This window comes from Meles meles, chromosome 5 (genome assembly GCF_922984935.1).
Source record: "Meles meles chromosome 5, mMelMel3.1 paternal haplotype, whole genome shotgun sequence".
Taxonomy (NCBI): domain Eukaryota; kingdom Metazoa; phylum Chordata; class Mammalia; order Carnivora; family Mustelidae; genus Meles; species Meles meles.
The window spans coordinates 137,275,631-137,419,809 of NC_060070.1; the positions used below are offsets into that span (position 1 = coordinate 137,275,631).

General features: G+C 43.4%; 3 protein-coding genes and 1 long non-coding RNA gene across 5 annotated transcripts; 3 read left to right on the forward strand and 1 right to left on the reverse strand.

Moving 5' to 3' along the window:
- Positions 1-28,702: 28,702 nt before the first annotated feature.
- On the forward strand, positions 28,703-55,222 carry LOC123941632 (N-acetyllactosaminide beta-1,6-N-acetylglucosaminyl-transferase-like). Its single transcript, XM_046005024.1, has 2 exons — positions 28,703-30,055; positions 54,241-55,222. The coding sequence occupies exons 1-2, from the start codon at positions 29,131-29,133 to the stop codon at positions 54,480-54,482; spliced, it is 1,167 nt and encodes a 388-aa protein (XP_045860980.1). The 5' UTR covers positions 28,703-29,130; the 3' UTR covers positions 54,483-55,222.
- Positions 55,223-57,094: 1,872 nt separating this feature from the next.
- LOC123941633 (N-acetyllactosaminide beta-1,6-N-acetylglucosaminyl-transferase-like) lies at positions 57,095-62,517 on the forward strand. The gene is made up of 2 exons (XM_046005026.1): positions 57,095-58,369; positions 62,440-62,517. Exons 1-2 carry the CDS (start codon positions 57,454-57,456, stop codon positions 62,484-62,486), a joined length of 963 nt encoding a protein of 320 aa, XP_045860982.1. The 5' UTR covers positions 57,095-57,453; the 3' UTR covers positions 62,487-62,517.
- On the reverse strand, positions 58,394-81,692 carry LOC123941634. 2 transcript variants are annotated; one of them, XR_006818323.1, is made up of 5 exons: positions 81,574-81,692; positions 80,261-80,417; positions 78,976-79,121; positions 78,477-78,670; positions 58,394-60,748 (listed from the first exon to the last, which is right to left on the reverse strand). It is a non-coding gene; the product is annotated as an uncharacterized LOC123941634 (long non-coding RNA). The 2 variants fall into 2 exon arrangements; XR_006818322.1 differs by lacking the exon at positions 58,394-60,748 and having other exon boundaries at positions 77,594-78,670.
- A 222-nt stretch (positions 81,693-81,914) lies between these two features.
- LOC123941631 (N-acetyllactosaminide beta-1,6-N-acetylglucosaminyl-transferase-like) lies at positions 81,915-118,804 on the forward strand. The gene is made up of 3 exons (XM_046005023.1): positions 81,915-83,213; positions 109,657-109,749; positions 116,170-118,804. Exons 1-3 carry the CDS (start codon positions 81,944-81,946, stop codon positions 116,358-116,360), a joined length of 1,554 nt encoding a protein of 517 aa, XP_045860979.1. The 5' UTR covers positions 81,915-81,943; the 3' UTR covers positions 116,361-118,804.
- Positions 118,805-144,179: the final 25,375 nt, after the last annotated feature.

The window sequence follows — 144,179 nt, forward strand, 5'->3', positions numbered from 1 at the left end:
CAAAGCAAAGTCAGCTCTGTGGAGTTAGGATGTGAGACTGGCGGGATTCTATGAAGAGAGGTGGAGTTCTGGAAATTTTGATATTGCACCAGTAATACCTAGAGGGACGGCCACCCAGGAAGGAAGGAAGGAGGAAAAGGAGGGAGTTTGTCCAGAGATAAACCTGTAAGGTCTTTGCATGTGTCTATCTATCGACCTACATCCCTCTATCTAACATCTATCATCTATTTATCATCCAGGTTCCTCTGTGTTGAGAATCTTGCTCAAGTTCACACAGGAAGTGTAGGAACCAGAACTCTGCCCTTCTTTTTTTTTTTTTTTTTTTTTTAAAGATTTTATTTATTTATTTGACAGAGAGAGATGACAAGTAGGCAGAGAGGCAGGCAGAGAGAGTGAGAGGGAAGCAGGTTCCCTGCCGAGCAGAGAGCCCAATGTGGGACTCGATCCCAGGACCCTGAGATCATGACCTGAGCCGAAGGCAGTGGCTTAAACCACTGAGCCACCCAGGCGCCCCAGAACTCTGCCCTTCTTGCCAGAGCAGCAACTCAGTATGTCCAGACAGGTTTTTTATTTTGTTTTGTTTTGGGTCTTTTGCTCTTTATTCCAGACTTTTCTGGAATGTTATCAAATCAGATTATCAATCTGATCACAATTAATGAAAGAACACCCACCCTTATTCTCTTTGTGGACACAAAAGACCCAAGGTCAATTTTCTACTTAGAGGTAGGCTAAAGCTGTCAATGTGTGAGCCGAGCTAACAGGATGCTAACCGTCAGCCTTTGGAACACTCTAGACTTGGGGCTTGTGCTTGGAGACCTGCATGCAGGACCAGAGGATTCGTCAGTGGTGCTGGATAGTCTGAAAGCCCTCAATATCTCACTGCTTTTGTGTGATTAAGAGATACTAGTTAGAGTTTTTTAAAGTAAATTCTATTTTGAGGGGTCTTGGGTGGCACAGTTGGTTAAGTGTTGGCCTTTGGCTCAGGTCATGGTTTCAGGGTGTAGGGATCGAGTCCTTCATCAGGCTCTCTGCCCAGTGGGGAGCCTGCTTCTCTCCCTCTGCCTGCCGCTCCCCCTGCTTGTGTTTTCTCTCTCTCTCTCTCTTTCTCTCTCTGTCAAATAAATAAATAAATAAATAAAATCTTTTTAAAAATTCTATTTGGGGATGATATTCAATTTACAGAAAAGTTGCAAAAATAGTACAGAGAATTCCTATATACCCCTCACCTGGTTTTAGTTTTCACTAATGTTACCATTTCACGTTACATTTGTGGTACATTTGTCAAAACTTAAGAAACTAACGTGGGTCCTTACCACTGAACTCCAGACTTTATTTGATTCCACCAGTATTTTCACTACAGAGAAACTGTCCCCCAACTCTGCCACACTTTTTTTGGCCCAGAATCCAACCCATGATACCTCATTGCATTTACTTCACCTGTCTTCTTGATCTCCTCTGGTTTCTGACCGTTTCTGTCCTGCCATGTTTTTCATGACCTTGATAGATTTGAGGAGTACTGACCATCTGTTTTCTAGAATGGCCCGCAGTGGGGGTTTGTCTGATGTGTTTTCTCAAAATTATCCTGCAATTTGGAGTTTGTTGGGGGGAGGGTGGAGAATGAAGTGACGTGCCCTGCTCATCATATCATTTCAGGGAGTCCCTGACAGCCATACAATGACACTGAGGTGTTCATTTTGATCATGTGATCAAGGTAATGTTGGCCAGATTTTTCCCTTGTAAAGTCATGATTTTTCCCTTTCCATACTCTATAACTTGGAAGTGAGTTACTGAAACCAGCCTACCCTCAGGGACAGGGGGATTGAACTTGACCTCCTGAGGTGAGAATAATTAGATTGCCCCCCACCCTGAGAACTGGGGATCACTCTGCTCCATCCTACCCTCCTTATAATTTGCCACTTATTTGTGTTATGGGATAGAGAATGTGTCAAAATTTTCTCAAAAATTGGAATGATATCATCTTTCTGAACAATTACAAAAATTAAGCTGTACAACAAGGCTGAAGACAATGCTGAGTACAGTGTTTGGTATGCAGTAGATGCTCAATAAAGGCTACTTGCGGGGCACCTGGGTGGCTCAGTGGGTTAAAGCCTCTGCCTTTGGCTCAGGTCATGATCCCAGAGTCCTGGGATCGAGCCCCACATCGGGTTCTCTGCTCAGCAGGGAGCCTGCTTCCCTCTCACTCTCTCTGCCTGCCTCTCTGCCTACTTGTGATCTCTGTCTGTCAAATAAATAAAATCTTTAAAAAAAAATTAAAAAAAAATAAAGGCTACATGCCTTCCTCCAGTGAGATAACACAGTGTTGCTGCCAAGAAATGGGTCTTTACTCCAGACTGCCTGCCTTTGAGTCTGGTTCTCCTGCTCTGAGCTGTGTGATCTTGGGCTGGTTACTTAACCTCTCAGTGCTTCAGCTTTTTTCTTGGGGATAATAATAGTACTCCTTTCATAGAGTTGCTGTGAGTTTCAAATGATTTATTGTAGGTAAAGAGCATAAACAGTGCCCAGAACATTTGTAAATATTGTGTATCCTTCCATACATTTCTATTTTGGGCACAGGGATAAAAATACAATATGCGCTATTTTAATATCAAACTATCCTATAGATTACCATGCCCATTTTTCCTGTCAGAACCCCCACATTATTGATGTGTAATTGACATACAATAAATTGGCCATAAGTGTGCAGTTGACAAGTTTTGACATATTAATATATCCATAAAACAATCACGATGATCAAAATACCCAACTTGTCCATCAGACCCCAAGTTTCCTTGTTTCTCTTTGTAATCGCTCCCTTCTTTGCTTACCATCTCTAGGAAACCATTCATCTGCTTTCTGCCACTATAGATGTTTATATTAATGGAATCATGTAATAAGTACTGGTTTTTTGGTATGGCTTCTTTCAGCACAAATATTTTGAGGTTTATCCGTGTTGTTGCATGTATCGAGCATTCATACATTTCTCTCTGTTTTAAGATTTATTTATCTATTCGAGAGAGAGAGAGAGCATGTAAGTATGTGATTGGAGGTTAGGGCGGAGAGTGAGGCGGGAATCTCAAGCAGACTCCTTACCCAGCAACGAGCCCACGGCTTGCCTGGATCCCACGACCCGGGAGAGATCATGACCTGAGCTGAAATCAAGAGTCAGACACTTTAATGAGCACTAGGTATTATATAAAAGAGTGATGAATCACTGAACTCTACCTATGTAACTAATAATACACTATGTTAATTAATTAAATTTAAGCTTTAAAAATTTTTTAAAAAAAGAGTCAGATGCCTAACTGACTGAGCCACCCAGGCACCCCAAGAGTTCATTCCTTTTCATTGCAGAGAACTATTCTGTGTGGATGTACCACAATTTTGTAATCCATTCATCTATTTCTTTTAAGATTTATTTATTTATTTGAGAGAGAGACAGTGAGAGAGAGCATGAGAGGGGGAAAAGGTCAGAGGGAGAAGCAGACTCCCTGTGGAGCTGGGAGTCTGATGCAGGACTGAATCCCAGGACTCTGGGATCATGACCTAAGCCGAAGGCAGTTGCTAAACCATCCGAGCCATGCAGGCACCCATCCATTCATCTGTTGATGGACATTTATATTATATCCAGTTCTTCTGCTATTGCAAATAAAGATGTCCTGAGTAGCCATACCCTGAAAAGCATGCACAAGACTATGCCTGAACATATGCTTTGATTTCTCTTGAGTAAATAAAGATAAATGGTCCTCACTCTTCACGGATTCAGTATTTGCAGATTTACCTACTCGCTAAAATCTGTCACCCCAAAGTCAGCACTCGTGGTCATTTGCTCACATGTGCAGAGCTGCAAAAAATGAGTCTCTAGGCTTTGCAAATTCCCAGCTAAAGTCAAACAAGACAGTGCTCTGTTGCTCTGCCTTCTTGCTCCGGCTGTCACACGGAGATGACTAGAGCGATGGAACGCGATGGGGTGGCACGGTTTGTGCGAAAAGCTTCAGACTTGGGGTTCGTCGGACAGGGATTGAATCCCAGCCCTGGCACCAGTGAATGGGTTGGTCTCAGTCAATTCACTTAATATTTCTAAATTTTGTTTTATCCTTTGTAAAGTAAATAAAATAGAATCCACCAGGATGAGTTGTTTTTAGGATTGAAGATTATAATCTATGTGATTCCTATATATATATATATATATATATATATATATATATATCAAATATTTCTCTCTATATATTTTATGTTTTACATATATATATATATATATATATATATATATATTTCTTCAAGGAACAATGATTCAGTATTAGCTAATTCAGAGTTTGTGGTGTCTTTATAGAAGTACCTACCTCCAATAATGATAATCTACTGTACCCTAGGAGTGAAATGGGGGGCCTTGTAAAAGTTATATATTTAACATTTTAAGAAACTCCCACACTGTTGTCCAAAGTGGCTGTATGGTTTTACAGTTCCACAAATCTAGGAAAGTTCCAGTCGATTCACATCCTCACCAACACTTGGTGTGGTCAGTTTTTTAAAAAAACAAGAGTCTGACATCAATGTATTTTCTATTTCCTGATAGATTTTCTCTGCTTTCTTTGGTTCTAGTTTAGTGGATTTCTGCTTTTTAGTATTGCCTTTATTTTGCATATTTCAGGATGAATATGACTTTTCCCCTTAGTTTGTTAAAATTGAAACTTTAACTTTGACACCTTTCTTCTTTTCTAATGTAGATGTTTTGTACTATGCGTTTTTCTCAAAGCACTCCTTTAGCAGACTCCCATAAATTTTGGTATATATGTCTTCACTTTCATGAAGTTCAAAGTACTTCTAATTCCCATTATGAGTTTTTTTTATTATGGATTATTTAGACATATGTTCTTACATATGTCTAAATACATATTTCTTTTTTACATATTTTTTCTTTCTTTTTTACATATTTCTTTTTCAACGAAAAATGATGGCTGGTTGGCTTTCTTTCTTTCTCTCTCGCAGTCTCTCTCTCTCTCTCTTTCTTTTTTGCTGTGGTTTTATTTTCAAACCTTCTCCATAAATTCCAAATATTTGGGGATTTTCTAGTTATCTTCCTGTTCTTGACTTCCAGATTTGTGCCCATGGAAAGAATATGTATTCTGAAAATGTTGGAGGCGATGTTCTTTCAATGTCAGTTAGGTCAAGTGTTGTTCAAATCTTCTATATCCTTACTAAATTGGTTGCAAGTTAGTCTAGCTCCAGTTTTGCTTAACTAAAGAGGAAGCCACTTCTTAGTACTCTCTCCCATGGACTTTGAATTACCAGGTTTTTCTACTCTGGTTGGTAGGAACACACACTATTGCTAATCCCATGTAAGCTTTGGTGATTCTTGTCTTTAATCCTTGTTGGTTATTCTTCCCTGGCATTGGAGAGTTTTCTTACACCTATTTCCTGATCAGTACTGAGCTCGAGACTTGAGGGGATCATCTGAATGAGTCTGGAGTTCTCTCTCTTAACTCTTTCTTTTTCAACACTGTCTCCTATGATGCTTCTTGACAACCCAGAACTCCCAAATCTGTTTGCAGAGCTCAGGAAGATGGTGACTCCACCTGGCTTCCTCCTCCCCACTCTGTGGTTGGGAAACTCAACCTTCTCAGTAAGTTGGAGCAATCACTGCATGAGACCCCCCCTTTCTCAGGGTTCACTGTCCCATCTGTCTCATGTCCTGTGTTTGAAAACCATTAGCAACAATAAAGATGAAGTGTAGCTGTGTCCTGATTATTTTTATTTTTTTTATTTGACAGACAGAGATCACAAGTAGGCAGAGAGGCAGGCGGGGGGGCGGGGGAAGCAGGCTCCCAGCTGAGCAGAGAGCCCGATGTGGGGCTCCGTCCCAGGACCCTGAGACCATGACCTGAGCTGAAGGCAGAGGCTTAACCCACTGAGCCACCCAGGTGTTCCAGAAACATAATCTCTTTTTTTTATTATTTTTATTTATTTGACAGAGAGAAATCACAACTAGGCAGAGAGGCAGGCAGAGAGAGATGAGGAAGCAGGCTCCCTGCTGACCAGAGAGCCCAATGCGGGGCTCAATCCCAGGACCCTGACATCATGACCTGAGCCAAAGGCAGAGGCTTTAACCCGCTGAACCACCCAGGTACCCCACTCTATGTGTGTTCTGATTATTGAAAGCTACCTAATTGAGCTTTCATTTTGTATTGATAACTTATTTGAATTATTTGGACAATGTATTCCTTGATTCTGAACCTACATGTCCTAGTAGTTTGAGAAAAGAAGGCTACCGTGGATTGTAACCTCAGTAGAACTACATGGTGTAGAGAACAACTTCCCTAAAACAAAGTGGACTATTAAAAAACTGCAACTCCTTCTCCAGGAGATACTATAAATGACTTCATTGTTTCTTCCAAGGACAACAGGTTTCCATTTTCTTATTGACCACAGGCCTCTCTACTTACCTGAATTGTTTGAATTCAGGCTGTCCTGATTTATGTACTTTACTTTCTAGCCCTGGCCAAGTATTAGTCCTATACTTCTAGAAAAGTGAAGTTCTTTCAAGTTTGAGTCCCATATCCATTCTTCTGGATTTTAGTTGGATCCAATGCAGTGGAGACTTTTCTCTCCAAACTAGAGAAAGAATTTTCTCTCCATTCATAGTCCCTTTTAAAAAGAACCTGTTCTTTCCATGAGGGCATGTGACCTACAACTATACCCATTGCCCTTCCCCACTCTTCCAGCATTCCCAATCCCAACCATTGGGATAGAGATCTGATCCAAATTAGGTGAATCTAACACATTCTACCAGGAATTTCCATAAAAGTCAGTATTGTCTTAGTGCTTTATTTTCTTAGCTGTGGAAGCTGAGCTGAAAGTTTCTATAGACTTGTTTGAGGAGCCCATGATTTGCAGTCAAAGGAGACCATGTGCAAGGGGGTGAGTGAGTGAGCAGAAAGGGGGGTCCAAGGATGCTCAGAGTGGGGGAGAGAGAGAATGGTTGTCCATATGACCCAGCTATGCTCCTTGGACTTGAACAGCTCCTTTCTCATCAAACTTCTTTGAGTGGTTTTCTATCCTTTGCAGTCATGTGGTTCCTAAGACCCTCACCATCTGGGCTGGCACCTGACTCTGATCCTGGGAATCCTTCATTCTTGTTATTACAGACCTCTGCTCCTTATAGTAGCCTTGCTCTTGCTGTTTAAGTATTGTGCTCATCTGCCAGGGCTGCCATAACAAAGTCTCACAGGCTGGGTTGTTTAAACAACAGAAATTTATTTCTTCACTGTTCTGAGAGCTGGAAGTTCGAGGTGAGGGTGTGTGTCAATAGGGTTGGTTTCTTCTGAGGTCTCTCTCCTTGGCTTGCAGATGGATACCTTCTAACTGTGTCCTCACATGGTCTTCCCTCTGTATGTGCCTGTGTACTTATCTTTCTTTTTTTATAAGGACACTGGTTCCATTGGATTAGGGCCCATCCCAAAGACCTCAGTGAATTTTATTTACCCTTGTAAAGACTTTACCTTCTATTTGCAAATGATATATCTGATAAGGGGTTAATATCCAAAATATATAAAGAATACTTACAACTCAACACCAAAAAAAAAAAAAAAAGAAAGAAAGAAAGAAAGAACAAAACCCAACAACAAACAAACAAACAAACCCAGACTATCTAATTAAAAAATGAACAGAGGACCTGAAGAGACATTTTTCCAACGCAGTCATGCAGATGGCCAATAGACATACGAAAAGATGCTCAGCAAGAGCCATCGTCAGGGAAATGCAAATCAAAACCATAATAAGCTATCACCTTACACCTGTCACAATGATGAAAATAAAAAACACGAGAAATAACAGCTGTTTAGGAGGATGTGTAGAAAAGGAAATCTTCGTGCACCATTAGTGGGAACGCAAACCAATACAGCCACTGGAAAACGGTATGGAGCTCCCTCAAAAAATTAAAAATGGATTACTTTATGATTCAGCAATTCCACTACTGTGTATTTACCCAAAGAAAACAAAACCATTTTTTTTAAATAAAAACTATTTTGAAAAAATTCATGCACCTCTGTGTTTATTGCAGAATTATTGACAATAGCCAAAATATGGAAGCAACCTAAGTGTCCATCAACAAAAGAACAGATCAGGAATATGTGGCATGCATATATTATACATATTCATATAAATATAATATTGCACAGCCATAAAAGAGGATGAGATCTTGCCCTTTGCAACCATATGGATGGATCTAGAAGATATTGTGCTAAGTGTAATAAATCAGACTGAGAAAGACGAATACCATATGATTTCACTTAAATGTGGAATCTAAAAAAATAAAACAAATGAAATAAATAAAACAAACAGAAAGTAGAATCAGACCTATAAACACAAAGTGCAAGTTAATGGTTGCCAGAAAGGAGGAGAGGTAGGGGGACTGGCAACATGGGTAAGGAGAGTGGGAGATACAGGCTTCCAGTTATGGAATGAATAAATCACAAGAATAAAAAGCTCAGCACAGGGAATATAGTCATTGATATTGTAATAGTGTTGCATGGTGACAGATGGTAGCTACACTTGTGGTAAGCACAGCATGACATGTACAGAAGTCAAATCACTATGTTGTACACCTGGAACTAATGTAACACTGTGTGTCAAATATACTAAAAAAATTTTTTTTAATAAAGAAAGGAATAAAATACAAAAATCTACAAAGTTAGCATGTGTGAATCTAGACAGACATAAATAAACATTTGGATTCATAAAAATGGGTCACAAGAGAAAAAAAAAGATAATTTTGAAAGTTCTCCCATTAAAAATCCTGATTTTATGTAGATGTATGCTAATTAGAAGGCCTCCCTCCTTACCTAAAACCAAACTGAGAAAGTAACTCTGAAATACAGTAGAGGAATTTAAAGCTTCAGCATTACATATGTATATACTTTCTGTTTAAAAAAATTAACAAAGAGGCACCTGGATGGCTCAGTTTGTTAAGCATCTGCCTTCAGCTCAAGTCATGATTCCAGGGTCCTGGGATCAAGTCCCGCATGGGGCTCCCTGCTCAGCAGAGAGCCTCTCTCTCTCTCTCTCTCTCTCTCTCTGCCTGCCTCTCTGCTTACTTGTGCTATCTCTCTGTCAAATAAATAAATAAAATCTTAAAAAAAAGAAAGTTAACAAAGAAAACTAAAGAGGTGGACAATGAAGAATCTATGAATAAAAATATCAATTCAAAGAAAAAAAAGTCTAATGAGAAAAAGTCTTCTAATAAAAAAGTTGATTCTAGATATCCTAATAAAGATATAAAAAATTAAGGAAAAAAAAAGATATAAAAAAATTTTTTTTGAAGACCTTGTCGTCAATATAGTCACATCCTGAGGTACCAGGGGTTGGTTTTCAACATATGAATGGGGTGGGGGAGAGTCCCAGTTCAGCCCCAAATAAGTATTTTGCAGTTTGCTTCCTTTTGCTTTCCCACTCCTGTGGGAAGTGGTCCTCAGTTGCTCCTCTTTTAAGGCTCAAATTCACCATTACTGGAGTCTCTTTGTTACTCTTATTTCTAATAAGAGTCTGTTTGTATTCTAACTATTATAAAAATTGGTCCCAGAACCCAAATTTGATGTCTTGTTTGTTGTTTCTCCCAATTTCATCTTTCACACTTCCATTAACATATTTATATCTTAGTAGCATTTATCTCCTTTATTTAAAAATTTTTAAAAAGTTTTATTTATTTATTTATTTGAGAGAGAGAGAATCTGAGTAAGGAGAAGGAGAGGGAGAATCTCAAGCAGACTCTGCTGAGTGCAGAGTCTGATGCAGGACTCTATCCCAGGCCCTGAGATTATGACTCAAACCAAAATCAAGAGCTGGCTGGTCAACTGACTGAGCCACCCAGGGGCCCCTCAACGGTTTTTGGTTATGTGGAACGTGGAGCCCAGTGCAGGGCTCAAACTCATAATCCTGAGATCAAGAACCTAGCTGAGATCAAGAGTTGGACATTTAACCAAGTGAGCCACCCAGGTGCCCCAAGCATTTTCCTCTAATAAAACACCTCAATATTTCAAAGGCAATTATGCACTATAACAAATTCAAGTGACACAGAAATGTATAAATTAAAAAATTTAAAATTTCTCAAAGTCAAGGAAAGACCAAATGCTCAGTCTAGTTAGAATGCCTGATTTTTAAAATATACATGCTTTTCCTGTCTCTGAGTGAAAACGAGGACCCATGAGCCTGCGTGGGTCCACACACGCATGTACATGTATGAATGCCAGTGCACACACGTGAGCATTTGCACCTGTGTGATCTCTGTCCTTTATGCAAGACAGGGCTATGTGAGGAGAGACTAATATAGAACTTATTTTTTAAAAGCAACATGTAATATAAAAAATAGGAATCAAGATATTGAGTATGTTGGTGGTGTCAACTTCCCAGGTGAAAAGGAGGCAAAAACAGTTATTGAGAATTATTTAAAAGACAGGTGTGTCCTGGGGCACCTGGGTGGCTCAGATGGTTAAGTGTCTGCCTTCGGCTCAGGGCATGATCTTGGGGTCCTGAGATCAAGTCCCATGTTGGACTCCCTGCTCAGCGGGGAGTCTGCTTTTCCTTCTGCCTCTGCCCTTCCCCCTGCTTGGGCTCTCATGTGTGTGCATGCGCTCTCTCTCTCTCTCTCTCTCTCGTGGATAAATAAAAAGTCTTGAAAAAGAAAAAAAGACAAGTGTGTCTGACATTTTCCAACTATACGCACATTGTGAGTATAGTTGGGATGTAATGTATCACCCCTGCTGAATGGACCACGCAGCCTTGCTCAAGTGACATTGACTTGTTCCTTGGGTTCCTGATGGGATTCCTATGATGAAGCGGTCTGTGCCAAAATAAATATGGACACTCACCCGTTAGAGTGGCTGTTACCAAAACAACAAGTTTTGGTGAGAGTGTGGAGCAATTGGGGCACTGCTGGGGGGAATGTAAAGTGGTATAAGTCATCCAGAAAACAGTGTGGCAGCTCCTCAAAAAATTAAACATGGCATTACAAAGGGGCTAGCGAGTCCAGTCCTAGGGATCTACCCAAAAGAACCAGAAGCAGGGTCTCAAACAGCTACTTTCATACCGATGTTCATAGTAGCACAATTCACAATGGCCAAAAGTTTAAAACAGGGGAACCTGGGTGGCTCGGTCGGTTGGGTGGTTTGCTGCCTTCGGTTCGGGTCACGATCACCGGGTTCTGGGATCGAGCCCCGCACTGGGCTCTCTGCTCAGCGGGGAGCCTGCTTCTCCCTCTCGCTCTGCCTGCTGCTCCCCCTGCTTGTGCTCTCTTTCTCAAATAAATAAATAAATAAAATCTTAAAAAAAAAGTTTAAAACAGCCTAAGTGTCTGTCAACAGATGAACGAATAGACAGAACGTGGGACACACGTAAAACCAAATATCATTCAGCCAGAAACAGAATGGAATTCCGACGCACGCGACGGACAACATGGGTAAGCTTTGAAAACATTATGCGGCGTGAAATCAGCCCAGCCCAGAAGGACAAATACATTATTGCGCTCCTATGAGGTATCCAGAAGGAGCAAATTCCCAGAGACAGAAAGCGGAGTAGAGGCGAGCCGGGGCCCAGGTGGGGAGGAGGAAATACTGTTTCATGGGTACAGAATTTCTGTTTGGGGTGATGACAAAGTTCTGGAACTAGTGGTGATAATTGTACGACATTGTGAGTCCACTTCCTGCCACTGAATTGTACATTTTAATATTACACATAATTGTACCACAATAAAATAAACAATAAAGCGCTAAAGTATGAGCTGGGACAATACTGCATTAAATAAAGTGAAGCAGGTCTCTTGACCCCATGGCATCTGAGAAACTTTAACGGGTTATTAGAATCATCAGTCCTGGGGGAATAAGATTAGTATTTTTCAAATCGCCTTTTTTTTTAAGATTTTTATTTATTTATTTGATAGACAGAAATCACAAGCAGGCAGAGAGAGAGAGAGGAAGGGAAGCAGGCTCCCCACTGAGCAGAGAGCCTGATGTGGGGCTCAATCCCAGGACCCTGGGATCATGACCTGAGCCGAAGGCAGAGGCTTTAACCCACTGAGCCACCCAGGTGCCCCTCAAATCACCTTTTTTTGCAGAGTAAATCCATAATAAAAGTTGATAAATAACAAGTGAGCATTTAATCTTGAAATAGAAGACCATGGAACAAAATAAAGCAACATTGATCTTGAGCAGTTTTTTAATCAGTCAGTCCAGGGTTCCACTCCAGAAGCATGTGGCTCAAGAAGGATATAACAGGTGGCCTGTGTGCCTCGCTCAGTAGCCAGAAGGTCAAAGTCAAGGACAGGGAAGATGGAGGAACTGAAGGACATGTCTGCTCCTAGCCCCCACCAACCTTTCTTGGTTCTGGAAAGAATATGTACAGAGAAAGGCAGTGTTTTATTTCTTCCTGACTAATCTCTTAATTTCATTAAACCGAATCAAATTATCCAGGACACAGAACTTAATAAAAATATCAGATAGAATTTCTTTTCCTTCTCTTGAATGGATGCTATCAGAAGTCCTTGGATATTTCTCTTACAAATTGCAGATCCACATTAATTTTGAAACACTGTTCTTTTTCAGGATGCCCACACTTAGCGTACAGAGCTCCTCCTGGAGCAGAGGTCATCCACTTTGATAATCCTAGATTCCAGTACTTAACACTTAACCATGAGACTGAACAAAGTATTTCCCCTGTGAATAAAAGTAACGTACATTCTGGAATGGAGTGAAAGTAACAAAAATAGTCTACAATCCTATAACTCAGAGATAACCACTGTTAACATTCCAGGGTACCTGTGTACATGTGTGTGGCAAGAAAGTCTCTCGCTCACCCCTGTCTCCCTATCACGGAGCACATGTTGAGCTCAATCCCTGACAGAGAAGGCATCCAATAAATAGAGCTAAATATTCTTGCATAAATTATTATAAAATTGTACACATTAAATTTTATATCAGATTCAATTTGTATGACTCCTATAGAATAGGCAAATCTATGGAATCTATGGAAAGTAGATTAGTGGTTGTGAGGGTCTGAACTGAGGGATGGTCAGAGTTGTGACTGCTAATAGGTATGTGACTTCCTTGAGAGATAATAAAAATTATGGGGGGCACCTGGGTGGCTCAGTCTGTTAAGCATCTTACTTCGGCTCCGGTCATGATCTCAGGGTCCTGTGGGAGCCATAAGTTGGGCTCCCTTCTCAGCAAGGAACCTGCTTCTCCCTCTCCCTCTGCCCCACAGCGCCTCCCCTCCCCCACTCATGCCCACTGTCTCTCTCAAATAAATAAATAAAATATTTTTTTTAAAAAATGCTTCAGGGAACATTACTAGCTGAAATAAGTCAGTCTCCAAAAGACAAATACTGCATGATTCCGTATACATGCGGCATAGAAAGTAGTCAAGCTCATAGAAACAAAAAGCAGAATGTGGTTCCCAGAGGCTGTGGGGGGAGAGAGGTTTGGAAATCGTTCAGTGGGTATAGAGCTTCGGTTACGTAAGATGAAAGTTCTAGAGCTCCGTTGCACAATATAGGTATCTTTCACATATTGTACGGTGCACTTTAAGATGGCTAAGAAAGTGAGTTTTTGTTATTTTTATACTGCAAAAGAAAATGATTTTGCAAGTCCTCAACGTCAGGGACGAGGGATAGAATTTGAATTTTACCGGTTTCAGACCTCAGTATTAGGGGTTAGAAAGGGATTCTGTGTCAGATTTTCCTGTAGATGCCCCTGCCCCAGCCAACTGGACAGAAATGCAAGCTTAGGTCAACTGTGGAAGGACAGGGTGGAGGGCATGGGCGAGAAGACGGTGAAAAGATCCATAGTGGGACCCCACAGAGGAGACACTGAATACGAGCTTAGAAATAGGCTGATGTGTTGGGTTAATTCTTGTTTTTATGAGAAATAATGTATTTGCAGAAGGTAACTGAGGAGTTAGAGGACATTCGTAAACATAAATGTCATTAAAACTCGGGGCTCTTCACCGGAGTTTTGAATGTACCTATTGACTTTGGTCATGAAATTTCCAGAATCTGTTGTTTTGCTGTGGCTATATTTTCCCAATCCTGATATGACCAACCAGAAGAAGTGTTATCTCACTGTGCTTCAAAGTAAGTGCAAATATTCTACCAGCTTCGTTTCAGAGCACAAATATTACCTTTAGCCTGGGTTTCTGAGGGTGGAAGCTAAATATAAGAACAAATTTCAATGAAGTTTAGATAATCTCATCCCTTGTTTAATTTGTCTTTCAGAGTTCAGATAGGCAAGCGCTTGTGAAATTGTGTTTTCTGAAGTCTTCTCTCTCGGACAGGGGAAGGAAACACTTTTGGGAGTAACCGATTGCATGGGCCAGTTTCCACTCCTGTGACAGGTGCTCAATAACTCTGTGACTTCAGGCAAGACTCTTTAGCTGGACCGTATCTTGCTTCCTCTGTAAAGTGACAGCATGGGATAAGAGGACCTCTAACCTACTTTCCAGTTGTTAACCTGGGTTGTTCTCCTCTGTAACCATTTAACTATTCTAGAAAGAAATAAGAGTTGGAAATTTAATTGTCAAATGACATGAGAATTAAAATGAAACTTGAACTTTGAGGTCAGTGTACCTACGGCATCGGGGAGAATTTGATTTGTAAGACATATCTGATTCTGAAAATGATAATATTGGTGATGGTGCATGACACCCCCAGTTGCATCTTCCTGCCCTCGTATTCTCTCTGGGATGCCCTCCCTGCCAGCATACTCCAAAGAACCTACAGTAGCCCCCCATACTCCAGACCCTGCTTGCTTTCTTTCCATCTAATCTAAACTGTCCCTCCTCCCATTTTTTTTAGAAGGTCTACTGAGTGCCATTGGTTGCTAATGGCTCAGTGACATACTGAGAAGTCTCCACTGTGTCATGACTCTTGACTAACTCACTTAAACAACGTGCCTCCTAATGAGACCTCCTAACTAGCATTCTGGATCCCTTGGCTGGGTGGTGGGTTGGAGACCTTGAGAGGGACATGTTTTCCAGGAGCCCTCCAATGCCACACTGAACACTCCTCCTTTGTCGTTGAAGACCTATTCTTTCCTTCAAGTTATGCCCAGTCTAGTGGGGAACGGGATGCTATAATGGCACAAAAATTCTTCTTCCCTCTCATTCACAAGATTTTCAATCACTGAGAGGGAAAGAAAGCCACATCAAGCTACACGGCATGGGGCCATTGAATGACAACACCACGCCTTGCCAAAGTCTGGGTCCAGTGGAGTCAGGTAAAGCATTGTGGTATGAATTTTCAACTCACCAAGAGTGCTGGTAGATTTTTAAAATGACCATGTGCAGATAATAATGACCAGCATTTGAGAATACAACTAGTCAACTCTGCTGTTGCAGTGTGAAAGCAGCGATAGCCAATCTGTAAACAAACGAGTGTGTCCGTGTTCCAATAAAACTATATTTATGGACACTAAAATTTGAATTTCATATAATTTTCACCTGTCATGAAGTAGTTTTTTGTTTTTTTGTTTTGTTTTTTTTTTTTTTTTTTTTTTTTTTTTCAGATTTTCTTTCAACTGTTTCAAAATGTAAAACCAGCCTTAGTTCACAGGCTGTACAAAAACATGCAGAAGCCTGGATTGGGGCGCCCTCCCTCCCCCTGCCATAGTTTGTGTAGAAGAAAGAGGAATCACCACACTTAATTCAATGAGCACCTACCGTACAGTGACCAGTAGAGAGAGAGTTTTCCATAGCCTAGTGGTGGAGAAAACAAACAATTAAAAGGATATAAAGTCCTGTTAGGAAGGGGGAAGGCTCCTAACCCAGACTTGGGAGAGTAGGGAAGGGACACCAGGAAAGTAGTGCCGCAGGAGGACCTAACGGATGGGAGGAGCCCATCAAGGAAACATGAGGGGAGAAAATATTCCAGATAGAAGACCTGTACAGTCAGAAGAATTGGGTTTGAGACCTGAGGGCTACCCTTAACTCATTATTGGCTGTCAGGCAAGTCCGTGTACACATGGGCTTCCGTTGGTGCTTCCTCTTGTGCCCAATGGATATAACGTTGATGCTTACCTCACCAGTTGTCAGTAAGAGGACAGAGACCAGAGTGTGACAGAATATTAGTTACCGTTCACGGTCCATGTTCTCCATTTGTGAATTGAATGAGTTGGTCTGAATACTCTGCAACGTTCCTACCAGTCCTGAAGGTCTATGAATTCCTGATTTTTATTTTTACATAAAGAGAAGCAGTGCCGTTGAGCAGTTCTGGATGCTGTCGATGTCAATGGTGCCCCGCCTCACCCCAACTGAAACTGCCCAAAGTTGAAGAAATAGGCTATCCCTTGTATTCAAAGATGACATCAGCGACTGTGATGGTGGCCGCTCTCTGGAGTAAAAGGATTGCAAGATGGACAAATGTTTCACCTTCACCCTACATGAGTTGGCAGCAGTGGTGATTTGTCAGAATCTGAACTTGAGGTTGGTCTAGACAAAGGCACTCGACGCTGTCCAGCTCTTGCTCTGCTGGCCCCAGTGGCTCACGTTCTCAGGTCTGCTCAACCCCTTCAATGCAAGAGAAGAGCTTTCAGACTCGCGGTTGATCCCCTTAGGTGAGTGGCAATATTTCTCTTCCTGCTCAAAATAACAAGTGGGAGTAGATTCCCTAAAGGTTGACCTTGGCGATGGTATGAAGTCCAGCAAGTGACAGACAGAGAAGAGATGGTAGGAAAAATAAAGCTAAAGGTGTTTGGGTCTGTCGAAGGGCATACAGCCATTTCTGTAACTCTTTTGTTCCTTTATAGTGATTTAGTTTCACAAAAATACCTGCAAGAGAGGAACATCTCAAACCCTGTCACAGACTTTGCAGAAGTCTGTGACATGCAAGGAAAGAAAATCTTCTGGGATTAAAAATATACCAGTGACACTGTGGGGGAGGAAAACATTTCCCTTCTTCCTTTCTAGGCTCTTTGGCTGGCCTAATCATTAAATTGATATTAGGCAGATTAACAGGAGAAAAACAAATTTAATTTCATACATATGGGAGCTCATAGAAATATGAGACTGAAAGAGGGGACTCAAGTAGGCAACTTTTATACTTTTTAGACAAATAAACAATAAATCTGTGAAGAATGAAGAGATGAAGAAGTTTGGGCTGGGGTAGTAAATTTGTGAAAAAGTGACAAGGTTTGCCCTTGGCCCTAAATGCCCTATCTCTGGTGATAAGGATGTCTCTCTTTCTCCTAGTAAGTACAGGGAGAGTACCTTTCACACAAGAGATATATTTCCTGCTTCCAGGAAAACACAAGAGAATCAGTGCCTCCTTCTTGCACTAGCTTTTTCTTATGTAATTTTAATTCAAAATAATCCATATGCCAAACAGGCATTTTTGGGGCAGGCTGCCCTGAATCCCGTCAACACCAATGAGAACAATAACTTGCCAACAGTACTAGCTCCAAGATCAATACCTAATGAAACTTCTGTCTAAAGATGAAGCTGAGTTCTGCTTGGTATATGTCGTGGTCATCTACAAAGATTTGGATATATTTGAAAGTCTATTAAAGACTATTTGCTCACCTCAAAATTTCTACCATGTTCATGGGGATAAGAAAGTCATCCCTGCTTTCAAAGATGCAGCGGGTAGGCTATTGAGCTGCTTTGCAAATGGCTTTCTGACTTCCAAGAGGAAACTGTGGTTTACACAGAAGTTTCCAGACTTCAATCTGACCTGCACAGCCTGGCTGTAGCTTCTGAAGCTCCATCAGTTTCCATGGGTGAGATTTCCCCCTGAAAACCAAGGAGGAATTAATTTAGTATCTGATTTTAAGGGGAAACTATAACTCTAGGGGAGCCATCTCCTCCTTATAGTATCAGAAGGACCAAAGACGTGCACTTAGAGCAGGGATGCTGTTTGTTTTCCTTTATGCTGCAGGTTTGGATGCGAAAAATACCTCCTCATAACCTGGCATTTGCTTCGGCTCTGCCCATGTGGTCCTTACAAGAGAATTTGCTAATGTTGTTCTTCAAGACCAGAAGGCTATTGATTTTCTTGGGTGGTTGAAGGACCCCTGCTCTCCTGATCAACGTTTCTGGGGGACACTCAGTAAGCTTCTTTGTAAGTGAAACTGGATTTCCATTCTACCTGAAGTCTGGAAGCAGTGTGTGTGTATATGTTTTACACTTTGAAATGTGCTTGATGGCGTTATGTATATTCACCTATGTTTCCAGTCTTTATGGGCATCCTATGGACTGTTTTGCACATCGGTTACTTCTTCCATATCAATAATATACTGTTTGCTTATATACTTACGTACTTACAAGTACGTAAGTATATATTTATATACTCGTTAAAATTTTTATTGCACAAATTGTCACAAATCTTTGATAGGACACATGAGACTTTTTAAAGCAATTATAGCATGTTCAGGAATTCAGTTATCTTCAACATGGGATAATTTGTTATGGTCTCATTTTGTGCAAGTTTGAGTTGTGTGACTTTGGGAAGTTCGAGATCTGAAAAATAGCAATAAGATCCCTGTAAGAACAATTTGAAATAATGCACATCTGTCCATATTGAATTTTTTTAAAAAGCCGTCAAGAATTTCAAGAATTCAGCACTGTTGGCCAAATGAAGTATAGACTGTGTTTAGGCTTGGCCATGTGGCAACCTCACTTAAGCTTGGTGAATAGAAATCCTGCCATCCATTGTTAACTCTGTACTCTGGCCCTGGATGAGTCTTCAGGAACTCACCCTTCAGGTAAAATTTGAAAACCCTATAGTAGTTACTGATGGGCAGAAAAATTAAAAAATAATAATAATAAAAATAAAACTTTTTTTCTTATTCTAAAATACAGTCCTATTGTAGAAAATCTATGAAATGAAGAAAATTAAAATAAAATTGCTAAGTAGAAATAGTAAGAAAACAAAAATTATACATCATACAAATTGAGAAGTCTTTGCGGTGAAAATATTTGTATTATTTATCTCCTTCTCCATGTATTGCTTTAGGTAGTTAGGTATATATATAATATATATATTATATATATATATATATTTTTAGGTAGTTAGGTGTGTGTGTGTGTGTGTGTGTGTGTGTATATATATATACACTTTTTTTTTTAAAGTAGTTTCCATGCCCAGTTTGGAGCCCAGCATGGGTCTTGAACTCTTGACCCTGAGGTCAAGACCTGAGCTCAGATCAAGAGTGAGACTCTTAAGTGAGCCACCCAGGTACCCCTGTACTTACGGCATATTGATTTATATAATTTTGTATCCTGCTACTTCCTCCTAACAATATATGAGAGTGATTTCCCTGTCTTCTTGGAAATATGACTTAACTGCTTTCTTTTTCACAGCACAGATGAAGCATAATTTGCCAATCATTGAGCATTCATTTCCATTTTCCTACTGTGGAAAATAATCAATGTTGAAGAACATCGAAAGTAAGTCACACCTTTTCACATAAAGCTTTGTCACATTTCAGTGTTACTGCCTTTGGAACGAAAACTTCATGAATTGAAAGATAATGGAATCACTCTGTCATATGCCTGAAACTAATGTAACACTGTGTGTCAACTCTACGTCAGTAAAAACATTGTAACAGCCATTAACAAAAGAAATTGAGGGGCACCTGGGTGGCTCATTCCTAAAAAGTCTGCCTTCTGCTCAGGTCATGATCCCAGGGTGCAGGGATGGAGCCCTTGCTCCCTGCTCAGTGGGCTGCCTGCTCAGTGGGGAGCCTGCTTTTCCCTCTGTCTCTGCTGCTCCCCCTGCTTGTGCTCTCTCTAGCTGTCAAATAAAAATAAATAAATACAAAAAATATTGAGAGATAGGAACTTTTTTTTTTAATTTCTTTTCAGCGTAACAGTATTCATTGTTTTTGCACCACACCCAGTGCTCCATGCAATACGTGCCCTCCCTATTACCCACCACCTGTTCCCCCAACCTCCCACCCCCCGCTTCCTCATGTTCTTTCTCATAGTCCATAGTCTCTCATGGTTCATCTCCCCTTCCAATTTCCCTCAACTCCCTTCTCCTCTCCAGAGCGATAGGAACATTTTAAGTTCTTTTTTTTTTAATTTTTTTTTAAAGATTTTATTTATTTATTTGACAGAGAGAGATCACAAGTAGGCAGAGAGGCAGGCAGAGAGAGAGGAGGAAGCAGGCTCCCCGCGGAGCAGAGAGCCCGATGCGGGGCTCGATCCCAGGACCCCGAGATCATGACCTGAGCCGAAGGCAGCGGCTTAATCCACTGAGCCACCCGGGCGCCCCACATTTTAAGTTCTTGATACATATTCCAAAATTGTCTCGGGGAGGAAAGCAAACCTTGAGTTTACCGGCTTAGGTTCTTCTCCCAGGGCTCTAGAAAGTACACTGACAAAACACAGGTTGTCGAGAGAAAAACAGTTTATTAACACACGCAGCTCACATTCACACGGGAGAGACTCAACGGTGAGTAACTCAAAGGAATGGTTGAAACTTGGGGTTTATACAGCGTCTTAACAAAGAACAACACCTTTGTAGAGGAGGAACAAGACAAAGGAAAAAAGAGTTTAGGCTCTTAGGATTAGAAAATTGTAGTAAAAAAAAAATGTGGGGACAACTAATGGAAGATAAGAGCTACTTTGTAGGGCTTATGATCTGGATTCCTCTCGTGCCATGTCCATAAGGGTCTAGAGTTGTCTCAGTGATTAAGAATCATCCCACGTCATGGCCGTTTGGCTAAGATCAAGTGTGAAGATCATCCTGCCCCTCCTGCTACAGATGGGAAGGTCAGAGTTTCCTGTGTTTGCTTCTTCTGAATCACTTCAGATCACAGTCCTTATGTCACAGGAGCAGACTTTGGGTAGCCTACTCTGAATGCTCAGAACTCCTTCATTGCCTTCCAAAATGCGTTCTAATTTTCAGTCAGACCCCCAGTGCACAGGAGGGCTTATGTCATCACGCCTCTGCTCACAGTGAATATTCTTTTTCTTTTTTCCTTTTTTTTTTAGATTTTTATTTATTTATTTGACAGAGAGAGATCACAAGCAGGCAGAGAGGCAGGCAGAGAGAGAGAGGAGGAAGCAGGCTCCCTGCTGAGCAGAGAGCCCGATGCAGGGCTCGATCCCAGGACCCTGAGATCATGACCTGAACCGAAGGCAGTGGCTCAACCCACTGAGCCACTCAAGTGTCCCTCTTTTTTCCTTTTTTTAAAGATTTTTTTTTTTTAATTTATTGACTTGACAGACAGAGATCACCAGTAGACAGAGATGCAGGCAGAGAGAGAGGAGGAAGCAGGCTCCCCGCTGAGCAGAGAGCCCGATGCAGGGCTCAATCTCAGGACCCTGAGATCATGACCTGAGCCGATGGCAGAGGCTTAAACACTGAGCCACCCAGGCACCCAAGACCTGCATTTTTGGTTTTATTTGCAATTCAGTGAAGGTGAATCTTTTTTTAAAACATCTACTAGGCCTTTTCCTTTGTCTTTGTAGGATGCCAATTTTTCTCCATGGTAGGCATGGAATTTAAATATTCTCTTGTTAATCATGGAGAAGAGAATGGTAGGAGGGTCAGAAGGAAAGTTAAGGGTATTTAGAGAAGAGAATGGAGCCATAAAGAGCAGGGAAGTCCTGAAGTAATTTGAGCGGTGTAGTGAAATAATTAGTGAAATAATTAGGTCATTGTCAAGGAATGGAAAATCAGCTTTGGCTGAGATCATTTGCCTTGACTGGCTCTTTCAAAATGAGAGGACTGAGTCCTTAACCTTCAGAACAGCTGCTTCTTCTTCCCCTACCCCCTCCACCTTCCAGTGCTGGAAGGGTCTGAAAAACCCCCATATATACAATAATAGCTATCTGATGGTTTTATTCCGTTGTTGGTAAATGACGTAGAATCTTATAAGGCATTGCATTTTCTTCTCTAGCAATATTCCTATGGAGTAGGGTCTATTTGTTCGTACTTGTGCACGTGGTACAGAATGCCAGGCCGTAAAGAAATTGAGGAGGTTGAATGCTAAGGAGGAAGTTGAATTGTCCATCAATGTCGAGCACATGCAGCTCTGCGGAGGGTGATGGGAGAGATAACCAGCCGAAGCTGTTACAACTTTTCTTTTCTTTTCCAATTCAAAAAACAACCCATGACCATGAATATGAAAAACAGGAACAAGTGTATAAACAAGTGTATAAACTTCCTAACACTCAGAAGAAAACTATTACAACAGTTGAGCCTCTTTTAGTCTCTTCTTCAAGAAATGGTCATTTTAAGAATTGCTGATTTGATATTCCTTTGGCTTTTCTTGACTCTACTGCAAATTTTGTTGGGGCCCCCCTCTTTTTATTTTATTTATTTATTTGACAGAGCAAGAGAGAGAGAGTGTGAGCAGAGGGAAGCGGCAGGCAGAAGAAGGAGAAGCAGACTCCCCGCTGAGCAGGAAGCCAGGTGTGGGGCTTGATCCCAGGACCCCGAGATCATGACCTGAGCCGAAGTCAGACCCTTAACCGACAGAGCCAGTCAGTGCTCCTGCCAATTTTGCTTTTAAAAACCCATTGGATATTATCAGTTGCTTCAAACCATTTACTGGAAGAGAGGAAGCTGGGTAAAGGTATAATAGCACCTAGCTTATTCCCTGGAACATGAATCATAATTCATTCCTGGAAGGATATGTAAAGGGCCCTCCTGTTTGCCTGGCCTGAGGCTCATGGTGCAGTAACACATTCAAGGATTACAACTTATGTTACGGACCGCAGAATCTGGTCTTCTAACTCCCAACCCAGTGCATTTTCTACTAAATCCAGTTGCCTTGTGATTTCCCTTCCTGAGTGGGCAGATCTGTGTGAGGGCCACTGATCTAAATCCATTAGAACTCACTCTGGATCTGGGACTATAGAATTTCCCATCTGGAACTACGTTGAAGGATGAAACTCAAGCTCCAATGATCTGTGAGGAGAATCCAAAAATCCCTTCTCTGGGCAAAGCAACCTTTGAGTGGGGAAAACGGAGGGTAGTTTCAGAAAACTACCAGAGAATAATTCTCCTGCCTCCTCCATTAGAGCATCCTAGTGGGAGTTCCGTACGGCAAGACAGCTGCTTCCCTGTGTAAGCTCTCTGGGGTTGGAAGTGTTAGATTCAAAGCCCTTCTGGATTCTGTAGGGAAGGGTTATATACCGGTGGTCACTAGATAACAGTAACTTGAGACGTGAAGACTCCAGGCCTGATCCTTCTTAGGCTCCCAGGCCAGCCCTTTGAGGGTGGGTCTAAAAGACAAACAGATCTTTGTGCATCCACATTCCAGCTTTTGTTATCCCACGTCTAAACATTAAGGTTAATTTAGTTAACCTGTCTTTACCTTAAAGAGAAGGAGGGATTTGCTGCAGGATTCATCTGGGCAACTTCATCCTCCTAGGAATGAGAGAGAGAGAGACAGAGACAGAAGAGGGGAGATTGGAGGTAGACAGGCACAGCACTTACCTCTGTTTAATCCCAAGCAGTACCCAACCCAGTAGGATTAAGTTCATGTGGACTGCCTTTATGTTTTCTATTTCCAGAACCTAGCACAGTGCCTGGCATAAAGTAAGCCCCCCCCCCCCCCAAAAAAATGCTTGTTGAATGACTGAGTGAATCATTTGATCATGGTACACGGGATTTCCATTTCTAAAGGTTTTTCAAAGAATAATTCAGGCTAGTGGGGGCTCTCCTTAGGCCATGGACTTGCTGGGGACTATGAATTTCTCGCATTTGTCTTGTTAAATCATTAGTAGCCATATATATTTAATTACAACTAAGCTTTTATTGAAGGACGATGTTCATTTCTAATTTAATGGTTGACATTATGTACTTCAGTTTCCTTCAGGCAAAGGGAAAAAGTTTCCAGAATTTAACAAAGTACTTGGCACTGTGTGGTGAGTTAAAACGTACTTTTATTTCACGAGTCCCCACAACATTCCTGTTGAGAGTAGGTAAAACTGTACCAACTAGAAAAGCAATGAGGTAGATTTGCAAGGGATCGCTGTGAAAATCCATCTCCCAGAACTAAAGACACAACGATGACTTAAAATCAGGTTTTGCCAAACGCAGAGCTACGTTTCTGGTTTCCCTGTTTTTTCAATCTGGGCCTGTCTCGAGCCCGCTCTGAGGGCAGGTCATGGGGTTGTATCTTTCCACAAGGTCGGCTTTACACAGTCGTAAAGCCAGGTAAATACAGCTGTAAAGCAGGTTCAGGATTCCAGATTCAATGGCATTTCATGGAGCATTTAACCTGGCTTCAAGCATGGCACCCAAAACAAAGCACAATACAAAGTCACGGAAGAAAGATACAATAAAGAGTAAGAAAGTAATGAACCAAAGGCGAAGTCAATTTGCGAGCCCATGAATTATGTTCAAGCCGTGGAGGGTCTCTGTCATGTTCAGTGATCAACCAGGCAGAGCCTTTGGCTACTTTCCTGATTATATCACTCCTTGACATGAGTGACACCGTCTTGCACTCTGCAGGGCCTTTGGTAGTCACCTCTTGTAAAGAGGCCCCCTCACCCCCATCCAGGGGTGAATTGGCTGAATAGGCAGTAGGTATCCAACAGTTTCTGTAGACTGTGGGCTCTGAAAGGAAAAAATGGGGATATTACAATTCCAGCACCTGGAGACTTTACAGATTAGGGGATCCCTTCTTCGAAGTCTGTTCTGATTGAACAGCCTATCGCAGTCGGAAGAAGGGAGACTCTGTTCTTTGAGCACGTTATTCTCCAGGATCAGAAGCTCGAGGTCTCCCCTGTGGTAGGAACACTTGCGGCAGCAGTGATCTTAAGGTCCTAAAACTTCCAAATCAAATCAAGGACTTCTTGAGGAATAGAATGGAGAAAGGGAAGAATAGAAATCTAGAAAGGTAAACAGGCCAAGCTGGACCCCTGTTGTTTCTCCCCTGACACCCAACCTTGAAAATCCAGCCAAATCTCACACATGAGGATTTTCTGAACTGGGAGTTTAGACTGTCCAAGCATCGGAGGTCCAGGCTCAGACTCCCTTATTGCGTGGCATTTATAGTGAGGGTGACCAGTTATCCCTTCCTGTGCAAAGGAGCTGGGAAGTGCTCGGGCGCCACAGACTTGACTTAATGCCGCTGAGATGCTGTTCATCGTTCAGCTCTTTTCCTCAGCTCTGCCTTGTTCCAATGTTATTAAACCGACTGCTTGCAGAGAACCAGCCTTTCCACGCATTTCCACACTCTCCTACGTCCAGTTATCCTGTGTTAAACTCCTAGAATCCTCCCCATGTTCTTCCTGTGATCTGTGCTTTCCCAAGCCTTTCCCTCAAGGTCTGACATCTCTGGCCAGCCCTGAGCTGGCTGCTGACTCCTGCTGGAATCCTCCCAGCTCCACCAGAAGATTGATGATGGCACCCAGACTGGAATTGAAAACACGAGACTCAGAGGTGTGGATGACCTGGCAAGGAAGGAAGCAGCCACTGGGGGGGAGACCCCGGGGTAACTGCAAGGGGTGTTTCCTCAAATTTACCCAAAAGGGAGCTGTGAGGGGTGAGATCCAATGTCTTATGGACAGCTGAGATCCAGCTGTCCACAGTGGCATTGGTCCAACTGGAACATTTCTGACCCCCAACCTAGGGCTCTTCTCGTCTATTTGAAACCCTGTTGTTTCCTGTGGTTATTAAAAGCATTGATGAGGATAAGACAGGGTACTGAATGAATTTAACAATAGTAAGTACATCAATAAGCAGAGGAAGAGATAGATAAATAAATAAACTGAAAAAAATACTAGTGGCAAGCACAGGGTGAATGCTGGGACATAAATTTACACCCTGTTACTTATGAAAGGACCAGGCCACAAGTCTGACCTGGTTCCCAGTTTCTTCAGCACTCCATCCTGCCTGATCATGGCCTCCAACTTAGAATTGGGGGTATTAATTTTGATCTAAGGCTCCAGCTGGGATGAAGAATCGCACTGTGCTTTTCGGTCACCCATTACCATCCCCTTCTATTACTTCACACAAACGCAAGAGCCCAGAGCTCAGGATTTAGGAGGATAATTAGTGATATGTTGCACAGAGCCTCGGGAAAGCCAGGAGGATCAGAACGAGCATTTCCCATATTTCTTACATGAGAACCAAGAAGGTAAGCATCAGATAGACTAGGTAGATGGGAGAGGGGCAGATTGGTACTAATTCTTTAAAATATGTTTAGCATTGTTGAGGGGTGTCTGGGTGGCCCAGCTGCCTTCAGCTGAGGTCATGATCCCAGGTCGTGTTGGGCTCCCTGCTCATCAGTGAGCCTGCTTCTCCCTCCCCTTCTGCCACTCCTCTTACTTGTGCGCGCGTGTGCTCTCTCTCTGACAAATAAATAAATAAATTTTTTAAAAGAAATAAAATTTAAAATGTTTAGCATTGTTGAAGATTCCATTTTAAATAATTGTGGAAGTTTCTAGAGCCTGCCATCGGAGGACCCTTGGAGTGGTTCAGGTGAGGTACAATAATGAAGGACTCCACTGCAGCGAAGGACTAACCTTGAATGTTCTTTGCTCCATGACTGTACATTCTGGGAGCTGTAGGTTTAGAGAAGAGCCAGGAAACTGTTGGAGATGCATTTCTGTATGAAATGTCTGGAAGGATGGGACTGTGCCAGGAATGGGGGTGATAGCCAAAATAAACAAAGGAAGTTATCTGGATATGTTAGGAGAAGAAGCTGTAAAAATTGGACTAGTTTCGGTAAGCATAATTACGTATCGATGGCTTCATTTAATCATCCCTGGTCCCTTTCATCTGATGTGGACAGTGGCTGCCTAGAGGGATAGTAACAATTTTTTTTAAGTGAGGGAAATTTTAGTCATCATTTCAGAAAAGATTATTCTTGGATGACTACTCTATTGAAGAAACGATTTGTTCTAAAGAATTCTAGGTACACGCATGAGAGATGGTTGTATAAACAGGTATTTGGGTTGTGTGAATTCTATTTTGGGTCATATAGACAAGACGATGCATCTGAATCATGCTAGACAATCGGATTCCAGAAACAAGTAAGATTGACTCACCTAGTTCTGAAGAATTTCCCTGAGTCCATTCTAAGCATCCTTTTCTGCATTCTCAAAGATCCCCTCATCGGAACATAAAACTTTCAGCTGGGGTGGGAAAAACAGATAACTCCAGTCTTGTGTTCTAAGGTAATGACTGTGAAGACAATGCCCAGTGAAGACTGAATAGCACCATGGAAATGAGAGGCTATGACATTAAATGCAACACACAGGATGCAAACTTGCATATCCCCTGTGTTCTTTGTAAAAATCAAAACGTGAATGTCTATGGGCAAGTAGTCTATTTATTACCAGAGAATAAAACACTGTGTTTACAAACAGTCTGTAATACTATGTTGTCTTTATAACTAAGACGTATTGGGAAAATAGGTATGTTGAATGTACCCACATCCACAGACACAGATAAAGATTAGAAGTCCTCAGTACTTGGAATCTCACACTAATATGATCAGGGAAACAGGGAAATGAAAAGTAGAGCACTCGATCAATACATATTTGATTGTCTAGCATGTGCAGACAGGGCTGGGAGCTAAAAACAGATGAGGGATGTGCGAACTCAGTGCTAACACACCACTCCTCCAAGTGTGGATGGCGGATGTTCATACCCATATGCAGCCAACCACCAAATAAAGTAAAACTGATCCATGCTATCTTTGATACATCATCTAACTGGCATGGGCTCGTGGAAGAGAGGATAGGGAAGCGTAAAAAGGCTTCAAAAGGGGACGCCTGGGTGGCTCAGTTGGTTAAGCGGCTGCCTTTGGCTCAGGTCATGATCCTAGCGTCCTGGGATCGAGTCCCATATCGGGCTCCTTGCTCAGCAGGGAGCCTGCTTCTCCCTCTGCCTACTTGTGATCTTTCTCTCTCTGACAAATAAATAAATAAAATCTTTAAAAAAAAAAAAAAAAGGCTTCAAAGGAGAGGTGGCGATTGTGTCCTTTCCTTGACACGTGGTGGGGGAGGGTTGTTTGTTCACTCTTCTCTCTCAGCCCTTCTTGTGGTTGGCCATGGCATGAACTTTTACACGTATTATCTCATTGTATTTTCACGACTAACCTAGGAAGGTGGTAAAATTATTTTCGCTTTTTACATAGGGGAAACCCCTTTGAAAGGGTAACGTTTTTTGAAAGGGTACATTTGTCATACCTTTCTCCTTGAGTTCTGGAACTTCCCAGACCGAGACAGTGCCTCTTTCATACCTCTCCAGGTACCTAGTTTGGGCTAGGATGAAATCAGCTTGGCCTTTACAGTTCTAGCCTTTACACAATTTTTGGGTAAGGACAGCTGTTTGGGGTTTTTTGTGTTTTTTTTTGTTTTTGTTTTTGTTATTTTTTAATTAACCTTTATTCATCAAGTGCCCCAGTCACTTTGTGTAATAAGTTAGGTGGTGAGGTAAGTTTGCAAATGTGCCTTTTTAAGGACCTCACCTAGCAGCAGGGAAAATTAAGCCTTGGAAAGAATTTGGCTCCACAGCCAGTCATATGCCTTGCTTTACAACATACTCAGCCAATACAGGAAGGAAGGTGAGCATGTGTGGAAAAGGACAGGTTAAGAGATTAATTTTTAAGCACTAAATATTTATTGACAGAATATCTCTCCAGGCAGTGTTCACATGCTTAGAACTGAAGCCTTTAAAATTGGCAGTGCTGTTTAAGCAAACAAAGCCAGTCAGTTGAACGCAATGATTAACAGGAAGTTGGGGAGCGGACACAGTTGCCAACCCTTGGCCGGGAGAAGAGGCTGGGGTTGAGGCCGTGGGGGGATGACTTGCAGAATGGTGAACTCAGCCCTTGGTGATTTTACGGTCGTGATAGGTGGCTGCGTTAAAATCGGAATCTCCCTGAGGCAGCTTGCTTTTGTGTGGTAACAGGTTGCAGGTTAATGGGGGAGCCGGAGCAAAGCAAATCCAAAGAAGCTACTTCAGAAATGTGTCGAAGAAAGGTGGAAATGAAACCTAGCGGTGAATGAGAAGGGAAGGAAGACAGCGAAAGGACAAAACGGCCAACTGGAAGGGCACAGAGCAGCTGATCAGAATTGCATCTACCAAGAGGATGATTTATGGATTCTGGAGAAAACGTAAGTTAAATATATCTATACTCTGGTCAGCTCTTGAAAAACATTTCCCTCACTTTCTGGTCTTGAATGATGGTCTCTTGGAAGCATTGTCTTTTTACTGTGTCTCTTATCACTGCCCTGATTTTTGTGTTTGTTTACAATAACGAGTTATGGGAGGAGAAGCATTTTCTGAAGGCATCTCTGTCCAATGCTTCACTGTTAGCACAAGTCTGTCATCAGATTTTTAAGGGGAAGGTTTTTTACCCAAGAGAGAATGCATTGAAAACTACCCTCAGCGAATCTACCTGTTACGAGTACATGGCTCAAAGTCACTATATAACAGAAACGCTATCAGAAGAGGAAGCAGATTTCCCTTTGGCTTATACGGTGACCATCCACAAAGACTTTGGCACTTTTGAGAGACTCTTCAGGGCAATTTACATGCCCCAAAATGTCTACTGTGTTCACATGGATGAGAAGGCAACAGATACATTTAAAGATTCAGTGAAGCGATTACTGAGCTGCTTCCCAAATGCTTTCCTGGCCTCCAAGATGGAGCCGGTTGTCTATGGGGGCATCTCCAGGCTCCAGGCTGACCTGAACTGCCTCGAAGACCTCACGGGGTCCAAGGTGCCCTGGAAGTACGCCATCAACACGTGTGGGCAAGACTTCCCCCTGAAGACCAACAAGGAGATCGTTCAGTATCTGAAAGGCTTTAAAGGGAAAAACATCACCCCGGGGGTGCTGCCCCCAGCTCACGCCATTGGACGGACTAAGTATGTCCACCAGGAGCTATTAAGCAAAAGAAATTCCTATGTGCTTAAAACAACAAAATTAAAAACTCCACCTCCTCACAACATGACCATTTACTTTGGTACTGCCTATGTGGCCCTCACAAGGGAATTTGCCAACTTTGTCCTCCAAGACCAGCATGCACTTGACTTGTTCTCATGGTCCAAGGACACTTACAGCCCTGATGAGCATTTCTGGGTGACGCTGAATCGGATCCCAGGTATGTGTGTCTCTACTTTTGTTCTCATGGGTGAACATTGCATGGCCAATACTGAACGAACTGCTTTAAAAACTAGTTTAAAAAAGTTAACATTTCAAAGTTTTTGAAACTTTAACATTTACAGTTTTAAATGTTAATTTAAAAAATATTTGTAAGAGTTCTGTTCACAGATGTCACTCATGTCCATTTACAGATGAGGAAACTGAGACACAGGGATTAGCAGGGCCCAGGTAGAGCTCAACCCTCTGACTCAATTTTGCCGACATGCCAAACTGCCTTTCGGGACCCACAGACCCACTTCAGATACGGGCTGCAGCCTTGAGACAGGGCAAAGGATTGAGGGAAAGCCAGCTGTGCCAATGAAAAATTAAACCCAGTTCTCCTTTAAGCGTGATGTCACGTACAATCAGGAATAAATATTAAAAAGTACATTTGAGGAGCGCCTGGGTGGCTCGGTGGGTTAAAACCTCTGCCTTCAGCTCCGGTCATGATCCCAGGGTCCTGGGATCAAGCCCCGCATCGGGCTCTCTACTTGTGATCTCTGTCTGTCAAATAAATAAATAAAATCTTTAAAAAAAAAAAAGTACATTTGAATGGCAGTTTGGACATTTTTTTTTAAGATTTTATTTATTTATTTGACAGAGATCGCGGGTAGGCAGAGAGGCAGGCAGAGAGAGAGGAGGAAGCGGACTCCCTGCTGAGCAGAGAGCCCAATATGGGGCTCAATCCCAGGATCCTGGGATCATGACTCGAGCCGAAGGCAGAGGCTTTAACCCACTGAGCCACCCAGGTGCCCTGGCAGTTTGGACATTTTAATAATACTTTGGCTCCTGTCAAAGCTCCAATAGCTAAATGCACATGTTTTCAAAGTGGGAGCAGTGTACAACTTTAAAACATTTTGTTTGCAAGTTCTTTTCCTGGAATTGAGTCAGAAATTTAGAGCACCTTAAAGATTTCTAGACCAGTGCCTTCATTTTATAGACAAAGAAACTTCCATGGGATCAACGTGATGGTCTCAAGCTGCCCAGCTAGTGAGCGATCATGCCAATGATACAAACCAGGTCTCCTAAGCCTCATGCTCTTTTGATTCCGGTTAGATGTCAGTCATTACTAAATTAACTGCACCTTCCCTTTGGCCCAAGTTCTAAACGATTTGAATGATCTCAAGTTGTTTATAGTGAACCAATTCAGTCCTGCTAGTTCAATTCAAAAATAAAAATTCAGATTCACAGTTCAAGCAAAAAGTAACTTGAATCCATATGAGCATCAGATTCATGGTTTCTCCAGATTAGTGGCTCAACCCTGGATGCGTACTACATTCACCTGGAGATTTTAAAATACATAAGGCCAGGCCCCATTTCCCATAGGGCCTGACTTCTGGGATGGACCTCATCTTAGGGATTTGTTCTGTCTCCGGGTAATTCTCAGGGACAGCCAGGGCTGTGACCCGCTACAGTTGTCTTGCTTTAGAAGTTGTTATACAAAACTTCATAGACTTAGAATGCTTTTCTTCAACCACAGGAAAATAACCTCTTATTTATTTTTAAGATTTATTTTTAAGTTAGGTATAATTGGCATATAACGTTGTATTAGTTCCGAGTGTACATACAACGTGACCTGCTATCTGTAGATATTGCAAAATGATCACCACCACAAATCTGATTAGAATTTAGCAACTTTATTTTTCTTGTAACAAGAATTTTTTGCACGTGTGATGAGAACATTTAAGAACGGCTTTCTTGGGACACCTGGGTGGCTCAGTTGGTTAAGCTGCTACTTTCGGCTCAGGTCATGATCCCGGTGTCCTGGGATCGAGCCCCACATGGGGCTCCTTGCTCAGTAGGGAGGCTGCTTCTCTCTTTCTCTGCCTATCATGCTGCTTGTGTGCTCTCCCTCTCTCTTTCTCTCTGACAAATAAATCAATAAAATCTTAAAAAAAAAAAAAGGAACAGCTTTCTTGAACGTAATAACAACAATAATAAGAGTAATATTAAAGAACTGCTTTTTAAGCAATTTTCAATATACTGTCAGAGAGGAAAAAATTTACCTCTTCTTTTTAATGTTCTTCTGGCTGGTCTAAGAATTCAATCAGCATGAGATGAATTAACACGAGGGGAAAAAACCCCAAAGTTTAATTACGTGTGTGCAGAGAACCAATAATGAAAGTACAACCCAAAGCTGGATGGTAGCATCCTGCTTGTATACATTTTAGAAAAAGAGGCATAAATCTGTGAGAAATTGACAGGACAAAGAAAACTTATGTTTGGGAGCCTCGATTACTAAGAAATTCTAAATAGGATTTGGGATGGGGTAATGAATTAGTAAAAGTACCAAGGTTTGTTTCTACCTTCTTCTCAGTTCTGAATTTCCTACCTATGGTGAGAAGGAGATCCCTTAATCTCCTGAAACAGGGAGAGTAGTTTCATGTGGGAGGTTTAGTTCCTGCTTTCTGGAGACAAAGGGTGGAGGGAGGGTCAGGATGTTGCTCTTAAGCAGCCTCTTTCTTTTCTTTTTTCTTAACTTAAATTTTTCTTAATTAACATACAGTGCAATATTGGTTTCTGGAGTGGAAATCAGTGATTCATCACTTTTGTACAATACACAGTGCTCATCACAACAAGTGCCCTCCTTAATGCCCACCCCCCACCCACCTTCCCTCCATCAACCCTCAGTTTGTTCCCTATGGTTAAGAGTTTCTTATGCCTTGATTTCCTCTCTCTTCCCCCCCCCTCCTGTATTTTCCTGTTTTCCTTCTTAAACTCTACAGATAAGTGAGATCATATGATATTTGACTTTCTCTGACTGACTTATTTCACTCAGCATAATACACTCTAGTTCCATCCACATTGTTGCAAGTGGCAGGATTTCATTCTTTTGATGGCTGTGTAATATTCCATTATATATGCATGTAAATATGAGATATTTCTATATATGCATATATATGATATATATGTGTATATGTGTATGTATATATATATATATATATATATATATATACATACATATATATCTCACATCTTTATCCATTCATTCTTTGGTGGATATTTGAGCTCTCTCCATAGTTTGGTTATTGTTAATAAGGCTATTGTAAACATTAGGGACCATGTACCCCTTCAAATCTGTATTTTTGTATTCTTTGAGTAATGCTCTGGCTCTTTCTTAAGTAACTTTAGTTCAAAATATGTCAAAGAGGCACATTTCTGGGGTGGGCTACCCCCACAGTATAATACAGTACTATTAACTATAGTCATATGTTGTACATTACATCTCTAGGACCTGTTTATTTTAAAACTGGAAGTTTGTACTTTGTAACCATCTTGACCCATTTGCCCTCCTCCCCACCTCCCATCTCTGGAAATCATCAATTTATTCTCTGTATTGTGAGTGTTTGGGTTGTTGTTCCCCCCCCCCCCCCCAGATTCCACATATAAGTGAGATTATGCAGTATTTGTCTTTCTTTGTCTGACTTATTTCACTTAGCATGATGTCTTCGAGGTCCATTCATATGGTCACATATGGCAAGATGTCATTTTTTTTTATGCTCAGTGACATTCCATTGTATATGTATATCACACCTTCTTTATCTATTCATCCACTTATGGACACTTAGGTTGTTTCCATGTCTTGGCTATTGTAAATAGTGCTGCAATGAACAAGGGGGCACCATATCTTTTTCATCCAGTGTTTTTGGTTTTTTTTTTTTTTAAGGTAAATACCCAGAAGTAGGATTATGGGATCATAGGGCAGTTCTAGTTTTAACTTTTTTTTTTTTTAAGATTTTATTTATTTATTTGACAGAGAGAGATCACAAGTAGGCAGAGAGGCAGGCAGAGAGAGTGAGAGGGAAGCAGGCTCCCTGCCGAGCAGAGAGCCCGATGTGGGGCTCGATCCCAGGACCCTGAGATCATGACCTGAGCCGAAGGCAGCGGCTTAAACCACTGAGCCACCCAGGCGCCCCTAGTTTTAACTTTTTGAGGAACTTCTGTACTGTTTCCCAGAGTGGCTGCCCCAGTTTACACTCCCACCAACAGTGCAAGAGGGTTCCCTTTTTTCTACATCCTCACCAAGACTTGAAATTTCTTGTCTTTTTGATAATAGTCATTCTAACAGGTGTGAGGTGATATTGCATAGAACTCTATTTAAATCTGTGGTTTCCCAAGAGCTGGAAGGGATAAGGTTGTAGTGATAAAAGAAATCAGGTCTCAATTAAGTAGCGGGGATAGTCATGACCATATGGTTGTTTCTATGGAATTACAGTGTATAGAATGAGGGAGGAATCACCCCACTTCTGACTTGCATGTTGCTTGGATCAAGCATGATGGAGATTTTTTAGGTATGAGCCCCAGCCTTTAAGCAAAGACATTGACAACGCAGGTTCCAAAGACAGCAGTCAAAAAGTGTAAAAGACCAAAACCCATTTTTTTTTCTAGCAAGGACCAAGGCAAACAAAAAGGTTATTCAATATGAAAAAGTTATGAAGAAGTGTCATTGTCTTCACGTGATTGGAAGATTTGCTCATTTGGAAGAAGAATCTAGGGTCAGTGGTGGGAGATTTAAAAATCCGTCAATCTGGGATTAGAACGGGTAGCTTCCTCGGTGATGGGCAAGCAAAAGGGATCTGTAGAAACAGAGAAGGAGAAATGCAGTAAAGGCAGCTCATTTATCAGGTATTGGACAAGATGTCCTGTGAGTCTCTTCCACCCTGAAAGTCCGTGATGCTAGAGGATGATTCTAGTCAGTTTGTTGCACAGAAACTTAAGGGTAATACCCTGGCTTCTCAAGCTGGTTTATCTATTGAAAATGGGCTTTTGCACCTCTGGTTAGCAGTTACGGATCAGTGAAACAATGGAAAACCATTGTACTGCTCCAAAACTTAGAAGAGTGAGCCCTTGAAGGAGTTTCTATCTTATATGTATGATGGTTCCTTTCTTTCTTTCCTTTTTTTTTTTTTTTAGATTTTGTATTTATTTATTTGGTGGAGAGAGAGAGTGAGAGCACAAGCAGGGAGAGCAGCAGGCAGAAGGAGAGGGAGAAGAAGGGTTCCCTGCTGAGCCCTGATGCTGGGTTTGATCCCAGGACCCTGGGATTATGACCTGAGCCTAAGGCAGAGGCTTAACTGCCTGAGCCATGCAAACAACCTGAAGGATCCTTTGGAAGCCGGTGCCCCTTCACCGGGGGAGCTGGCTCATGCAGGACCTGGGTGAGCCTGAGTCGAGGGCTTGGTCGTGAGGAGGGAACGGAACTGAAACCTAAACATCTGTCTTGTCCAACGATCACTCCTGCTGTGTGGAAATCTGAGTCAATTCTGTTTTGAGGGCACTTCTAGCTGATGTATTAATTGGCTGGTTTGTTGTTTGGGACATTAGAAGATTGTTCTAGTTGACTGCAGTGATTGGGGGTTTATTAAAAAATCTCCCAGACAAAATGGCCTCACGGGGCGCTAGAACAGCACCATCCAAAAGAAACATAATGTGAGCCATATATGTAATTTTGGATTTTCTAGCAGCCGCATTGAAAGAAATAAAAACAAACTGGGTGTTAGACGCAACTGATAAATTACCGAACACTACATCTGAAACTAATGATGTACTATATGCTGGCTCATTGAATTTAAATAAAAAAACTTAAAAAAAATATTAAAAAAACAAAGAGGGAAAATTAATTTAAGTAATATATTGTATCTAGCCCAGTACACCCCATATACCATTTGTATATGTGGCTGATGCCGCCGTGGCAGGTGTCCTCCCAGCTGTGGGTAAGATGGGCAGACAACACGACGCCGTCCCCGCAGCGTCATGGAGTCTGTCACCGCGGCTGCTTTGGCTTTGCCTGCTTCCTTTTCCTTTTCTGAGATCCTTATCCTGCTTCAGAGCTTCCCTTGCTGGGGCTGCACGCTGACCCATGGCTCGTGCCCTTTGCGGGTCCCCACTCCGCAGCCAGATGCTGAGCTGTTCTGTGGACCGCGGTTTCTCAGGACACCCCCTTCCAGTATGTGCAGAGTCTTGCCTTGGGTCACGTAGGAACTGCAGGACGAGTCCCTGTCCTCATCTCACATCACTGCATAGGGTGCCGCCGCCTGCCCTGTGCATGGCTGCCCTTCATTTAGGTCTTGAGCTGTTCCAATCAGCTGTGGGTTAAAGCACAAAAGAAAACAGCCACTCCTCACCCCATCCATGTCCATAATAAATGCCTTAAGAAGTGACAGGTCCTCTGGAAGGCTTGAAAGTGAGAATTTGTGCATACCATACACAAGGGGCACGTGCCCATGAGGACAAAAGAATCACAGAAAAGAAGTTCACCTAGGGTCTTTTCTTTCTTAATTTAAGATTTTATTTCTTTCTTTGAGAGAGAGAGCGAGCAGGTGCACACGAGCAGGGGGAGGGGCAGAGAGAGCAGGAGCAGCAGGCTCTCAGCTGAGCAAGGAGCTTGACTCTGACTGGGGCTCCATCCCAGGACCCTGAGATCACAACCTGAGCCGAAGGCAGGTGCTTAACCAACTGAGCCAGCCAGGCGCCCCCATTTATGTTCTTTTTTTTTTTTTTAAAGATTTTATTTATTTGACAGACAGAGATCACAAGTAGGCAGAGAGACAGGCAGAGAAAGAGGAAGGGAAGCAGGCTTCCAGCTGAGCAGAGAGCCCGATGTGGGGCTCACTCGATCCCAGGACCCTGAGATCATGACCTGAGCCAAAGGCAGAGGCTTAACCCACTGAGTCACCCAGGTGCTCCCCTTATGTTCTTAAAGAGATTGCTCCCTCCCCAAATAAGTAAAAATTCAAACAAATAAAGAGGTTGCCCAATAAACTTCACTCCCTGTTGTAAAACTAGGGCTTCCTGACCTCCCTGCTTCCCCCCGGTGCCTCCAACTTTCCCCCACTTTTCTCTAAGCTCTCTCCTCCCACCTCTTTCCCTCATCCAGTCTGCAACCAGATGGTGCCTCTTAATCCTCTGACACAGCTGGCCGTGATTTCCAATTAGGGAAAAGCTCCATTTGTAGTCCCCGGGTGCAAGTTCTCATCCTCCCACTTTCCTTCTGAGTTGCTCCCTTTGTGCGCGTCTGGCTTTCAGGGTTCTGCCTGGGTTATGGTAGCACCAGCGACTGTTATATTCATTAAGTGTTCCTCGGATTTAAAGATTTAATAACTGACCGATGATTTCTGTCTCACTTGCTACAAAGGCATACTTGGAATATGATTCCATGGGGGTTTATTTGAAATTCATATTAAAATCTGAATGAGTGAAAAAAAGAAACCTGACCGCAGGTTTTGGTGGAGATGAGAGGAGAAAGGAATGCGAAGGTGCCTAAGGGGAAGGGGCAGAGAAAGGAAGAGAGCCGGAGATAGTGGACCTGCAAAAGCAGACTCCCTGCATCTCATTTTTCTTTTCCCCTGGAGCCGGCCTACGGACCAGCCCCGATGGTCTTCTGTGTCATCCATGAACCCCTGTGCCCTTGATGGGGGAGGCTTGCTGCCGAAGAGGCCACACTAGCGTGAGTCTACCATTATTGGCAATTGGCTAATCTCTTTAATTGCCATGTTTGTAGAAATGCAAAGCGGAGGTGCCAAGCTCCTGAAAGAAGCAATTATAGGAGTCAAAGAACAGTAGATCTGAATCACGAAGGTCCTGGGAACCCATGCTTGTGGCCCCAGTGATTTGGCTGGGATCTTGCTATGCCCAGAGGGAATTCATGTTCATGTTCCTCAATCACTTTTACGCTTCCAAGAGCCCCTGGGTGTATGGACAGACTTGCAGTGGGGGAGTGGTGTAAGTCGTACTATTAGCTTGAACAGTATCTTTTTCTGTCTGCTAGAAAATACCAGTTTTTCAACTTACAGGAAAGGGAATCGGTGAGTGGGGCCCCCATGAATTCTTTTCAAGGAAATATGGTCTCTTGAGAAGCTGATAAATGGCGTGACACACTTCATCTTTATGTAGCTAGATTAGCAAGGAAATAGTGGTATTAGTTTTATTTCTCCGGAAGAAAAGGGGGCAGGGCAGGGCAGGGCAGGGGGAAGTGGTTTGTAACCTTTGAATGATCTTTTCTGTGCTGTACTTTTGTCTGCCCTCCTCTGGTCACTGAATTTGTTCTTGGAGCTTTCTGTGGCTCATACTTTATCTTTACTTTCTTCTTTATCCTTCTTCCCTAAGACTATTCTTTCCTGGTTCTTTTCTCTCAAGAGTATGACTTGTGTTATCTTGACAGTTACACTCTCGGATTGAGGTCACCCAGAAGTTCGGTGTCTTTTATGGTTTAAGTTTTGGAATAACAGGCTTACTTGCTCAGGATGACTCAGCAGAGCCAAGGACCACTAGAGATCTTGACACTTTTTTGAGTTTTTAAACTCAAGATAATGATAATTTCTGCAAATCAGGAATTGCCCTAAGATGCTGTTGAGTTAATTTATATGCATTTTACATATCCACAAGTATCACTACCAAAAAGTGTTTGTATCCTCAGTGCTGACCTACATGATCAAGCTTGCTTTGTTAATTAGAGCATATTCCCGGATTTCTGAGGAACAATGGGAGACATGACCCTAGATTAATTAAATTAAGATATTAATATTTAGATTTAATTAACTTAATGAAGATATTATTAATACTTAATATTGAGACGGCATTTCCTCCTGCGGTGACCCATCTTAGTTTTACAGGGAGCAAGATACAAAGTAGATTGAAAAGAAAGACAAAGGAAGGGTTAGGCCTAACTGAACTAGGGTCAGTGGTCAATTAGAACGCATTTTAGACTCAGTGGTCTGTGGAGTGAGTGTGCTGAATATAAATGATCTAAAGATCTGTTTACTCTGGAGTCAGAGGGTGCCCTCCGCCTGCTGGTGGGATTTGAAAGCAGACTGTCTTGGCTTTGCCATCCACACTTTATAACTTTGGGCAAGGTGCCTAATTTCTCTGAGACTGATTCTTCGTCTTTCTTGAAGATAACATATCTCCTTGTGGGCCTGTTGGAAGGATCTGGTATGTTGTAGGCACTCAATGTCCAGAAAGAGGGGAACAGACCAACTTCCCTGATGTTGATTTCTGAGGTTTTGGTGTTACTATTCTAGAATTTCCATGTGTGACAAGAAGAACTCAAGCCCACTTGGCTTTGAAGGTGCAGGGATAATATTTCGCTAGAAATGGGTATGGGACCCACGAGGTTACCCCCAGCGGTAGCTTTTCATGGCCAAATCACATGGGTAGAGCCTTAAGTGATTGGTTTCTCTTTCCTGTTATTAGGAAGTAGTGTTCTGTGACTAGTTGAAAGCCTCCCACTCTGCTATGCTTCTGTTGCTCTGGATTGGCCCAAAGACAAATAGTCTCCCCACCCTTGCTGGGGCTGTCCCCTTGTTCTGGAATGTTCTTTACTCGCATTGCCCATTCTGGTCATTTGTTAAGATCTAGCTGCCATGTCACCTCCTCAGAGAAGACTGCTCCTTTCCTCTCCCACAGAAGCAGCCAGCTTCCTTCCTTTCCTTCCTTTCTTCCTTCTTTCCTAAATTAATGACTTTGCTGAGGTATAATTTACGTACCTCAAAAGTGAGGTATGTAATTCAGGCATCTAGTTCACACACCATTAAAACACCAAATTCACCCATTCTGAACGTACAATTCATCGATTTTTAGTGTGTCTACAGAGTTGTGCAACCATGACCCCCATCTAATTTAGAATATTTTTTTAAGATTACTTATTTACTTATTTGACAGCACACGCACGAGAGAGAGTGAGAAAGCACACGCGTGCACACATGTGCACACACACAAGCGGGGGAGGGGCAGAGGGAGAAGTGGACTCCCCGCTGAGCAGGGAACCCAATGTGGGGCTCAATCCCTGAAGACAAACACTTAACCAACTGAGCCACCCAGGTGCCCCTAATTTAGGATATTTTTATCACCTCCAGAAGAAACTTCCTGCCCTTTACAGCCACTTTTTATTTCCACACCCAAACTTATCTTCCTGTCTGTATGGATATGCCTTTTCTGGACATTATATATAAGTCAAATTATATATATATATATTTTCACGTCTGGCTCTTTTGCTTTGTGTGATATTCTTTTTTTTTTTTAAGATTTTATTTATTTATTTGACAGACAGAGATCACAAGCAGGCAGAGAGGCAGGCAGAGAGAGAGAGAGAGAGGAGGAAGCAGGCTCCCCACTGAGCAGAGAGCCTGATGTGGGGCTTGATCCCGGGACTCCAGGATCATGACCTGAGCCGAAGGCAGAGGTTTGACCCACTGAGCCACCCAGGCGCCCTGCTTTGTGTGATATTCTTGCGGTTTATTCATATTCTAGCATGGATCAGTACTTTACTCCTTTACATGGCTGACCTCCTCTTCCATCGAATGGCTGTTGAACATCTTGTTTATTGGTCCGTTGATAGACATTTGGGTTATTTCTGCTTTTTGGCCATTAGGAATAGTGCTACTGGGAACATTCCTGAGCAAGTCTTTGTATAGACACATGTTCTCTTTTCTCCTGGGGAGATCCCAGGAGTGAAATTGCTGATCTGTGTGGTAACTCCATGTATCACATTTCAAAGACCTGTCCAGCTGGTTTCCAAAGCAAGGTGCTACATTGTACGTTCCACCAGCGTCTGTGAGGGTCCCATTACTCCCTATCCAAGGTTTGTTACTGCCTGCTGTTTTATTTATGCCATTGTAGCGGCTGTAAGATTATAGCTGTGATTTATTTGCATTTCTCTAATGAACAACGATGTCAGCATCTTTTCATGTACTTGCTGGCTTTGGTATCTCTTCTTCCGAGAGGACAAACTGCCTATTTTACCTTGTTTCCTTGAATCTTAGTGTTCTTGCAATCCTATTTCATAGATGAGTTTATAGAAGAGAACACCGAGGTATGGAGAATTTGGGGTACTTGCCCAAGGACACCCAGTTCAGGCACCCCAGTCAAGATGATTAAATTCGTTTTGGACGTGGAATGTATTGAGAGATGAGATTGTCCAACACTGAATTAAGAACACACTGCACAACTCAAATGTTAATTTTTTTGCCCTTGAATCCTCTAACTAAGCAACTGGCTAAGACTTATTTAAAAAATAAATAAGACAGGGCATCTGGCTGGCTCAGTCCATGTAGCGCACGACTCTTGATCTCCGTCCGGGTCGTGAGTTCCAGCCCCACGTTGGGTGTAGAGATTGCTTAAGTAAATAAGCTTTAAAGAAAATCTTTTAAAAATAAATAAAGCAGGGGCGCCTGGGTGGCTCAGTGGATTAAGCCGCTGCCTTCGGCTCGGGTCGTGGTCTCAGGGTCTTGGGATCGAGCCCCGCATCGGGCTCTCTGCTCCACGGGGAGCCTGCTTCCTCCTCTCTCTCTGCCTGCCTCTCTGCCTACTTGTGATCTCTCTGTCAAATAAATGAATAAAATCTAAAAAATAAAAAAATAAAAATAAATAAAATAAATAAAGCAGCCCATGTAAACAAGACATAGTTACTGTGACAGAACCATTTTTCTCTGGGTTTATGCAAACCATAATTCCTCCTCTTTTTAAGAAGCAAATGGCTCTGGTTCCCTCCTTTCTGATAAAATAAAATAAAAAATATTTTAGCCCTCATCCTTATGCTCCCTGTTCTTTATAAGGAAGGGTTTGTGCTGGACTCCTCGTTGGTGTTTCTGCAGCTTTTACTTTTTCTTCCTTCCCTTTCTCAAGAGGTGCCCCATGGCTGTGGTCTCCATTTTGGGGGGCTATGCACTGGTCTGTACTAGCTGTGTTAGGACAGCTGGACTGTAAGGAGGGAGGCTGTTTGAGTACACCTCAGTGTGCGGCTCCAAATGCTAAGTCTTGGGTTACCGAGCTTGGCAAATTCAGGGCAGCATCTCACAGGGTTTCCCAACCATTTCTTCCTTTTTTTTTTTTTTAACCTCAGAGGATTCATAAATGTGTCTCTGTAGTTTTCTCCTTATTAGGAATGAAGCGAACCTCAAATTCCTATTATCTCCTCAATCCTGACTAACCTCCTTCGAGCCTTGGTGAAAAATCCTAACAATTTTTACAGAAGGTAAAGTCACCGTGGTAGAATTTTCCACTCGAGCGCCGAGCCGTGCACAGCTGTTTTTAGCCGCTCCTGCAACCTCTCCGGGCCCAGTGCTGCTCCGTGAGACCGCGTGTCTTCAGTCTCATGAATTAGGGAAAAAGCGAGGCGAGGGATGGGATTTAAGGCTCTCCTTGTTTTCTGCTCTGAAGCCATAAAAGGGAAGTTTAGGACAGGAGGGGAAATGAAATCAAGGACACGGCAGGACTGGGCAGGAACTGACTGACAATGGTAGGTCACCATGGACAAAATGTGGGTCCTGAGAGTGGAGACCTTGACTGGGTCTGAAGGTCACAGGGCCCAGCACAGCCAAATGTGTAGTGCAGCTAGAAACAGCTCGGTCTTTTTCCAGTGTGGGTGCAGTGCTTTTAGCTGGTTCCTGAACTTTCTCCCCTAAGAGCAGCCTCTTTCCTTGTTGTGCTCGGTGCTCACTGCTGAGCTTTCCCAGCGGCGTCTGTGTGTGCTGACCGGCTGGCAGGCCGAAGATCAGCCGGTGTCCCTGGACCATATACCTCTGGCTCAAAGAGCTTTGTCTGTATATATTGGTTGTTGTTCATATTTTTTGCAAGTGCCAGATGAATGATTGTTTTCTGTAGATGTCACAGGGTAAAAACGGTGGGAAAGTATTCCCTTATTACACCATCCCACATGAGACCCTGGATTTCAGAATCTCAGGGGGCCAACTTTCCATTTGCTATAAAATGCCGGGAAGAGCTGAATCTGCTAACAAGGCCCAGATCCTGAGGTAGCATCACTGTCCTATGTTCATTCTATAAAATGGGGATATTTCCACGTTCCAGACGGCCCCAACATGGGCAGTTTTGTGGATGTCGATAATGTACCTTTTCTCAGAGAAGGAATTCTCTAGAACAAATGCTTTCTCCACTTAACACTGATGTTTCATGGATTGAGTCATTTAAGCCTCACAGAAATCCTCTGACTGAAGGGCACTTGGGTGGTGCAGTCAGTTAAGCATCTGACTCTGGGTTTTGGCTCAGGTCATGATCACAGGGTCCTGGGATGGAGCCTCGTGTTAGGCTCCCGCACTCCGTGGAGTCTGCTTGGGATTCTCTGCCCCTCCCCCCACTCCTGTGTTCTCTCTCTCTCTCTCTCTTTATTAACACATAATGTATAATTTGCTTCAAGCGTACGGGTCTGTGAATCATCAGTCTTACACAATCCACAGCACTCACAAAGCACATACCCTCCCCAATGTCCATGACCCAACAACCCTCAGTTTTTCCTCTCTCTCTTAAATAAATAATCTTCTTTTAAGAAAGGTAATCCTTGGAGGGGGGTAGATATTATTACCTTCAATTTGCAGGTGCAGAAACTGAGAAGGTAAAATGACTTAATATCTAGGTTTGGGGGCACCTGGGTGCCTCAGTCGGTGAAGCATCTGCCTTTGGCTCCAGTCATGATCCCAGGGTCCTGGAATGGAGCCCTGCATGGGGCTCCCTGCTCAGCGGGAAGCCTGCTTCTCCCTCTCCCACTCCCCCTGCTTGTGTTCCCTCTCTCACTGTCAAATAAGTAAATAAAATCTTTAAAAAACCCCAAAACTCTAGATTTGTGTGATCTCTGCTTCATTATCAGTGTGATCCTCCAGACTGCTCCGCAGAAGTTCCCACAGCTTAAGCAGGGCATATAATGGAAACATGACCCTGGGAAAAAAGAGAGAGAGAGAGACCCAAAAACAGACTCTTAACTCTAGAGAGCAAACTGATGGTTCCCGTTGGGGGGTCAGGGATGGGTGGAACAGGTGAAGGGGATTAAGAGGGCACTGGTCCTGATGAGCCCCGAGTAACAGATGGAATCGTTGAATCGCTACTTTGTGTCCCTGAAGCTAACACAACCCTGGACGTGAACTATACTGGAATTAAAATTTAAAACGTTAAAATTTAAAAAAAGAAGAAGACAACATGACTCTGATCTAAAAATGTTTAAAGATCCCAGTGAGGTTTTCTTTTTTTTTTTTTTTTAAGATTTTATTTATTTATTTGACAGACAGAGATCACAAGTAGGCAGAGAAGCAGGCAGAGAGAGAGAGGAGGAAGCAGGCTCCCCGCTGAGCAGAGAGCCCGATGCGGGTCTGGATCCCAGGACCCGGCAATCATGACCTGAGCCCAAGACAGAGGCTTTAAGCCACTGAGCCACCCAGGCACCCCTCTCAGTGAGTTTTTAACCTTTTATTTTTAAACTCATTTCAAAATTATTATACTAGAGCTCTACCCTTCATGCCCACATCCCCCAACCCATAACATGTGACCACATTTGACTTCGCCTTATCTTATTCTTCCCTCTCTCTTTTATAAACTTTCCCTACGCCATTCGTCAATTCCTCCTTGCTGGTTCAAACAGGGCTTCCTAACCACAGAGATACTTTCCTATATGACTAGCACCACCATCTAAGGACACATCACTGCCCACAGACCCTATTCCAGTCTTACTGGTTGTGCTAAAAACTTCCTTCATAAATTAGGATCTGCTTAAAGATCTCAAGCTGCACTCAGCTGCCATCCCTCTTTCATCGCCCTTGATTTGGAACCACTTCTCAGCCTGTCTGTGTCCTCCCAACTCTCAGCATTTTTGAAGAGTACCGTGTGGGTGTTTCCTTGTGATTAGATTGAAGTTCTGCATTCTGGGCAAAGATATCAGAGATAAGATGCCGTGCCACGCAACGTGTATTTCTTCTAGTAGTGGTGATGTTCACTTTTGTCACTGGGGTCACACAGTACCCGCCAATTGCTCCACTGTAAAACTAATCAGTACAATTTTGTATTTATTACTAAGTCATTAATAAGCATTTTGTGTGGAGACAGTTTGAGGATTTTTAGATACACTGTTCTCCATCAAATGTTCACTCCCCCATTCTACTGTCCACCGATGGTTCTTGCCTGGCTCAGTTATTACCATGTGGTTGCCAAATTGTGATTTTTTTTTTCTAACTCCCTCCTTTTACGTTTATTAGTTGACAATCATCTATAAGGCTGAGCCTTCTCTTCTTCCCATGTGTTTGTTTATACCCCCGTGGACATGGATTCCCGTTTTACTCAATGGGTTACAATCCATGACAATTTTTATTTATTTTTCTGCTGAAATTGCCTCAGACTCAGCCAGTGGGGACCCCTTCACGGCAGCTCTTGAATCCTTTCAATGGTCCCCATTATTCTTTGAGCACTCCTTCCTTGTACTTAATCCACCCCCTGTCTTGGAATCAGCCATTTTCTTCAAGGAACCTTGGTTCCATTTCGTGGAGCATGATATTTAGAAACCAAGGCCTGGGCACTCAAGGGCGTTATTACTTCTATGCCTTCTCAGGGTTTAGAGCTAGAAAAAATATATATACATATGTGTACACATAATGTCTGTATGTACCCATGACACACACACACACACACATACGTGTGCATTTTCAAACATGCACTCCAAGTCACTCGCACATTCACACACATGCCCATCTATATCTTAGCTTCTCAAATAGTTATTAAAACCACAAGTGCATGCTGATATCTCCCATTCCAATCCATCAACACAGGGTTGATTCCCTCCACTTCCTTCCCTACCAGTGAGGGGCCCACATCCCTGGATTCACTTACGTTCTGGCTTCCACTCTGTGAAACCAGTCCTCCCTTTCACGGTGCTCACCTGAAATCCTGCTCTCAGGATCCACCTTCCACAAGCTGTAGCTTTGGCTCCCAGGTAGAGAGAAGGAGTTCAGAATGAATTTTGATATTGTCATAAACTATTTGTGTTGGGAGACAGGTAAATATGCAAATGTATAAAATACAAAGTTAGGCTCCAGCTCTACCTGATTTCATGAACTTAGATAATCTGTTGGGCCCCTCTGATCTTACTTGCTCATCTATAAAATGGGGATAATAATAGGTCTTACTTCATAGTGCTGCTGTGAGCATTAACCATGTCCTGCCTGAACTAGTGACCCAATACTTGGTACCTGATAAGTCTTATCTCAATGTTATCTTTTATTACCGGTGAATCAGTCAGAGCCTCAGCAGGAAACCGAGTGCTTAAATTAGGCTAATCAAGGGGCACCTGGATGGCTCAGTGGGTTCAGCCTCGGTCTTCAGCTCAGGTCATGATCACAGGGTCCTGGGATCGAGCCCCCCATCGGGCTCTCTGCTCAACAGAGAGACTGCTTCCCCTGCTCTCTCTGCCTGCCTCTCTGCCTACTTGTGATCTCTGTCAAACAAATAAATAAAATCTTAAAAAAAAATTTAGGCTAATCAAGGGGCGCCTGGGTGGCTCAGTGGGTTGAGCCTCAGACTTTTGGTTTTGGCTCAGGTTGTGATCTCAGGTCATGAGACTGACCCCGCATTGGACTCTGTGCTCAGCACAGTGTGTGCTTGAGATTCTCTCTTCCTCTTCCTCCGCCCCTCCCCACCCCATGCATGCATATGCTCTCTCTCGCTCTCTCTTTCAAAAAAATTAAAAAAAATTTAAAATAGGCTAATCAAGAAAGACTTATCAAGAGGACTGTTTTTGAAGGTGTGGGCAGAGTGGAGGGAACCTATAAAGAGTATGGTATTACCCAGGGCTGGTAATAGTGGAACCATTATTACTATTTCGAGACCTGAAAGACGGAGTGGTTGGCCCTTCTGAAAGGGCCTTATGAGAAGAACTTCAGTCAAAGGAGGCAGCTATCCTGATGTGACTGACAAGAGAGGAGATGGGGAGCAAACACCTTGAGCCTTCTCTTGTGCCCTCACTGGCAAACCCAACCAGACCCAGAGCTGCCTGATACACTCCCTATAAGTCAGCCCTCCTGCAGGGCGGAGACCAGAGGGAGGGACCTAAAAGGGCCAGACAAGGAGACAAGGGGATGTCTGTCTAGCTCAGTGAGTGGAGCACCCGACCCTTGATCTCAGGCCTGTGAGTTCAAGCTCCATCTTGGGTATAGGGATCACTTAAAAATAAAATATTTATTTATTTATTTATTTATTTTAAAATTACTATTATTATATTGTAAGTAGGCTCCATGCCCAGTATGGAGTCCAATGCAAGGCTTGAACTCACAACCCCAAGGTCAAGACCAGAGCTGAGATCAAGAGTCAGACATCCAGTCAACCGAGCCACCCAGGCACCCCAAAAATAAAATCTTAAAAAAAAATAAATAAAAAGGCCGAATGGAAGCTATTCAGCTCCCCTTTTCAAGGTTGGAAGCAGGGGTATGTTTTGGTCACACTGGTCACTGATTCTGATGGAATTCTTGCAGTAGTGTATCAAACCCCCGTCAAATATGTCAGTCATCTGGATGGCCTCAGACCTAGTCTTCCTGAGAATCAATGCTTAACAGAAAAGAACCTTAGCAGAAATCACCAGGGCAGCAGGTGTCTGTGGATGGGGAAGGGCTGGGAATCCAGGAAGCACAAGGCAAGGTCTGTGCACCTGGCATCCCCAAGTCAGATCAGAACAGAGGAAGAAGTACTTTGGGCGTGGGGAACTGTTCTCTGCAGAAAGGGAAGAGAGAGGGATGGTGCATGGGGCCTCTGTTGCTCCAGATGATTACCAAGCACCTGGTAATGAGTTCAAGAGCCAGGCCTCAGGAACCTAGTTCAGCCTGTACTAGGAATTCCCTAGATCCTGCTTTCTGCTTGTGACGGTTCAGAACATGCAGAAATGTGGTCACCTGAAGAGGGAAGGGAGAGGTGGAGTTTGGAAATCAGTCATAATATAAACCATAAGGAAAAGATTTGTCCTGATAGTTTTTCTGAGCTATAGAAAAAAAGAAGCTGGAAGGAAAGGAAAGGAAATTTCATAGTGTTTCTGTCTTAGGTGCTTTCTCAATGCTGATGACTGATTGAACTTGAGACAGAAAAAAGAAATGCTGGAAAGAAGGAATGCCTGTGTCTCATTGTAAGTGAAGCCAGACCCCCTTTCCTTCTCATGGTCTCTCCATGGAGCCCATCTGGGTTCTATATCATTCCTGGGCCTGCCTGATGGGGCCCAGGATGGCACAGTGACTCCCATTCCAGTCCCAGGTCACGCTGAGTGACCCTGGGCTGGGAGTTCCTGGAGTCTCAGTTCCTTAGTGAGCAGATAGGGGTGATGGCCCCGGATGCCAGATATCAACTTTGTCATTCATACCTGCTGCTTGTCCGTGTGGGTGCCTTCTCCAGTGACATCAGCTCCTGGTGACAAGTGCCGTAAGGGCGGGCACTCAGCTCTTTGCTGATGAGCACAGAGGGTTTTTGAAAGTTTGACCTCCTATTCTATTTTCTCTTGACTCCTTTTCTTCTGGACATTACTCACTGGCAGGGAGGAGAGGTGGCCGGTTGGGTTGCGGCCCAAGGTGGCTTGGTGTCAGGAACCAGACAGGAGACTCCCTTAACAGTCTGACGGTTTGAGGAAGAAGTGAGTGCACTCTGGAATGTGTCTGCAGAGTATTTGATCACTCTGGACAAAACCCCGTAAATATTAGTCATTCCAGGATGCCTGATCTTTACTCACCTAGAAGACTCACCTGGCAGAGTTTTCCCGCGAGTCATTCATTCATTCATTCATTCGTTCATTTGTTTTTGGTGAAGAATTGCATAACATGGGAAAATGATCAGGAATGTTCACCCACTGAACATACCCAAATAATAACCATCAAGACACAGAGCATGACCTGTCTCCCCGTCACTACCCTGATGTCTAAGATCATAAATTACTTTTACCTGTTTTTGTCCTTTATATACCTGGAAATAAACAGCATGTATTCTTTTTCTGTCTGGCTTCTTTTTTTGCTCATGTTATATCTGTAAGATTCGCTTTTTGTGTCGCAAGCAGTTACATTTTTTCATTCCCATCACCGTGTAGAGAGAAGGAGGTGTGGGAGGGGGGAGGGATGATTTCCCCTCCCCCCCACCTCTACCAGGAACATTTAGAGATATCTGAAAATACTTTTGGTAGTTAGAATTCACAGTTGGGAGCAAGGGATGCTACCGGCATGGCACTTAGTGGGTCGAGGCCCGAGAGGCTGCTGGACATCCTACAATGCACAGGACAGCCCTCACAATAGGTATATTCAACCCCAAATGCCAGTAATGCCAAGGTTGAGAAAGGCTGATGGGCATTTGGGTGTGTTGTGAATATGGCTGCAGTGAATACTGAGCTGTATGTGCTTTGATAAACATGGATGCCTTTCTTTTGAGTGAATCGCTGGGAATGGCATTACTAGGTCAGGGCATCTGCCTGTGCTCACCCTTGGGAGACTCTGCATGGTTCCCAGAGTTGTGTCCCTTTACACTTTGACCAGCTGCACATGAGGTTCAGGTTGTCCCACATCTGCCCCCAATAACTGTGTGTTTCTGCTTCTCTCTCTCTTTTGGGGGGTTGTTGTTTTTTATTTTTATTTATTTGTTTATTTATTTTTAGAGAATTTTTAAAAATTTATTTATTTATTTATTTATTAGACACAGAGAGAGAGAGATCACAAGTAGGAAGAGGGGCAGGCAGAGAGAGAGGGAGAGGCAGGCTCCCGGCTAAGCAGAGAGCCTGATGTGGGCTCGATCCCAGGACCCTGGGATCATGACCTGAGTCGAAGGCAGAGGCTTTAACCCACTGAGCCACCCAGGTGCCCCCTGTCATTTTTTTTTTTTTAATCTCTCTCCTACACTCTGCCTCTAAATCAATTTATGGCATGTCAGATACCCAAAACATCAGTGTTTGTCAGTAAATAATCCTGTTCCATATTTTGCAGGAGACTGGCATTATGCACAGGTGTGCTTGCTGTATACAGTAAGTTAGAGAAGGCATTTGGGGCAGGACCCTGACAACTAGGCCTCCCCCGCTCCCTTTTAAGAGAGGGAGGTAGGGTAGGGACAGAGAGGGAATGAGAATCCCAAGCAGACTCTCTGCTGAGCAGGGGCAGAGCCTGAGGCAGGGCCCTATCTCATGACCCTGAGACCAGGAGCTGAGCTGAAATCAAGAGTCAGCTGCTTCACTGACTGAGCTGCCCAGGCACCCCTGAACTTTTCTCATTTAAATAGCTGTATTAACACCTTTTTATTTGTCCATTTTCTTCCTTTCTTCCTGGGGGTGCTGGTAGGTTTCCATAGTAAATTTTACAGGGATGGGATTATCCACCATTTGAGTTCATGTTTATTAAGTATTTTCAAATTGTGCAATTATTGTTTTTTTATGGTAAATTGGTTAGTCACGGGGAAATAGGTAAGGTAGAGTCATTGGGGAAAAACAAAATCAAAGAATTTTGGTCTTTGTTCTATTGGTTCTCAGATAGTTGGTCCCAAGAGCTTGTTAGAAACACAGATTATGGGTGCCTCGGTGGCTCAGTGTGTTAAGCCTCTACCTTCAGCTCAGGCCATGGTCTCAGGGTCCTGGGATGGAGCCCAGCATCAGGCTCTCTGCTCAGCGGGGAGCCTGCTTTCCCCCACTCTCTCTGCCTACTTGTGATCTCTCTGTCAAATAAGTAAATAAAATCTTTAAAAAGAAAGGAAGGAAGGAAGGAAGAAAAGAAGAAAGAAAGAAAAAGAGAAACAGATTGTTGGGGCACCTGGGTGACTCAGGCAGTTCAGCATCCAACTCTTGGTTTCAGCTCAGGTTGTGATCTCGGAGTTGTGAGATCAAGCCCGGCATCAGGCTCCATGCTCAGTGCAGGGTCTGCGTGAGTTCTCTCTCCTCCCTCTACCCTTCCCCACCTCTTTCAAATTAATAAATCAATCTTAAAAAAGAAAAAAGAAAGAAAGAAAGAAAGAAAGAAAGAAAGAAAGAAAGAAAGAAAAGAAATGCGGATTATTAAGTTTCACCTGAAACTTATTGACCACTTGGGATGTGGGCCCTGCAACCTGTATTTTCACAGCCCGTCCAGGGGACTGGGTGCTTCACAGAAGTTTGCATACTCTTGATCAGGACAATCCTTATCCCCAAGCCCCAGACACACCTAATTTGGCTGAATACTTTTAGAAACAAAGGTTTTGGTTCCTCCAGGGTTAGTAATTCACTTCCACAAGTAAATTCAGTGATGAGTTTCCTCTTGGAATGTTAATTTGCTGTGATTTATTTGGGGGTAATTTCATTTTCTAAGCCTCCAAATTTCAGGCTCTTGCTATTTCCAATTGGTACACTTATGCTACCAGAACGTTGCTACCTATCTGCACGTGCTTGGGCATTTGCCTATTTGAATATATATATGCTATCTTTTGCAAGTATTTGCATAGCCTCCCTTAACATCCAGGAAGTGTTTCCATGATACCTTTGCTCCATCAAAATCAGATGCAGACCCGTTCAGCGTACACCACCATGATATGGTATAGCATGACCATCCTCTGGACCTGCTCTCTAGGTCTTAAAATTCTACATATTAAACTTCTTCCCTCCGCTGAGAGAAGAGTTTGAAATAATGCTTTGGCTTCCGTGATCTAGACAACAACTTCTTCTGTTGCTAATTAGATGAATAGTATAGAAAGCAAAATGATTGGGTCCCAGGAGAGGGTGGATTTTTCCCCAGAGAGCCCCATCAGAGGACTCCTCAGTTATCGGAGTTGTTTCAGTTGAAGATGTGTTTTGGAAATGTCTTCTTTCTTTAACATCGTGATCATCATCATGAAAGAGAAAACCAAAAACCTCCATTTACAAATTATCTGGCCACCACACCAGAATTATGTAGTTGGCTGTCTGAAGTGAATTGGATTGTCACCATTCTCTACTTCCCTGTGAATTACCCTTAGCTCAAGGGGAAAACATAATTCCCTACGTGTTATAATTAAGAATAAATCCCTGAGTCATTTGCCCTGCTTCAATAACAAAGGAAACCACACAAAAATGACCTTCCAAAGAACAGCCTCCAGTGAGCCCAAGAAATGATAACATCTCACCTCATGCACTCAAATTTTTCTGCCATGGGACTTAGGCTCTCAATGTCACTTCAATAAACTTGATCAGACCCTGTCCTTGTGGGGCCCTTTCTGCTATTATTTAACATTTCAAATGTTGTGTGCCTGCTCAAGCCTGTGTCCCCTCCATTTCTTTCCCAACCAAAGGACAGCAGTTAATTGAGAATGGAAAAACCAGTCCCAGAACAATTATGAAACCATAATGAAGTTTGCATAAGTACATGCAATTAAACAAAGAAAAGGTATGTGAGGAAGTGCAAGAGAGTTCAGGCCTGATGTGGTACGTTCATGGTTAGGTCTCTGCAGGTGTGCGCTGAAACAGAAGAACAAAAAAAGGAATACTGGATGAGGAAAGTCACAAATCATGGAGGGTTCTCCTAGCCTCTGCTGTTCTAATACACAAATTAGAACAAAGGGCAACTATGAATTTTAACACTCCTTTTTCCATTGCTGAAAACTGTACTTTTCAAATGCCCAGATGATTCTGGACCCATTCAGCGAGCATTGAATGCAGCATGTGCCAGATGGCCCACCTTCCAGAACACAAGGGAAGGCTGTTTGAGTTGCTGGACAATGGTAGGAACAGAGGGAACATGTCCCTGGCTCTCCTGCAGCTCACCTTCTAACCTTGACTGGTACTCTGAGGTCATGGTTCGCTGATAGGAGGGTTTTTAATCTGCTGCCACGCCAGAGAAATTCCAGATTCACAACTCTGCCAGGGAAATTTCTCCACATTGGGCTTTCTTGTTCTTCTGTTCTTGCTTGCTCTTGCAATCTCTCCAGTTGGAGCGCCTTCTCCATGTTCTGAGGGGCAGAATCCAACCACTGGAAGCCCTTTCTCACCATTCCAGTTCCTAGGGAGCTTTTTCCCCTCTGAGCTCCCATCGCATTTACTGGATATCCTCTTGTTTGGAACCGATCCACAGTCTTCTGTGTTTTGCTGGTCATGTATTTTCAGCTGTATGTATTTCGAATTCTATTGAAGATGGAATTTCCTACAGGACAGGGGCCATTCCTCACACTTCCTGGATTCTGCCGCTGCTGCTTAGCGGATTCACCATACACATACTGAATTATCACTCATTTTAGCTAAAAGAGACTACAGAGAACATCTTTTTTAAAGATGAAGCAAATAGGGAGCCAAAGACCACATACTCGGTTGAAGTTAGAAAAGGGACTAGGATCCAGTGTCCTGATTTTGCACCATGCCCTGTTAGTAATATTGTGAGGGTTAATAGACAACCCTTCCTTTTTTTTTTTTTTAAGGATCTTTTATTTACTTATTTGACGGAGAGAGAAAGAGAGTGAGTGAGAGCATGAGCAGAAGGGAGGGTCAGAGAGGGAGGGAGAAGCAGACTCCCTGCTGAGCAGGGAGCCAGGCTCGAGGCTGGATCCCAGGACCCTGGGTTCATGACCTGAACCAAAGTTTGACGCTCAACCAACTGAGCCACCCAGGCACCCCTGGGCAACCCTTTTGACACACAAGTGAAAGCACATTTTGCATGGTTTCTCACAGAAACTTGATTGAAAGTTGTGGGTTTTTTAATGTCATTTAATCTAACTGATCAATCATTCTGGCCAGACTCTTAATCATAGGAAACAAACTGAGGGTTGTTGGAGGGGAAGGGGGCAGTGGGATGAGGTATCTGGGTGATGGACATTAAGGAGGGCATGTGATGTAATGAGCACTGTTATAGAAGCCTGATGAATCACAGGCCTGAATCTCTGAAACCATTAATATAATAGATGTTAATTAATTAAAAAAAAAACAAGAAAGAAAATAAAATCAATCTGATGAGAGTTTTTGTTTGTCAAAGATACCAGTTGCTCTGTTCTCAACTCCAGTTAAGAGTGCTATTACCTATGCTTAACAGGAACATGGGGGATGTAGACTCCCCTCATTCATTCATTCAACACCTACAAACAGGTAAAAAAATAGTATAAATATGGTAACATACATATTTCTACATTACAAGGTTGAGCGAATGGAAAAGTAAGTCTAGACTTCCGGCTAATTCTCAGCGCATGAATTCCTTATTGACCCTGGAACTTTAAATCCTTCTTCTATCTATATTCTTATAAGGGAAAACTCAAGAGGAGCAGCAGCTCCTGTGAGTATTTACACGACGAAAGCCTCATGAAAGCCTCAGGATTGCTTCTAAAACGTCGTTAATGAGTACATAAATAATGAATTTATTTTTATTATTTATTATTATTATCAGTGGGTGCGAGATACTGACGTATCCTTCCTCACTGTGACTTATTTCGCTCTTGTTCCTCCCTCAGCTGGCACGGGTTGCCTGAGAGCGCTCCCCTACCCAACCATGTCCTTGGTCGACCTCCTTTGCGGCAAGATGGAGGCCCAGTGTTTTCTGCACAGTCTTTTACGACAGTCTGGTGCGCCACGATTTCTGTCGTGCCGCAGCCCCCTTCAGTGCCGTCCTCTCTGGGCCCTCCGCCATCTTGCCCCCTCCCGCGGAAAGCCTAATGGTGCTGAGGTGTCGAGACGTCTTCTTTGGTCCCCATGATGATTTCTTAATTTCATAGAGATTCTGAGTCTTCTGTCGTTTCCAAGAGAGGATACGCTCTTCATATGGGAGCTGTGTTCTAAGATAGCCCCAGAGCTGGAAGAATGCTTTACCAATGGACAGAAAATTAAAACTGGAGGGAATGAAGGGCAAGCGTTGAAGGCGGCCGCAGGGGAGGGGAAACACGTCTCGCCTGGTGAATTGGCTAGTTGGGGAATAATTGCTTCCAAAGTGAGCACAAGGCTCGGTTGCTAGGCCTACAGGAGCCAGCCCGGTCCTTGCCTGCTGTCAGAGGCGGAGAGGGAAGGGAAGGCTGAGCAGTTCAGCCTCGGCAGCAGAAAAACACACGGTGTTTGTTCTGGGTTGGCGGCTCTTATGGCCTGTTAGGAAGGAAAGGTAGCAATTACAGCCTTTCTCTGCTTCGACTCGCAGTTTCTTCAAAAGTTCTCCTGTGGGTTTTTTTGTTCCTTTGTTTGTTTGTTTGTTTTGTTAATACCCCAGCCTGGGGATGGGGAAAGTTAGCTAGCTCAAGGACAGCCGAAAGGACAGTGGGAAAACAGCTGTATTTTCAACATGTACAAACAATGCCACTGGGAGCAATAGATTGAACACAGAAACATTAGGATAGCACCTAGCTTGGCTGGTATGTATTTCTTAATATAAGGGCATTTTAATGTCTGTCCCCAAGCCTGTGTGGATCTGAACCCCTATGTTAATGGCCGGTTGGAAACAATAATGTAAACAACTTCTGTTGGCTAATTAGGTTAACCCCAGGCTGCAAATATATTAATACTCATTCTAAGCCAAAAGGCTTTGCCGAACTAGATACTGGAATGACTCTGTTTTGAAATAAAATATACAATAACCTAATACTTAAAGGTATTATTTGGAAAAAGAGAAGCTTGGGGTTGACTTTTCCATGATCATGCACTTTGCTGTTATTTTCTTTGCTTTATTCTGTGGAAGACGCTAAGAATTAGATTTATCTGTTTTACCCACATAATGGCTACATTTTCTTTCTTCTACTTTGCCTAAAAATCTGAAGATGGGTTCTACATGGAGTATACTCGTGGCGGGTCTTAAAGAATGAGGAGGATTTAGTGAAGGGGAGAGGAAGAGAAGGTACAAGTTGGAAGGATGAAAAGTAGGAACAATGAAAACTAGCAGAAAGGAAAGCTACAGAGGGCCTGGCTGGCTAGGTCAGTAGCGCAAGGGACAGTTGATGGGGGTGGGGGGTTGCAGTTTGCTAGTTCGAGCCCCATGTTGGGCATAAAGTTTACTTAAACAATATCCGTACTCAGAAGGTCCATCACTTGGAGCACAGTGCCTGGAACAGTGAGGGGTTCACATTGGTTTTCCTATCCGTGCCAAAGCTGGGAATCAGCATATTGTCATCTTAATTCCATTAATAGCAGGGTAGAGACTTTTCAAAAGAAGAGAGAGAAAGCCCATTGAAGGACATTATTTCTTCAGGGTGGGTGGGGGCCACTCAGTCTGTGCTTTGAGTTGATGCCATAGGGCAGAGGGTCTGAGGTTGACATTCAGAGCCCGAGGAAAAAATGGGAAAAACTGTTGACCTGGCAGTTTAGAAGTCATTGTAAATAAGGGTGCCTGGGTGGCTCAGTGGGTTAAAGCCTCTGCTTTCAGCTCAGGTCATGATCTGAGGGTCCTGGGATTGAGCCTTGCATTGGGCTCTCTGCTTGGTGGGGAGCCTGCTTCTTCCTCTCTCTCTGCCTGCCTCTCTGTCTACTTGTGATCTCTGTCTGTCAAATAAATAAATTAAATCTTTTTTAAAAAAGTCATCGTAAATAAAATACATTAATCTTTTTTTTTAAAGCAGCTGGTAGAAAAGTGAGGGGTTGAAGATGAGAAGCTTCTAAGTCAAAGAGCTTGATACCATTTACAGGTGGGGGGAAACATGGTTCCATTCCTAGGAGGTCAATAAGCCTCACTGGGCAGGTACAACACACTTCTCTAAGTACTGATGATGTTCTCTTGGTGTTTAAGACCTGTGTGCTCCCCTCCCCTCAATCTGAACAGCACTTGTGGCCAGAATTCAAGTTCTTTCCAGGGAAACTTTAAGTCCTTATGTAAATCAGGGGATGTAGCTTGGGACTAGCTTGTGTGACCCCAGCATTCTGTGACAAGCACCTCCATAGATGCCATAAAGGGAGGAGAGGGGCTCGCACCTGATCTCAAAGTCACAGGGAGCCTCGGTTGTCAGGTCCCCTGGGAGTGGGTGCCCTGTAATCTCTTGTTTTTGTAAAGGCTAGGGCGGGGCGGAAAGCATTACAAAGGAGCGGGGATGGATGCTGTTGTTTTGTTCTCTTAGATCTTATCTCTTCAGTCCCTTTTGTCGTTAGAGCATGTTTTTCATGAAAGTATTTGAGCACGGAAGCCACATTACATGCTGTGGATTGTCCTGGAAGAGCCGAGGAGCCAGGTGATTGCCAGGGGCAGCAAGAGAGGATCGCACCGCAGCCCGCCAATGACTAGCAGGAAATGGCACGCCTGCCAGAACGCATTATTTCAACTTTGGCTTTCAGGGCGCTAATTCCCTGAATGGCAATAACAAGGGGGTGGGAGGGAGAAACACGTGGGAATGGAAAGAAAAGATATTTGAGAAGCTAAATCTAAGGGGGAAAGGAGTTGCCGGAGTTTTTGGGGTGAGCAGATGCAGGCAGGGAGGCAGAGGAGGGGAAAAGGCTGGGCTTCAGGAACCTGCTGCTGGGCTTTAGACAAAGGCGGTTTGAGAAGCAGAGAACGAGGCGGGACCAGTTGCTAATATCAGCACGGGACCGAGCCAGCCAGCTGGACTCCCGGCATGAAACGGACTCAATTCCCAGCGTCTCCTTCGGGCTGCTGGGAATGACTGGAGTATGTACCAAACTAAGAACTCAGAGGAAAAAGTAAGTTTGGAGAAGGACTTCCAGATTCTGCCCGTCTTTGCAATCTTGCTCCCCTGTGAGGCATGCCTCCGATGCGTTACCTCTTTATAGTTTCTGTTTCTTGCGTGATCATTTTTATTGTGTTCTACGTGTTCAGTTTTGGGGGAGAGCAAAGCTTCCAGAGGCCGAATAATTCAGACACTTTGATCCTGACTCAGGTTTGCACATCCTTCATCAAAGGCAAAACGCCCTTCTTGTGGAGAAACAAACTGATAATGTACGAGATGTCTTCTTGCAAGGACTACCTGACCCAAAGCCACTACATCACGGCCCCTTTATCCAAGGAAGAAGCTGAATTTCCTTTGGCATATATTATGGTCATCCATCACCATTTCAATACCTTTGCAAGACTCTTCCGAGCTATTTACATGCCCCAGAATGTCTACTGTGTTCACGTGGATGAAAAGGCGACCATTGAATTCAAGGAGTCAGTAGAGCAGTTGCTGAGCTGCTTCCCAAATGCTTTCCTGGCCTCCAAGATGGAGCCTGTTGTCTACGGGGGGATCTCCAGGCTCCAGGCTGACCTGAACTGCCTCAAAGACCTCGCGGCATCCAAGGTGCCCTGGAAGTACGCCATCAACACGTGTGGGCAAGACTTCCCCCTGAAGACCAACAAGGAGATCATTCAGTATCTGAAAGGCTTTAAGGGGAAAAACATCACCCCGGGGGTGCTGCCCCCAGCTCACGCCATTGGACGGACTAAGTTCGTGCACCGGGAGCACCTGGACAAAGAACTTTCCTATGTGATCAGAACCACGGCGCTCAAGCCCCCTCCTCCCCATAACCTCACCATTTACTTTGGCTCTGCCTATGTTGCTCTGTCAAGAGAGTTCACCGACTTTGTCCTCCGTGACCCGCGGGCTGTTGACTTGCTCCACTGGTCCAAAGACACTTTCAGCCCCGATGAGCATTTCTGGGTGACGCTGAATCGGATCCCAGGTATGTGTGTTTCCATGTTTCACGTGCCCGCAGTGTGCTGTACTTGGAAAGGCTTCTCAAGAGCCGGCTCCTTTTTTGTGCACATAGAAGATGAAGAGTGAAATCCGTAGTTCTCCCTCTAATCTTTCCCATGTGCAGAACCATGGCCATGCATGGCCCAGTAAGACCCTTCCGGGGTATTGCTTTATTGCTGGTCGTGTGCTTTTGCGTTCATTTTAGTAAACCTTTACCGCGATAGGCATTCCTGTTCTCGGTCCACAGTGGTGTTCTTGCTTTCCTCCAGATTTGCCAGACTCACTCTTAACCTGGGGTCTTTGCCTCAGCCATTCTCCTTCCTAACCCCAGACCTGCACAGGCTCCCGGTCAGCCGGATGTCGCCGCTCCCAGAGGCTGAGCTGACCACCCCATCCTGTTCTTCTTTCAAAGGAATTTGGAATAATCTTTTTTTTTTTTTTAATTTGGGATGATCATATTTACTTATTTGCATGAGTTTGTTCTTGACCTTCTCTGTATTATTAGCTCCATGATGCTGGGGTCATTTTCTATCTTGTTAACTGCAGCATCCTCAATGCTTAGAACATGCAGTAAATGGTCAATAAATTTGATAAATGATTGCGTGATGAAATGAATGAATGAATGACCCAGCATAAGTCTTTACACCATAGTTGCCTCCCTTAGACCCAGTGAGGTGAGCAGTATTTGGACTCACGCATAGACTATATCACATGTGTAGAGTTTTTTTGTTTTGTTTTGTTTTTTTAACACTTTACTTCAGATCAATAATGAGATTCTAGGAACAGCTCCTTCTTCTCTCATCAAAACATATCTACCTTTACTAAAGGACCAGATCAATTATTTTTAAAAACTGCATAAACCACGATAGGATTTCTTCTGAAGGAAATCGCATGCTTTGGACTCAATGAAAAATACAAAATGGACCTCTGATGAACTCAACAGCATTATTATAGCAAGAGAAAAGCAATCATTGTTCTGGTTTTGGGGGACTGCCAACTTGGAAACACTGGTAGGTGCTCGCAGGCTGCAGGGCAGGGCCTGCTGGGCGATAAACATGCCCGCGTTCTCTGGAAAATACCGTGTTTGGTCTCTGAATCCCAGGGCGACTGGCCTAGTGAATAAGGTTTGCTCTTGTACTGGGAGCTCGGGCTCTCCTGACCTCCCTCTCGGTCTGGCCCCCTCTTTTCATCTCTTGTCTGCTGTTCAATCATTGGCATAATTTGGGAGCATTAGGTATGTCGAGGCTGATTTTCACAAATAAATATGTAGCCCCTTTCTCTTCTCACTATTCCCTTTTGATTTATAAAAAGTCGGTACTACATATGGGGTTCCCCACATATGGTTTGAGATGAGGGCATTTCATTAGCTTAACAAAAGCCGGAATCATAACTTTTTAAAGAAGAAAAACGTGCATTTGGGCTGGTGTTAAATGTCCGTGGTTACTGTGGCAGGTGTACGATCAGTCATCTCAATGTCAAATCAATAGAAGAAAACCAAGGGAAAAAAGAATCTTTCACCTTCCCCCCTTTTTTTCTTCTTCCCTTTAGTCCCCTTCTTCTCCTTTCCAGCCATAGTCAAACAGACAAGATGGGAGACCAAGATGGTTATGCAGATAAGCCCAGGAGAGGAAACTAGTTTTGCTCTAGGTTTGTGGTATATACGCTCGCTGGCTTCCGCCCTCTCGGAGGGACTGTATCACTCCTGTAAATCACATAACCTCTTGGAACGTCAAATCTCCCCAACTACCAAATGAGGGCCCAGATAAGAAGACCCCCCTTTGGCTCTACCTGTGCCTTTCCTCGCAGAAAACACAATGCCCAGCACCCCAATAACACCCGGCATGCGGCAATGAGGAATTTGTAGGAAGGCAGAAGTGCTGGTGAGTCTGGATTCTCGGTTGCCCATTAGCCTTGGCGAACACACTGCGTTTCCTTCGGAGGCGAGAGCTCCACCACGAGCATCCTTCAGGGGGAAAGTCGAGCACAGCCCAGGATCAGTAATCCTTCAGGTCTGATTCTGCAAGGGACACCTTTCAAGATAACATGACGTCTCCTGCGGTTTTGCCTCCTTTCTTAGATGCTGGATGGCATCCTGGTTCAGGGAGAAAGCAGAAGGATATCCTGCTTGAAGGTGGGGTCTTCCTGAATTACAAGTTATTTTTAAAAAAAACCAAATCATCAAATACTCTGGCGGAGGTTCGATGTCTCCATCTTCAAAAGCAATGTAAAATCCAATCACACAGTCAAGTAACTCCCAGGTTTTAAGCCTGAGCATTCCTTGTGACTTAAGCTTTAGTGTGTGAATCTGGTTCTTTGTTATCAGACAACTTGCAACGATAGCCGCTCTTTCTGTTTTCATGGTCACCTGCAAAGAGGAACAATCCTTTAGCAAGTACGATTTTGACATCAATTTTGCAAAACGTACAAGTACAGATAGTGTTGTTCCTTTCCTCCCTCAAAAGTTCCTTCCTTTCTTCCCCCTACCATCCTAAATTAAAGTGGTTGTGTTAGAAAGACCGTGCAAGGGTGCCCCAGTTTCCCCAAATCACCCACCAAAGTAACAGGACCAAGAAAATGACTAGTTCCCTCTAATGAGGTGACATCAGAAAACCAAGTGAAAATCGTTTGAAGTTGGTGAGATTCAATGGAAAGTATGTTCTCAGAGGTAGCCCGGAATCACATAGCTTCATGCCCCCCCCCCCCCCAACCATGTTCTCTTTCTAGTGAGACGCTTCAGCTTTTCCATTCTGCATTAGAATTAGAAATGGTATCGAAACAGGCCAGAAAAAGTCCCTTGGGGAAAGAGGCCCCAGTCTCGAATCCTTCAGGGGAGGCCGGGCAGAGGGGCTCTCAGTTCCACTCTGTGCGGCTCCTTTACAGAGAGACTGTCTAGACCTCTCCCTTCTGGCCACATTCCCAAAGGAAACCCTCCAGGAGCACAGATTTCAACACTTCTCTGACCGACACTACAAAACACCAGGTTCTGGTCATTCTTATAGCACGGTCTTTGGCCTACCTGCCCCACGGTGAAGAGCCAGAGGTCATTTAGATTTTTGCTTTAAATCTAGTGAAATTGATTAGGATCTGCAGAAACAGCCATTGCACTTGTTTTTTTGCAAGTCCATTCCTGTGGATGAATTGTCTTCTTTTTTTAAAAGACTTTATTTATTTATCTGATGGACAGAGATCACAAGTAGGCAGAGGCAGGCAGAGAGAGAGAGAGGGAAGCCGGCTCCCCACCGAGCAGAGAGCCCCATGCAGGGCTCGATCCCAGGACCTGGAGAGCACGACCCGAGCCGAAGGCAAAGCCCCAACCCGCTGAGCCAGGCAGGTGCCCCTGAATTGTCTTCTGATCCTGCTTCAGGAGCAGTCCATCTTCAATGGAAAGGCAAAGCTGTTACTTTTTTTCTCCCCCAGCTACTTTTTTTTTTTAACCCTCCCCCCACTATGTAAGTTTGTTCTTTTGAATTTTTGCTCTTGCATTACTCTGACCTTTCTCATGCCAGGAGGTTTTTCTTCCATAAGAATGTTTTCATTTGGCTCTCTTCCTTTTTTCCATTTTGTATACATTTTTTTTCAGAGCCCCTTCTTCAAATAAATTATCTCAACCTCAGAAGTGACTGCATGATCACATTTCCGCATTTTTCAAATCTAAAAATAGCATGTTTCCTACTTCGATTTATTTTGCTTCTTTAACTTCGAGTTGTATTTATATGTGCACATTCTTTGGGAGTGTGCTCTGACTCCTGAAGTGGCAAATGACAGAAACACAACTCAGAGTTGCTGAAATAGAAACCAGAACCCACTGGGTCACAGAACTGAGATGCTCAAAGGGCTCCAAATAAAGCTAGATTGAGAGTGGAAACATATATTCAGGACTCCTCCTTGCCAGATGGTCTCTCGGGGTGAAAAACTTTTCCTGTTTGCCCAGAGCTAAAGGGAAGTCCTAGGTATGGGACTCTGAGGGCTACCATTAGGAAAGTCCCGGTGAACTGGGACGAGCTGGTGACCTTGTCTCTTTCTCTCTCTCTCTCTCTTTGTGTTGGCGCCATTCAGACAGGTCCTCCCCACAGGGCGTCAGAGATAGCCTGAAGAATCTCTAGATACACAGTTCTGACAGCTGGCCGCCCTAGGGGACAAGAAGATCTTTTTGCTGAGAGTCCCAGAAACAGTGTAAGGCAGTCCTCAGATTGGTCCTGCTTGGTTCAAATCCCTGTGCCTAACCAAACTGAGGTGGAGGTGGGGGTGTGGGAGGTGGCGAAGAATGTTGACAGTCTTTCTTGGGTCTCTTTCCCAAGGAGGCAGGCTACGGTGGAAGGTGGTTCCTTAGGGTGACGCTGGTCAGACCACACCAAAATGGCTCCTTGTCCTGAGGGCAGAGTGTTTATGAGCATCTCCACCTGGTACCGGAAGGGCAAGATTTAGCCGAGATAAAAAACTTTAAGCCCTTGAGCAATTGTAATTAGGAGAATACGAATTAAGTTACTTTTGTGGCAGTGGCGTGAGCTCAATAAGCATATCCCTTCTGCCTCATAAAAGCATATTTTTTTAAGATTTTATTTTGGGGCTTGAACATGGGGCTTGAACCCACAACCCCGAGATCAAGAGTCACATGCCTCGAGGCGCCTGCTTGGCTCAGTCGATTGTCTGCCTTCAGCTCAGGTCATGACCTCGGGCTCCTGAGATCGAGTCCTGCATGCCCCCCGCCCAACCCTTGCTCAGCAGGGGGTCTGCTTCTCCCTCTGCCCCTCCCCACCCTGCTTGTGCTCTTCTCCCCCCAAAAAATAAATAAATGAAATCTTTAAAAAATAATAAAAGGGTCACATGCTCAACTGACTTGAGCCAGCCAGGCACCTCCCATAAAAACATTTTTAATCATGTTCCTTCGTTATGTTGAGAGAGTACTTATTTTGCAAAAGTACTTACACGTGATTTTTAATCCTTATAAGACCCCTATAAAAGGACTACCATTCCCATTTTACAGATGAGAAATGTGAAGACTAAAATATGTGACTTGTCCAAAGACAAATATTTCCTATACCTAGCAAGAAGTAAGAATAAAAAGGAGAAGTAGACTTGTGTCTACTTTTAGATTAAATTGTACCTACTTTGATGAATTCTTCCCTTAATTATTGCAAAACCTGCAAGTGATCTGAAGATGGAACTTAGCTCATCGTAGGTCTTGTTAAGTCTGTGGGATGGTTAGATGGCTGGACCCTCCGGACCATAAGAGTGTTCTCTCGTTACTTATGTCATCTGGATAGTTAGCCCATTTTCCTGGAACTCGGGCTTTTTCGTGCGAGTGGGATGCACAGGAAAAATGAGGTGACTATTTACTGAACATCGCCTTATCTTAGTTTAATCTTCTCAAGAATCTTGTCTGGTCAGCCCTTAAGCCCACATTTTACCAACAAGAAGATGGAATCAGAAGGGTTGAGTAAGGCGCCTTGGGAGCAAGTAGAAGGCACAGCAAAAGAGGGAGTGGGTACAATGAGAACCTCAAATCCTGCCCACTCAGACCTCAGCCGGTACCCTCTCACCTTGGTGTGCCCTTGAATCCCACAGCATCCTCTCTTAGCTCCGCCCCACAGGCTGGATTCCCCTTCTCTGGGCAGTTCTCACTGTCCCATCCTGTGGATCTGGCTTTCCCTGGAGCTTGGGTTCCAAGACGTAGAGGGATCCAGGTTGGAATCCTAGCTTCCCCACCTCCAGTCACGTGGCCTGATATTATAAAAAGGCATCAACTTTGAGTAGTAGAGCAAAGGTATTGAAAGCATGGAACCTGTAGCCAAATTCCCCAGATCTGAATCCCTGCTTTGCCAGTTATAAGCTGTGTGACCTCGGATAGGCTACCTGAATTTGGGGGCCTCAGTTTCCCCATCTATAAAATGGGGAAAATATATGAGGCTTAAGTGAACTGGACTAGTGCCCAGCACCTATGTTAAGTGTTAATTTTTTATTATTGTTATTAGGTCTTCATCTATAAAATGTATATTCACTTAATAAATATTTATTGAGAACCTAGATAGATACTATGCTAGGTATTAGGATATTGTAGTGAGTGAGACAGAGAAGGCCCCTAGCCTCGTGGAGCATATGTTCTATTCGTGGAACATAGACAAGAATAAGCAGACAGATAAGAACATTGCAGATTTATAGCGAGTGCTATGAAGAAAAGACAAGCTGATCCAGAAAGGGACCTGCTTAAAATGGGGCAGGGTGGGGAAGCCTTCCTGGGGAAAGGAGTCTATGAGCTGCTCCTCCTAAATGAGAACGACCCAGCCATGCCCTTGGAAAAAGGTGCCAGGCAGAGCGGCCCGGGCTTGCAAAGGTCCCGGAGGGAGCAGGAGATCTGGGTGTTTGTGAGTCAGAAAAGCAGCCACATGAGTGACGGTGAGGGCTGGAGTTGGCATGAGATGGGCCAGGCCCTCGTGTGACGGCCACGGGGATGACACGACCTGGCACCACCTTCCTAGGGTTACTGGCAGAAAAAGCGAGACGATGAGTACAAGTTCTTGGCATCGCGCTGGATACAGACTAAACAGTCAGTCAACGGAATCTGGCTGCCTGCCTCCTCTCCGCCTCTGGGGCTGCTATCTGTCTCCCCTCGTCTCTCTCCTGCAACAATCTCGTTTCTTTCTAACTACAACTGACCCACGAACGACACAGGTTTGAACCGTGTGGGCCCACTGACGCATGGACTTTTTACAATCCGTGCTGTAAACGTCTTTGCTCCTCCTTACGATTTTCTTAAAGACATTGTCTTTTGTCTGGGTGACTTTAGTGTTGGGATAGAGGGTATGATACATCTCAGATGCAAGGTATGTGTTGACTGGTTGCCATTGGTAAGGCTTCCAGTCACCAGGCTATAAGGAGTTAAGTTTTGGGAGAGTCTAAAGTTATATGTGGATTTTCTCCTGCACAAGGGGCGGGCACCCTTAACCCCTGCATTGTTCAGGGGTCAACTGTATTTTCCCTGACTCCATTCTCCACCTGCTGCAACCCATTCTCCATAGTGACAGGATGACCTTTATAAAAATTGATCATGCAATCATCTCTCTCCTTTGACGACCTTCAGCAGATGCCCATTACCTCCAACATGACATCCCAGCACTTCGCTGGGCACAGGGCACTCTTAGCCTTTCTGGCACCTTCTCTTGCTATGTACCCCATCCCGTGGGGTGTAGTCCAGCTCTACGAGATGACTTGTGAGTCCCAAATGTGCCATTCCTACTCTCTCTGCCTTGACTTATACCAACCCCCTGACAGGATGCTTTGGACTTTTCCCTCCCTCTCTCTCATTTGACTGACATATGCTTTTCTTTTAAGATTCAGCTTACAGTCACTCTAAAAAGACTTTCTTGATTCTCACTCCCATGGACTCGCTCCTCCTGTACCATACTGTACTGTTAATAGCCTTGGAATGCTGTGTTTGTGTTCCCAGTGGTCTTTAGACTGAGCTTCAAAGGTAGAACCTGCCCCTGCTAATTTTGTTTTCTTTTTTTTTTTTAAGATTTTTATTTATTTGTCAGAGAGAGAGAGAGGGAGAGAGCACGCATCGCAGGCAGAGGCGGAGAGAGAAGCAGGCTCCCTGCGAGCAAGGAGCCCGATTCGGGACTCAATTCCAGAACCCTGGGATCATGACCTGAGCCAAAGACAGTGGCCCAACCGACTGAGCCACCCAGGAGTCCCTGTTTTTTTTGTTTTTTGTTTTTTTTTAATACCTAGTGCAACCCCTGGTACATGAGCAATGCTCAATACAGTGGAGTCTCAGCTTATATTCATTTAACTCACACAAACACACCTATACGCATGCATGCGTGTGTAAATTTAAATGGTTTTGGCCATTCCACCCTGCCCTCCGTTCCACCCAGTTTGTCTGGGGTTTAGAGTGAGCTTAAGCTGGATTCTGCTTATTCCCCTGATGGGTCTTGGTTCCCATGACTCCCGAGTGTTAAAGATACCGTGTGTATCTCATAAGAGAGCTCCTCAGCTCCAACAAACTTCTTCATCTGGTGCTTGTTAGAAGAAACCGCCATGTGCACCAAGGTTGAAGGGAAATTGGTCATGTTGGAATCATGGAGACTCCCTGTCATCTTAATGTGGCACGTTCCCAAGGGATTTCTCCAGTGGAATTTTGACTATATGTTGTTTCCCCTTTATATACTGACTTTGCAACCTACAGTCCCTGTGGGATGCACATCTTTCTCTCAGTGTGTCTTGAATTTATTGAACGGCCAGTAATCAGAAAACTCAGAACAGGAATTCAGGTTGTTTTAGGGCTAATCTAGTGTTCTCTCTTCCTGCTAGAGTGAATGTATAGAATCATTCTTCTCTGAAAGTCATTTTTAGGGGCACCTGAGTGGCTCAGTCGGTTAGCGTCTGCCTTCAGCTCGGGTCATGATCCGAGCTAGGGTGCTAGGATGGAGTCAAGTGTCAGGCTCCCTGCTCAGTGGGGAGTCTGCTTCTCCCGCTCCTTCTCTCCTTCCCCCTGCTCCTCCCACCATGCTCTCTCTCTCTCTCTCTCTCTCTCTCAAATAAATAAAATAAGTAAATAATAAAAGTCATTTTTACTTAGAAAGGCGATAGGGTAAGAGCCACAGTCTTATCAAAGACTAAAGCTGGAAGTCTGAACAATACTTTGTCATGGAAATTTTTTTTCTTGAGGACTATCTAGTTTTATTTATTGATTTATTTTTAATTACATATTACAAATCTATTGATTTATTTTTAATTACAATTACAAATTACATATTTGAAGAGGTACATTGTCTTTTTAAGTTTTATTTAAATTCCAGTGGGTTAGCGTACAGTGTTACATTGGTTTCAGGTGTACAATATAGTGATTCAACACTTTCATACATCACCCGGTTCTCATCACAAGTGCCCTCCTTAATCCCCTTCCCCTTTTTCATCCATCCCCCCACCCCCCGCCCTGACTTCCCTCTGGTAACCATCTGTTTGTTCTCTAGAGCTAAGAGTCTGTTTCTTGGTTTGCCTCTCTTTTTCCCCTTTGCTCATTTGTTTTGTTTCTTAAATTCTACCTATGAGAGAAATCATATGGTATTTGTCTTCCTCTGACTTATTTCTCCTAACATAATACTCTCTAACTCCATCCATGCCATTGCAAATGGCAAGATTTTATTCTTTTTATGGCTGACTAATATTCCGTCATATATAGATACCACATCTTCTCTACCCATGCATCAGTCAGTGGACACTTGGGCTATTTCCATAATTTGGCTCTTGTAGTTGATGCTGCTATAAATATCAGGGTGCTTGTACCCCCACTGAAATAGTATTTTGTATTCTTTCAGTAAATACCTAGCAGTGCAATTGCTGGGTCAGAGGGTAGTTCTATTTTTAACTTTTTCAGCTATGATTCCAACATTATGTCAAGGCTGTCATGTGGCCAAATGGGTTAAAGGGCATTGCTTTTAGAATCCCTCTGTGAAAAACTCATATTTAGAGGGATAATTTTGTTCTTGTCTTACTCCTGGTTATTGACTATTGAGAGTTGGTTAATGGTTGATTTTAGAGTCACTCTTCTCAGAGAAATTCAGAATTAGGGAAATTGGAATTTTCAGTAAGCATCCCCCTGGAGTCTTGCTTTTTTGGCTCTTAATGTTCTCTTTCCCTTGGTGATTCTAATTCATGTCTACAGCTCATCACTGCTTGGGTACTGATGAGTCATTACCCTGCTTCGTGTTCCCCAGGTCCTCTCATACACTTCTCCCTATCTCTTGGATATCTCTTCCTGAGGCTCCCACTGAAATGCCCCGCCTTCCGCCTCCCTACTTCCCACAGACCCACTTCTCAGAATCTCTGTGACTGCCACCGCCTTTCTCTCCAGTTAACCAATGGCTTCCTGCCCCCTATCTAATCAGCACATTCTGTACATTCTGTCTGGGATGGTTTCTAGTGAGTTATCACCCTCCTTGTTCCCATCACTACCGCTATAACTCCAGCCTGTCGCACCACTCTTAACAGATTGTTAGACCCGCCCAAGTGCACTCTCCAGCCCAGGTCTCTCTCTTCAGACCATTCTAACACTCTTGACATATTTTTCTAATGAAGGCATGGCTCTAAGAATAACTTCTCAATCCCAAATGCTTTAAGGAGTTCCGAGAGCTTATTGAATTACTCTGTATAAACATCTCAATATGGCATGTTGGGTATCAGCATATTCCTAGTAAATATCACCTCATTATCACAATACCACCTCACTGTCAGTCCCCACGGCTGCTTTCCCAGAAGAAAACACTGTGCCTTGTGTTCCTGCCTTTGGCACTTTTCTTGTTCAGGTCATTCTCTCTACATGGGCCATTCTCCTTCATCTCTCACGTTTAAATAATGGTTTTAATATGTCCATAATCAATGCCTTGTCTTTTAGGAAGCCTTCCCTGATTTTTTTTTCAATTATACACGTCGTAAACCTTTGTCATAACTCTTTTATGTCATTCTATAGTCTTCTCTACATTATAATTATGAATGTGAATCTCATATTATCCTGACTGAACTGTATAATCTCTTTTGGGGTCTTTTATATTTTGGGCAGCCAGACATAGTGAGCATCCAGTGGGATAAGAATAGTTACCGAATTGGGGCACCTGGGTGGCTCAGTCGGTTAAGCGACTGCCTTCAGCTCAAGTCATGATCCCAGGGTCCTGGGATCGAGCCCCACATGGGGCTCCCTGCTTAGTGGGGATTCTGCTTCTCCCTCTCCCTCTGCTGCTCTGCCTGCTTGGGTTCTCTCGCTTTCTCTGTCAAATAAATAAAATCTTTAAAAAAAAAAGAATAGTGGGGCGCCTGGGTGGCTCAGTGGATTAAAGCCTCTGCCTTCGGCTCGGGTCATGATCCCAGGGTCCTGGGATCGAGCCCTGTATGGGGCTCTCTGCTCTGCAGGAAGTCTGCTTCCTCCCCTCTCTCTTTCTGCTTCTCTGCCTACTTGTGATCTCTGTCTGTCAAATAAATAAATAAAATCTTAAAAAAAAGAATAATTACTGAATTGATTTAAATGGAAATAATTTTTTTATTCAAGTATAAATAACATGTAGTGTCATATTAGTTTCATGTGTACAATATTGTGATTTAACAATTCTGTCCATTGCTCAGTGCTCATCAAGGTTAAGTGTACTCTTAATCCCCTTTATCTACCAACACCCCCCCACCAAACATTCCCAGTTTGTTCTCTGTAAGAGTCTGGGTTTTTATTTGTCTCTTTTTTCTTTGTATGTTTTTTTTTTCCTTAAATTCTGCTTGTGGGTGAAATTCTATGGTATATTTGTTTCTCTGGCTGACTTATTTCACTTAACATTATACCCTAAAGGTCCACTCATACTGTCACAAATCCAAGATTTCATTCATTCATCTGGCTGAGAATATCCCATTGGGTATATATACCACACCTTTATCCATTCATCTATAGATGGACACTTGGGTTACATCTGTATGTTGGTTATTGTCAATAATGCCAGAATAAACATAGGGGTGTATATGTCTTTTCGAATTACTGTTTCTGTTTTCTATGGGTAAATACTCAGTGTGGAATTACTGGATCATATGGAGGTCTATTTTTAATTTTTTTTTTTTAAAGATTTTTTCTTTTTTTTTTTTTTGACACAGAGAGAGAGATCACAAGTAGGCAGAGGGGCAGACAGAGAGAGAGGGGGAAACAGGCTTTCTGCTGAGCAGAGAGCCCGATGCAGGGCTCGATCCCAGGACCCTGAGATCTTGACCTGAGCCAAAGGCAGAGGCTTAACCCACTGAGCCACCCAGGTGCCCCTATTTTTAATTTTTTTGAGGAACCTCCACACTGTTTTCCAGAGTGGCTGCACCAGCTTGCATTCCCACCAACAGTGTAAGTGGGTTCCCTTTCTCCACAGCCTTGGCCAACACTTGTTATTTCTTGTGTTTTATATTTTAGCCGTAATGATGGGTGTGAGGTGATATCTATCCCATTGTGGTTTTGATTTGTATTTCCCTGATGATGAGTGATGTTGAGCATCTTCTCATGTGTCTGTTGTTGATCCTGTATTTTTTCTTTGGATAAATGTCTATTCATTTCCTCTGCCTATTTTTTAATTGGATTAGGGTTTTTTTGGTGTTCAGTTTACATGTTCTTTGTATACTTTGGATATTAACCCTTAATAGATCATTTGCAAATATCTTCTCCATTCAGTAGGGTGTCTTTTGCTGCTTTCCTGCACTGTGCCAGATTATTTTGGTGTAGTCCCAATCAATCAAGTTTGCTTGTTTCCCTTGTTTGAGGAGACGTAGCTAGAAAAAAAAAGTGTTTCTATAGCTGATGTCTAAGAAGTTACTCTATATGTATTATTCTAGGAATTTTACCATTTCAGCTCTCACATTTAGGTCGATAATCCATTTTGAGTTTATTTTTGTATCTGGTGTAAGAAAGCCAGTTTCCTTCTTTTGCATGTAACTGTCCAGTGTTCCTCACTGCTTGTTGAAGAGACTGCCTTTTCCCCCACTGTATATTGTTGCCTCCTTAGCCATGGATTAATTGACCATATATCTGCGGGTTTATTTCTGGGCTCTCTATTCTGTTCCATTGATCTATGTGTCTGTTTTTGTGCCAGTACCATACCGTTTTGGTTACTACAGCTTTGTAGAATATCTTGAAATCCAGGATTGTGATACCTCCGGTATTGTTCTTCCTAAATGGAAATAATTTTTAATATACCGCTCATCCCTGCCACTCAGTCAGCTGCAAATCATCGTCCCCTCGCCCTCCACCCCCATCATCATCATCACACACACACCCTAGGTTCTTTTGTCATGTTCTGAGAGATCAACTTAAGACAGCATTTTCTAGCCATGTTCAGCCTCTCTGGGACATTTCCTGAAGTCCTTTCTGCTGCTGGTCAACAGCAATGGGACTGTTCTCTCTCCTTCCATTTTTCCAAAGCATCTTGCTCGCCTTGGGAATGCTCTGAAATGCCAGGCTTATTTTGGGAACAGCATGGGCTCAAGCCAGACTGTGCTTCAATTGGAGCTAGATCTACTAGCTCTGAGTTTACCAAACTGGTGCCTTATTCTGCACCAAAGAAGTAAAAAGAACAGCCCAACAGTAGAGGCCCCTGCCTTAAAGACCAGATCTGGGTTTTCATAAAGCTGCTTAAAAAAAAAAAAAAAAAAAAAAAAGATTTATTTATTTGAGAAAGAGAGAGAGGGAGGGAGGGAGAGAGCACACTGTGGGGAAGGCCAGAGAGAGTCTTAAGCAGACTCCTGGCTGAACCTGGAGCCCAATGCAGGGCTCGATCCCTAGACCCTAAGATCAAAACCTGAACCAAAACCAAGAGCTGAACATTCAATCAACTGTGCCACCCACGCACCCCATAAGGCTGCTTCTTTAATGGAAAAAACTCATCAGTTGGTCAAGGAAATGATCTTGCTAAGACTTTGGGTGATTTTTTTTTTTCCTCTGAGACTCAGAGTAGACAATTTGCAATCTTAGAAAGTTACATCCAAAACAGTAAATGTATTCATTACTTTCCTAACTTAACCATTTCTTGATGTGATTTCTCAATGCCTGAACTACATACAAGCCTGTCTTTCTCTCATCCTCTGACCTGCAGAGTATATGACATTCTTTCTCGAGATGCTTTTGGACAAAGCCATGAGGAGCAGGTTTTCCCCCAGAATATATTTATCCCATATCTATATCTGCCATATTTTCAGAGAACAGATGGATGAGATTCATTCCCCCATCATCTTTCTTTTCAGCCAGATTTGAAAGATAAGAACATAATTGTGAACATTTTGCAGAATAAAACTGCCATTTTTTATATAGATTTATTTATTTAAGAGAGAGAGCGCACGTGTGTGCATGTGCAGGGGAGGGGCAGAGGGAGAGGGAGAGAGAGAATCTCTACCAGACTCCTCACTGAGCATGGAGCCCAATGCAGGGCTTGATCCCACCATCCCGAGATCACGACCTGAGCCAAAACAAAGAGTCGGACACTAGATGGACTGAGCCACACAGGCACCCCAAAACTGCCTTTTTTAAAAAAATTAAGTAAGCTAAAGATACTCAGATCATCCCAATGCACTTAGCTTCCTGCCATCATAAGTCCCCTCTTCTAGACACTTCCTTTTCCCCTCACCCACTTCCTTAGCCCAATCCTCACAGGATTCCTTCTTCATGAAAATCTCTAATTCTGTCTTCAAGTCAGAGCTCCTTGGGGGTCTGCAAAAGGAAGGCCCTCCTTCCCAGGGCTCCAAATGCTCTCCCACATCCCACCTGAAAACTGCCTAGCTTAGGCCCTGAAGTCCTGATTAGGTCTCTGGTAGTCTCCTGGAGGGGCTACACACCCCCATCTGGTTTCCTTCTCTCCCAGGACTTTGGTCTGTCTGAGCTAACTGCCCTCCACCCACCTCCAAGACTTCTTGATTATATCACGGGTCAGTTATCCTACCACATTTTCCCTTGACACTTACTGAATCTAAACAAAATTTCCCAGTGCCGTTTTCCTGTAAAAACAGCCTCCTCTTTATTCTGGGCAGAATTTAGAATAATCACAGCATTTAGAGCCGAAAGAAGCCTGAGGGAGCTTCTACTTCCAGTCCTAAGGTTGTACAAATTTGGAAATTGAGAGTCAGAGAGCTCAAATGGCTGGCTGACTCTGCTGCTCCGCAAATAAGTGAACATTTTCTGGCTTTATTGCCCATTTATTGCAAACATTAAAATAAGTGTTTCCATTCATAAGACCCCCCTATTTTTCTGTTAGTCTCATCGTAACAGAAAGAAGACCTCTGATAAGTCACATGGGATGTGGAGGGGGCAGGATTTCGGAATCCATTAACACTATAATAACAGTTATTTCCTTTTGGGTTCTCCCTTCATTATGTAGGTTGTTATTAAGACATTCTTATATCCACTGGGGAACATCTGTGTAGACAGAACAATATCTGTGTGTTCTTTTTGGTCGACTGTGAAGCTGTCCCACAAACACTAATCATTTTGTCCCCATTCCTCAGTGGTTCGGGATATGTTGGGAAGGGATATATAGTTTTTATGGATTACAGTTTAGAGATTTTTGATGGTCTGCGTGCTCTCCTACACAGATCAATGGCTTAAACATTTCTTTCCCTTCCATGCTGCTGAGTTATTTTTTTTTAAAGGATTTATTAATTTGAGGGACAGGGCACATGCAAGCTCACAAGGAGGGGGAGGGGCAGACGGAAAGAATCTCCAGCAGACTGTCCACTGAAGGGAGGAGCCCAATGCGGGACTCAATCTCACGACCCGTGATCATGACCTGAGCTGAAATCTAGAGTCAGACATGTCACCAACTGAGCCACCCAGGTGCCCCTGGTATTTTTTCTTTAACCTTTCTCTTTTCTTTCTTTCCTCCCCCCACCCCCACCTTTGGGGAGAGAGAGAGAGAGAGAGAAAGAGAAAGAGAGGGGAGGGCAGAGGGGAAGAGAATCTTCATCAGGCTCCATGCGGGCAGGGTGGAGGGGGAGGTGGGGGGGCCTTGATCTTATAACCCTGAGCTTATGACCTGAGCTGAAATAAAAGTCAGACCCTGAACGGACTGGACCACCCAGATGCCCCACACACTGATCAGTTACTAAATACTCCTCAAACAAGTATGTCTCAGCTGTGAGCGGGCAGGAGTGCTGGTGCCTGGGGTCACCAGTTCATCCCGGTGTGCCCAGGACTTCCTCAGTTTTAGCTCTGAAAATCCCACATCCCCAGAAATCCCTCCATCCTGGGCAAACTGGGACAGATGGTTACCCTAAGCATTCCCCAACACATTCCTACTCACTTCCCAAAGCCCAGGTCATCTCAGGGTCAAAAATGAGCAGCCCAGATATTCACGTTCCATGGAACAACACTGATCAATAAACTGGAAACACATTACAATCAAACCACTCAGTAAGGCAGGTTCCATCATACTGAAGACCCGCTGAAGGGTAGTGATTGAAACTCACTACCGGTCACGAGGGCCTTAACCAAAGCAGACTGGGACCAAGCCTACTCTATTTATAATAATTTTTCCATTGTTTTTGAGGAGAAAGGATAAAGCTTAAGGAAGTCATTTAAAAGGATAAATTGGTACACATAAAATCGGAATCTGAACGCGCTTTAACCAGTGGGAGAATCAAATGCAAAGACCTTCGAAGAAATGCAAACACAGGACATATCCTGGAGACGAATTTGTTCCAGCATTTTAATGTCTAGCAAAGAAGAAGTGTCTGCTTTTTGGGATGGATCCAAGCCCTCTGCCCTAATAAACTGTCTCAACTCAAGTTAATGATGGGTTCTGTGGGAAAGAAGCTAGTAGGACAGTGGATTGAAGAAACTGAACAAGAGTCAAGAATTTAATAGAGCTATTAAAAGTAGAAGTTGGAGGAAGCCACTACCCATCTCTATTTTAAGACTGTTTTGTTTCCACTTATTGAAAATGTTCAAAAGATAAGGAATAGCTTCAAGATAGAGTTCTGTGGCAGCTGCTGAAAGACAAAATACTGTCTCTGGGTAGAAATACCATCCTTGCGCGTTCAGAACTATGGAGGTGGAGGAGTTGGGAGGAGTTGGGAGGTGGTTGGTGTCAGAAGGGTGGCAGAAGACGGTCCCAGATCTGGACAGACCCCGGACACGCAAGTTCCCTTCATGAATCTTCAATCTTTTCTTCTCAAAGGAGACCTTGCACAGAAGGACGGTCACCTATACTGTTCCTTGAAATTTAACAGAATATAACCGGAGATAAAAATTTCTGTTTGTGTTTTGTATTTGGCTTTCACTTTTGTTTCTGTTTGGGCAATTAGAATTAAATCTGGGCAGTTCACCCCAGAAGGGAAAGAACTTTGCTTCCCGAAGAATACTACTTCTAGGGAAGTAGGAAAAGGCTTGTGACCCCAGAAGAATGTGGTGGTGCTGTGTGGCATAGCAGAAGAAGGTGCCGAAGAAATCTTTTAACCGGATTTACTCCTTTTTTAAAAATTGGGAAACTAAGACAAAGTGATCTCAAGAGACTTTTTCAGGGTCATATAGTAAGCAACAGAGCCTTGATTTTTTTTTTTTTTTTAAGATTTATTTGTGTATTTTAGAGAGAGAGAGAGAGCACAAGCGGAAGGGGCAGAGGGAAAGGGAGAGAGAATCACAAGCAGACACCACACTGAGCGTGGTGCCCGATGCGTGGCTCGATCTCATGATGCTGAGATCAGGATGTGAGCTGAAACCAAGAATTGTTGCTTAATGGACTGGGCTGTGTAGGTGCCATCCCCTCTCAAACCCTGCTCCAGGGCCTCAGTCTTCCCCACCATGCTGTGTGTTTGTCTCCATCATAACCTTTCTGTGGGGTGCCCCAGCAGGCCGGTACTCTGAGCCGTAACCATTTGGATGTGATTTGGAAAAACAGGCTAAAGAGGCTGCAGTTGGGAATGAAGGGTCACTGCCCCACCCTGAGTCAGGGGAACAGGGCAGAAGAGGCCAGTGCTGCCCATGAGAACAGTGGCCTTGAGGGCTCCTGCCTGTCTTCGGGCTCTTTTAGGGGGCAGAATGACCCCTCAAGCACAGCTGTTCTGCTTCACTAAACGTACCTGGAGGCGGACGGGACTGGTAGTTTCCTAGGTGAGACAAGTTTGCCAACAGAGAGACGACTCAGATGTGTTGAGTCATTCTTACCTGCATTCTTATTCTTATGTTGAGTCATTCAGTGTGCATTGTTCTAAGCTCTTTTTATGTCCCGACCTGTTTAAAACTCTTTAGAACCTGGGGCACCTCGATGGCTCTGTCAGTTAAACCTCTGCCTTTGGCTCAGATCATGATCCCAAGGTTCTGGGATGGAGCCACTTATCAAGCTCCCCGCCGAGCTGGGAGCCTGCTTCTCCTACCCCGCTCTGCTGCTCTGCCTGCTTGTGCGCATGCTCTCTCTCTCCTCTCTCTGTCGAACAAATAAAATCTTAAAATAGATAAATCTGTCTAGAACCCGATGGGGTCAGTCTTTTCTTAGCATCTCCCTTTTCTAGAAGGAAGAGGGACACTGAGGCATGTGACCCAGTGCCCCATGCTCTAACCCAGATGGTGTATGTAAGCAGTTTCATGCAAGTAGAAGGATGACCAACATCACTGTTTGCCCTCATTTCACGTTTCTTTATCTGCAAAGATACAGAAATTCTAGGTGATTGCAAAGACTCCAGTAATGCAAAATGTGGGCCTTGGAGGATCCGGATTGCAATCTAGAAAAGAGATCAGCAAACTACCTACAGCCCCTGGGCTAAATCTGGCCCATTTCTCTACCATCCACAAACTAAGAGTGACTTTACATTTTTAAATGATTGGGAAAAAAAAATCGAAAGAAGATGACTTGGTGACATGGAAATTATATGAACTTCAGATATCAGTGTCCATAGACGAAAATTTAGTAAGACACAGGCTCAGGCATCTGGGTGGCTCAGTGGGTTAAGCCTCTGCCTTCAGCTCAGATCATGATCTTAGGATCCTGGGATCAGCCCTGCATTGGGCTCTCTGCTCGGCAGGGAGCCTGCTTCCCTCTCTCTCTCTGCCTGCCTCTCAGCCTACTTGTGATCTCTGTCTGTCAAACAAATAAAAATAAAATCTTAAAAAAAAAAAAAAAGACACAGGCCAGTATTGTTATGGCTGTTGTCATGCTGGGGAAGCAGCACTCAGTGGTTGCATCAGAGACCAAAAGTCCCACAAGCCTAAAATATTTATTACGTGGCACTTTATAGAAAAAATGCTGATGCCTGATATAGGATCGTGTATGGTCAGCACAATTGTCTAATACTTTCAGAGAAACATTTTTTTCATAATTGGGAGTTTATTAAATAACCAAAAGCCTCCCACTTTGTACAGGAAATGGTTAATTAAAAAAAGATTCTGAAGGCGCCTGGGTGGCTCAGTGGGTTAAAGCCTCTGCCTTCAGCTCAGGTCATGATCCCACGGTCCTGGGATCAACCCCCACATCAGGCTCTCTGCTCCATGGGGAGCCTGTTTCCTCTCCCTTCCTCCCCCCACCTCTCTGCCTACTTGTGATCTCTGTCAAATAAATAAATAAAATCTTAAAAAAAGAAAAACATTTCACAAGTGACTTTTTATTTTTCAAAGATATTATTTATTTATTTGAGAGAGAGAGAGCTCAAGCAGAGGGAGACGGAGAGGGAGAAGCAGACCCCCACTGAGCAAGGAGGCCGACATGGGACTCCATTCCAGAGCCCTGGGATCATGTCCTGGGCTGAAGGCAGACACTTAACCCACTGAGCCACCCAGGCGCCCCCAATTGATGACTTTTTAAATAGCATCTGAAGCATGTATGCATAAGACAAATACATTTATATTCCTGTTGTTATTCCTAAATGTTAGCACTCTGCTTGTTTTCAAGGTCTGGTTGGCCCAATGTTTGCAGTGATCTTTACCGTTGTCAAGCCCTTTCACAGTGACCTGAACTTAGTTGATAATTTACAAATGCTGGAGGTCCTGATCGACAGTAATAAAACAGTCACCGAGCTGTATGAATGCCAGCCATCCTTTCATTGAATGATCGTGCGCCGCTCTGCTCCCGGAGTTTTTTCTGGAACCTTCCACTTCATCCTCTGTCCATCACCTCTTGCTGACAACAGGGTGTCCCTATCCCTCAGGGCTACATCCCTCCTTTAATCCGTGACTTCGTATCTGTTCAGTTCTGAGTCTGATTGTTATGATATTGTGTCGAAACTAAGAGTCCACAGGCTAAGTCTCAAGAGGGATTCAAAGTACATGACCTTCAGTGCTTAAAGCAAAGATGATACATTGGCATCCTTATGGCTAAATGCAGTCTCGGGGGGGGGGTACAATGCATGCATACACTTGTGTCTTACAAATGTGTTAGTGACTCGGTAACATTTAAAGGTTTGGGATTTTTTTATATATATAAAACTCAGCTTTCTCACTTCTCTTAAAATATCTGAGGCGCTGGAAGCCCTGGCCCTGTGACCAGCGTTAATAGCCCGTGCTGAGAGGCAGCTGCTTGCTTTAAGTGGGACCCAGGTTCTTCCCTGCGGTCCCCTCTCCCTCTCTGTCCATGACCCCTTGGCCAAGTGTTCACTGACACCCGTGAACTTACCAGCCCGGTCTCTCCCTTCCTCCACCAGCTTCACTTCCTTCTTACATTTGCCATCCTCAACACGTTCCGGTGTGTGAGTCCAGTCCGCAGCCTTGTGGTCGTTGTTGTGGTTGCTGGGAGATCGTGTTCACTTTCTGGGTCTCCTGTGCAGCCCAAGTGTTTCGGGTTGCCAGACTGACAGCGACTGGTGTAACCTTGGCGGAGATAAGGGGATTCATCAGAAAGTATCACCTTGATTCGGTAGCAAAAGTTAAGCTAGGAGGAGTGATCTGAGGTCAAGGAGAACTATGAGCACTTAGAAAGGAGTCCGACCCGGATTCTTCCCCGGCCCCTGTGACCACTGCACCAGCATTCGTGGTTACCTCTCAGGGCCCAGCTGGGGTGGACACAGAGCTCCTAGAACGTTCATGAGAACTACGGGACTGTAAGGGGGGGGGGGCGGGGGGAGTTCCCACTGTGCTCTCAGAAAGCCCCAGAGTGCCCCGCCTTTTGCTCTTACATTGAGCTGAGCTGATGGTGTGTGGCCAGCGGCTGTCCAGTGCTGTCCCCTTGTTGGTGATGTTAAAGATGATCCTGGGACAGAGCGAGGCAGGGATTGGGATACCAAATGTCCACGTGATGACAGTTTTCAGTATGTGAAGCCAGCTAGAATGAACAGAGCAGAAATAACGTACTGGTTGGAAGTTACCAGCTCAGCCCGCCCAGCGATCTGCTAGAAGAAAATGCCTGTTCGGTTGCCACAGATACCAAGCAAAACAAACCTCCCCACTGGGCTAAGCGCGTAGCAGGCATCCCATTTCCATGTCCGGTTGTTCATCTAAACAACTGTAAGTAAGGCAGGACAGACCACAGAAGGGTTTCTGGGGGTACTGGTGTTTTGAACTGTAAATCACCTTGCACCACTCCCCACCCCATTTGCGATCTGCTTGGACTAAATCCTAATTAAAGATTGGTCGAGGGGCACCTGGGTGGCTCAGTGGGTTAAAGCCTCTGCCTTCGGCTCAGGTCATGATCCCAGGGTCCTGGGATGGAGCCCTGCATCGGGCTCTCTGCTCCGCGGGGAGCCTGCTTCCTCCTCTCTCTCTCTCTGCCTGCCTCTCTACCTGCTTGTGATCTCTGTCTGTCAAATAAATAAATAAATTCTTTAAAAAAAAAAAAAAAGATTGGTCGAGTTTGCTTTGGGCGGGCATTCCAGCAGCGCTTCCGCTTGTGGGGCCAAGGCTCGGGTCAAAAAGAGGGAAGAACCCACAGAACCTGTGAGGAGAGAGAGCCCTGTGCCTCCCCTCTCTCCCCTTTGGCACTCCCCCTCCTGCTCTCCACAAGTCTGGCCAAGGATGTATTTTGCAGAAAAGGGTGTAGTTCTAACTAGAATGAGGGGAAGTGAAGGCATCCAAATGGACCATTCCATTCTTCCCTTCCTCTAGCAGTATTTCTGCTTTTTATCTGGGCCAGAGGGGGCTAGGGATGGGGAAGGGAAAGAGAGGGAATAAAATCAACCCAGTGGAAAGCCTAAACAGGATAAATGTATCTCTTTTCCGTTACTAAGAACAGAAGTCAAAATATCAGGTCATTCACATGGTTAGCAATGTCGGCTATTTTTCAAAAGAGAAGTGACAACAGTAACTGGTAATGTGTACTGAACACACGGGATCGTCCCCCCAAACCCTAAACAGAAGTCATCTCGGTTACGGTTCTTCACAACCGCGCGAAACGGGAACTGCTGTGATTTTTTTTTCCTCTCACAGATGAAGAACCCGGAGCTAAGAGAGGTTAAGTAACTTTACCCTGGTCTCGCAGCTGGTCACTGACCAGCAGGGATTAGAAGCCCAATAGCCTGGCTTTAGCATCTGGCCAAGGGAACTGCAGAGTGAAGGTTTCTGGCTTCTGTCCAGCTGAATGACCTTGGGAAAAAAATATTCTTCTTGGCTCCCATTTCCTCATCTGTAAAATAAAGGGTCGTGTTAGATGATCTTTGAGTCTGTTTCCAACTCGATACCCATCATCTCCAGGCCACTGTTGTCATTCATTAGCTCCGTGGAGTAGACTAATCCACTTTTACGTGAAAGTAAAAGGCGGGGCTCTCTGGGGCTTTCTGAGAACACGGTGGAAACTCCCCCCCCCCCCCTTACTGTCCTATAGTTCTCATGAACGTTCTAGGAGCTCTGTGTCCACCCCAGCTGGGCCCTGAGAGGTAAGTGAGAATGCTGGCGCGGTGGTCACAGGGGCCTGGGAGGAATCCCAGCCGGACTCCTTTCCAAGTGCTCATAGAATAAGGGGGGGGGGGGGGGAGTGTGGGATAGGAAGGGGGCAGGGAGAGTGCTGCATTACGCTTTCACCTGCTCCAATGGCCACCTGGTGCCCAGACAGGATGGCTAGGTGACTGTGGGCTGAGAGGGGACCAGACCACTTTTAGCGACCGCTGTGGCTGCCAGCATTGAATTTTTTTTTGTAGCGGGTCGAGTTACTTCCCCCAGGAGCTCCCTTACCACCCTCCTGTGTCTCCAGTGCTCTCCACGTTTGCTGAGTGCTCCAGGCACCCGCACAGGTGAGCTATGACAAGCCCTCTGAAATGTGACCAGACCTGCTGGGCTTCCCTTCCTGCCTCCCCTGAATTACACTGACTGGTACTTCCAGGAATTTTGCAGCAACCCCAAAAGCCTTTGTTCTTTCTTCAGAGTGAGGAAGTGGGAGAAGAGGGGGATTGGGTGGGAAGGAGACTTCTTTGATTTGTATGAACTGACCTCAGCTCTGAAGATGTCAGACTTTTTGAAAGACCACTGGCGAGTGACTCCACACACTGGAGATAACTGTCGTGTCAAGAGTTCACGTTATCTGAAGCTCTGTGTGAAAGGGGAACCAACTTTCTGGGAACAATGACTATCACCTTTCCTTTGGCGTTGCAAACTGAAAGGTGTGTTTATTTCATTTATGTCATCCACACTGACCCTTTAACGTTACAAGTCGCTGCTAGGTTCCTTCTGCCTCATCCCATGCTCCGAGAGTGTAATTCTTTTCCCCCTCTTCCCATAGCCTACACACACATGTATATGCTACGTAACACGACCAGACTGTCTGTTTTAACCCAGGGAACACCCACCTGGCCACAGACTCTTGTCGCCGTTGACAGTCTTCTGCTTACGCCTAGTACAAGTGCATTTTTTCTTACCTGTGTCTGTGTGCCCAGAGGTAGAAATAACACTGAAATGCAAAATAGGGAAGAATAAAGCCGAGGGGGCAGAAGTCCTAAATGCTGTGGTTTTGCAAGGGCTGCTAGCAGGTTGCCGGGGCGAAGCAGAAAAAGTAGAAGCGCTTCACTCTAAAAGGCGAGGAGAGAGCCGGCGGAGAGCGGGGCGATCGGAGCGGAGTACGGGGCACGGAAGGAGGGCGGGGCGAAGCGAGGGAAACTCGGCCCCCGTGGAAAGTCCATTCCAGAACGCAATTTGCGATATCCGCCACTTGCATTTCGCATGCAAATGAGGAGGGCTTCCCGGAGGCGGGGCTGGGCTGGGCGAGCGCCCGGCCGGGCTGAGCGCGGCGCTGAGAGGCGCTCGGGATTCAGCACCACGGGGTCGGGTCGGAAGAGCCGAGCGCGCTCCGGCAGCATCTCCTCCCGCCCGCGCCGCCGCGGAGGATGGACGCCGCGCTGGGGCGGACAGTGCATCAGGACTGAAGGACGCCAGCCCTCGGGAGAGGCTTGTCGGAATTCAAGACCGGGAGGAGCGGTCGGTCCAACCTCTCCCCACTCGCGGTTTCGGGAACTGGTCATTTCTCAGTCCCTGGAGAGCGCGTCCTTCCCCGGGGAAGTGAAAATAATGAACTTTTGGAGGTATTGCTTTTTTGCTTTCACTGTCTTCAGTGCGCTCCTATTTGTGATACTTTATAACAGCCAGTTACACCTGCCGGCGAGGTTCGGGTCCCTGAATGGCTCCAGTCACAAGTACTTCGGAATTCACGCCTGTGGTTACGCCTTAGAAGATAAGGCTCCTTTTTTGTGGGGGAGGACCTTGCCCTCACCTTTGGGGAGCGTCCCGTGCAAGGACTACCTGACCCAGAATCACTACATCACCAGCCCGCTGTCGGAAGAGGAAGCTGCTTTCCCGTTGGCTTATGTCATGGTCATCCATAAGGACTTTGATACTTTCCAGAGGCTCTTCCGAGCTGTTTACATGCCCCAGAACGTCTACTGCGTTCACGTGGATGAAAAGGCCACCGTTGAATTCAAGGAGTCAGTAGAGCAGTTGCTGAGCTGTTTCCCAAATGCTTTCCTGGCCTCCAAGATGGAGCCTGTTGTCTACGGGGGGATCTCCAGGCTCCAGGCTGACCTGAACTGCCTCAAAGACCTCGCGGCATCCAAGGTGCCCTGGAAGTACGCCATCAACACGTGTGGGCAAGACTTCCCCCTGAAGACCAACAAGGAGATCATTCGGCATCTGAAAGGCTTTAAAGGGAAAAACATCACCCCGGGGGTGCTGCCCCCTGATCATGCCGTTGGACGGACTAAGTTCGTGCACCGGGAGCACATAGGCAAAGACGGCTCTTTTGTGAAAAATACTAATATTTTGAAAAGCTCACCTCCGCATCAGCTGACCATCTACTTTGGCACTGCCTATGTGGCCCTGACAAGAGAGTTTGTCAACTTTGTCTTCCATGACAAAAGGGCCATTGATCTTCTACACTGGTCGAAAGATACTTACAGCCCCGATGAACATTTCTGGGTGACACTTAATAGGATTCCAGGTATGTGCCAATGTCCATTCCAATTCTTTCTTATTCATAGACTGAGTTCACTAATATCCAGCACGCTTCTAGAGAACAGACTCCTTGGAGATTATTTGAAAAAAAAAGATTAATGCTCAGAAAACTATTAGTCTGTTTCCTTTTTTAATTTAAATTTTTTTTTTTTTTAATTTGACAGAGACACAGCAAGAGAGGGAACACAAGCAGGGGAGTGGGAGAGGGAGAAGTAGGCTCCCCGCAGAGCAGGGAGCTGGATGAGGGGCTCAATCCCAGGACTCTGGGATCATGACCTGAGCAGACGCTTAATGACTGAGACACCCAGGCACCTCAGTCTGGTTGTTTTTAGTGACCAGCTTAGTGCCAACTCTGTTGTCTTGTAACTGAGTGCAGTATAGTGATCTAAGAAGCATGAGAAGCTGCAGGAACTGTGGCAGAGCTGTCTTTAATCGTGTATCCTGTAGCTCAGTCGTGTGTGTGTGTGTGTGTGTGTGTGTGTGTGTGTGTGTGTTTAATTGAGGTATAATTGAAATATACTAGCTCAGCCTCGTGAATGGATGCTTTTCATCGTCCTTGATAAGCACAGATACAGCGTGTTGAAATCGATTTTTAATAAGCATCCTAGAATTTATGGCTTGAAATATGTATGTTCCTTTCAGACCATGTTACGCAGTATCCCATTCATCCTCAAAGTCATCACTCAAAGCCGCTGGGGCTGTTTTTGGAATCTGTGAATCTTCTTTGGAAGCTGATAAATTAGCTCTTCAGTTAAATGTCTCTAACCTAAGACCTGACCAAGTACCCAGATATCAACCGGCTTGGTTCAACAAGAACCGTCTGATGTTTTGTTGTCGAGGACAATGGGTAAAATGAACACAGAGGGGATCAACAGTCAGTGGGAGTTGATCCAAACTTAATTCTCAATTTCGAAGTCACAGATTATCGGAAATTCCACTTTGCAGTCTCTTGATTTCGTAGACTGTGTGTGAAGTCTTTTCCATTGTTTATGATCATTTGGAAAGGGATCTGAGGTCTGCCTGGCCACTGAAGGCTGAAAACGGCACCAGCTTCTCTCTTTGATTCGGGACTGAGTTTCTTCTCAAAATTCTGTTTTCTGTCTGTTGTCTGAGAACACCTGTGTGACCTGTAGCACCTGTTCCTGGTGATGTCCCAATAAACCAGTTTCCGCTGTTGTGACAGCCCAGCTGTGGCTGTCAGCCCTGTGTGAACAAGACCCTAATGCCTGCCGTATGTGAAAAAACTCCCTGCTTCTACATGGAGTCTTGGTATCATGGACACAGCTGAGAGCGGTTTGAAGCTACCTTCGTAGTTGAAAGTAGATTCATAGCAGTGACCCTTCTCTCAGTGACGCAGCATTCCTTAGAGCCACATTGGAGCGGTGGTCACAAAAGTCTACTCAGAAAGGGCAGAAAGAGGACAGGCAAGGTGACTGGGGACAGAGACCTTTTCTATCCTGTGGGCTACGAAATTGTCAGATCACAAAGACTTGTAGGAGCGGGAGTAAACACTTTACCAGAGTGTAGTGAGTGTTCATTCTTATTGTTTACGAAGTTTAGACACATGGCAGTATGCTATTGGTGGCCTCTCTAATACTGTTTTGGTTGATGGAGTTTGCTCCAATTGTGTGTTCTACATCATTTCTTTCAATTATAAGAAATAATCACTGTTATCCTCATACACAGAGGAAGAAAAAGAGGCTTAGAGAGATCGAAGTGACCTGCTTCTCTTCACCAAGCTTGTCCAAGCAAAGCCGGGGTCTAATCTTGGATCCGTATGACCTGAAGTTTGAGCTTGCACCAGAAGAGGAGGAAATAATCATTTCTCCTTTCCTGTATCTAAAGCAAATTCTCTGGGTGCCTGGGGTGGGGGCGGGCGGAGGGCTCAGTCCGTTAAGTGTCCAACTCTTGATTTCAGCTCAGGTCCCGATCTCAGAGCCCTGCATCAGGTTCCAAGCTCAGTGTGGCGTCTTTCTGTCCCCACTGCGCATTCGCACGCACTCAGGTGTGCTCTCCTAGAGTAATAAATAAAATCTTTTAAAAAAATAAATAAATAAAACAAATCTCTTGCAGAATCCCAGAAAGGGGGTAAGGTAAGGGTGGGGAGGTGGCAGGGAAGAACAGTGGAAGTAAGTTCTGCCTGACCACTTTAAGTGGGAATACAGTTAGCAGGAATATAGAGTGCTAGGGTTGCGTGTGTGTGTGTGTGTGTGTGTGTGTATGTGTGTACACAGTGAACCTCCACTGTGCTCTCTGGAGTCACGGGAAGTTGTCCTTGCCGAACGGATTGCCAACCCCACACAGCCTTCTGTGCCAGCTTCCTCCATCCCTATCTGGAACAGGCTTTGGTCTAGCTCTTCCCTCTGTGAGCCGGTGGAAATGGGAGATGTACTTTAGTTAATGTTCTTACTAAAGGCTGGTGAAGGCAGAAGCAAACAGGCTGAGACTTTGAACCTAGTGACTGTGAACATAATTAACGTGAAGTGTCTTGAGGACTTTGTCTTTACAATGAGTAGAAGTTTTCTTTCCTTTTTTTTTTAAGATTTTTTAAAAAAAGATTTTATTTATTTATTTGACAGAGAGAGCTAGGGAGAGCAGAAACACAAGCAGGGGGAGTGGGAGAGGGAGAAGCACGCTCCCCGCTGAGCAGGGAGCCCCATGCGGAGCTCGATCCCAGGACCTTGGCCAGATCATGAGCTGAGCCAAAGGCAGATGCCCAACGGCTGAGCCGCCCAGGCGCCCCAAGATTTTTTTTTTTTTAAAGATTTTATTTATTTATTTGACAGAGAGAGAGATCACAAGTAGGCAGAGAGGCAGGCAGAGAAAGAGGAGGAACAGTCTCCCTGCGGAGCAGAGAGCCCGATGCGGGGCTCGATCCCAGGACCCTGAGATCATGACCTGAGCCGAAGGCAGCGGCTTAATCCACTGAGCCACCCAGGCGCCCCCCAAGATTTTTTTTTTAAGTAAACTCTACGCCCAAGGTGGGGCTCCAACTTAGAACCCCGATATCAAGAGTCACATGCTCTACTGACTGAGCCACCCAGGCGCCCCACATATACTGTTTTTAAGTTTACCACAAAAATACACAGAAAAAGAAAAACGATCTTCATTTTAGGCACCCTGTTGTCTGTAAGTGAGAAACAAAGGACTCCTGGATATGTCCCGTATTTACATAGGTCATATGCAGATATTTAGGAAGCTAATTTTTAATTTAAATGCTTCAGTTTTTCTTCTTTGGAAGCATTTCATAATCTGGACCCAGACAATTTGGTGGAACAAAGTCTGCAGGGATCTTTGCCTCCCAGAACGCGACAATGGCGAGTGCAAGGAGCTCTCAGGTAGGTTAGTACAACACCTGCTGTTTCCTTGCTTGGAGCTTTCCCTTGGCTTTTCATTATCTTGAGATCAGGTTGAACTTCTTACTGGGACGTGACCTCCATGACCTGACTCCTCCCCCTTCCGCGTCCCTAACCCATCTCTCTACTTTCATTTTTTTTACTTGGTGCCTCAGACTTCATGTATCAGCAACTGCTTGGCCCTCCATACTTTGGTAATTTTCACTTAATCTGGGGGGAGAGAGTGGCTTTTTGTGATGTCCTCTCTCGGATGTCCCTCCGACCGTCTCTGTCTATCTCCAGTTCATCTTCTCTAATCCACCTGGGATGGCACCTCTTGAAGCCATCTCCAGTCACTCACCTCCCAGATGGGTGCTACTTCAGCTCTGGGTTCTCCTCTACTGGATGCCCCTGCTGCCAGCATTGGATTATCATCTCCCGCTAAGCACCTATCTCCTCTGCCCTACCCCCTCAGTGCTTGGGTTCCTGAAGGGTAAGGAATTGGATGATTGTCTTTGAAATAGGAGGACCGTCTGTGTCTTCCCCATCACTACCCCACCACCTACCATGGTGCCTGACTGGAGGGTTTGTAGCTGGATGGATGACTGTGGGCAGGTTGTAGGAGGGGCTAGATAGTTATTTGAGGCTTCAAAGGACTTGGAACTGTTGTCTGGGGTGGGGGGGGGGATTTTCCATAGTAAGGATTGGAGAAGCAGGAAGTAAAGATACTGCTTGGAGGTATCGTTCCACCTGAAGTCCTGCGAATGGTATCAGTAAAGGGAAAGATAACAGTATCAGAAAGACCTTGTAGAATGGGCAAGCCCCAGAGTTCCAGCTGGAAACTTAGTAGGGCAGAGTTCCTAAAAAACAACAACAACAACAAACAAACCTGGTTTCCAGGTAGGCACCCTGGACGGTTCGCACGGTCTCATCTGGTCCCAAGAGAGAGCACTGGTGCCCATCCAGTCCTGCTGGTAGGACCCTTCCTGGCTGTCTTTAATTTGATCTAGCTGCTGCTCAGCAATGGGATTAGGAGGGAAAAAAAGAAAGAAATAAAGAAAAAACACCTGAGTATAAGGAAATGAAAGGTTAGGAAAGACAACAATAGTAAGAAACTTGAAACATTTCTCCAGGTGTAGCTCCCGGCAAACGTAAACAGTGAGCCATTGAGGAGGTATGTGTTCTCCACGGAAAGGTTACCAGGCCCTTAAATCTGGGCAGGGCTGGATCAGTCCCAGTCCTTTTCAAAGTACGCATTGTGTGCTCTGTACATCAGCCTAAATTTAGAAGTTAGTTTCAAGAACCACAAAGGATGCATTCAGTCATGCCGATTGTACCAATGACTGAGAATTAGAAACATTGATGGCCTCGTGTAAGTAGTCCTGTCTCCATGAATGTCATAGAACAGTCAGGTCTACCAGAAAGCTGAGAGAGAGAGAGAGAGAGAGAGAGAGAGAGAGAGAGAGAGAGTCTGTCTGTGTGTGTGGGTGGGTGGGTGGCCAGAGGACATCCCACAGAAACTTCCATGGGTTCTTATCCATTTAACGGAATTTTAAAATGATAACCACTTTAGGGGCACCTGGGTGGCTAAGCATCTAGCTCTTGGTATTGGCTCAGGTCATGATCTTAGGGTCATGAGATCGAGCCCCGTGTCAGGCTGGGCATAGAGTCCGCTTAAGATTCTCTCCCTCTCCTTCTGTGCACCCCACTCCTCCCCACCATGAATGCACGCTCTTTCTCTCTCTCTCAAAAAAATTAAATAAAGCGGTGCCTGGGTGGCTCAGTGGGTTAAGCCTCTGCCTTTGGCTCAGGTCATGATCCCAGGGTCCTGGGATCGAGCCCCGCATCGGGCTTTCTGCTCAGCAAGGAGCCTGCTTCCTCCTTTCTCTCCGCCTGCCTCTCTACGGACTTGTGATCTCTGTCAAATAAATAAATAAAATCTTTTAAAAAAAACTAAATAAAAAAATAAAATGATACCACTTTTGTATAGCCAGATAATACAAAATACACATAATAAGTTTGGACATGATTTTTAAAATATTATATCAGTGGTTTGGGCCTTTGGGCCTCTTTTTCTTCCATTACAAAAGGGCTCAAGGCTCTTCTCGGGCCAGGAATTTGGGGAAGATTTATAGTTTACAATTCATCATGGCTCTCCGGTACCCTAGCTGATGCGTTTATATCATAAAATGGTGAGCTCCTGGTAGGGAAACCTTAGGCAGGTTGCCTACTATTTGCATAATTAAGATCCGCTGAAGCCGTAGGCAGTTTGAGGGCTCATTTATGTTGCTGGAAGCCATTGGTTGTGCTGTAAAGTTTGGAACATCTTCACTGGAGAATCTATGCCCAAACATTCTTTGCTCCCCATCCCTGTGAAGGAGATAGACCGGACACACTGCTCTTAATTAGCTTTTAATTCCTAATCTCTAGAACAACATTATGCAAGACAGAAGATATTGGATTAAAGTATATATAAAGATGTAATTAAATATAAATACCATAATGATTGGTAAATATTCACTGAGCTTAACATGGCTTGAATTCTGGCGGAAAGGATTAATGTAGCTACGATTTCAGAACTCGCAAGACCATTTGTCCAACATTCCTTCAACCTGCCATCACTGTCTACCGATTGTATAAGACAAGTATTTTCTAGAAGCCATAGTTGCCTTTTTTTTAAGCAAAAACACAATAGTGCATTTCAATGATTCCTTAAGTAACACCATAAATTATTTTGCATGTCAAAGCCCTAATAGATGTATAATTGATGTCAAAATTGTCTCTGTAACATCAGTATCTCTACACTAGCATTCTGAACCATAACAACAGCATCTTCTTCCATCTGCCTTTGAGTGAGTGCACATGATACTTACAAAAAGGACTTGGGAGTCAGGCCAAAAAAGTTGAAGTCCTGACTCCTATTATTTGCTAATTATGTGATATTGGCCTTAGTGTGTGCTGACCCTCAGTTTACCCATCTGCGATGATGGGAATAATAAATAGCACTTAGTTCCCAGAGAAGTTAAAAGTATTAAGGAAGATCATGTGTATAGTGCAGTGTGATTCTCGGACGGAGCCCCAAAATCTTCTGTAAGGCCTGGTGAAGCAGAATACTGCCCCCTGCCCCGAGTTTCTGATGGAGCAGGTCTGGAGCAAGCCCCAGAATCTGTATTTCTAACAAGTTCCCAGGGGATCCTGATGCTTCTTGTCTAGGAAGCACACTTTGAGAACCACTGCTCTAGACTCTTTTATGGAGACTGGCCCATTTATAGATCTGTAGCAAGTGTTGGTTGTGTTGATTTCCTCCAGACTCTCTCCTTGATTGAGAAAAAAGACAGCCACCAGGACAAAGGGAAGTGAGAGTGTATAAGGAAAAGCTGGACGGTGTTGGTTACATGTAGAGGATGTTTTAGAGGTGGTGTCCAAAGGACTAGTGGAAAAATACTATTGAGCAAATACCTTCAGGGCTCAGGAATGAGACAAACCTGCTGATGAATTTTAGCTTTGTCCCTATTAACTTGGTGATCGTGGGTAACTCTGACCTCAGACTCCTCATCTGTACCATCCGGATTAACACAGCTACTTAATAAGTTGTTCTGAGGAGGGCACCTGGCTGGCCAAGTTGGTTGAGTATGGGACTCCTGATCTTAGGGTCATGAGTTCGAGCCCCATGATGGGTGCAGGGATTACTTAAATAAGGCTTACCCAAAAATTTTTTTAAAAATCAAGTTCTGAGAATTAAAGGAAAACGTTGAGTGTAAAGTGACAGGATAAGTGTTTATCTACTTAGTAATATGAATATACATAAAGAAAACCTTAAGGTGACCTCGAATTCCTAAACTAACGAGATCCTCAAGGTGTTAAATAAAATTAATTTAAATAGCTTTTTACAAAAGAATATGTACTCTATGACTCCACCACCATGTACAACTGGATATAGATTTACCCAAAGAGAACCAGGAGGAGGGGTGCCTGGGTGGCTCCGTGGTTAAGCATCTGCCTTTGGCTCAGGTCATGATCCCAGGGGACCTGGGATCGAGCCCCACATGGAGCTGCCTGCTGGGTGGGAAGCCTGCTTCTCCTTTACTCCCTCTGCTTGTGTTCGCCCTCTCAGCTGTATCTCTGTCAAATAAATAAAATCTTAAAAAAAGAAAGAAAGAAAGAAAGAAAGAAAGAAAGAAAACCGGGAGGAAGTATAGGAAAATGTAAGCAGTTGCACATGTTGGGGTGGGCACTTTGTCATTTTAACTTCCCTTAATGTAATCGGTGCAAATTTTTGAAACCACTAAAACAGCTCCCATCGGCCTCACACGAATATTGCTAAGTGTGTATTATCCTTGAGAAGCGTTTCCTTAAAAATCAAAGGATGTCAGTAGTGTCTTTAGGACTGTATTCTTGTGGTCACCTCAGGTGAAAGGAACAGGAATTGGGATTCATAGGTCGTTTCGTTTTCTGAAATCGCACCATGCACCAGAAGGGACTTACGTGGTATTTGTTTAGAACATAGTATAATTTCTCAGAAAAGGAAATTAGCACAGCCAGGACCCAAAAGAAGCGAGAGCTTTTTCACAAGCATTCTATACAGGTTTTTGCTGGCGTAGCCACATCCTTCCCATTTTGGGTGTTCAACTTCCTCAAAGTTAAAACAAACGCTGCCCCTCCTAGATACTTACACAGGGATCATTTATAAACCCTAATACGAAATTCACCGACTCGCAGCACCATAACCCTCTTGGGCCCACCAACCAGTTTCCGCAGCTACCAACATACTATACACGCTCAAAGCCAGAAAACAAAAATTTATGAAAAATCATTGAATAGACTGTATCATTCTCAGACGTGAGTTGCTTCTTCTTATCAAAGAAAATCTAAAATTGCAATAGTCCAGGCTAGGGCTTTCTGTGTATCCCATGATAATGATTTGCTGAAAAGTGAAAATCTTTTTATCCAACCTAAACTTTTTAAAAGGATAAATCAACCAGACTGTGTTTTCTTTTTCCCCCTTTTTTTCCCCCAATGGACAAAGCGGAGTCTACAAACTCTTTAAGCCTTAGAAAGCAAGAGTCAGAATAATGCTTGTTAACATTTCCCTTCTCTTGGCCTTCGTCTTCATGCCGGGAAAATGGGAGGAGGTACACCCTTACACCTGCAATGTTTTAGAGATACTTTTGTTCATCTCTTGTTGCTACCAAATAGCCACTTCCTCGATTTAGGGGAAAGAAAAAAAAAGGACAGACAGTCTTCCTGTTTTATGAACCGCTGTGTGTTTGTGGAAACGACACAGGGATACTTCGCTTTCAGCTACGTGTAAATGTATTTACCATGACCACTGGTTCTCGCGGAGCCTTCTCTGGTGGCATCAGGCATCTTGTTAATATCTCAGATTTCATCTGAGATTCCCCGGGTTTCGAGCTTCCAAGCTTGGCACGAGGCTCCTGTCATCTTGCAGGACTGTGCGGAGAGACCAGTTTTGACGCTGGCATCCCAGCCTCCTCAGTAGGCCGCTGGTCTGACACGGGGTGAGTTTACTTTTACCGACCGGAGCCTCAGTTCATTTTTGGTTTTGGGACATTAGAGAAAGTTTGGAAGGTATTTGGGAATTTATTAAAAAGTGAGATTTGTGTATTGGGCGTTTCTGGTTCAATTTCCCTTCCTAATATATAAATAGGTAGAGTAATGCATTTCACCGCAGTGGCCCTGACTGGCTAGTAGTTTTCAAAGATGTTTGTGAAAGAGCCAGAAGAATCTTGGGGTGCCTCTGTGGGTGAGCGTTTTGGATGACCCCAGAGGACACTCTAGAATTAGAACAGCAGGGGCGTCTGGCTGGCTCAGTTGATTGAGCATCTCACTCTTGATTTCGGCTCAGGTCATCATCTTGGGGGCATGGGACGAGTCCTAGGTCAGGCTCCCAGCCTGGTGGGGAGTCTGCTTGAGATTCTCTCTCACCCTCTCCCTCTGCCTCTCTCACTCTCTCACCCTTGCTCTCTAAAATAAATGAGTAAATCTTAAAAAAAAAAATTAGAGCAAATTTTTGGACTTTGAGGTTTTTTTTTTAAGATTTTATTTATCTATTTGACAGAGAGAGATCACAAGCGGGCAGAGAGGCAGGCAGAGAGAGAGGGGGAAGCAGGCTCCCCAATGAGCTGAGAGCCTGATGCAGGGCTCAATCCCAGGACCCCGAGATCATGACCTGAGCCGAAGGCAGAGGCTTAACCCACTGAGCCACCCAGGTGCCCCTTGGACTTTGAGTTTTTTAAACACTACACGCTGCACATCTAATACTAAATAAATGGATAGTAAGTGCTATGAGCATGGTGTGAACGTTTTATTTTCCTTTTTATAAGTTCTTCAAACTCCAGCCACTGGACCGCATAAGAAGGGCCAATGACCTAGATATGCACACTGCAAAATTATCTTCTAACCTCTGTTCTAGCCTCTGTCTTTGATTAGCTCTGTGACCCTAGGTAAGTCATGTAACTTCTCTGGGCCTTGGGTTCCTCCTCAGTAAAATGAAGGAAGTGGGCTGGGTGATCTAAAAATGTTCTCCTGCATTATTTTGCTTTAACTCTGGAGCATGCAGTGGAAGGAGCAAAAATTTTACTCATTCATTTACCTGCTGGCTGACCTCGTGCAGGTAACCTGCCCTGTGTGGGCTTCCGTTGACTCATCTATAAAATGGAGACAAGGGTGCCTGGGTGGCTCAGTGGGTTAAGCCTCTGCTTTCAACTCGGGTCATGATCTCAGGTCCTGGGATTGAGTCCCGCATCCAGCTCTCTGCTTGGCAAGGAGCATGCTTCCTCCTCTCTCTCTCTGTGTGCCTCTCTGCCTACTTGTGATCTTTATCTGTCAAATAAAATCTTTTTTAAAAAAATGGAGAGACAATGCCAGCAATTTATAAGATGATAGGGTCCTCCCCCGCTCAGCTTTTGTTGATTCTATGACCATTTCCATTCTTCCCCCATTCCCAGTATAGAATTACTGGAACAATGGCCTCTGGGCAATGAATTTCTTTTCTCTCCTTGTTACAGTCACTATGTCTGTGTTTAGATGCCAACCGCAACTCCTGCCACGACTTCTTAAAACTCGGGCCAGTCATCATAGGCAGTGGGTGGAAGTGATTTTTGTGCTGTAAAATTCAAACCAAATGAGGATGTTAGTTGCTGAGTACTAACACATTATCCCCATTTGCCTGGCTGTCTTAATATAGCACATTTCTCCTTGTTTCCGGAGTGTATTTTCTGGGCACGCCCATAAATACTGAGCTCAAGGGAGGCCAGTGTGATACGTCACCATGGGGGAGGGAAGGAGGCCTTCTGGAGCCAGACTACTTGGCTTCAAATGCAGTTTTGCAGATTCCTAGTGTATACAATTTGAGGCAAATGATGTAATGACTCTGAATCTTGGTTTCGGTATTTGTAGAGTGGGGACGATAATAGTTCCTAATCTTGTAAGTGAATTACACGTAGTAAGACATTTTCAAATGCCAAAAGTGGTGTCTGGTGCCTGATAAGTAGTAATGACTATTAGATTTTTGTTTTTGTTTTTTTATTCCACCCAATTGTCCTCAGTAAGAGACAACAGGTGCTGGAAAAACACAATTTTTCCATGACGTGAAGGCTTCTGAGATCACTACAAAGGATCTGGAAGATGTTCTAGAACTCTGACGAAATCAGTTTGAGTTTCTCCCTCCCCCCAGCTTCCAGTACTACTCGCCTGTGTGGGGAACATGAGAGGAACAGAGTAACTGACCATATAACACTGGTTAGTGAGAGTATTTGTCTCACGGGCATCGTTTGTGGGTGCGTAAGCTCATGCTTCAGTATGAGGACACACAGGTGACCAACAGCAGTCCTACCTCAATGTTGACATCTTGACTCTTGAGGATACCTGCAATCTCCAGATAATCTGAATCTCCTCTCTCTGCACCAGCTGGGGGAAAAAAAATGCAGTATTGTTTCCAGCAGAATGAGGGGCACCTGAACCAGGATGAAACAGAGTGTCTCAGGAAGGGGCTTCTGGTCCATCCACTGTGTCCCAAGAAGGGTATGGGGAGTGAGGAGTGCGCCAGATGAAACAGACACGGCCTCATTTACCCTCAGAGTCCTCCAGTGGGCCACATGGAATTGAGAACTGTGGCAGAAGGTTGGGGCACCTGGGTGGCTCTGTGGGTTAAAGCCTCTGCCTTCGGTTCGGGTCATGATCCCAGGGTGCTGGGATCGAGCTCTGTGTCAGGCTTTCTGCTTGACAGGGAGCCTGCTTCCCCCTCTCTCTCCGCCTGCCTCTCTGCCTACTTGTGATCTCTCTCTCTGTCAAATAAATAAATAAAATCTTAAAAAAAAAAAAAAAGAACTGTGGGACATGGAGGAATGGGGGCCCCCTTCCCTCAAAGGGGAGGGGGCTCAAATCATGTCTTCTTCTAGCTCGTGATGGGGAACATCCCTTCAATTCTTCAAACTTCATTTCCTCGGCTGAGGAATGATAGCGCTAATCTGACGGCAGTGATGGGAAAGGAGGCACGTGTTGTGAGAAGTGAATCATGTGGTCACTCTTAACTGTACCGTGACTCTATAACTAGTAACTTAACTCCAGCCAGAACTCTGAAGCCCGTAATGCCACTGACTCACAGAAGGTGCTCCCTGAATGTGGTTTTGGGGGTAAATTCTGTTTTTGTTTTAAGTGGACCATACTAGAAGCAGCAAAAACTTGGAACGGGCTGCTTCAAGAACAAAAGGACTGTGAAGTGGAACGGGTAATTTCCTTCTGGAGCTGGCGATACATATTCCCATCACTTAGGTTTAAAGAAACCAAGCCCAGGAAGGTGAAGTGATTGTCTGGGACATGAAGATGGGATTTCTTTCTTTCTTTTTTTTTTTGTTTGTTTTTTTTTAAGATTTTTTTTATTTGTTTGAGAGAGAGAGCACAGAGGGAGAGAGAGAGAAGCAGACTCTCCACTGAGCAGAGAGCCCAATGCAGGGCTCAGTCCCAGGACCCTGAGATCATGACCTGAGCTGAAGGCATACATTTAACCCACTGAGCCACCCAGGCGCCCCGAAGATGGGACTGCTAAGTCATAATTCATTAGTCTGTGTATTGAGTGCTTCTCATCGTTTCTTTCTGAAATACTCTAGATTTTGGAGCAAAAGAGCAGTAACATTTTGTTATGTATGTTATCTAATACTGAAAGTTAAGTCTTAATGATGCGACCTTATAAATGTGTTCCAAAATTATCAAAAAAGGTAATGAATAGTCATATTTGTCAAATGAAAATCTCTATTGGTCTACTACAAAAGGGAACTTTTCAATGTATCCGTTTACCATGAAGGAGACCCATTCTGTTACACAATATTGTTGAATTTGAAGAAGCTTCCTTTTTTATTTTTAAATTCGTAGGCACCTTTTGGTATCCGGTCCCATGTATTCTGATAGTTACATCACGTCATGGGTCCATTACCACATTGGCAGACTCTGACCTGTTCTCTGCCCTATGGTTTTGCCATATGGCAAATGTCATAAAATGGAATCCTAGAATATGTCACCTTTAGGGTCTGGAAAAGCAGCTTCTTATTCAGCCTTTTAAAAAAATCTTAATAAATTTTGTGTGTTCCAAGGTGAATAGTTTGGAGTACAAACTGCAACAATGGTGAATGGTTTCTTACAGACCTTCTGGCACCATAATAGCTGTTGATAACTGGTTCCATTTGGCAGACTTTCCCCATATTATTTATTTATTGTTTTCCATGAATAATAGAATCAGTTGGATCTCTTATTATTAAAAAAAAAAAAGCATGGTCATTTTTAGTAATATTATTCCCTGGGGTAAATCAACTAAAAGTAAATACAATATGTAATTATATCATTACTAAGCTTCAGTTTGGTAAGCTTCTGTTAGCTTTGACTTGACAATATCTGTGATTCAGAATACTGACAGTCCCCGACTTAGGATGGTTCTGGTTCTACTTGCTGTTTTTCAACGTTAGGGTGGTGCGAATGTAATTCTCATCGGGTAGAAACTGCACTTTGAATTTTAATCTTTTCCCGGGCTAGTGATACACTGTCCCCTGTTGTGGGTGTCAGCGGCAAACTGCAGCTCTGGGTCAGCCCCCTCCGATGGCAAGGGCCCACAGCTGATGGACCGACAAATTCTGTATACAGACAGCCGTTCTGTTTTTCACTTTCAGTACAGTGTTCAGTCAATTACACGAGATAGTCAACACCATATATTATCAAATAGGTTTTGTGTTAGACGGTATTGCCCAGCCAGAGGCAATATGGGTGTTCTGAGCATATTTAAGGTAGGCTAGACTTAAGCATTGATGTTCAGTAGTTTAGGTGTCTTAAATGTATTTTTAATTTGATATTTTCAGTTTACAATGAGTTTATTGGGACTTAACCCCACTGTAAGTCAAGGAAGATCTGTAAATCATAGGAATATCATGGGCTTAATTGGAAGAATAAGAGTAACAAAAACTGTATTTCACTTTTCTTCCAGTAACATGTGACAGATTCACAAAACTTCCATTGTGAGTCTTTTCAGTCAGTCATATGAGAGCATCATAATGAGCACCTCACAACCTCCCGGTATTATCTCTTAACAGAACTCATCTGGGGGTCACCTAGCCAGTTCAGTCCATAGACGGCGTGACTCTTAACCTCAGGGTTGGACGTTCAAGCCCCACATTGGGAGTGGAGCCTACTTAACAAACAAACAAAAACTCATACAGAAGAAGATTTGTCTAAATTTTTGGGTGCCTTGAGAGTTTATCCTTTACTACAAATGAAATGTATTAGTCATTGGTCTTGTATTTAGTCCATAATTCAGAGTTTCTAAAATACTGAAATAACTATCATACAAATGAGAACACCCATGTCAAGTACTTCAGAGCGAGGGCCTTGAAACCTGAGAGCTGGAGACTCAAAACTAGCCCCGTGATCCCAAGGATGACCCAGGGCAGGGGTAGAGGGACCAGGGCAAGGAAGTGATGGGGCCAACGTTTCTTTGAAGTCTCAAGTTTTATTTTACAAATTTATAAAAATATCACATTCTTACACATCTGTAACTTTATTAAACTGTTTACTGAAAATACTCCCTAAACATAAGCATAAACCTTGGACTTGATCACTGAATTTTCAGCTGATCTTACTTGACTTGCACAAGAAAACAATTACTGCTAATTCTCCAGGAAACCGCTCTAGTCGCTTCCAAGAGTGACAACCATCCCCAACCCCCCAAATTATTTATGCCTGTCTTTGTGTTGCTATGTGACTTGTAATTGTAGCCCAGTGCTTTTCATCCAAATGTTCAGGTTCAAGAGATGTTTCCAGAAGAAATGCTAGGCCTACCTCGTGGCTTTGTGTATTTCTAAAAACTGCTACAAACCCCACGGGGTTGAGGGTGGGGGAAGAAAGATAGAGGATGGTGGGTGGGGGGTGCCCACATACCAGGGGTGCATCCCAAGACTCTCTCTCCAGTGTTCTTCTCTTTTGAAAGTTTGGATGTTTCTCATATTTGTAGAAGAAGATTGTAAACAGAAGAACTACTTCTCTCCGGTTCTGTATAAAAGATTGCTTGCTATAGATGGGCACTTAGTTCCCAGAATTAGCAACCTTTTATGTACCCCAGTACATGTAGCAACAAATGGAACTTACCACTGACCTTTAACTCTTCGGACCTGTCTTGAGTTGAAAATAGGATTAAAATTAGACAAGAGTCCTAAGCAGGTATGGTTTTTTTGTCTGGCTGCTTTTCCGTGGAATTGGAGGGAATGTTTTAAACTTGTGGATGAATTCTTGATTTACTTCCAACTGGGTGTAGCCTGGTGCCTTGTTTTGAAGATGAAGCAGGCACTGTGTACTGGGCAAGATGAAAATTCGTCTAATGGATTTGCTAAGAACCTTCTCCCAGACAACCAACGAGGTAGCGCAGGGCATGCAGTGTTCTGTTTCCTCCAACAGGGAATGATCCTGACATGAAATCCTTTACCGCGTAATGGAATGAGAAGGGGAAATCAGTCTGGTACATGCTTTTATTTGAAACAGTCACGTAAAATCTAGGAAATGCCCCTTGAAAGGCAAATACTTAATTGAAGCTGGAAATAAACACATCTAAACAAATAGATCACAGAGAAAATTAGAGTATGTCATGTTCACATGCTGCAAATAACAACAGAATCTCCCGTTTCTAGAATCTGTAAAAACTTAAGTCCTAAGGAAACTGTTTTCGAATTGATACGCCTATGAAAGTGGTAAACTTATATGTAAGGAATGCCCAGATACATTTAGAGGAACCCAACCCATCTCTCTCTCTCTCTCTCTCTCTTTTTTTTTTTTTTTTTTTGGAGAGAGAACGAGCATACACATGAGCAGGGGAGGAGGGGGTTGCAGAGAGAGAGAGAGAATCTTAAGCAGACTCCACACTCAGCAGCACAGAGCCCGTCACAGGGCTTGACCTCATGACCTTGAGATCATGACCTGAGCTGAAATCAAGAGTCAGACACTTAATGAACTGAGCCACCAGATGCCCCAACAACCCATGTATCTCAACGGTAAAAGCCACCTGTGAGAGGTTATTTGCAATCTATATCCAGTATAGGTTAGTCACCTAGTTAATAGCTATGTTGAAATCTTAAGGGGGCATGGAAGTAATTATTTCTATAAGAAGATGCTTTATGAAATAATGTTTTCTTTTTTTCCTAATTTTTTTCAATTGTGGTATAGTTAACATATGTGATATCTTAATTTCAGGTGTGCATTATAGTGATTCAACACTTCCGTATAGCACCCTGTCATGATGGGTGCCCTCCTCAATCCCCATCACCTGTTTCACCCATCCCACCCCACCTCCCCTCCAGTAACCATTGGTTGGTTCTCTATAGTTAAAATGTCTGTTTCTTGGCTTGTCTCTCTCTCTCTCTCTCTCTCTTTTTTTTTTTTGGCCCATTTTTTTGTTTCTTAAATTCCACATATGAGTGAAATCATACAGTATTTATCTTTCTCTGATTGACTTATTTCACTTAGCATAATACCCTCTAGCTCCATCCACATTGTTGCCAATGACAAGATTTTATTCTTTTTTATGGCTGAGTAATATTCCATTGTATATGTATGCCATATCTTCTTTGTCCATCTTTTGTTGATGGGCACTTGGGGTGCTTCCATAATTTGGCTATCGTGAATAACACTGCTAGAAACATCAGGATGCATAAATTAGCATTTTTATGGGTTTGGGGTAAATACCCAGTAGCACGATTACTGGATTGTAGAGTAGTTCTGTTTTTTTTTTTTAATTTTTGAGGAACCTCCATACTGTTCTCCACAGTGACTACACCAGTTTGCATTCAAGTTTCATGTTTGTTCTTCATACTATTATGCATTATTTGAATCCATTCCAATAACCAGAGTTCAATTTTTCACATATTATAGACTAATACTTTTAGGAAGAGAAAAAGGAAAGAGTCCCAAGGCAAATGTGCCACCTTGCTTGACAACGCTTAATTTTGGGGAGTTGGAAAATAAACAACTGGTCTCTCTGTACTTTTCTTGTGCTTTTAAAATCTCTAAAATTTAAAATTGCTTTATTTGGTGAAAAAATAAAATCTCTCCTTAAGAGGCACAAGGCTTGGTGTCTGAGAAGCCAAAAAGTATTATCCCTGGGAAGGGATGGTTCCATAAAATATTCTGTAAGAACAGGTGTTCTCAGCCCTGGCTACACAGTAATATAATATACGAGCACTTTGAAACGCAGCTGTATCTGGGCCTCACCGCTGACCAGTAACAATGGAAGACCAATTCAGGAATTCCCCAAAGGGTGGCAGGACAGCCCGGTGTGTGTGGGCAGTGATGCATGAAGGATGAGGTCTGGAAACCAAGTACTACACGCTCGCTGTGCATTGATCCAGGCCAGGTAAACAAGATGAATGAGTAAAGTATGTAGGGGTCATAGGAGCTGGAGAGTTCCTGGCTTCTTAAAGCCCAATAAGTTGTTGTCAAGGGACGCTGGCAGTCCTAACCTCCATGGGGAACCTTCTGGTTCCTTTTCAGTGTTCAGCCCCCACTTCTCTGAGGGTTGAAACAAACAGGCCTGTGATCAGAGTGGCTTATGAGCTGCCCGTCTGCTGTTCACAGCCTGAGGACAAGATCGCAAGGATCCTTATGCCGTCATGGTCAGTATCTTGGTACCTTCCTGGCCAGAATGTGAACTCGAGCAGCGAACTGCCGGTCGCAGCCAGGGTTTCTGTTCTGAGGGGCTCACTGGGCCCAGCTGCTTGATTGGTGACAGTCTGAAGCCAAACATTAAAAATGGCAGTTGAGGGTCAAGCTTTGGAGGGAGGAGATAAATGTTTTAAACTGGGTCCAGGGAAGCAGAAGCAGCCATGTAAAAGGAACAGTGGTGTGAGGAGTGGGAAGTCTGGTAAGAGGCAGAATGGGCACCTGTGGGAGAGGTTGGGGATGTCGGCGAGTCTGACTTTGCTTTCATGTGTTGGGGGATGAGTGGTTGGTGGGTAAGCATCTCAGCATGGCTTGAAGAAACAGACATGGGCAGACAGTTCAAAGTAATCCTGCACCACCCCCCATACAGGAGGTAAACAAGGTCAACGGTGATCATAGAAAAAGGCATCTAGTGGTATTGCCAATAAAGTGGACAGATTGGAGGCCCTCAAAATAGTCTTGGCGAGAGATGGGAAGCCCCTGAGTTAGGACAGTGCCTGCAAAAGGAAGCAGCACCATTCTAAGCCAGGGAGGGTTTGTACAACCAGGAACCACCGGCAGACTGGAAACCAGTTGGGAGCTCCCCTACTGCACAAAATGGCAAAAGTCTCAGCTGGAAGGGAGTAATTAGTGGATTTGGGTTCATTGCGAAGGGAAGGATTTTGAAAGCTGTCGTGGTTTAGGGGAGGAAAGGAAGGCAAAGTTGACAGCCTCCAAGCCTGGCAGTGGGGAAACTGGAGGTCTTCACTGTCTCAGAAAAAATGTTCCGTGATTAGAAGGAGTGTTTGAGAAGAGTTAAAGGGAATAAGCAGCCAAAGAGAAATGTAGGCAGAGGGTCAGTGGGTCAAGGTCAGCCTTTAGGTTAGGGTTGTATTGAAATCTGAACTGTTCTGGGTCAAAGATTTTCCACCTTTCTAAAGCTGTCACTGACCTTCCCTGTTCTTCCCCAGAAGACTGTCCAGGAAAGACTTGAGTAGAGGTGTCTGGGCTGCTAGTAGAAATATTAATAAATATAAACACTTCTGGATACACTAGGCCAAAAGCTCCAAGAACACCTCATTCATAGCTTTATCCTCAACATAGGATATCCTCAACATATCCTCAACATATCCTCTAGAACATAGGAAGCGTTCAAGAAAACTGATTGAATAATTGAGTAAATTGTCTTGAAACAAACTCCGTAAGTCACCTAGCATGCCCATACTCCTGGGCAATTCACTTACATCTCCTAGGCTCTAGTTTACACAGCATGCCAATGAGAAGGAATATATTAGAATAGTAAAGCATATTAAAATCTCTAAAATCCCTTCAAGTCTGAAATTCTGGGTTTTTCTTCCTTCTACTCATTTCATCATTTCCTTTTACAACGAAAGAAGAATCAACTTGTTTACAATCACTGGAGTTGAATGCCAGGGTGTCATTTTAAGGATATTAAGCTATGATCTCAAAGCTGCAGAACTCTAGAAACATCCCTTAAGAAACCAGACAGTGGGGCACGTGGGTGGCTCAGTGGGTTAAAGCCTCTGCCTTCAGCTCAGGTCATGATCCCAGGGTCCTGGGATCGAGCCCCGCATCGGGCTCTCTGCTCAGCGGGGAGCCTGCTTCCCCCTCTCTCTCAGCCTGCCTCTCTGCCTACTTATGATCTTTCTCTCTGTCAAACAAATAAATAAAATATTAAAAATATTAAATATTAAAAATATTTAAAAAAAGAAAAAAAGAAATCAGACAGCATCTCTTTTAGTAAATTTCATGTGTCAAAAATCCTAAGTGATTAATGAACAACTTTGTAGGTAAAAATAAAAACATACCGTTTTATTGCTGAACATGACCCCAATTGACAATGAGAAAAAAGGGCTATAAGTTACTTCACACTACATTTCCCACTTATTAGGTAATTTTCCTTTTTTTGTTGTTGATAAAGCGAACCACCACTGAACATTGTGCGTTTGTCTTTTGTTGAATTATTCTTAGAACAGTCACAAGTACCATGACTAAGTCAGCAAAGCCAGTAAGCCTCAGAGGTTCATGAATAAATGTATGAAAAATATAAAAGCAATAACATTAAAGGTTTTATAAACCAAAAGAAATGTTCATTTTACACGCAAATATTTGCACGATTCTATTAATAATGCACAATTTCATGTTCTCAATCGGGGCAGTTTTGCTCCCCAGGGGACATTTGGCTACATCTGAAAACATTTTGGGTTGTCATGGTGGGGGGCAGGAGGTAGGAGGATGGGACAGGTGCGGAGACTGTTAACAGCATCTAATGGATAAAGGCTCCACGTTCTCCGGCGTGCAGGTCGGCCCCCACAGCAATGACGTCATTGCAGTCCAAATGTCAGTAGCGCCAAGGCTGGTAAACTTGCTTCTGGTTATAGTAAAGAAGCGGTCTCTTTCACAGCTACAATGGTCCCGCTGACTTTAATAGAGGGATTCTGTTTGCAACCATTTATTTAGGGAACCAGGCACGGTGCTAAGCACAAGACATACGTTATCTTATTTAAGGTGAACAAAAAGCTGTAAGGTTTTGAAGGTTAATCCGCGATATCTTAAAGAGATTACATAATTGTTCAAGGTCACAACCAGTGATAGCAGAGATAAAGATTTGAGATGTGGACTCTGACCTTAAAGCTTGTGCTGTTAATCATTATGTATAAATAATGCCTAAAGGACCATCTTCACACATAGATTCTTACACTTAAGAAATTTGGTCCCTAGCTCATGTTGAAGCTATTGGTTTAAAGGGCCAGAGGGAATTGGGCGTTCCCGTGGCTTTCTTTGCATATTTCCAAATTTTCCAGAGTTAGACCAGTTTACAGCATGACCTTAATGGGTGAGCATTGGGAGCATTGGGGTTGACTTTAGACATTTAAAACCAAAAGCCCTTGTTTATTCAGTAAGTTAAAAAGTATACATCTGAGCTTCAAAAATAAGCCATTGCTGGAATTTGTTAGCACGAGTAGGTCTCCCAAAATGAGGACCACACTGTGTGAGAATAAGGAGAAAGTCGAGTCAACATAAATAAAGCTTGCATTTCAAAGAACCATATTCATTTATTCAACAAATGCAGTTATTTGACTAATAATGGCTAAGCTCCAAGAAAAACATTCTTGGTTACTCTGTAAACGTATCTCAAATCTTTTGTTTAAATCAGCCTATGAAGAGCAAATGAGAGAATTGGAGTGGATAGTTAAGAATGGTTTCTTGGATAATACTAGTGTCTTCTTTTTGCCCCAACCTAGAAATAATGCAAAAGGGACCCTTCCTAGGACACGGGTGAATTGAACGTAGACTTTATCCATATACCCCATAACTGCGCTCCTAGAATCCTGAGAGGTAAGAATAATCATAATCATAACAGCAATAATTAAAACACAGTCATCTAGTCCAGTATTTTTTTAAAGATTTTATTTATTTATTTGACACAGAGAGAGAGATCATAAGTAGGCAGAGAGAAGGGGGGGGGAAGCAGACTCCCCGCAGAGCAGAGATCCTGATGTGGGGCTCGATCCCAGCACCCTGAGCTGAAGGCAGAGGCTTAACCCACTGAGCCACCCAGGTGCCCCTAGTCCGGTATTTTTTTTTTAAGATTTTTATTTATTTATTTGACAGAGGTCACAAGTAGGCAGAGAGGCAAGCAGAGAGAGAAGGGACGCAGGCTCCCCGCTGAGCAGAGAGGCTGATGCGGGACTTGATCCCAGGACCCTGAGATCATGACCTGAGCCGAAAGCAGAAGCTTTAACCCACTGAGCCACCCAGGCGCACCCTAGTCCAGTATTTTTAAAATAGCACTTTTCCTCATGAGTGGATCCAGAAATCACTTCAGTAGGCTTTGACCAGAATATGAGAAAGTAACACAAAATAAACAGGTGCATGATACATAATAAGCCTAAGTCTTTTGTGAAACTTTCGTTTATGTACGTGTGTGTGCCTGCGGTGGTATAAATTGTTTTTCTGTGGATTGCCGTCTGAACGTTTGAAAATCCGCCGATCGGTTCTAGGCTTCATTTGAAAGGTGAATCTGCAGTCTTAAGTGAGGTTCCAGGACGCCCAGCTGGTTAGCGACAAAGCTGACAAAGCCGGGGTAAGAACGAAGTTCCCCAATCTCAGTGGGAGATTGTGTTCCACGGGTGCCGGGGCATCTGCTGCGGGTCATCCCTGGGAGAAAATTATGCTCAGTAGATCATTTTAGGAAGTAGAAGGAGCACCGGATGTCAGCACAAGTGACGCGATCAGCAGCTTTGGCGTCTCTACGTATGTTTCAACCCGGGCCCCATTAAGTCACTGCGTAGTAGGCACACGGTACATTTAGACCACTCAGTCTCTCGCTTGCCATTGTTCCCTGACAAAAATAATCAAGCGATGCCTGCAAAGTATTCACACTGAGTTGACATTTGAGCTGTCGCCAGAAGCCCTGTGGAGGGTTATCAAGCGAGTTGTACCAGCAGGACCCACGAGGCAAGTAGGTGACTGATGGCCTCTTAAGCAGTTGCTGTAGGGCGAACCGAAACAGGTTGGCCTTGGCCACAAGAGGAGAATAAATGCTTTTTGATACCGAGAGGTAGAGCATGATTGTACCTTCATTGTACAGTGACCTGTTGGGAAACCAAGGTGGCAGGCAGTCCTGTCTTAGCCACACACTACCGGCAGCCCTGGAGACTGAATTGCTGGGGGCAACCCTTGCGTGCCTCACCCGTTCATTCCTTTAACATTGACTGAGAATCCCCCCTGGGTCCCATGCTATGAGGTCAAGGCTCCCTGAGGACTGGTCTTCTGCTCAACCTAGCTTCCCCCCACACGAGGGAGGCTGGTGGTTTTCAGGAAAGTGATTTGAGTGGTCTACTCAAATATCTGTGTTCCCTGCGGTGCAGACAGGTTTGCAAATTTAACCAAAGGATGGAAGGTACATACTACCAGATTTCTTCATCAGGGCAAACTATGGGGAAAAGGAGAAAGAAAAGGTAACCAGAAACCTGGTGAAGGCTGAGGGAGGGACTTCAAGGAGAGAGGAGACAGAAGCTCTGTCCTCTTTGCAATGCTGGTTACGGCCCAGGCTGCTCAGACTCGATCGTGTGCGGGGATGCCCTGGGGATCTTGTGAGGGAGCCGATTCTCGGGCCGGACGGCTGATTCGGCATCTCTAACAAGCTCCCAGGGGACGCAAGCTCCCGGTCCAACAAAGCCAGGGGCGCTGCCTGCTCCTGCCAGGTATTGCTGGGCCTCGGGATTCTTTGCAAGAAAAGACAGAGCAGAGTTCGACTTTGTCCCTCTCTCTGATTCCACTTGGAAAAATGGAATTTTTGTCTGCACACATATGAGTGATATTTAAACAGACATGTTTGAGACTTGTCGGTAAACAAAGTATGGAAGTTGAGGTCTGGGGCACCTGGGTGGCCAAGTCAGTTTAACGTCCGCCTTCGGCTCAGGTCATGATCCCAGGGTCCTGGGATCGAACCCCACATCAGCGGGGCGTGTGCTTCTCCCCTCAGCTTGTGCTTGCTCGCTCTCTCTCACTCGCTCTCTCTCAAATAAATAAATAAAATCTTAAAAAAAAACCCGAGGTTTGTAATTCCATGAGCAGGAAGTTCACATGTGTTATGTATTTATTTTTTTATTTTATTTTATTTTTTTATTTTTTAAAGATTTTTATTTATTTGGGGGGGGAGAGAGCATGTGCCCGTGAGTGGGGGTGGGAGGCACACAGCAGACTCCCCGCTGAGCAGGGCCCCGAGTTCATGACCTGAGCCTAAGGCAGAAACTTAACCGACTGAGATACCCAGGCACTCCTGTTAATGTGTTTATTGTAAAGACGGCAGTCATTAATTATAAATGTCACCATCTTATTTCTAGAATAATGGAGTGTTTCTAAGGAAGAGTCACTTTGTGATGATCAATATTCATGAGAATGAAAGAGGAAAAAACAATCTCATCCTTTAAAAGACAGTCGTGTAAAGGAGAGTAGGGACTTTTTGTTACGGCGATGTGTTCACACTTTTCTGCTGTAGCTTTTCACCGAAATAAACTTGTAAAAATTACATCCATGTCCGCTAATATTGTTGATGCAAGTAAATATACCAAATTATCTCTATATTTTCTGGAGTGTCCTCCCCTCACCCCCCAACTGAACCACGGCAAGTTTTATTCTAAATTCTTTTAAAATGTGTACTAAGAACAAAATAAGCTTCTCTTGGGAAAGGCATGTGCTAAAGTAATTTTTAAAGTAATAAATGCAAATCAGAGCAACAGGAAAAAATACTGCTTAGTAAATGGTATTTTTCTTGGGGACTACTCAGTATTTATAAGCAAACTTTTCAAGTTTGGCAGCAAGAAAAAAAAGGATCTGTCTTATAGCAAGCCCTTAGGAGTAGGGATCATGCTATTTACAGGAAGGGCTGTGCAAAATTTAATTTTAGTTGGGAGACCTGGGTACAATTCTTGATTTAGGTCATCATGTAATTATCATGTGACACGGCAAAAGAACAGAGCTTTTTTTCTTATGAACATGCATATTTTTATTAATGTTCTTAAAGAAGAAACATGCTCGTGTGCCTAATCCAGTTAAACTTTCTGAAAAGTATTGGTCTTGTCTAGTTTTTTTTCTTATTAAAAAATATCTATCATCCTGGATAGTTTTTTTCTCATTAGTATGCATATTAGTTTTTTGTTTGCCGTTGTAACAAACTACTGCAGACTTAGCAGCTGAACCAACATGAATGTATTATCTTACTAGGACAGAAATCTGACACAATATCTCACCAGACTAAAACCAAAGTGTTGGCTGGGCTCCGTTCCTTTCTGCAGGGTCTGAGCCTTTTCTAATGGCCACCTGTGTACCAGCTCTTCACCTCCCTCTTCCACTGTTAAAAGACCATTGTGGTTGCATTGGTCCAGCCTGGATAATTCAGGATAATTTCCCTATTTTAAGGTCAGCTGATTAGCAAACTGAATTCCATTTTGCCTGTAACATAATTTCAGGTTCCAGAGATTAGGATCTAGACTTCTTGGAACGCATGTCGTGGGGCGGGGCATTATTCTGCCTACTGGGTCTTCTGAGAAAGGAGTCTGGGTACAGATGTCACGAGCGTGGTACTGTTAACATCAGGATTACGTTCAGATTTGCTTTGCTCACCGGTGAAAATTGCTGGAGCTCTTATGAAACAAAATATTTCTTCTCTTGTCATATTTACCTTTGATTCCCATCTACCCACTTTCCAGTACAGAATTCTTGGGGTAAAACTACTCTATAGGATTAAAATTAATCTCTGTGAACTGCCCAAAATTTATTGAGATGGAGAGGGTTATACAAAATGGTTTAGCACAGGGGGCCCTGGGTGGCTCAGTTGGTTGAGTGTCTGACTCTTGATTTCAGCTCGGGTCGTGATCTCAGGGTCGCGGGATCAAGTCCCACATCGGGCTCCACACTCTGCAGGGAGCCTGCTTGAAATTCTCTCTCCCTCTCTTTCTGCCCCTCCCACTCATGCGTGTGTGCACACGCTCTCATTCTCTCTCTCTAAAATAAATAAGTAGATCTTTTTAAAAATGGCTTAACAGAGCATTTCTCAAATGGGGTAGTTTTGTGCACCCACCCTCCCTCCTGGGGGACATGTGGCCACAGTGGAAGCTGTGTTTGATTGTCGCAATGGAGGGCCGTGTACTACTGGCATCCGGTGGGTGGAGGGCAGGCATGCTGCTGAGTCATTCCACAACACCCGGGACATGCCTGATCACAGGGAATCATTCAGCCTCAAGTTGTCAGTAATGCTCTGTATGTTCATTCATTGAATGTAAATAAAATAAATTTCTTCAAAACAAAATAAAAATATAAATAAATATAAAAATATGCAAAAATAAATAAATAGATAAAGTGTCAGTATTGCCAAGGTGGAAAAGCCCTGGACCCAAAGCCCTCTTCTCTTTTTTAAAGGCTCTTTACATTTCAAGAAAGTGCATTGATTCCTGATTAGTTCATTGGTCAGCCACTAAACTTTGGGTCAAAGAACAGGGGAAAGAAATAGAGATGGGTGGGTTAGTGCACACCAGTCTTCCTCATAGGGGGATCTCAAAGCTCAACCCTACTGCTTGGGGTCGACAATTCATCTTCACTGGGTTTTGTTTCCTCTCTCTCTCCCCAGGGCCCTGCACAATGCCTGGCAACACCAAATGCTCAAGAAGCACTTTAATGAATAAAAAGAATAATGTGTCAGGGGGCCTGGCAGGATCAGTCAGTAGTGGAGCGTGGGATGCTTGATCTTGAGGTCATAAGTTCGAGCCCCATGCTGAGTATAGAGATTGCTTATAAAAAAATTAAAAAATAATTTTAAAAAGGTAGCATGTTAAGGGATGTGTTTGAGTTTATAAGCAGTGAGCAAGATATTTCCCTTCTGTATGCCTAACATTACAACCTTGTATAAAGGGCTTTCACTTACTAGTGCTTAGCACATAGAGTAGCCTGTTTTCTGAGCTTTCATTTTAAGATAAAAGTCAGATGAAAAGTCTTCAGAGCTGTAATGTTAGGACTGAATGTAAACTCAATTGAGGGCCATTGAGAGATAACCCCCAAATCTCCCAACTTTTCCATCTTCATTATGATTTCAAGCTATGGTATTTCTTACACTCTATTTTGCAGGCTTGGCCACATTATAACCAAAAAAATTATGCATATATATGTTTTTTTTTTCTTTTTCCTTTTTTCACTGGTGGCAAGGTGGGGTCATAACCACCAACTATTAATGCCATAAGCTTTTGAGGTTTTTGCACCCATGAAGGAAAATCTCATGTGAAAGATAATCTACCGAAAACATAAGCATAACTTGCAGGCGTCGTTGATGAAATGGCACCCATCTCTCTTGGTTCTCATTTCTGCTTTTCCTCTTTATCAACATTGCAGGTGTCCCTGGCTCCATGCCAAATGCATCATGGACCGGTAACCTCAGGGCTATAAAGTGGATCGACATGGAAGATAAACACGGAGGCTGCCATGGTGAGCTGTTCATTGCAATTTGTTGCCACGCAGTTTGTTGGTGTTGGCGTGAATGTTTTTGTGAAATACAGGGGGTTCTCATGGAAAACAATCTATGCATTCTTAGAGTAGCTAGAGGCTTCAAGACATGGTAAATTTAGGTGATTTCCTGGGTGACTCAGTCGGTTAAGCATCCAACTCTTGATCCTAGCTCAGGTCTTGATCTCATGGTTATGAGTTCAAGCACCACATTGGGTTCCATGCTGGACATGGAGGCTGCATTTAAAAAAGAAAGGAAGGAGGGAAGGAAGGAAGGAAAGAAGGAGGGAAAAAAAGAAAGAAAGGTGGATAGATCTCACCGATGTTCTCTAGCTCATGATTATCAAGTAGGGGGAGAGGTGGCCTCAACTTTGAGGATACTTTCTTGCTAGTTTCTGCTTTCTTCTTCTTTATTCCTCTTTCTGTTGCTTTTGGGAGTGCAGTGGTTAGGAGGGGACAGTGGTCAAGATGAGAAATGATGTCATGTTCTCACCACCGAGCAAGCTGGACCTCCATGCCTGCCCCTTACACGAACTTCTGCTACCCCCACAGATGGGCTTCCAGCTGGCTTGGAGGTACTCACTGCTGCTCTGGCGTGATGGCGGGCAACACTAACAAGAGATATCTTTCCTCCAAATGGACAAGAATGAGAAAGTTTAAGTAGTTTTCATTTCTCTCTTTTTTTTTTAAAGATTTTATTTATTCATTTGACAGAGAGAGAGAGCACAAGCAGGGGGAATGGTGGGCAGAGGGAGAAGCAGTCTTCCCACCGAGAGGGAGTCTATCCCAGGACCCAGGCTCATGACCTGAGCCTCAGGCACTTAACCAATGGAGCCACCCAGGCGCCCCAGTAGTTTTCATTTCTGTAGGACTTTATAAAGAAGGGCTTTCATCAGCCCTGGTCAACATTCCATTTAAGCTGTTGCCTGGTATGTAGTAAGCATGGTATTCATTAACTAGGGCTCACGTAACCAAGTATGAGAGACCGGGTGACTTCAACAACAGAAATTTGTTTCCTCACCCTCCTGCAGGCTGGAAGCTGGAGATCAAGGTGGCTACAGATTTGGTTTCTCCTGAGAGGCTCACAGATGGCCACCTTCTTCCCACGGCCTCACGTGGTCTTCCTTCTGTGTGCGTCTGGGTGCTCATCTCCTCTTTTTACCCCCACAGCACTCCTACTGCACTAGGGCCCATCCTGTATGACCTCAGACACAGTCACAGTCTGAGGTACAGAGGCAGGGGGCTAGGACTTCAACGGATGGATTTGGGGAGGAGGACAACTCAGCCCATCACGGGAGGTGGCCTTTGCTCCCCGTGCTGACAAAGCTTTGCCGCCTCCGCTCGTCCATCAGTCTGTCAATGTGCAGTCTCTGGCTTCCCTCTCGGGGCCATCTCATTGATACCTCACGTTTCAGAGGAAAACCTCCAAATGGCTGCCTCTCGGCAGCTCTCCGTTCCTCCCCACCCCCTTCTCCTGTCTCTCTGAGCATCCGCTTCCGCTGCAGATGGCAAATCCTCATGTCACTGTGCAGTCTGCCCCTTGGCGTATTCGTGTCTTTACCTTAATCAGCCAACATATTGTCCCCAGCGGACACCTGTGCCACCTGCCTGCATTTCATCACGGCCCACCCTGCTGGTGGAAGGAGGAAGGTGGAGAGGATGTTTGCTTTTGGATCTCCTGGGTCTTCTTTAGAAAAGAGACCATCTGGGCGCCTGGGCGGCTCAGTGGGTTAAGCCGCTGCCTTCGGCTCAGGTCATGATCTCAGGGTCCTGGGATCGAGTCCCACATCGGGCTCTCTGCTCTCTGCTTGGCAGGGATCCTGCTTCCCTCTCTCTTTCTCTCTGCCTGCCTCTCTGCCTACTTGTGATCTCTCTCTCTCTCTCTCGCTGTCAAATAAATAAAATCTTAAAAACAAAAAAAAAAAAAAAGAAAAGAGACCATCATCACCATCAGTTGGGGTTCCAGTATTTGAGATGTGTTGCCTTCCCTGAAGTCCTCCCATAACCCTGTCACCCTCCCTCTGGGACCGCTGTGGTCATCCTCTGATCTGCTGCTTCTCTCCAGCTGTAACTCGGGAGGACTTCAGCCTCCACGGCAGGGACCCATGGGCCGTCATTACTTTGTGGCTCTAGACTCCACCACGGAAGCTCCTGTCCCCCTGTGTGCCTCTGTCACCAACCTCTGACCCTCTAAAGAGCCTTAGCTTCCACCTCCTTGTCCTCACCTGTGTCTAGGCCCTACCCCACAGAGAAGGTATAGGCTAGTCAGGTTTACATTTTTAGAGGGATTTTTACTTAGCACATGACAAGTGGGCCCATGAGAGGAGCCCCGAGCCAAGGACCTACCTATGGTACAAAGCTTGGGCAGCCCAAACCTCTCCGAGAAATGTCCCATTTGTCTTCTCTTAGCACCTGTTATGCCAGTGAACATCTGAAAGCCTTGTACGGTACAGAGCATAAAAATTGTTTGTCCCCCAAACCACTAGAGAGGGAAAAGAAAAAGAATCCAGAAAAGGCAGAATAGTGCATGCCAGACCAGCAAGTCAGGAGTACGATCTGGACCTTTCCCCCTTGGTGGTGAGTAATAGGAATTGTTCCAGACCCGTGGATGTGTACCCACTCTGTAGACCCCGTCAGCACTTAGAATCCCCGGACCACTCTAGCTCTTGAACTTGGAGGTTCCGCCTTTGATTACAATCTCTTTGTCGCTCTGCTAGTTTTTGTCACCAATTTGCGTACTTTGTATCTTCCTGCCTTTCTCCCCAGAGCAGAATAGAAGCTCCAGGAGGGCTAGGATTTTTTTTTTTAATATTTTATTTATTTATTTGACAGAGAAAGAGATCACAAGTAGATAGAGAGGCAGGCAGAGAGAGAGGGAGGCAGGCTCCCTGCTGAGCAGAGAGCCCGATGTGGGACTCGATCCCAGGACCCTGAGATCATGACCTGAGCCGAAGGCAGCGGCTTAACTCACTGAGCCACCCAGGCGCCCCAGGGCTAGGATTTTTGACCAATTTGTTCATGGCTATATCCCCACATCTAAAATATATTGTTGTTGTTCTTGTTGTTGTTTGAAACGTGGCAGCTTCTTTAAAATTGGGATTGCCAGGGTTTCAACTGTCCCAGCTGCTTCCTCCTACTAGCTTCCTTCTGAGGACTCCCTGTCCAGCCTGTGTAACCGGGTCAGCTGTCCCGTGCTATTCTCACTCAACATCAGATTCCCCTGCCGTTTGACCCTACAAGGTCCATTCCTATGCATAAAGATCACCACCACCTGCTTTATGCCTTTTGTGTTTCCCTAAGCAGACCGTCGCCGGAGACTGTCCCCCCGCAACAGGGAGGCTAGACCCTCCTGGCTGCCTACTTACTCTTTATTTACCTCATTATCTTTCTGGTGTCCTTTTCATCTTTCCTGCTCACCTTAGACTCTCGATCTTAGGCTAAAATGGCCTTGCTACTCTCAAAAGGTAACAATTTCAACTTGAGGAAGAACTTTCAAGACACTTGATGGACATCCCCGTACCAGTTTGTCATGCCATCCCCTTTTCTCCATGTCAGGGTACTTTGGACACACTCTCGTTGTTCCTTCCTGTTCTGAGAGGGAAAGCTACCCATCCTCACAACTGGCGTCACCATCTGGGGGGTCTCAGCTTTGTGTGGGTTTCCCTAGAGGATCCCCTTGCTCTCCTGCCTTCCTGTGTTGCCCCGTCTGTGCTGGTGGGTAGGGATTCTCTTCTCTATCAGGTGTGTAGTGATTGCCTCTGGCCTGAAGACCAAGTTGTCTTTGTAGCCTCTACTCCATCCACACTGAAACGGTCACCCCTGTTCACTTCACTCTCTTAAGCATGGACGGGCTGCTTATGACTTCAGTTCTCACCCCCGCCTCCTCCCCCGGGGCCTTCTCTGACTTCCCACAACTCTGGCTTCTGTGCCCCGTGATTTCCAGTCTCTCTTGTACTTCTTCCCAGGCACATTAAATTAATCACAAGTCCTGTCAGCCCTTCTCTGCTCCTAATACCTTTCCTTCCCCTCTCATGGCAACCATTAACTTTGAACTGGTTCTCTGGTTTACATTAAGTTGTTAGTGCGGCCCCATGATTGATTTCTAATGCACCCTGCCATTTGCACCCTGTGCAAAATTAATCTTGCTAAAGCTCGTTTCACCATTGGATTCTTCCATTCAAAAATCTTCAGAGACTCTCCCTATGTGTGGGATTAAAAAAAAAAGGCCCAGCGCTTTAGTTTGTTTTAGGTCAGTCAACCATAGTCGTTCTACCCTATGCCAAGAAACCTCTAGAAAAGAGGTTCAACTTCCTACCATTCTTGTTCTAACCCACTTCCCAACCAAACTCCCAATTCTAGGAGAAAATTCCCACCTCTGCACATTTTCCCAGAGGCATTGTCCCCAAATGAAGCCACCATCTGTGCCCTTGTTGGCTTCCCCCAGTCTGTCCCTCCACAAAGTTGCCACCCATCCTTCTCTATCCATTTGTTCAATAGTATTAATGTAACACCCGGTGTTTACAAGGTTCTGTCCCAGATGCTGAGGACATAGAGGGGAACAAAATGGTCTCAAGTTCAGCCCTTTTGAACCTTATGTTCTAGTCTAGGGAGAAAGAGAATAAGCAATTATCTGGAATGAAAGACAGTAAACAAATTTTTGCCTTCCTGGCACGGACACACATGTCTACCTGTTGTTCATGAGAGCCAAGAGGAAAATGAATCAGGGAAGGAGGAAAGAGGGATCAGAGGAGGCCTCACTGAGAACACGGCCTTGGAGCAGATGCCTGGGGTGCGGTGTGAGAGGGAGCCTCCAGGGTGTGTGGTGGAAAGGGCTGGTGGGGCGGGGCGGCGGGGAGAAGAGCAACGTGGATTCTCCGGTAGAGCGTGCATGGTGTGCTCGGGGCCAGCAAGGAGGCCAATGTGGCCGAAGGGACTAAGCAAGGGTTATTAAGGGTTGTAAGTCGATGAGCAAGGGGTGGGAGATAAAGGCCAGACCCTGAGGAGTCCATGTGAGGGCCTACTTAGCCAGAGCAATTCCATCCGGTTAAACAGTGATTTTGTTGTTTATGCAGTAAAACTTAAACTGACCCTGCCCCCCCACCAGGGGAACTTACTTAAAAGCAAGTCTGGGAAACCAGTAGAATGTGGTCGACCAGTCCCAGATAACAGAGCCCTAATACAAGGGAGGGTCAGGTCAGGTGGAGACAACAGAGCCCGAAGGCTGGGATGACTTGGGCCAGTTGGAGACATCCCATCAGTGGGGGCGCATACTGGCTCCCTAGCTACCAAGGAGTGTGGACCCCGCCTTTTGGGCACCTTTTGGGTGCCAATTCTGACCAAGGTGATAGGCTAGTTCAAATAGCTACTATGGGGTGAATTGAAATTCAGTTGGCCACCCGTGTGTGACCTCGCATGACTGTGCAGCTTTCTCTGTGTGTTGCAATCTCATTGGCCACCTGTGTGTGGCCAGGCCCAGCCACATGGCCTTTGCTCTATTAAAGTTAGTCTGTGAGGCTGGGGGTGGTCGCCCTCTCTGTAAGAGGCGGCCCTGACCAGTCGGTTTGATTCTCGATGCTTGGCACGAAATAAAGCTTTGCTTGACCTTTGCTTTGTATCAGTCTCGCTCCTTTGATCACGGACCTAACACTCCGAATGAGATGAGAAGCCCTTAGAGGGTTTTGAGCAGAGGAGACATCGCGACGCGCTTACATTTAGAACAGTCGCTCTGGCTCTTGCGCTGAGAAGATACTAACAGACCAAGGTGGTCGCAGTGGAACCCGGTTATTACTGTAACAGTTTGGACAGGACGGTGGAGGTGGTGTGGGCCCCAGTGGTGGTAACGGAGGTGGTGGAAAGGGGTCCAATTCCATTAGTAGTTTGAAGGTTGAGCTGACAGACTGGGTGTGGGGTGTGAGAAAAAGGAGGAGACGTACCCAGGGGAGCTCCGAGGGGGTGAGGAGTTGAGTCCTGACATGCCCTCTCAGTGAGACTCATTCTCATCTAAGTGGAGGTAAGAAGTCGGCGCTTGGATAGGCTCACAGAACAGGCCTGACCAGCGCACCCCAAAGGGACCTCTCCCTTCTGTACGCTTCTCGAGCCTCTCCCCCATCACTGTCATTTGCTAATACACGGAATTGTCCTGTGACACCTGTTGTGTTCTGGCTCTGTACCATTTCACTATCCTGTTCTTTAAGGACCTCTGTGTGCCCTTTGTCTTCCCATAAAGAGCTGAACTTCCTTGTGGGCTGGGCCCCCACGGTCCTGCTACATTAGAAGTCCATAGCGCTTGGCACCCTTTTAGCCGCTCCGCAGGTAGACAAGACTCTGCTGCTGGGCAGCCGCACTGCCCCCAGCTTGGGAAACCCAGCATGTTCTGACTGTTTCTTGTTCTCCCCTCCACAGGTCGCTATGTACACGGCATCTGTATCTACGGAAACGGAGACTTGAAGTGGTTGATTAATTCGCCCAGCCTCTTCGCTAACAAGTTTGAGCTTACCACCTACCCCCTCACCGTGGAATGCCTGGAGCTGAGGCTTCGAGAAAGAACCCTAAATCAGAGTGAAACCGTAATTCAACCCAGCTGGTATTTCTGATCCCATGTAACACGGGATCCGCGGGCGCCCGCAGCTGGGGAGAGAAGAGCCTTGCTTCGTGGGAGACCTCTGACCCATTTAGGGGAGGCGGTGCTGGAGTGAAGTTACAGCTGCAGACCCTGGCCATGTCGTTCTGTGTGAAGACATCTGTGGACACTGTGAACTCCGCCGTCAGGGTGGCTGCCCAGGACGAGGCCAGCCTTTTGGCCTCACCAGTGGCCTCCCGATGCTCCTTCCACGAGGGGCTGATGCTCTGATTGGTGATAAATTGAACTGATGTCAGACCTTTGCACCAGATGCTCTCTGGAGAGAAACGTTCTCATGAAAAAGAGGACTGTAGAGATAAGAAAAGAAGAACTGTTTAGGAAGATAGGAATTGCGTCACTTTGCAGGAGTCTTCTCTGACAGGTCTGTAGCTACGCATTCATGGACACAAGTCCTCTTTGCTCAGGCGCACGGAGGCTTAGAAAGAGCTTTCTGGGCAACTCAGCCATCTCCTTTAGAACTTGAGCTACCAGGAGGGAGAACTAGGTCTTGATTCCGAGTTCCAACACTAGCATTTCCAGTTGACTGTGTCTGGAGTTCTGTGTAGAAGGTAAAGTCATTGACAGGAGGCTGGATATGCTTTTCGGGCAGTGGCCACTGCTTCCTGCTTCAGCAAAGGGATCCCAGGGAAACTGGACATTTCTTGGGGTGTGTCTAGAATGTGCGCTAGTCCCCATGCCATTGCTTTCCATGGAGAACGCCAAAATGTTCCCAAGAATGAAGATATTTCTAGAAGAGAGGTGCTGTTGCATGAATCTTGTCCCGAGTCTCTAACCTCAGAATGAGTCACTTTCCTCTTCGGTCACCACCCTCCACCCCCACCGAAGTGATCTTACCTGCAAAATGGAGTCCAGGTTCTACGCCATGAGGCTTCAAGGACTCCAGAGTATTCTCTGAGTAGGTTTACAGTGCTTAGTGCTAATAAGAGCGACTAGATTTCTAAGAGCTCTCCACTGTGAGTGAGCATCTGTGTCACTGATCCCTTGTCTCGTTCCTTTATCCAACTCATTCATTCAGCATGCAGTCAGTAAATATTTATTGAGTGCCTGTTGTATACCACACCCATCTTGGACACCAGGAGAAAAGGAAGACAGAAGCTTTTTCACTATAAAGTTCTTGGTAATAGCATCGATGTCAAGAAGGCAGCTGTAGAGAATCTCCCAGATTGCTTATATTTTAATACTTTCATGTGCAAAGTTATAGATTTGGGATATCAGACCAAGAATATGAGTAATTAGAAATTGAGGTCTAGGGGTGCCTGGGTGGCTCAGTCGGTTAAGCATCTGCACTCAGCTCAGGTCATGATCCCGGAGTTCTGGGATCGAGCCCCACATCGGGCTCCCTGCTCCACGGGGAATCTGCTTCTCTCTCCCCGTCTGCCCTTCTCCACCCCACCCCCCATTCATTCTCTCTCTCAAATAAATAAATAAAATCTTTTTAAAAAAGAGAGAGAAATCAAGGTCTAAATCAGAGATATCAGAGATCATTGCAAAGGGAGAAGGGAAGGAATTGGCAAGCTAAAGCCTGTTGCGTTGTAGGCATCCCGACAGCTCCCTTAATGGCTCTTTGTGCTAAAACCTTACAACACCTGGGAGCCTCTCAAGATGACCTCCGTTTTGTGGATGAAGTAGGCGAGGCTTAGAGACGGTGTTAATAAGCGTTAGGAAACAAATTCTCAGAGGATCGGGATGTTCTTACTGGTCTCCTTCGTTCGATTTCCTGAGATGGAATATTTAGAGAAGGTGAAATAAAGCCATATTTAGTATACCAGAGACGGTAGGGTTTAAGAAGGGTCTCAGCGTTAATGTGAGAAAATGTGCTGTCACGTCAGAAAAATGTGAAGTCTACTCTTGTCCTCCTAAATCCATTAAGTTCCTTAATATTTATTTATTCTAACCAAAAAAAAAGTTACTACAATGAATGATATCTTTAATTCACAAATTTTATTATTTTTTCCTGTGACTGTGTCTGTTGAGTGTTAATCGTATTTAAGGGAGTGCCTTTGAAGTAAAGCCGCCTTTTGTTCCTGCGACTGAAAAAGATGTAGCTGTGCAGAGTGGTAAAGGCTTGAAGCGTAGGAAACACACCCAGAGCTAATGGAGTCTAAGAACCATCTTTTTTTTTTTTTTCCTCCACTTTGAATGACGAGAAGAAGGAATGTTTTACACTGGATCTTTCTCATCTAGAACGAGACTCTTTTTTGGAGTAGAAGATGTTTACATGTCTGTTGCTGGTCATCTCTGTGTCTTGCATTCTTTAATATTGGAAAATTGTAGTGTTTGGGTTTGTGCGTTTCTGCTAGCCCACGGGGCCGACCGAAACTACTAAATCCATCCTTGATTGCAATGATGTTCCGCGTTGTTGTCTTAGAAATAAATTAATATATTGTTTTCACCTTTGGGGCTGTTGTGTCTTTTTATGTGATGGTTGGCTAATAGCCACTAAAGGTCATGTTTAACAAGGTAATTCTTCTAGCATTTTTACAAAAAAAATACAAATAAAGGAGCGCCTGGCTGGTTTAGTCAGTGGAGCACTCAACTCTTGCTCTTAAGATTGTAAGCGAGAGCCCCATGTTGGGTGTAGAGGTTTCTTAAAAATAAAATCATTAAAAAATAAAAATAATTAAACATAAGTTTGAATAGCTTTAGTTTTACAGAAACGTTACAGGAAAAAATGCAGATAGTACTGAAAGTTCACACGTACACCTCACTCAGTTTCCCATTATCGCCATATTAGAGTAGTATGGCGCATTTTATTTAGATTTCCCAAATTTTTACCTAATGTCCTTTCTTGGTTGCAAGACCCCATCTGGAATGCCCCATCACATGACGTTCAGTCGACAGGCTTCATCGGGCTATGACTGTTTCTCAGATTTCTCTTGCTCTGATGACCTTGACGATTTTGAGGGATACTAATCGGCTCTTTGGTAAAGTGCCCCCCTGGTTTTGTCCCATGTTTTGCTCATGATTAGATTGGACTTTGGGTTTGGAAGAGGAAGACCACAGAGGTGAAGTGCCGGGGTATATTCCATCGACAGGACCTAACCGGAGTTGGGGTTAACCTTGATCACCTGACTTCAGTAGTGTTTGTTAACTTTCTCCACTGGAAAGTCACTGTTTTCTCCCCTTTCCATACCTCACTCTTTGGAGGGAAGTCACTATTGGCAACCAGTATATAAGGAATAGGGAGTTACACGCCACCTTTAGAGTAGAATACCTACATAAATTATTTAGAATTCTTCTGTAAAGGAGATTGTCTCTTTCCCCCAATTTACTTATTTATTAAAAAAATTTGTTTCCATCATTGGGGGGCTCATAGTTGTTTATTTTAAACTACAGGTTATAATCCAATACTACCTTGGGCACCTGGGTGGCTCAGTCAGTTGAAGTGTCTGCCTTTAGTCAGGGTTGCAGTCCTGGGGTCCTGGGATTGTGTTCTGCTTTGGGCTCCCTGCTCGGTGTGGGGTCTGCTGCTCACTCTGCCCTTCCCCCCTGCTTGTGATCTCTCTCTTACACTCCCTCTCAAATAAATAAATAGACTATTCAAAAGATAAATAATCCAATACTTTTTATCTCTAATTGTTCCAGGTAGTTCTTTCACTTGGCCCCAAGTCTTTGATCTATCCCCATCACTGTGGGTTTTTCCTTGAACATTTCCTTATTTTCTGGCATTACGAGATGCTCCACTCTTACTATTCCCTTACTCCATTTTGAGGAAGAATGACAAGTACAATAGCCATGGCATGAGAAGTACATGGTAATCAGAGGCTCAGACTCTCCGACAAGGGTCTGGGTCACTTCGCCAAATAGGCATACAGACTAGCAGAGATGCTAGTGAAGGATATGGGGAATCTGGAATGGGAAAGAGAAGAAGGAGACACCAGGCATCTGTTATGGCTTCAAGACCAGCTACAATGGTAAAAACTCTAGGTCATTCCACTAATCTTTCCTTTATAAGTTTTCCCCAAGAAATCACACTCACAGGATTCGGAGGAGCTACTCTCTCAGTTTATAGGAAGAAACGGATCCAAGCTGCTCTAGTGTGTGGATGGTGCACTGGACAAATGGGATCTTCTCCGGACTGAACCTGTCAACGTTCCCCGGAAATTACTCTCAGACTCGGAGAGTGACCCCACCCTATGTCACATTCCCATCTGGGGTCAGCCTACACCCAATGGCAGGAGGGTGTGGGGCTATAAAGGCCCAATGCCCTCACCCTAACTTGGGCGGATAGCAGCTGATGAGCTCTCTGGGATGGAACAAGGCCTTATTGTAATTTTATCACAGCCCACCTTCTTTACTTAGTCCTAATCCCTTCTCTTCCTCCATAAATACTGAACATGAAGAGCTCCCTTGCACACTCATCAATTTAGAGTCTGATTTTTGGAGAATCTCACTTGTAACATGTTCCCCACACAAAAAATGACACAAAAATTTACCTATATTTTGGGGCGCCTGGGTGGCTCAGGGTTAAGCCTCTGCTTTCAGCTCAGGTCATGATCTCAGGGTCCTGGGATCAAGCCCTGCATCCGGCTCTCTGCTCAGCAGGCAGCCTGCTTTCCCCTCTCTTTCTGCCTGCCTCTCTGCCTACTTGTGATCTCTGTCTGTCAGATAAATAAATAAAACCTTTCTTAAAAATTTACCTATATTTTCTTTTTTAACTTTCGTAGTTGTTTTCCCCCCCTCTATGTTTAACTCTTCAGGATTTCAGCCATCTAGAATTTATTTTGTCATATGATTTAAAGTAGGCACCTAAATTTTTTATTTTGCTAAGGAAAACCAGTTATCCCAATACCATCTTCCCTCTATTCCTTTGAAATGTCAATAAGATTATGTATTAAATTCTCATGTATTTGGGGGTCTTTTTATGGAATCTATTCTGTTCTACTGATTTTTTGGTCTATCCACATGCCAAAACTGTATTTCAAAAAATTACAGTAGATCTCTGCTCTGTGGCAAGACAAAGAATCCGATTCTTACTGGTCTTTTTCAACATTTTCATGGTAATTTTTGCTCATTTACTTTCAGGCAAATGTTAGAAACTGTTTATCAAACTATTGGGATTTTAATGGAATCTGCACAGAATTCATATTGATTAATTTTGAGGTAATTATACCTTGACAACATCGATCTGTAATATGTCTATTCAGGCCTCCTGTTGTGTATTTCCTTAATATAGTTTTCTTATGCAAGTTTGCACATGCCATGTTATATTAATCACCCGTATTTTAAACAGTTCTTTGTGCTTCCTGGGAATGGGATTTTAAAAATATATCTCCGTTTTGTTGTCAGTAGCATAAAGGGAAACAACTGATTTTGATCATGTATGTGGATTTTATTAAATTTTTTCATTATTCCTAGTAGTTTCTCATTGTGTTTTCTTTTCTTCTTCTCCTTTTTTTTTTTTTAAGTAGGCTCCACCCCCAGCATGGAGCCCATACGTGGGGCTTGAACTCACACCTTGAGATCAAGACCTGAGCTGAGATCAAGAGTTGGACTCCTAACCAACTGAGCCACCCAGACGCCCCTCTCAGTGTGTTCTCTAATAGTGTTTCAATCGATTATACCTCACACTTTCTGGTAATTATCTATAAATATAGTTTTGCCTCTTCCTTCCCCAAATTAAGTCATCTTGTTTCTTTTTCTTTCTTTCTTTCTTTTTTTTTTTTTTGTCTTCTTACATCAGCAAAAATTTGTAATACAATTTTAAATGGTAGCAGGGATAGCAATTATCCTTGAGTTGTTCCCAACATTAAATGGCTTCTTAATTCTTGTGCATGATATGTCAGAAGTTTGATAGAGGTTTCTGGTAGATACTCTTTATTGAAAAGAATACCAGAAAATAAATATACATTGAAATATAATATGTATATATCCTGGTTGCTCTCTCCCTTTTTTTTTTTTTGTTGTGTGATACAGTTATGGGTGACTGGTTTTTAAAATTTTTCTTTGCATATATTACTTCAAAAAATGAAAAGGAAAAGTCACTACTCCTAAACTTTTTAAACAGTAAGAATTTAGTATAGTAGTCGATGTCAAGTGGGAATCTAGAGCAGGGATCCCTTTGAACAGACTAGGCAAACAACTGAAGTTTGAGAAAACCAATGACTGACTGGAAGATTCCTTATTGTAACAACTCCCTCTTCTGGTCAGGATGGCTTAGGGTTTAAGCAGCAATGGGAAACAGACCAGAGGTCAAACCTCTCAGAGCCAAGTTCCGACTTTGGAAAGAGAACTAACAGGGATGTCTCTGAGAGGAAGAGGGTAAGAGGTGAAGCTGTCCATGCTCACATTTCCATGAGGGACACCTACAGACTTAGAAAGAAGGGCACCCACTGTAGCCACCTGGAAGACTAACTTGGCAAGTCCTATTGTGAGCCCAGGAAGCCTAACCTACAACTTGAAAGGATCCCAGCGGCTCTATCAGATAAGTGGGCTGAATGATCCAGAAAGATAAGGTTCTTAAGAGGACAAAATTCAGAAAATGATGGACAGCATCAAGGGTCAAACCGTAGAAGGAAATCTTGGGCTAACCATCATCAGGAGCTGAGGAGATTAGGAGAAACAGTTAAGAAGTTACTGCAAGATTAAAGTGAATTATTAATGAACTTCAGGCCGTTTGTTTCAGTTAATGTGAACTTGAGGCCGGGTACACAAGGCAAAAATGTAGGGTTGTATTTAATTTAATTTATTATTATTATTATTGTTAAAGATTTTATTTATGTATCTGTCAGAGAGAGAAAAAGAGAGCGAGCACAAGCAAGGGGGGTGGCAGGCAGAGGGAGAGGCAGGCTCCCCATGGAACAAGAAGCCCAATATGGGACTCGATCCCAAGACCCTGGGATCATGACCTGAGCTGAAGGCAGATGCTTAACTAGCTGAGCCATCCAGGTGTCCCAAAAATGCAGGTTTTTAGAATATTCCTTAAAAATTTTTACTTTGGAAATAATGTTAAACTTGGAGGAAAAAGTTACGAAAATGACAAAGAGTTCTTGTATATCCTTCAGACTGCTACTTCCAATGTTAACATCTTACATAACCAAAGTGTAATGATCAAAACCAGTTTGTTTGGTTTTTAACTCTGTGCTGGCCGTGTGTTGAGAGTTGTGGCCAATGGACTTTTACCTCTGCACAGGACAGACCAGATGTATGTAACATGTAGCACCATCATCTTAGACCAGATGAGACTTAGAGTGGGCTCAAGTGATATTTCCTGATGAAAAGTACAGTGGAAAAGAAAATTCTGTACATTCGGTATGTGGAAGTGAGATATGGACGTGAGATAAAAGAAAAAGATAGGGGAGCAGATCCACAGTCATAGCACTAAGAAAATGGTGGAGAAGAAAATGGTATCTGGTGGCTGAAGTGTATCTTGTATCTTACAGATTAGTGGTTGGAAAATTCTGATTTAGGTTCATTTTCTCAGGATTTCCCTACATAGATTTAATGGGTCATGAAGAGCTAGGAAGAAAAGCACTGATGACTGCCATGTCTACACATTTCAACTCTGACACTTAACACCTGTGGTGATCCCCTTCTGCATACCTCTGAGTGCGCCAGGCATGGAAGTTCCACAATTAGCATTCATATGGTGGTCTTTACAGGGGAGTCAGCAAGAAGTATTTAAATTAGACTTTCCACCTGCATGGCTGTGTATCAGAGATGACCCAGGGGAGGAAGAATGGTTTAAAGAGTAACCACAGTAATAGCATGAGATTCTTAGGGGATACAGTTACAAAAAGCAACAGAGTGACTTTAAATACATTCTGGACTGCTAGACAAATATGTGAAAATGTAGGAAATTTAAAACACTAATGTGGTAGTCATTTCCGTACATCGACATTTTCCTATCTGGATATGTAATCAGGAAACTTTTCTAAGGAATGGTGGGAATCAGGGCAAATGTCATATGAAAAACTTTCATTGTGTAAAATAAGGGTAAAGAAATATGTTGTGTTTTCACAGGATTTTTAAGCAGGAAGATTCGATTTATTCACATATATTTAACAAAGAAACTGTGCCAGGTTCATTTTCTGGCAATATACCTATGTATTAAGACTGATAGAGGTTTTATATTCAAGTTGAAGAGATAGAAAACTTACAAGATATCAACAAACAAGATAATTTTAGACAGTGTTTAAGTTCTGTGGAAATAAACCCAAAACAATGGGAGGTGTTAGAGATCAACAGACCTAGAGGGAGAGGAGCTCCTTTAGATTAGACTGTCGGTCCTAAAAGAAAACAGGTAGTAAACTCTTGGACATGGGTCTGAGCTATATTTCTTTTTTAGATCATCTCCTCAGGCAAGGGCAACAAAAGCAATAACAAGGAGTTGGGACTCCATCAAACTAAAAAACTTTTGCACAGCTAAGGAAACCATCAATAAAATGAAATAAGCAACCTACTGAATGGTAGAAGATATTTACAAATGATGTATCCAATATGGGGTTAATATCCAAAATATATAAAGAACACATACAACTCAACACCAAACAAATTAAACAACTCCCCCCAAAAATTCCCACCATAATCTAGTTCAAAAATGGTCAGAGGAGGGGCGCCTGTGTGGCTCAGTGGGTTAAAGCCTCTGCCTTCAGCTCAGGTCATGATCCCAGGGTCCTGGGATCGAGCCCCACATCGGGCTCTCTGCTCAGCAGGGGGCCTGCTTCCTCCTCTCTCTCTGCCTGCCTCTCTGCCTACTTGTGATCTCTGTCTGTCAAATAAATAAATAAAATCTTAAAAAAAAAAATGGTCAGAGGACCTGAACAGACATTTTTCCAAAGAAGAAGTACAGATGGCCAACATGTGTGTGAAAAGGTGCTCAGCATCCGTCATCATCAGGGAAATACAAATCTAAACCACAATGAAGTATTACCTCATACCAGTCAGAATAGCTAGTATCAAAAAGGTAAGAAATAACAAGTGTTGGTAAGGATGGTGAGAAAAGGAAACCTTTATACACTATTGGTGGGATTGATGTAGGATCTACAGGAAACAGTGTGAAGGTTCCTCAAAACCCTAAAAATAGAAATACCAGATGATCAAGCAATTCCACCTCTGGGTATTTATCCAAAGAAAATAAAAATACTAATTCGAAAGGATATATGCATCCCTATGTTTATTGCACCATTATTTATAATAGGCAATATATGGAAGCTATCTAAGTGTTCATTGACAGATGGGTGGATATAGAAGGTATATATGTATAGATATATAATGAAATATTACTCAGAAATAAAAAAGAATGAAATCTTTCCATTTTTGACAACACGGATGAACCTAGGGGGTATTATGATAAGTAAAATAAGTCAGACTGAGAAAGACAAATACTGTAAGATTTCATTTGCCTGTAGAGTCCAAAAAGTAAAACAAATGAACAAAAAAAAACCAGAAACAAAGTCGTAAGTTCAGAGAATAAGATGGTGGCTGCCAGAGAGGACAGGGGTGGGAGGATAGGTGAAAGAGGTAAAGGGGTTTAAGCGGTGCAAACTCCCAGTCATAAAATAAATAAATGACAGGGATATAAAATATAACATAGGGAACATAGCCCAAATATTATAATAAATTTGTATGCTGACTAGCTAGACTTAATTACGGTAGTCACTTCGTAATGCATAGAAATGTGGAATTACTCTGTTGTACACTTGAAATTAACATACTATCATATATAATGTGTATTTCTGGTAAGAAAAAGACCCTGTTTAAAACAACAACAACAAGTCAATCAGAGAAAGACAATTATCATATGATCTCCCTGATATAAGGAAGTGGAGAGGCAACGTGGGGTTCTTAGGGGGTAGGAAAGGAATAAATGAAACAAGATGGGAATGGGAGGGAGACAAACCATAAGGGACTCTTTTTTTTTTTAAAGATTTATTTATTTGACAGATAGAGATCACAGGTGGGCAGAGTGGCAGGCAGAGAGAGAGAGAGGAGGAAGCAGGCTCCCAGCTAAGCAGAGAGCCCGATGCGGGGCTTGATCCCAGAACCCTGGGATCATGACCTGAGCTGAAGGCAGAGGCTTTAACCCGCTGAGCCACCCAGGTGCCCCACCATAAGGGACTCTTAATCTCACAAAACAAACTGAGGGTTGGGGGGGGGGCGGGAGGGAGGGGGGTGGAGTTATGGCCATTGGGGAAGGTATGTGCTATGGTGAGTGCTGTGAAGTGTGTAAACCTGGCGATTCATAGACCTGTACCCCTGGGGACAAAAATACATTATATGTTTATTTAAAAAAAATTTAAAAACAACAACAATATCAGGTTGTCCAGCAAAGCCTCTTCTCAGAGGGGCCATTTTTAGATTAAAGGTTTGCTATCCACAGTTGCTCACCAAGGCAGTAGCTGGATGCTAGGATTCGCTTTTACCCATGTATTCCTTGGCTTTGCTAAAATTTCAGCCAGTCAAGCTCTCCTTGGAGAAAAGTCTGGTTCCAGGGCTTGAGCAGGGAAAGTATGAGTTTGCACCATATCACCCCAAGGGTCTCCTATAGGCTAACATGGGACATTCTGAGCATCAAAATAAATATTTAGAAAGGAATAGATTGTAACGCAATAAATAAAATGAGTTCATGAACCCGTACGTGTATATATACATGTACGTAAATGGAGGAGAAGGGAAAGTTTTTACAGTAAAAGGCCAACTGGTAAACACAGAAGGAATGATGGAATGATGGAGTTAGGACATCATTTATGGTCGCTGCAAACTAGTGGGCAAATGTTTGATAAGAAACAGAATGTTTACGGTTTCAAAATATCTTCCCCCAGATTACTTATTAACTGGAAAGGTACAATTGTAACTTTGAAGCAAAAAAATCCTGGAGATATCACGTAATCAAGGGAGCGAAGTTACATCACTAACACTGGGGAAAACCGACTCACAGACCTCCTGAAAGAAAGCAGAGTTGGGCATAACGTCCCTGTGACCGTATTACTACCCCAAGTGCATGGGCTGAGATTGTAGTCCTGAGAACATCACACAAACCAAAATCGATCGACACTGTACAAAATAACTGGCCTGTACTCTTCAAAGATGTAAAGAAAAACGGGTGAATTGTTCTAGACTAAAGGAAATAAAGGAGAAATGAAAATCAATGCAAGGTATGATCCTGGATTTGATTTTCAGCCGGAGGTATAAAGCCAGAGGTTTTCTTTATAAAGAAAAGCGGTGAAGGACATTCCTGGGACCATAGAGAAAAAATAGTATGTGGATTATGGGTTAGATAACATTATTGTGTCAATATTAAATTTTCTGATTCTATAAAAATTTTTCTTTGTAACTTTGTACCAAAGTGGCTAGAGTATAACGTAGCATAAGGTCTCCAACATAGTCTCCGAGGTTTCAAAAAAATGTATACACACAGAACGGTAAATGGGATGGTTGGAAAAACATGTAGTGGGTCTGGGTAAATGGTGTAAGGGAGTTCTTTGTACCATTATTTCAGTTTTTCTCTAAGTACGAAAATACATCCATATGAAATGTGGCCAAAAATCCAACCAACCAACTAACCAACCAAACACACCCTAAACCTCAGTTGTTTAACCTGCTTTATCTGGTGGTAGGATTGGAGTTATCATTCCTGCGGGAATTCTGACCTTAACTGCACAGCAGCGTAAGGTGGAAGCGAACGCCCATTAACTCATTCCCCTCCACACCGTAGTACCAGAAGCCAAGTTCCGAGCATAATCTTTTCGGTCCTTCACATGCACCAGAAACCTTATTGATCCTTTGTGATCAGTGTGTATCAATCTAGCCAAAACCACAATTTTTTTTTTTTGGCTTGTTTTCCCAGGGGCATAAAACATCCAAAATATCAGCCATCAAAAAAAAAGAAAGAAAGAAAGAAAGAAATCTTGCTATTTGCAATGACACGGATGGAACTAGAGGGGATTATGAGCAAAATAAGTCAATCAGAGAAAGACAATGATCATATGATCTCACTGATATGTGGAATTTCAGAAGAGAAACAGAGGATCATAGGGGAAGAGAGGAAAACATAAAACAAGACAAAACCAGAGAGGGAGACCAATCATAAGAGACAATTAATCACAGGAAACTGAGGATTGCTGGAGGGGAGAGGCTGGGGGAATGGGGTGACTGGCTGATGGGCATTAGGGAGGGCACGTGATGTAATGAACACTGGGTGTTATGTAAGACTGATGAATCACTGACCTCTATCTCTGAAACCAATAATACATTATATGGTTCCTTAACTGAATTTAAATTAGAAATATAAAATAAATTTAAAAAAATAAATTAAAAAAACAACCCCTAGGGGGAAAAAAATCCAAAATAGCTGGGTATTTTTCTCGTGGAATTGTTTTTATATCTCCAATAGAAAAAATGTTTATCACACAAGGTTCTTACCAGAAATCAATAGAAATTGATTCTTGCTGATTTAATTAGAAAAGGAATTTATTAAAAGGTACTAGAGCTGACTTATACTTTAAAAAAAATTTTTTTAAAGATTTTATTTATTTATTTGACAGAGAGAGAGATCACAAGTAAGCAGAGAGGCAGGCAGAGGGAGAGGGGGAAGCAGGCTCTCCGCTGAGCAGAGAGCCCAATGTGGGCTCAATCCCAGGACCCTGGGACCATGACCTGAGCCAAAGGCAGCCACTTAACTGACTCAGCCACCCAGGCACCCCTACTTTTTTTTTTTAAGATGTATTTATTTATTTTAGCGAGAGACTCTGTGTGTGTGTGTGTGCGTGTGTGTGTGTGTGTGTTCGCATGTGGATACACGAATAGGGGGAGGGGCAGAGGGAGAGAGAAAGGGGAAGAGGACTTCCCCTGAGCACAGGAGCCTGGTGTGGCTCGATCCCAGGACCCTCAGATCATGACCTGAGCTGAAACCAAGAGTCGGACACGTAATGAACTGAGCCACCCAGGCGTGCCTGACTTTTACACTTAATGGACTGGTCCTTCAGACCCACCTTTCTGCTGCAAACAACCAAGAAATTTGGGTGAAATAAATGTGTCCTTCCTAACAGCATCAAAGAGACAGCAAGATAGTCGGGCAGGACTAAGCCAAGATACCAGAGAAATGGAAATCCAGACATTTCTGATGTAGGAGAAATAGTCGGGAGGCTGAACAGCACCATTGATAGTCTGGCCTGGGATGGGGGTTGATATCTTTTCTTAAAAAGTGCAGATGTTAAATATCTTAGGGACAGACCAGAGTCTCTGGTTCACTGTCATAGTTATTCAACTCAGCCATTAGAGAATAAACATTAGAGACATTTGCACATACCCATGTTAAGAGTAGCACTACTCATAATAGCCAAGACGTGAAAGCAACTCAAATGTCCACTGACAGATAAATGGATGAGCAAAATGTGACATATACATAAGATGAAACTTTTACAATAATTTATCTCTCATATAACATTGCAAAGAATTGGAAATATACAGAGCACCTGTTCTGACCAAAAAGTAATTAAGCAAGAAATGTTTGAAAAGTAACTAGGTGATCTTCATATGTTCTGAAATTAAGCAATTCATTTTTAAATAACCCATGGTCAAAGACAATATCAAAATGAAAATCAGAAAATATTTTTAATATTTTGATAATATAAATAAAAATATGCGAGTGTAGTCAAAGTGTGCTAAGGGGGAATTTATAAGAAATATATGCAAATATTAGAAAGGATAAGTATCGGGGGGAGGAGTCAAGATGGCGGAGAAGTAGCAGGCTGAGACTACATCAGGTAGCAGAAGATCAGCTCGATAGCTTATCTAAACATTGCAAACACCTACAAATCCAACGGGAGATCGACGAGAAGAAGAACAGCAATTCTAGAAACAGAAAATCAACCACTTTCTGAAAGGTAGGACTGGCGGAGAAGTGAATCCAAAACAATGGGAAGATAGACCGCGGGGGGGGGAGGGGCCGGCTCCCGGCAAGCGGCAGAGCAACAGAGCACAAAATCAGGACTTTTAAAAGTCTGTTCCACTGAGGGACATCATTCCAGAGGCTAAACCAGGGTGAAGTCCACGTGGGGTCAGCGTGGCGCCAGGTTCTGCAGGATCACAGAAGGATCGGGGGTGTCGGAGTGTCGCAGAGCTCGCAGGTATTAGAACAGAGAAGCCGGCTGCAGAGACAGAGCCGAGGACTGAACTCTCAGCTCAGGGTTACCTTGAACCAGTCGCAGGCTGGATGAGCTCGGAGCATGGCTGGAGGCTGGGGATACGGGAGTGATTGGGCACTGTCCTCTGGGGGTGCACTGAGGAGTGGGGCCCCAGGCTCTCGGCTCCTCCGGGCCAGAGACTAGGAGGCCGCCATTTTCATTCCCATCCTCCGGAACTCTATGGAAAGCGTTCAGGGAACAGAAGCTCCCAAAAGCGAACCTGAGCAGATTACTTAGTCCGGCCGCTGGTAAGGGCAGTGCAATTCCGCCTCGGGCAAAGACACCTGAGAGTCACTACAACAGGCCCCTCCCCCAGAAGATTAACAAAATATCCAGCCAGGACGAAGTTCATCTATCAAGGAAAGCAGGTTCAATACCTAGGACAGCAGCAGAATTCCAGAGGAGGAGAAAGCAAAGCACGGAACTCATGGCTTTCTCCCGATGATTCTTTAGTCTTGCCGTTAATTCAATTTTTTTTCTTCTTCTGCTAAATTTTTTAAAACTTTTACCCTTTTCCTTTTTAACGTTTTTTGACTAGTTTATCTAAAATATATATTTTTTTCTTTCTTTTTTATATTTTTTCTTTATTTGTTTTATTTTTTTAATTTTTTTCTTTTTTTTTTTCTGAACCTCTTTTTATCCCCTTTCTCCTTGCCCCCACAATTTGGGGTCTCTTCTGATTTGGTTAAAGTGCATTTTTCTGGGGTCTTTGCACCCTTTTAGTATTTTATTTGATCCTTTATATCCTCTTATCTGGACAAAATGACAAAGTGGAAAAAATCACCACAAACAAAAGAAAAAGAGTCAGTACCGAAGGCTAGGGACCTAATCAACACAGACATTGGTAATACGTCAGATCAACAGTTCAGAATGATGATTCTGAACATTCTACCTGGGCTCAAAAAAGGCATGGAAGATATTAGAGAAACCCTCTCTGGAGATATAAAAGCCCTTTCTGGAGAAATTAAAGAACTAAAATCTAACCAAGTTGAAATCAAAAAAGCCATTAATGAGGTGCAATAAAAAATGGAGGCTCTCACTGCTAGGATAAATGAGGCAGAAGAAAGAATTAGTGATATAGAAGACCAAATGATGGAGAATAAAGAAGCTGAGCAAAAGAGGAACAAACCGCTACTGGACCATGAGGGGAGAATTCGAGAAATAAGTGACACCATAAGACAAAACAACATTAGAATAATTGGGATTCCAGAAGAAGAAGAAACAGAGAGGGGAGCAGAAGGTCTATTGGAGAGAATTATTGGAGAGAATTTCCCTAATATGGCAAAGGGAACAAGCATCAAAATCCAGGAGATGCAGAGAACCCCCCTCAAAGTCAACAAGAATAGGTCCACACCCCGTCACCTAATAGTAAAATTTACAAGCCTTAGTGACAAAGAGAAAATCCTGAAAGCAGCCCGAGAAAAGAAGTGTAACATACAATGGTAAAAATATTAGATTGGCAGCAGACTTATCCACAGAGACCTGGCAGGCCAGGAAGAGCTGGCATGATATATTCAGAGCACTAAACGAGAAAAACATGCAGCCAAGAATACTCTATCCAGCTAAGCTATCATTGAAAATAGAAGGAGAGATAAAAAGCTTCCAGGACAAACAAAAACTGAAGAATTTGCAAACACCAAACCAGCTCTACAGGAAATATTGAAAGGGGTCCTCTAAGCAAAGAGGGAGCCTAAAAGTAGTAGATTAGAAAAGTACAGAGACAATATACAGTAACAGTCACCTTACAGGCTAATAATGGCACTAAATTCATATCTCTCAATAGTTACCCTGAATGTTAATGGGCTAAATGCCCCAATCAGAAGACACAGGGTATCAGAATGGATAAAAAAACAAAACCCATCAATATGTTGCCTACAAGAAACTCATTTTAGAAGTGAAGACACCACCAGATTTAAAGTGAGGGCATGGAAAACAATTTACCATGCTAATGGGCATCAGAAGAAAGCTGGGGTGACAATCCTTCTATCAGATCAATTAGATTTTAAGCCAAAGACTATACTAAGAGATGATGAAGGACACTATATCATACTCAAAGGGTCTGTCCAACAAGAAGATCTAACAATTTTAAATATCTATGCCCTTCACGTGGGAACAGCCAACTATAAAACCAATTAATAACAAAATCAAAGAAACACATCAATAATAATACAATAATAGTAGGGGACTTGAACACTCCCCTCACTGAAATGGACAGATCATCCAAGCAAAAGATCAACAAGGAAATAAAGGCCTTAAATGACACACTGGACCAGATGGACATCACAGATCTATTCAGAACATTTCATCCCAAAGCAACAGAATACACATTCTTTTCTAGTGCACATGGAACATTCTCCAGAATAGATCACATCCTGGGTCACAAATCAGGTCTCAACCGGTATCAAAAGATTGGGATCATTCCCTGCATATTTTCAGACCACAATGCTCTGAAGCTAGAACTCAATCACAAGAGGAAAGCTGGAAAGAACCCAAATACATGGAGACTAAACAGCATCCTTCTAAAGAATGAATGGGTCAACCAGGAAATTAAAGAAGAATTGAAAAAATTCATGGAAACAAATGATAATGAAAACACAATGGTTCAAAATCTGTGGGACACAGCAAAGGCAGTCCTGAGAGGAAAATATATAGCAGTATAAGCCTTTCTCAAGAAACAAGAAAGGTCTCAAGTACACAACCTAACCCTACACCTGAAGGAGCTGGAGGAAGAACAAGAAAGAAACCCTAAACCCAGCAGGAGAAGAGAAATCATAAAGATCAGAGCAGAAATCAATGAAATAGAAACCAAAAAAACAATAGAAAAAATCAACGAAACTAGGAGCTGGTTCTTTGAAAGAATCAATAAGATTGATAAACCCCTGGCCAGACTAATCAAAAAGAAAAGAGAAAGGACCCAAATCAATAAAATCATGAATGAAAGAGGAGAGATCACAACTAACACCAAAGAAATACAGATAATTATAAGGACATACTATGAGCAACTCTACGCCAGCAAATTTGACAATCTGGAAGAAATGGAGGCATTCCTAGAGACATATAAACTACCACAACTGAACCAGGAAGAAATAGAAAACCTGAACAGGCCCATAACCAGTAAGGAGATTGAAACAGTCATCAAAAATCTCCAAACAAACAAAAGCCCAGGGCCAGATGGCTTCCCAGGGGAATTCTACCAAACAGTAAAGAAGAACTAATTCCTATTCTCCTGAAACTGTTCCAAAAAATAGAAATGGAAGGAAAATTTCCAAACTCATTTTATGAGGCCAGCAGCACCTTGATCCCAAAACAAGACAAGGATCCCACCAAAAAGGAGAACTACAGACCAATATCCTTGATGAACACAGATGCAAAAATTCTCACCAAAATACTAGCCAATAGGATTCAACAGTACATTGAAAGGATTATTCACCATGACCAAGTGGGATTTATTCCAGGGCTGTAGGGTTGGTTCAACATCCGCAAATCAATCAATGTGATACAACACATTAATAAAAGAAAGAACAAGAACCATATGATACTCTCAATAGATGCTGAAAAAGCATTTGACAAAGTACAGCATCCCTTCCTGATCAAAACTCTTCAAAGTGTAGAGATAGAGGGCACATACTTCAATATTATCAAAGCCGTCTATGAAAAACCCACCGCAAATATCATTCTCAATGGAGAAAAACTGAAAGCTTTTGCGTTAACGTCAGGAACACGGCAGGGATGTCCCTTATCACCACTGCTATTCAACATAGTACTAGAAGTCCTAGCCTCAGCAATCAGACAACAAAAAGAAATTAAAGGTATCCAAATCGGCAAAGAAGAAGTCAAACTATCACTCTTCGCAGATGATATGATACTCTATGTGGAAAACCCAAAAGACTCCACTCCAAAACTGCTAGAACTTGTACAGGAATTCAGTAAAGTGTCAGGATATAAAATCAATGCACAGAAATCAGTTGCATTTCTGTACACCAACAACAAGACAGAAGAAAGAGAAATTAAGGAGTCAATCCCATTTACAATTGCACCCAAAACTATAAGATACCTAGGAATAAACCTAACCAAAGAGGCTAAGAATCTATATGCAGAAAACTATAAAGTACTCATGAAAGAAATTGAGGAAGACACAGAGAAATGGAAAAATGTTTCCATGCTCCTGGATTGGAAGAATAAATGTTGTGAAAATGTCTATGCTACCTAAAGCAATCTACACATTTAATGCAATACCTATCAAAATCCCATCCATTTTTTTCAAAGAAATGGAACAAATAATCCTAAAATTTATATGGAACCAGAAAAGACCTCGAATAGCCAAAGGAATATTGAAAAAGAAAGTCAAAGTTGGTGGCATCACAATTCCGGACTTCAAGCTCTATTACAAAGCTGTCATCATCAAGACAGCATGGTCCTGGCACAAAAACAGACACATAGATCAATGGAACAGAATAGAGAGCCCAGCAATAGACCCTCAACTCTATGGTCAACTAATCTTCGACAACACAGGAAAGAATGTCGAATGGTAAAAAGACAGCCTCTTCAATAAATGGTGCTGGGAAAATTGGACAGCCACATGCAGAAAAATGAAATTGGACCACTTCCTTACACCACACATGAAAATAGACTCAAAATGGATGAAGGACCTCAATGTGAGAAAGGAATCCATCAAAATCCTTGAGGAGAACACAGGCTGCAACCTCTTCGACCTCAGCCACAGCAACATCCTCCTAGGAGCATCGCCAAAGGCAAGGGAAGCAAGGGCAAAAATGAACTGTTGGGATTTCCTCAAGATCAAAAGCTTTTGCACAGCAAAGGAAACAGTTAACAAAACCAAAATACAACTGACAGAATGGGAGAAGATATTTGCAAACGACATGTCAAATAAAGGGCTGGTGTCCAGAATCTATAAGGAATGTAGCAAACTCAACACCCAAAGAACAAACAATCCAATCAAGAAATGGGCATGAACAGACATTTCTGCAAAGAAAACATCCAGATGGCCAACAGACACATGAAAAAGTGCTCCACATCACTCGGCATCAGGGAAATACAAATCAAAACCACAATGAGATATCACCTCACACCAGTCAGAATGGCTAAAATTAACAAGTCAGGAAATGAGAGGTACTGGCGAGGATGCAGAGAAAGGGGAACCCTCCTACACTGTTGGTGGGAATGCAAGCTGGTGCAACCATTCTGGAAAACAGCATAGACATTCCTCAAAATGTTGAAAATAGAACTACCCTATGACCTAGCAATTGCACTACTGGGTATTTACACTAAAGATACAAACATAGGATCCGAAGGGGCACATGCACCGGAATGTTTATAGCAGCAATGTCTACAATAGCCAAACTATGGAAAGAACCTAGATGTCCATCAACAGATGAATGGATAAAGAAGATGTGGTATATATACACAATGGAATACTATGCAGCCATCAAAAGAAATGAAATCTTGCCATTTGTGACAACGTGGTTGGAACTAGAGGGTATCATGCTTAGTGAAATAAGTCAATTGGAGAAAGACAACTATCATATGATCTCCCTGATATGAGGACATGGAGATGCAACATGGGGGTTTGGGGGATAGGAGAAGAATAAATGAAACAAGATGGGATTGGGAGGGAGACAAACCGTAAGTGACTCTTAATCTCACAAAACAAACTGGGGGGTGCTGGGGGGAGGTGGGGTTGGGAGAGGGGGAGGGGGGTTATGGACATTGGGGAGGGTATGTGCTATTGTGAGTGCTGTGAAGTGTGTAAACCTGGAGATTCACAGACCTGTGCCCCTGGGGATAAAAAGACATTATATGTTTATAAAAAAAAACGAAATAAATAAATAATTTTAAAAAAAAGAAAAGATAAGTATCTGAAATTTTAATTATAAAAGTAGCAGAAATTAATGAAATGGAAACAATGTACAGTAAAGAGAGTCAACAAAGTCAGGGCTAATTCTTTGTTGTTCAGGGATCGCAGATGAAAGTTTAGATACTGTGGATAGAGGGATAGAGTGAGAAATAATATTTCTCTGTCTCTGAAACTCACATTGAATTTTCGCTATGAATAACTCAACTAGGGGCACTTGACTGGTTAAATTGTTAGAGAATGCGACCCCTGACATCGGGGTTGTGAATTTGAACCCCATATTGGGTGTAGTGGTTACTTAAAAATAAAATTAAAAAAAAAAATCCAACTAATATTATTTAAATGGGTCACTTTAGTCTATGAGCCAGAGGATAAAATATCAAGCAAAGAGTCAAACTTCAAATGGTGTGTGTGTGTGTGTGTGTGTGTGTGTAAGCAACTGTAACAAAATATTAAATAGGATTCAGCTTCTTGTCCATGGAATTAGTGACAAGAGCCAGAACAGAGGTCAAAAGAGCATTAAGTCCCACATTACTAGGCTCATAAATTCCCATAAGAGATTCTTAAGAAATGGCAAAACAAGTCTTTATATTTTATTTTATTTTATTTTATTTTATTTTATTTTATTTTATTTTATTTTATTTTATTATAGAGAGAGTGAGAGAGATCACAGAAGAAGAGGGGGAGGAAAAGCAGACTCCCCACCGAGAGAGAGCCTGATGCCAGCCAGATTCCAGGACCCTCAGATCATGACCCGAGCTGAAGGCAGATGCCTAACAGACTGAGCCACTCAGACACCCCCAAAACCAGCCTTATTACAATCAACCATGATTCTCTAACTCAGAGGTCAGCAGTTTTTTCTCTGAAGGGCTAGATAATAAATAGGTTAGGCTTTGGGGGTATGGTTTCTGTTAAATCCGTGAAATTCTGCATTGCAGTGCAAAAGCAACCATAGACAGTATGTGAACATGCATGTATTCCAATAAAATTTTATTTACAAAAAACGGGGGAGGGGCAGAGGGAGAAAGAAAGGGGAAGCGGACTTTGTCCTCTGATTGATTGTCCCATTAGCTGTAGTTTGTCGACTCCTGATCTAAACATTCCCTCCTCCCTAATATCAAACTAAGATTGATAAGGGAGAAAGATCATCACCAACGTGAACTATCAGCCCAGTGGAAATGCTGTGGTTACCCCCACCTCCTACTCCTAAGCAAAATGAGGAAGGCAAGAGAATCACTTCAAAAAACAAAGGAAGCCCAAAGGGAAGACTGGCATCTCCTACTCTAGTTAGATCTATTTCCAAGGAGTGAACTTACAGCATTGAACTTCATCTAGCTAAACAAAGAAACAGACTGGAGAGAGTTGGCAGGACAGAGAGAGAGACTACAGAAGAGGAAGGAGCAACCATATGCTGTAAAAAATATGTGTAAGATTCCCTTAATTCCAGGGGTCACGAGGGAAGGAAACTGAATTTGATTGGTTTTGTCCTAATTTTATCTAACATGACTTGCATCCTGGCCCAAAGATGGCCCAATCAGTTGTGAACGAGTTTGAGCCGGGACCAGACCTCCCAGGTCAGAGAACATGCTCAATAGGGAGACTTCTAGGCTTTCCCAAGAACGCACACCATGCCACAAAGAAAGAGTGGTTGGTGACCTGCCATGAACTAGGTGTCCACAACCAGTTGGCGTGAAAAAGAGAAGTAGCCAAAGCCAACAAAAAGCCACACCAGCAGTTAACTCAGTAGGAGACCCTCATCTATTCCCAAGAAGAGAAAGGGCAAGAGTACATGTCCTCTCTTCTCCACCAAACTACACACGTGGAAGTGAGGAGGAGTGAGGGGACCTCAAAGAACACAGCTTGCTTTCCTCCACACTTCAGCTTCCCTTGATTTTGGAACTTTTTCAACAGCAGGGGAAGGAAAGCCTTAGATTGGAATGAGGTTGTAGCTTTTGGGAATGGATTTTCCATCACGAGGGTAACCTGCAAGTTCTGGAATCTGCTCAAGGTGCTATTTATTAAGGAATCTGCTATGAGAAGAAAGGGAGATTTAAAGCAGTAGGCTTAGGAGCCATGATTGCTGGGGGGAAAAGGTTTAGTGTTTATATCCTGGGGTTGAGATTAGTCAAAAACTAAATACCCATGTAGAGTAACATCTCACTAATCTGGAGTCTATGTAGTTAGTCTTCTGGGCTACACAAGCCAGTGTCAAGAAATCAGAACACACACTCACATGTGCATAGACACACAGGCACACACACACATCTCTGAAGGAAAACCTGCCTCTCCTTTATATTCTTTTTTTTAAAAAATATTTTATTTATTTATTTGACAGAGAGAGATCACATGTAGATAGAGAGGCAGGCAGAGAGAGAGAGAGGGAAGCAGGCTCCCTGCTGAGCAGAGAGCCTGATGCGGGACTTGATCCCAGGACCTTGAGATCATGACCTGAGCCAAAGGCAGCGGCTTAACCCACTGAGCCACCCAGGCGCCCCTCCTTTATATTCTTATGTGAGCTACTCAAGTCTTCCCTCAAAGCCAAATTAGCTAAATGATGAGAGAACATGAGGGTCCAGCTCTAGTATCACAAAGGATTCATTTGGACCTTAGAGGTAATTTTTTCTACACGCATTTGAACTTCCCTGTAACAACTGAAATAACTCTATGCTTCCATCCTACAAGATCTGGCTAACCTTTGTGTAAGTGGACCTCATACTTCTCCAAAATAGGAAGACACAGTCTAAACAGTTACTGTATCCATCACTGGCTACATTAATTACTCAAGTGCAGTCACAGTCCCACCGAATAGTCCATTACCTAAGGAAAACATCACAAAGTTAACCTTCAATAACTTGTATACATAAAAAAATGTACAATAATAAAAATAATGGGATGAATGGGAAAAACTGGTTAGTAGGTACAAATAAACACAATCAATGAGAAAAGATGCAAATCTACCATAGTCCTCAATGTTTTTATCATTTATTTACATTGTGTTGGGGCACCTGGGTGGCTCAGTCAGTTAAGTGTCTGACTCTTGATTTCAGCTCAGGTCATCGTCTCAGGGTCATGAGATCCAGCCCCACGTTGGGTTCTGCATTGAGCATGGAGTCCGCCTGAGATCCTCTCCCTCTCCCTTTGCCCCTCCCCACCCCTGGTTGTCTGAATGTACACTTTCTCTCCCTCACTCTAATAAATAAAATCTTAAAAAATTATATGACATAAAATTTACCATCATAACCATTTTTTTAGTGTACAGTTCTATTGTGTTAAATATATTCACATTATTGTGAAACAGAGCTCTAGAAATTTTTCATCTTGTAAAACTGAAACTCTATACCCATTGAACAATAATTCTGTATTTCCTTTCCTGCTAGCCTCAGGCAACCAACATCCTATTTCCTGTTTCCATGAGTTAACTACTTCAGAGATTCTTTATATAAATAGAATCATACAATGTTTGCCCATTTGTGACTGGTTTATTTCACTTAGCATAATGTCCTCAAGGTCCATCCATGCTGTATGTAGCATGGGACAGGATCTCCTTTTCAAAGACTGTACAATATCCCATTGTATGTATAGACCTCATTCTCTTTATCCATTCATCCTTTGATGGACAATTTGAATTGCTTCCACCTCTTGGCTATTAAGAATAGTAATGCCGGAAAAAAAACAAGGGTATGGAAATACCTCTTCAAGATCCTACTTTTAATTCTTTTGGATCCCATCACTGGGGTTTATGGATTATATAATAATTCTATTTTTAATTTTTTTGAGGAAACTCCATATTGTTTTCTGTAGTGACTACACCATTTTACATTCCCAACTATAGTCCTCACTTTTATAATCAGTCAAAATTTGCATATTGTAACTATGAATTTCTTCTTCCACTACCCATTCTATATTTCTCATGTTCTCAGCTAGAACTCCAGGTGGTCAAGGTTCTTTGCCTGGTGGGGTGATCCAAATCTTCAATTCTGAAAGTTATGAATCCTTTATCATCTTACTTCTTTTTAGTTGCGATAGTTTTCTGTTAACCTTTACTATTGGGCATAGAAATATTAAGAGGCAATGCCCAGAGAATTTCCTTTGTACCCAAAACTATCCACCTTGCCCCTACTGGGTAGTGTGATGAAATTACCTTTGAAAATAGTAATCACTCCAGCCAGAAGAGTGATATGCTTTTTTTCTCTCTCTTAGAGTGATAGTGGTTGTTGGTTTTTTTTTCTCTTTTTTCTGTTGGTTTAGTGGTACAAGGAATCCAGAATTACCAAGGGGAAATCTCATCTTTGCATTCAGTGGAACCATTGTTGTGCCCCTTAGAGGGAGCATTCCGGCTTAGAAACCAAATCACAGAATTCAACCTAGTCCTTGATTCCCAGACCCATGTATTCTGGCTATGGTCCCTGATTCAAAGTATTTGTAGCATCCCGTATAGGAGAATTCCATTCTTTCAGGAGCTGGCACTGAATTTTCAGAAAGCCATTACAAATTTAAATTAGGCCAACCACTTGTACCTGATGAGGTATGTGGTGAGACCAGTTAGTTCCATGGACATGAGTGAATTGCCAAACATCCTTTGCTCTAAATGAGTTCCTCGATTATTTATGCAAAATGATATGATGATAGATAAGTCATCTTCTGAGCCTATAGATTGTGGTGCTAGCAGAAGCATTACGGACTTGGAAGGCAAATCCATATTCCATGTCTGTTCCAGTGAGGGCACATTTTTACTCCTTCAATGATGAAAGAGGTCCAGCATAATCACCGGGACACCTGATAGCTGGCTGACCCTCTAGAGAGCAGTACCATTTCAGGGCTCAGTGTTGGTCTCTGCTGTTAGTAGATTAGACATTCAGCAGTAGCAATGGCTGTCAGCCTTGGTAATGGAAAGTCCATATTGTTGACCCCATGCTTAGCTCCCATTCCTGCCACCAGACCCACTTTGCTCGTGGGCCCAAGAAGAAGGATTGGATGATAGGGGAAAGTGGCTGGTTAAGAGACCCAGAATGTGTCATTTGCTTCACCTGATAATTAAGAGCCTTCTCTGCAGTATGTGCTGTTGGGTAGGCATTCACATTAGACACAAATATCTTTATAGTCTTTTCCCATTGTGAGACACCCATCCATATGCTTCTTCCCTAAACTTCTTCGTCACCAATCTTCCAATCCCATTTCTCCCAAGTCCCTAACATCCCGCCCAACTATGCAACTGTCTATGTAGTGAGTATAGATCCATACTTCTGGTCACCTCTCCCTCCAGACCAAGCCAACTACCAAATGTCCTCAAAGTTCTGCCTGTTGGAGGATTTCCCATTAGCACTGTCCTTCAGAGTCACCCTCAGCTGGCACTATGAAGCTGCTGCTGTCCATGTTAAGTGATAAAACAATGCTTTGTATTTCTATTACAGTCCAACCTCTCTACTCAGCTTCAAGTTCAGCCTTTTCTCTGGCGCAATTTATTTTTAATGTTTTAATATAAAAGTATCCAAACATACTTTAAATACAGAGGATGATGAACCCCATAATCCTATCAATCAGCTTTAAGAATGATCCAGGGGTTCATGGGTGGCTCAGTCAGTTAAATGTCTAACTCTTTTTTTTTTTTTTAAGATTTTTAATTTATTTATTTGACAGAGATCACAAGTAGGTAGAGAGGCAGGCAGAGAAGAGAGAGGAGGAAGCAGGCTCCCTGCCAAGCAGAGAGCCCGATGCAGGGCTCGATCCCAGGACCCTGGGATCATAACCCAAGCCGAAGGCAGAGGCTTTAACCCACTGAGCCATCCAGGTGCCCCAAGTGTCTAACTTTTGATTTCAGTTCATGTCATGATCTCAGGGTCCTTAGATTGAGCCCGACAACGGCTTTACAGTCAGTGAGGAGTCTGCTTGCCCCCTCCCTCCATCTCCCCTCCTCTGGTGCACATGCACTCTCAAATAAATAAATTAAATCCTTAAAAAAAAAGAATGATGCATATAATGATGTCTATACTTGATTCAGTTATTGCTCTCCACGTTTTCCTTAACTTCAATATTTGAAAACAAATTCCAGGCCATTTTGTCTTTTGGCCTCTAAAAACTTCAGGATACATCTCAAAAGAAGAAAAAAAACCCCACCATTTTATTATTCAACATAATACCATTAACACATGGAAGAAAATTAGCAATAATTCTTCAATGTAACTGAAAACCCAATTCAAATTCAGATTTGCTAATTGTCTAAAAAAAGATCATACTATTAGTTTGTCAAAATAAGGATCTGAACAAGTTTCACGCATTGAATTTGTTTCTGACCTCTCAAAGCTCTTTTAAGTTTCTTTTCTTCTGGAACAGATCTTTAGTCATGTAGAACATCCCACATTCTAGATTTGACTGATTGCTTTCTTGTTTCGTTTTTCACTTGTTTCTCTATCCCACGCATTTCTTACAGACGAGAAGTTAGATCTAAAAGTTTGATTATGGTTAGATGGGCCAGAAGGGCAAGGGGGTCCTCTTGCATGCAATCAGGATACATATAATGTCCAGTTGTCTCCATTGTAGGGATGCAAAAGTTCACAAGTGACTTCAGGAAGATTCACTTCCTTTAACTGACCCATAAACATATCCCCAGGAGAGTTCACCCCTCCCCCAAAACGCTCTTCAAAGCAAAATGTCCTGAGACGTCCTGCATTCTTCCTTTTCCACTGGTTCCCACATTCCAGCTTAGCTTCTCAACAAGGAGCATTTCTTGTATCAGAGTCTTCTCTATGTACACCACACTCCCTTAGCTGCAGAAGGTTCCAGAATGAAGATTATTTGAGTAAGATATTTGAGTAAGAATGAAGATATTTGAGCTTGAACTAAGCAGAACTAAGGACACAGATTCATTCCTGTGACTCTCCCAGACAGAATAATCATCATTCTTCTCTATTTCCATCACACTTTTGTTATTCCTCTGTGATTAGATTTATCCTATTATATATTTAATGTCTATTTCTCTTCATATCCAGGGTGGAAATCCTTTTAGAGAAAACTAAGTTTTATTCGATGCCCTAAATTCCTTATACCTGGTTACATTAAACATTCACTGTTGAATGAATGTTTCCCTTCCAGGCAATACTAACATTTGAATACGTAGTATATCTTCCAGTTCTTTTTATTAGTTATTAAATTATGTTTAAATGTTTAAAATATTAAATTCAGTTTTGCACGAGTAATCTTAATCTGATGTACGATGTAGAAAAAATTTACAACGTAATATTTCACAGGCGAGAACAAGGATGTTCAGGAAGATGTGGGGCCACATTTGGATTGTTTATGTGGTGCGGGTCCCAGTCTACTGATAACGATGCTATTGGTTAGCAATGCCTGAACCACTCGCCCAGCTGTGTCACTCCCAGGGCCAATGTTGTGGCTGGACTCCCTCCTTGTGATTCCTTTTTTTTTTTTTTTTAATTTTAAATTTTTTAAATTTAAATTTAATTTTTAAATTTTAATTTTAAATTTTATTTATTTACTTGACAGAGAGAGAGAGAATACAAGCAGGGTTCAGCAGACGGAGAGGGGGAAAGGAAGAAGCAGGCTCCCTGATGATCAGGAAGCTCCACGATGGGGTCGTATTATTTTTAGGTGTACAGTACAGTCATTCAACACTTCTGTACATGACCCACTGCTCATATGTGTGCCTTAAACCCTGTCACCTCTTTAGTGCCCACCCTCTCCCTCCCCTCTGGTAACCATCAGTTTGTTCTCTACAGCTAGGAATCTTTTTCTTGGTTTGCCTCCCTCTTTTTCCTTA

Bases quoted from the DNA above. Each gene is read 5' to 3' on its own strand.
- LOC123941633 (XM_046005026.1), top strand. From the start codon at position 57,454: ATGCCTCCGATGCGTTACCTCTTTATAGTTTCTGTTTCTTGCGTGATC. The intron at 58,370-62,439 runs GTATGTGTGTTT...GGCGCCATTCAG, and splicing joins GACGCTGAATCGGATCCCAG to ACAGGTCCTCCCCACAGGGC.
- LOC123941631 (XM_046005023.1), top strand. From the start codon at position 81,944: ATGCAAATGAGGAGGGCTTCCCGGAGGCGGGGCTGGGCTGGGCGAGCG. The intron at 83,214-109,656 runs GTATGTGCCAAT...TCAACATTGCAG, and splicing joins GACACTTAATAGGATTCCAG to GTGTCCCTGGCTCCATGCCA. The intron at 109,750-116,169 runs GTGAGCTGTTCA...TCCCCTCCACAG, and splicing joins TAAACACGGAGGCTGCCATG to GTCGCTATGTACACGGCATC.
- LOC123941632 (XM_046005024.1), top strand. From the start codon at position 29,131: ATGATGGTCTCTTGGAAGCATTGTCTTTTTACTGTGTCTCTTATCACT. The intron at 30,056-54,240 runs GTATGTGTGTCT...TTCCTCCCTCAG, and splicing joins GACGCTGAATCGGATCCCAG to CTGGCACGGGTTGCCTGAGA.